Source organism: Pteronotus mesoamericanus, unplaced genomic scaffold (genome assembly GCF_021234165.1).
Source record: "Pteronotus mesoamericanus isolate MK-2021 breed Mesoamerican mustached bat unplaced genomic scaffold, CSHL_Meso_final contig_493, whole genome shotgun sequence".
NCBI lineage: Eukaryota > Metazoa > Chordata > Mammalia > Chiroptera > Mormoopidae > Pteronotus > Pteronotus mesoamericanus.
In genome coordinates this window covers 574,430-696,325 of record NW_026555183.1, presented here as the reverse complement: position 1 = coordinate 696,325, position 121,896 = coordinate 574,430, and the positions used below count along the sequence as shown (strand labels likewise).

General features: G+C 52.9%; 6 protein-coding genes across 11 annotated transcripts; 4 read left to right on the top strand and 2 right to left on the bottom strand.

Moving 5' to 3' along the window:
* Nucleotides 1–17,283: 17,283 nt before the first annotated feature.
* TMEM187 (transmembrane protein 187) lies at nucleotides 17,284–22,602 on the bottom strand. Its single transcript, XM_054578118.1, has 2 exons — nucleotides 22,408–22,602; nucleotides 17,284–18,578 (listed from the first exon to the last, which is right to left on the bottom strand). Exon 2 carries the CDS (start codon nucleotides 18,319–18,321, stop codon nucleotides 17,521–17,523), a length of 801 nt encoding a protein of 266 aa, XP_054434093.1. The 5' UTR covers nucleotides 18,322–18,578; nucleotides 22,408–22,602; the 3' UTR covers nucleotides 17,284–17,520.
* Nucleotides 22,603–23,356: 754 nt separating this feature from the next.
* On the top strand, nucleotides 23,357–49,515 carry HCFC1 (host cell factor C1). Of its 4 annotated transcripts, none has more exons than XM_054578160.1 (26): nucleotides 23,357–24,642; nucleotides 30,849–30,997; nucleotides 31,235–31,395; nucleotides 32,213–32,421; nucleotides 33,575–33,659; nucleotides 34,173–34,279; nucleotides 35,346–35,525; nucleotides 35,649–36,008; nucleotides 36,296–36,456; nucleotides 37,466–37,663; nucleotides 38,008–38,232; nucleotides 38,375–38,479; nucleotides 38,733–38,952; nucleotides 39,265–39,407; nucleotides 39,556–39,694; nucleotides 39,902–40,122; nucleotides 40,965–42,492; nucleotides 42,764–42,927; nucleotides 43,551–43,995; nucleotides 44,425–44,745; nucleotides 44,944–45,062; nucleotides 45,149–45,286; nucleotides 45,665–45,850; nucleotides 46,547–46,847; nucleotides 47,435–47,498; nucleotides 47,733–49,515. In XM_054578160.1, exons 1-26 carry the CDS (start codon nucleotides 24,450–24,452, stop codon nucleotides 47,770–47,772), a joined length of 6,162 nt encoding a protein of 2,053 aa, XP_054434135.1. In that variant the 5' UTR covers nucleotides 23,357–24,449; the 3' UTR covers nucleotides 47,773–49,515. The 4 variants fall into 4 exon arrangements, with proteins under 4 accessions (XP_054434135.1, XP_054434134.1, XP_054434133.1 ...); XM_054578159.1 differs by having other exon boundaries at nucleotides 44,422–44,745; XM_054578158.1 differs by having other exon boundaries at nucleotides 43,419–43,995.
* Nucleotides 49,516–53,358: 3,843 nt separating this feature from the next.
* On the top strand, nucleotides 53,359–60,851 carry RENBP (renin binding protein). The gene is made up of 11 exons (XM_054578117.1): nucleotides 53,359–53,407; nucleotides 53,753–53,862; nucleotides 54,012–54,087; nucleotides 54,302–54,377; nucleotides 54,559–54,731; nucleotides 55,349–55,573; nucleotides 56,104–56,185; nucleotides 56,525–56,700; nucleotides 57,366–57,497; nucleotides 60,538–60,625; nucleotides 60,715–60,851. Exons 2-11 carry the CDS (start codon nucleotides 53,756–53,758, stop codon nucleotides 60,834–60,836), a joined length of 1,257 nt encoding a protein of 418 aa, XP_054434092.1. The 5' UTR covers nucleotides 53,359–53,407; nucleotides 53,753–53,755; the 3' UTR covers nucleotides 60,837–60,851.
* A 321-nt stretch (nucleotides 60,852–61,172) lies between these two features.
* NAA10 (N-alpha-acetyltransferase 10, NatA catalytic subunit) lies at nucleotides 61,173–65,931 on the top strand. The gene is made up of 8 exons (XM_054578155.1): nucleotides 61,173–61,298; nucleotides 61,761–61,859; nucleotides 62,193–62,251; nucleotides 63,073–63,118; nucleotides 63,205–63,320; nucleotides 63,520–63,564; nucleotides 64,840–64,924; nucleotides 65,613–65,931. Exons 1-8 carry the CDS (start codon nucleotides 61,278–61,280, stop codon nucleotides 65,847–65,849), a joined length of 708 nt encoding a protein of 235 aa, XP_054434130.1. The 5' UTR covers nucleotides 61,173–61,277; the 3' UTR covers nucleotides 65,850–65,931.
* Nucleotides 65,932–70,316: 4,385 nt separating this feature from the next.
* ARHGAP4 (Rho GTPase activating protein 4) lies at nucleotides 70,317–91,346 on the top strand. 3 transcript variants are annotated; one of them, XM_054578151.1, is made up of 22 exons: nucleotides 70,317–70,383; nucleotides 74,688–74,892; nucleotides 74,968–75,130; nucleotides 75,357–75,419; nucleotides 75,706–75,891; nucleotides 76,630–76,758; nucleotides 76,842–77,063; nucleotides 85,425–85,526; nucleotides 85,680–85,871; nucleotides 85,963–86,047; nucleotides 86,326–86,353; nucleotides 86,608–86,710; nucleotides 87,270–87,330; nucleotides 87,416–87,493; nucleotides 87,578–87,712; nucleotides 87,819–87,924; nucleotides 88,031–88,264; nucleotides 88,358–88,431; nucleotides 88,520–88,703; nucleotides 88,895–88,987; nucleotides 89,325–89,418; nucleotides 90,609–91,346. In XM_054578151.1, the coding sequence occupies exons 1-22, from the start codon at nucleotides 70,317–70,319 to the stop codon at nucleotides 90,840–90,842; spliced, it is 2,838 nt and encodes a 945-aa protein (XP_054434126.1). In that variant the 3' UTR covers nucleotides 90,843–91,346. The 3 variants fall into 3 exon arrangements, with proteins under 3 accessions (XP_054434126.1, XP_054434128.1, XP_054434127.1); XM_054578153.1 differs by lacking the exon at nucleotides 88,031–88,264; XM_054578152.1 differs by lacking the exon at nucleotides 88,895–88,987.
* A 931-nt stretch (nucleotides 91,347–92,277) lies between these two features.
* Nucleotides 92,278–93,540, bottom strand: AVPR2 (arginine vasopressin receptor 2). Its single transcript, XM_054578154.1, has 2 exons — nucleotides 93,516–93,540; nucleotides 92,278–93,182 (listed from the first exon to the last, which is right to left on the bottom strand). Exons 1-2 carry the CDS (start codon nucleotides 93,538–93,540, stop codon nucleotides 92,278–92,280), a joined length of 930 nt encoding a protein of 309 aa, XP_054434129.1.
* Nucleotides 93,541–121,896: the final 28,356 nt, after the last annotated feature.

Genomic DNA, 121,896 nt, shown 5'->3' with positions numbered 1-121,896 from the left:
TATGAATATACTGTCAAGTTATTTAACCGGTCCTCTGCGAAGAGTCAGGCTGTTTGCAGTTTTTATGCAAACAGTTAGGTCGATGGCAGCTTTTGCTATCATGAACAATCCTACATCCCTGCATGTACATTTTTGCACACTTAGGTGAGGTTGTCTTTGGGTGAGACCCTCCAGGAGCTAGATGAACGAAACCAAAGTAGCCTCCAAAACACTGGGTATTGGCAAAAGTTTCACTTTTGCAAATACATTGGTGAAAAAGCATATCTTGCTTTTCTCTGGCATTTCTTTCAGAATGAGTGAGGCTTGACATTGCTTTGTTTTCACGGGCCTTTTGAATTACTCTTCAGTGAGCTATCGAGTCATATCCATGGTCAGATTTCCGTTGGGTGTGGGTCTTTTTCTTATTGGTAGGAAGAGTTCTTTCCTTATTCAGCACGTAACCCTTGGTCTCTCTGTATGTGTCACAAATGTTGTCTCCTGGTTTTTGATGTGCTTTGGACTTTGTTCATGGTATTTTCCATGCAAAAATTATTTACTAATCTTTTCCTTTACAGCTTCTGGCTTGCAATATCAGGCTTAAAAACAGTCTCCCCACTTCAGGATCATTTTTAAAAGACACTTGTGTTTTCTTCTGGTATGAATTTATTTTTTAATGCTTAATTATTTTATACAAAAGACCGATATTGATCTGATAGGTATACACAGAGAAAAGTGCCCTACAAACAGAGGATACTCACTCTTTCCAAACGTACATGAAACTTTCGGGAAAATATTGTGCTGTGGGCCACAGAGATGTCAAGCAATTCCAATAAGTCGACATCAGCTAGACCACTAACTGCCACGCAAAGAAATTAAGATGAACCAAGAAAAGATATCACCTCCTCCCTGCAAAATGTCCAACTGGAAATTTAAAATCGCCCTTCGAAATTAAGTGTACATTAAGGAGGAAATTAAAGTGAAAAATACTAAATCCTACATATAACCTGATGACAATACATTTGAAATTCTGGAGTAAATGAACAACTTTCTTTGAAAAAATAGAAATCTCCAAGTTTGTCTCAAAAAGAAGTAGAAAACTGAATTGAACAAGTATCACATATGAAATGGAATTGCCAGCCACAGCACTAAGCCTCTAAATAGCCCCGGGCCCTGCAATGTGACAGGTATAACCCATGGTTGTGCAGATAGTTCTAGCTCTTCATAAGGCATTCATGCAAGGTGGGGAACTCAGAGATCCTCGTGTATAAGAAGAATTGAGCTCTTCCCAGACTTGGGGGTCTTGCCTGGCTGAGGCATGTTGCAGGGAGGGGGGCTGCACCTGCTCCTGCCCCGTGTGGCCATCTGGCTTTTGACAGTATTCTGCATCTTTGGCTAATTAACTTGGGAACTGAACACAACCTATGTTGAGGATGTGTGTGGTTTCTCTCTACCTGTGTGCAGCCACCAGAGCCACTGGAGGTGATAAAGGGGGACTTCCCCCATTTTTCCAATTGCAGCTGTTGGCTGTAGACTCCCCAGAATGACCACTTGAAAAACTTGTTGGTTAGGCAAAGCTGAGTTTACTGGGCTCACTGCAATGAAGAACACTGCCTCAGCAAAGCAAGGTAGAAAAAAAATGCCTGGGTCTTTAGAGCTGGTGGCAAGTTCAGGGTGGTGTTACGGTAGAAAGAGCAGCCAGAGGGGAAATAAAGGCGGGGAGGAGGAGAGGTACACGTCCTACCCACTGACTCGGCGGTCCTTGAAATTCTTTGTATCTTTTCCATTGTCTGGGAAAGAAAGCCTTTGAAACTGTGCTTTCATCCCAAGGCCTGAAAAGGCCTGAAAAGGCTCACTGTGCCTAAAGGAAGAAGCTTTTGGGTATTCATGCCCCCCCATCCTGGAAAGCTAGCACCACCTTTACCTATCAATCAATATGTAACTTCTTCCTCCTCCCCCATCCCGCCAACAATAAAGTCCTCAGAACAAAGGGGTTTGGTGCTCTCGACCCTCAGGCCACCTGGCCTCTGGCCATGCAAGCGCTTGTCACCCATCCTTGGGCCACCCTTCCCTTTGCAGCCCTGACCGAGCTTTGCCCTGAACCTCTGCCTTTCAGCCTCCCACCCCCACCTTAATTAGACCCATTCTCTTCCAGGACAATGGATCACCAATAAACCCTGCTTGCATGCTAATAGACTCACTGCTCTAATTCTTTACCGATTTGGTGACAAGAACCAAGTTTTTGGGAGTTTCTCCTGTAACAGTGGGACCCCAAGGTCAGGCGGAGGTGATGCTTTGCTTTGAATTGGTGGACACAGCCTAGGCCAAGCTCGGACAGAGCCACGCGACGAGGACCCACAGCGTTGGGGCACAGTCTCATCTTCCAGGAGCAAGTTATGTCCTGACACCAGAAGTTAGTCTGCTTTGCTCTCTTCCCAGTTTGACCATGTAATGGGAAAGGATTCCCAGTCCCAGAATTGTTTGTCATGGTGACAGGAAGGCATGCTGGCTTGCAGTGTGGTTTAACAGAGGGCTAGGAAAGCATGTTGATTTAGACTTCACAAAGAAGACTCCTAGGCCATTGTTGGCTCCCACTCCCCTATAAGGCCACCAAGATGGCTTATAGTTCAAACAAAACCAACATCGTTGCTGAAAAGGCCACTGCAACCTTGACAGAGCCTTAGAAGCTTCTTGGAAAGGTGAGGTCAAGGGTGGGGTATTTCTAATTAGGTTTTTCCGAGTCCGGCTTCAGGCAAGTCTTTCAATGAGGAGATCTGACTGGAATGGAGCAAACATTGTTCAGGATGGGTGGGCACTGCGAGGGAGGGCTTTGAAGGCGACCTTAAAGAACCCAGAGCCCTCTGAAAAGCCCAGCTGAGCAAGCTATTGTTCTCAGCAGGGGGCTGTCATCCTGAGGAGGGCTAGTCGAATAATCTAGTTTGGATAAATGGATTTTCAGAAGTTCCTGAAATCAACATTAAGTTATTTGCAACTTCCTCTTCCTAGAACAGAATTTCCTGGCACTGTAAAGCCCTGTTACTACAGGGAGACCAGAGGCTGGGTGATCAGCTATGGTTTCAGTTCTGACTTGAGTAGCTCACATTCTGACGTCTAAAGCTGCTGTCTGGAGGAAGCCACCCCCTTGGGGCTTGCTGAGAGGACAGAGATGGCCCTTCCAACACCACCCAATACTACCCAGGCGATGAGGTGTAACGTTTGAGGGAAGTTCATGGGGGAGGGGGGCTTGACCTCTGCAAAGCCAAGGGAAGGGTGTCCCAAGGGAATATCTCTTGCATAGTAGGGGTGATTGAATTGTCCCAGTCTCAGCCGGAAGTGGCAGAGCTTCCCCCAGCACTGGGGGCTGGAGCAAGTGGCAGGCAGCCGGTCTGGCCCCCTTTCAGCAGAGCAAGATGATTGGTTTCAAGCGGGCTGCCTCTCTGACTTCTGCCCACAAGGATCTCCCACTGAGGGCCCCTCGCAGCACGACCTGTGGGGTAAGCTGCCTGCAGCAGAGCTGAGAGGCCAGGTAGAGGTAGGAGACCAAGACAGATGGACTTCCTTGCGGGGGAGTGCTTTGAATTGGGTACAAGGGTAATGTTTCAAAATGAACACCATTGGTTTCAAGGACCATAATGAGACTGGTTACAGGAGACCTGAAAAACGATGGACTCAGCCTTTGAGGTCTTAAGGGGCATTCGGAATAACCCAGTGGCAGGGCAGTTGCTGATAAACATAAAACCGTTTTGTGCCTATGCTTCCAAACTGTTGAGACTACCACAAAGATTTGTTAAAGGAGTGAAACCTGATGAGAAAAGAGAAAATGATGCCCAGCCTCAGCTCAGGCCCAGTGAAAGCCAGAGTCAGGAGTTGGCAAGGCCACTCGAGCCCTGTCTTACAAGCCATTCCAGCAGCCCCAAACCAAAAGGGCGCCTCTGACACCTTGGCTGTCTCCCGCCACCCCAGTCAGAGCCTTGGGCAGCAGATGAGCCCTCTCCACTGTGGGGACCAGCTGTCAAGAGGAACACTGAGCTTCGTGTCACCAAATGAGACTTGATAGTGTAAAGATGACAGCTCTCTTGCATATTGGTTGGTTTTTCTCATTGGTGGTATTGCTACAGGAAATGGGGACATAACAGGATCCCCCACTACATTTTCTAACTTGTTTTTATGCAGAAACCCACCCTTGTTTGGTATGGTGTTAATTTGTGAACAGCCAGTTGACTGCATTTGTTTATTTTTTAGAATTCTTTTTCAGTTGATTCTCTCGGTCTTTTCAGTTGTACAGTCATTTATTTACAAATAATGAGACTTCTGCTTTGTCCTTTCCAACATATATTCCTTGTATTGCTCTTTTTCAGTATTAAATAATAATGGTGATCATGGGAATATTGTCTTGTTCTTGGCTAATGAAAATGCTTCTGTGGCTTCACCCTTAAGTATAGCATTGCCTTTTGGTTGGGCGCGCGCTCTCTCTCTCTCTGTACACACACACACACACACACACACACACACACACAAATATATATGTGTATATATTTATATACATACAAATATATACATATATTATATATTGGAGAAAAATATATATACAGTATCAGCTGATGAAGCTATCATTTGTTGCAGATTTCACTTTCTAAAAATGGCTGGAATAGTATTTCCCATCCCACTTGCATTTCTAAGACATTTCCACTCCCTCCTCAAGAGGTGGAGTCCCCTTGACCCTGGGTGGGCCTCTGTGACTGCCTTGACTAGAGGGAGTCTGGCAGAAGGGACACTGGTCTGGACTTCCAAGGTTAGGTCCCTCTCTCAGGATGCTCACCCTTGGAACCAGGTAGCATGCTGTAAGGAAGGTGACATGGAGAGGCCCATGTGCAGAGGAACCAATGCCCTCTGCCCTTTGCCCTCTGTCCTTTGCCCTCTGCCCTCCACTGAGCTCCAGGCTGACAACCAGCACCAAGTTCCCCATTTGCCATGTTGGCAATGGAGGCTTTAGCATTCGGTGGATACGCCCCAGCTGACGCCACATAGAGCAGAGATTCAGATCTGTGAGCAAAACAAATGCTTGGAATTGTTTTAAGCCATGGTTTGGGGGTAGTTTGTTCGCCAGCAATAGTTACCTGGAACAGCATCAGTTCCAATTCCTGTGTATTAAGAAAACTAAATTTTGTCAAATACCTTTTTCCTTTATTTTTTTATTGTGATAAAACCTACACATCAAATTTACCATTTTGACCATTTTTAATGTACAGTTCAATGGCAGTTGAGTTCAGATCATTCACATTGCTGTGTAACCATCCCCACCATTCATTCCAAGAAATTTTTCATCTTCCCAAACTGAAATCTGTCCCCATTTGACACTAACTCCCAATCACCCTCCCCCGGCCCCTGGCACCAGTCACCCTACTTTCTGTCTCTATGAGTTTGACTCCTCCAGGGATCTCATGTGAGTGGACCCGTACAGTATCTGTCCTTTTGTGACTGGCTTATTTCATTCAGCATAATGTCCTCAAGTTTCATCCATGTGGAAACATGTATGAGAATTTCCTACCTTTTTAAGGCTGAATGACATTCCATAGCATGGATAGACCACTTTTTGTTTATCTGTTCACTCATCAGTGGACACTTGGGTTGCTTCCATCTTTTGTCTACAATGAGTAGTGCTGCTGTGAACACTGGTGTACAAGTATGTGTTCTAATCCCTGCTTCTAATTCTTTTGGGTAGATACCCAGAAGTGAAATTGCTTCAAATATCTTTTTGACATCTATGGATGTCATGTTTTCCTGCTTCAACACATTCATATTACTAATTATAATGAGATACTTCCTAACTGAATCATCTCTGTACTCTTGGAATGAACTCTACTCAGTTATGATTTATTCGTTTCCTAATCTGCTTTTGGAATATACTAGCTAATTTCTAAAACTTTTTATTGATTTTCAGAAAGAGGAACATTGATCCACTGTTCCACTTATTGATGCACTCATTGGTTGCTTCCTTTATTTGCCCTGACCAGGGATCAAATCTGCAACCTTGGTGTACGAGGACAATGCTCTAGCCAACTGAGCTACCAGGCCAGGGCTGTACTAGCTAATTTTTAATGTTCAAAACATGCATGGATATTTATCAGTGATAATGACCTGCATTTTTCTTTGCAGTGTGTGTGTGGTTGTGTGCTCTTTGTCAAGTCTGGAAACCAGGTTCATTCAGTCAGCCAGCCCAGGAGCATCTACTGAGCAGCAGACGTGGCTCTGGACTCTTGGAATGGAGCAGTGACTAAGACACAGAGTCTGTTTCTGTGGTTACTAAAGTTACCCTAGAAGAAAAACGTTCTTCTGGTTTCATGAAACATATTTGGGAGCTTTTCTTTACTTCCTAAACACACTGGAACTACCCATTTCCGAAAGGCCAGGAAGAGTTCATTTGAGGCCTGAGGCAGCAGCAGCGGTATCTGTCTGACAACCCATTTTCTTTTCTGTTCAGCTGTTGTCTTTCTTCTGGGATCAATTTTCACAATGCCAGCTCCCACCGTGGTATCCAATGTGGGCCTTCAAGCCCTTCGGACCATGGCAGTGCCAGGGTCACTCCCAGCCTGCCTCTCAAGGCGACCTCACACCCAGACACACATACCTCGCCTTGGGTTACAGTGGTTCAAGGGTGAGGAGGCCGGCCGTGGGGGGCCCCGGCGCTTCTCCCTGCAGGACCCTCCCCCACCCGTCTCCTCCTGGCACCCCCTGCTTCCCTCTCACCCTCCCTTCCTCCTCTCCTTCTCACATGCCCTCACCTCCTCCCACTGTTCTGCCCTCACCTCTTGCTCTCCCCGCTAGGACAGATGCAGATGAAGAGATGTGCAACCTTATTAGTCATGGGGAAGTGCAAGATAAAACCACAATGAGATAGTGAGACACACACACCAGAATGACTCACACTAAAACGACTGGTCATATCAAGTGTTGACAAGGACGTGGAGCCCGGGGGAATGTAAACTAAAACAGACACTTCGGATAGCTGTTGGGCAGTTTCTTATGAACTTGAACTTCACCTATCCTAAGCAGGCAATTCCACTTATAGGTGTATACCAAAGAGAAATGAAAGCATAGCCCATAAAAAGACTTGTACTTAACTGTCTATAGTACCTTTACTTCTATGAGCCAAAAACTGGGGACAGATCCATCAACAGACAAACAGAGAAACAAAGCTGTCATATATCCATACCATAAAATACTACTCAGTAATGAAATGGAATGAATGTGTTGATATGTGTATGAATGTCACATACACATGTGCTGTATGCTTCCATTTCTATAAAGTTCTAGACCATACGAGACCAATCTGTAATGATAGAGGTCACAATAGTCTTTACCTTTGGGGTTGGTTTGATGGAAACTGCACTGCATATCCAGGGAAAGTTCAAGGCGTACACTTCGTATGTTTTGGCTCAGTAAAAATAACTTAAGCCCTGGCTGGTGTGGCTCAGTGAATTGAGCATCAGCCTGTGAACCAAAAGGTCACTGGTTCGATTCCCAGTCAGGGCACAGGGCTGGGTTGCGAGCCAGGTCCCCAGTTGGGGGCGTGCAAGAGGCAACCAGTTGATGTTTCTCTCACACATCAGTGTTTCTCTCCCTCTCTTTCTCCTTCCTGCCCCGCTCTCAAAAAATAAATAAAACCTAAAAAAAATTTAAATGTGTTAGCTTCTCATATATTTAAATTATATGTAAAAGGTATAGATTACATGTGAAAGGTATCAATTTCACATTAAGTACCACTTTCATGATCACCCACCAGTTTTATTATGTAGTTATTTTTATTAATGTAGCTCCAAGTATTTTAAAACTCTCATTATTGTTTTTAAAACTTTGCAATCTATGGCAACTATGTGTGTGCGCGTGTGCACATGGGCGCGCGCATATGCTGTTGACTTCAAACCTAATTGCACTGCGCTCCAACGATGTGGTCCAACACCAAGTCTTACAACTTCCTTGCTTCTTGCTCTATGGCTAGGATGCTGTCTTTGTCTTTAGATGCCACTTGTGGACATGGGGTAACCTGGGAGGACACGAGCCTGTCAGAGAGCCCTAAATCAGAGGCTTGTTCACATTTTCTGTATCTTTACAGAACTGTTGTCTGCTTGACCTAAATACCTTCACGGGAAGCCCATACAAACCTCCCTGTATTGTGCTAGATTTGTCTATTTCTTCCAGGAGTTCTGTCAGTTTTTTGCTTTATGTATTTTGAAACTATTTTAACATTATTCCTAAAATGTTCTTATTTTACCCCAAAGTCTACTTTGTCTGATATTAGTATAGCTACGCCAGATCTCTCTTGCTTAGTAGATGCCTAGTCTCTTTTTTTCTTATTCTCTCCCATGTAACCTTTCTGCAGACATATGTTTTAGGTATGTCTCTACTAGACAGCATATGCCTGGAGGTTGTGGTTTTGATACAATATAACGATCTCTGTCATCTCTGGCAGCCCCTTGATCTGAAGTCCTCTCTCAGAGGTGACATCCGTTATTTGTTGGGCCTGCCCCACAGAAGCCTCCAGCGGGGCTGGCTCAGCTCATTGTCAGTGTTAGAGGCTCAGCTCCTCCACCTGTTTGGGTTGTGCAATATAAAGAACAACCCCGGCGGGGGGGGGAACCCATCTGAATGGCTAAGATGAAGGTTTCGGATGGTGAACATTTCTGAATGGCTCACCTGGCAAGGACAGGGTGCTCTCTGGTGAAGCTGAGAAGCTAGGGGTGGGGCAGGGCGGCCTCAGGGCCTACAGTTGCTCCGTGACCCATTCAAGTGCAAGTGCTATTGCATTCCTCCTGATTACAGATTTTTGAAAATGAAGAATGTACTTTCAAACCATAATGATACTACCTTCACACTCACTAGGATGGCCATAATAAAAAATCGATAACAACGGGCGGTGGAGATGTGGAGGAACTGGAACCCTGGGCTTTGCCTGTGGGGACGCGAAATGGTGCAGCTGCTGAGGGGAGCAGTGTGGTGACTCCTCAGAGGGTCAAACATGGAATTAGCATATGACCCAGCACTTCCACTCCAGCTATACACCTAAGAGAAAGGAAGATATTTGTTCCCATTGAAACTTGCACAGAAATGTGAGCAGCAGCCTTACTCACAGTAGCCAAAAGGTGGAAGCAACCCAAGTGTCCACCAGCTGATGACTAGATAAACAATGTGTGGTCTATCCATGCAGTGGAATACTATTCAGCCATAAAAAGAAATGAAGTCCTGACACATACTCAACACGGATCAACCTTGAAAACGGGATGCTGAGTAAAAGAAGGCAGGCACAAAAGATACATATCGTATGATTCCGTTTATAGGAAATGGCAAGAAGAGGCAAATCTACACACATAGAAAGTGGGTCAGTGGGTGCCAGGGGCTGGAGGGAGGCGGAGGGGGAATGAATGCTTATGGGTCCAGGGTTTCTCTTTGGGTTGATGAAGATGTCTCAGATTAGATAGTAAGGATGGTGGCACGACCCTATGAATATACAAGCCACTGAAATGTACGCTTGAAAATGGTAAAACTATGGTATGTAATTTATATCTCAGTTTCTTAAATGTATTATCAAAATAAAATTTGGATCCCAAGTCACGGTGGCAAGGGCTCCAGTTACACACAACAGAGTAGCAGCCAAGGGCAAGGGAGGGAAGTGGCCAGGACAAACCGCACCTTGGCCACTCCCTACCTCCAGTGAAGGTCATTCAGCTTCTCTAAACTCACTTTCCTTGACAGTAAGCCCTCAGTTACTGTGAGCTAGTCACCAGAATGATGTCTCTCTCCTCCGCAACGCAGCCAGAAGGATGCAGCACAAGGGTGTGAGGAGTTGACAGTACCTGACATCTTATTATACGAGGAGCTTGAGCTGCCCTTGTGGGTCACCCCGTCTAATCCTCACAACCATCCCACAGCACAGGAGAGGGTGCTGTTAGGATCTCCTTTTAGAGAGAGGAAACTGAGGCACAGAGAGATTATGAAACAAAGCTTCCCACCTTGCGATAGCAGAGACCAGCGTTGACTTTTTAATAAAGTGGTTAAGTGCAGGTAACATAAAATGTACTATTTTAACAATTTTTCAATGTAGAGCTCTGTGGCATTAAGAGCATTCATGTGTTGTGCAACCATCACCAACATTTATCTCCAGAACTTTCTCATCGGCCTCAACGGAAACTCTGTCCCCATTAGACACTAACTCCTCATTCTCTCCTTTTCCCAGGCTCTGGCATTAACCCTTCTGCTTTCTGTCCCTATGAGTTTGACAACCCTAGGGACCTCAGAGAAGTGGAATCACACAGCATTTGTCTATTGTGACTTGCTGATTTCACTTAGTATCATACCCTTGAGGTTTATCCATGTTATAGCATGTGTCAAAATTTCCTTCCTTTTAAATAACATTCTACTGTTTTGTCCATCCATTCCTTTGTCAATGGACCTTTTGGTTAACGTGAAGAATGATACTCTGTGCATGGGTGTTCAAATCTCTTTGAAGCCTTGCTTCCAATTTTTGGGGGTGTAAACCGTGAAGTGTCATTGCTGGATCACATGGTAACTCTGTTTACTTTTTCAGACCTCACTTTTAAACCAGGAAAGGCAAACAAGAAGGAAATTAAATTCTACTTCACCCCTATCAGATCAACGGACAGTAAATCCTCTAACAGTACCAAGTAATGATGAGACTGTGGAACAGTGGGAACTCTGGCAGGCAGTAACTTCAGTAACCACTTTGGCAAGGGATTTGGCAATTTCCAGTCAAGTCGAAGTGTAGCTGTGACATACACAAGCACATGCCCTTGCAAAGAGCTCACACATGCGAAGAGACACAGGCAGCAGCGCCAAAAGAGGAACTACCCCGATGAGCACCCAAGGAGACCTGGGGGAAAACTCTTACCAATCCGGTCCTGCAGCCAGTGGGAGAAGGATCTGGACCGCATGGCGCAGTTATAGACAGTTACAACACACGCGAGACAGTAGTAAATGTTGCTAGGGCATATGCCCGCTCGTCAGAAAGGCATGAAAGCACACTGGGGAGTAGGGTATACCCAACTGCGGATGGCGGTTACCTCTGGGGCAGGAGGGCAGGGATGGGACTCCCACTCTGTTAGGTTTCTCGTCTTTCAAAGGAAGAGACCCGTGCTGGCTGAGACAGTGGTGGCACAGACATCCTGGCAGAGGCCCCAGTGGAAGTTAGGGGGGCGGAGAAAGAAGAGGCAGAAGTAAAACCAGAAGTCAGCAGTTCTAAAGAGAAGCAGAAGGCAAAGATCAAAGAGAAAGGCGGGAAACAGAGAAAAAGACGAGAAAAGCATGAAAATGGTTAGAAGGACGCGCTGTGCTACCATCGCCCAGGCTGCAAATAGCAATGCAGCTCTCCAGACCCACAGGGGCTGGGCCCTGGCAGCCAGCCAGCCCCCTGCCCGGCCATGTGGCCCAACAGCCACCAGGCCGCCTACCAGAGAGGCAGCAGGGACTCACGGGGCACCTAGGACGGAGACTGCTTATCTTAGCAACCAGCATGGGTATTGCAGAACTCTACTAGAGCTGAGAAAAATGGGACCCAAACTTCCACTTAGCAGGGGAAGAGGTGCTCCCTAATCACGTGACTATTTGGGGGCTCGCTTGAGGACACGAATCACTTAGTTGATATTTATCCAAAGATTTCTACTCATGGGGATCTTTAGAGGTGAGAGGAAAATGCTTTGTCTGTTGGATGTGCCCAGTTTTAACTGCCGAGAAACAAAATCTCCTTTGTTCTCCCAGTGTGCAATGAAACATCTTACACAGGGTTTGGGCATTTCCTCTCCTCAGTTACACGTGATCACTAAGTGTGCCAGTGAACTATGCTTTGGTAAACCAGCGTGCTGACAATGATGATAGCTTCTCTGTTTGGTTTCTAAATGCAAACTTAACTATTTTTCTAATAATTATTGCCTTTAATATTTTTATAATGAAAAATATCCGAAGCAGCCATAGGAGAACGTTAAGATTTGTCAAAGCTAAGCCCTGACTGCTGTGGCTCAGTGGGTTGGGTGTTGTCCCGGCGAGCAAAAGGTTGCTGGCTCGATTCTTGGCTGCCATTGATGTTTCTCTCGCACATCGATGGTTTTCTCCCTCTCTTTGTCCATTCCTTCCCCTCTCTCTAAAAATAAATAAATAAAACCTTTTAAAAACTTTGACAGAGCTAGCTGATGTGTAAACAAGTATAATCCAGACAACTAGAAAACTGTTTTTAAAAACCATTTATTATTTATTTATTTATGTATTCTTGAGAGAGCGAGAGAGTAAGGGAGGGAGAAAGAAAGGGAAGCATTCACGGGTTTCCTCTCTCACCCCAACTGGAACCAAACCCACAGCCTAGGCATGTGCCCTGACTGGGAACTGAACACCCAACCAACTGAGCCACACTGGTCAGGGCCAGAAAACTCTTTAAAGCAACACTAGAAACCCAAAAGCTATGAAGGAAAAGACAGCCATATAGACATATATAACAACATCAATCTTCAAGCATGTTGCCTTGGGATACCCGCAAAGTCAGAAGACAAACCATAGATTAAGAAAATGTATTTAGCGCCTGTATGACAGATAAATAGTTAATATTTACAGTATAAAAAGAGCTTCCGGATATTGAGAAGAATGAGGAAAGGATAGAAATGAGTGACTTCCAGAAGAACAAACGCAAACTTCCAACAGACAAATGCACATGCACCAGTTGTGCACGTGTGTGATGTGTGTGGAGGAGGCATGAGTTAGAATCACAGTGAGATCTCATTTCGCCCCCACCAGATTGGCACGAGATGAAAAAGCATGCTAACACCTGCTGGGTAGGGGGGTGGGGAGGCCCAGAGAACCCTCTCTTGTCACTGGTAGAAATGTGACTAATGAGCATCAGTGGGAGAAAGCAACCCAGGGATTTAAAATCCACATGCCCGTCAATCACACTCCTGAGACTGACCCGCAGGAAGGTGAGCGCCGGGCTGCAGAGGCGCACATGCGCACTGTCTAGCAGGGACTAGTGTGCTGGACGAGGACAGGGTGAAGCAGGCAGGTACAAGCTCCAGCTATGCGTGGGGTGCCACTAAAGCCCAATGGGGCCTGGGGCAGTGTCTGCGCCCCTCACTATGAAGCGGTGACAGCAAGTGCATGGGAGTACATGACCCACAGTGGAGCCACCAGAGTCCTGACAGTCCTCTGAGGGGGCTCATTGTCCCCCCTGCACCATGAGCCTGTGTTACTTATACAATCAGAACAAAACCAACACAATTATCTTCACTGGGGACAAATCTCCAAGCCATGGTATGGCAAGGATGGGAAGAGGCCCTGCAGCAACACTGTTGCCACGTCTTCCAGGGAGAGGAAGGACAAGGGAGGTGGACAGGGTTTTGGCCCCGGAAGGGGGCGGGGGGCCTGGGTTTCTAATGCTTAGTGTTGCAACTTGCAGCCAAATTAAACTTCGAGAGTTTCAGTTTCTGTGAAATGTGGGGGTTGACGCAGATGGTTTGTAACATTCCTCTGCGCTTTGGAACCTCTAAGCCGGTAGGCCAAACGTGGGGAGAGCCCATTTGGTAACCATTCTCAGCTGTGCTCTGCGTGGGGCGTCGGGGTATAAGATGGACACAGTGATAGTAACAACAATGGATAAACGAACAGGGAGGGGCAACAATAAGGACTTCTGAGAGCAGAGCCGGCCAGGGGGCAGAGCCACCAGCCTCCTTCCTCCAGTGTATGGAACACTGCGGGCGCCCTTGAACCCCAGGGCAGGGCTGACGCAGCCTGTGGTCCTGGCCCTAGAAGCCAAGGCTTGGCTCTCCAGAGCTCGGGGGGACCAGGAAGCTGCGTGGCTAACGCTGGCTACACTTCTTGAGAAACACTGATCAAAAATGGGGCAGAAAGAGAAAGTTCCAGGCCTCTGGCTCTAATTGGGTTGGTTCAATATAGAGTTATCCGATTTAGCAAATTAAAAGACATGCCCAGTTCAGTCTGAATTTCAGATAACAATGAACAATTTTTCTTTTTAAAAAAAATATTGTATAGAAGAATTTTATTTTTTAGTTTTTGATTTTGGCAGGGGGGAGGGGAGGGAAAGAAACATCGATTTGTTGTTGCACTTATTTATGCATTCATTGGTTGAGTCTTGTAGGTGCACTGACCAGGGATGGAACCCGCAACCTTGGTGTATTGGGATGACACTAACCAACCGACCTACCCTGCCAGGGCCCCAGTTTTTCAATTAAAGCACGTTTGATGGGATATTTTGGACATACTGACACTGAAACGTTATTCGTTGTCCTGCATTTCATCTGATTACCTTGGATGGGAGCCCCTGCTGGAGAGAGTGGCGTTGGGCTTCTGGAGGTCTCTGCCCTGCTCCAGGGGTCCCTCCCACAGGAGTCCTGTGGGTGGAGTTCACCCTTCCCAGGGTCTCCCCAGGCCCTGGAGTGGTAAACTCCCCCTGTGGTTCCCCTCACCCGGCACAGCGGTGCTCTAGTTCTCTGTGAAACCGTCCTGAATCGCCCTAATCTGAGCGGACCACCTGTTTCCTGTGGGGACCCAGCCAGACACAGGAGCCGAATGAAAACCAGAAGGTTCTCGGGGTTATTTATTAAGTAGGTATTGGTAGAAATAAAATAAGTTATTGGTGCTTGTGGCTCAAAGGTGTGGAATGAACAAGACTATGCAAAGCCCCAACAGTGGATCCACTCTGTCAATCAAGCAAACAGCTACTAAGAGAGAAATAGCAAAAAGGGCGAAAATCACCCAGATACTAGGTTAAGAGCCTGCCCTTTTCATTCCTCCACCCTCCCACCCCCATCTCTAACTGAGCCACCCAAGGAAGCACGTCTTCCTCTCTCTCTCCCCCTCTGGCCTCTTCGAGATAAGGGCACCCAGTCTTTTTCCTCTTGTGGGGCACATAGAGCCTTCCAGACAACTGTAATGGAAGAAAGCTGCTTTCCCAAGCAAATGCTGCCCCTGCTCTTCACACGCTGGCATGCCCTGCCTTGGGGTCCTTGCCCTGGGCCGGACCCCACCGTCTGCCCAGGCTTTGCGGGAGACGTAGAGGCTGGTTGGCTGGCGCCCAAGCAGAGGCCATGCTCACGGGCTCGCACCTGCTGGGTTCTTCAGGTGACAGCTTGGTCTAGACCCATCACCCGTTTTAAAGTTGTTGGGTTTTTCTTATCCTTATCTGAGGACATGCTTATTGATTTTACAGAAAGGGGAAGGGGGAGAGAAAGAGAGGGAGAGAAACACTGATGAGAGAAAGAAACATCGATTGGTTGTCATTTGTAGGCGTCCTGACTGAGGACTGAACCCACAACCTAGGCATGTGGCCTGACCGGGAATTGAGCCTGTGACCTTCTGGTTTGCGAGACGATGCCCAAGGAACTGAGCCACACCAGCCAAGGCCACCACTCATTTTATTTTTTAACTTTTTAAAGACTTTATTTTCTCTATTTTTAGAGAGAGGGGGAGGGAGGGAGAAAGAGAGGGAGAGAAACATCGATGTGTAAGAGAAACATTGACCAGTTTGCCTCTCGCACACCCCGAACCGGGAACCTGGCCTGGCCTCAACACAGGCATGTGCCCTGAATGAAAATCGAACCAGCTTTGCAGGCCAATGCCCCATCCACTGAGCCACACCAGCCAGGGCCCACTACCCATTTTATATGTGCCCAGCCAGGACAGAACATCTGGTCCAGGTAACCAGTTTCAAAAGCATCTCAGTAGTCATAGCAATGGTCCACATGCCAACCTGAGAGGCTCTAGGGAGAGGGGCCTCAGGGGGCACTGAGCTAATGCACATGTGTGTCCAGTCCTGACATGCCATCTGGCAGGGACTGGGCATCCTTGCTCTGCCCTCACCTTTGTCTTTAAAGACCACAGGTCTTTCAGGTAACAGAAGATGAAACAGGCATCTAAAGAACACATTAACAAGCAAGGAGAAAGAATGCAGAGGGCGGGATATTCTCCAGGGTTCTGCAGAGGGCAACCCAAAGACAGAATCCTGACCATCTCTTCAGCTCCAGCATCACCCCCGGGCCTCACCCCCAGGCTCACTGGTTCAAACACTATCATTTGCACAAGAGGCATGTTGAGGGCTTTAAAGATGCCAACTCCAGGGACCCACCCTGAGATGCCATCAGGAGATCATGGTTCCTAAGGACCTGGGGTGACAGGGATGTGAGGATTACTCAGACCACACTCTGGGTCTGTCCAGTGGCAACAGACATGTGACACTTCAGTAGCCCTGGCCTCTAAGGCAGAAATTTTCAACCAGTGCACCACAGGAATTCTTAAAAAAAAAAAAAAAAAAAAAACTTGAGAGAGAAGGGGAGGGAGGGAGAGAGGGAAACATCGATGTGAGAGAAACATTGATCAGTTGCGTCTCCCATGTACCCCGATTGGAACTGTACCTGCAACCCAGGCATGTGCCCCGACTGGTGATCGAACCTGCGACCCTTTGGTTTATAGGATGACTCTCCAACTGAGCCACACTGGCCTGGGCGCCACAAGAATTTTTAAAACATGCAATACCTGTTTATTCAGGGGTACTGACCTCTTTTCCCTTAGATTGTCGAATAAAAAAAGGTAACAGCCAACACAATAATAGCCGTCTAGTGTGAATAAATAAAAACTATACCTGTCTCTTTTGTCAGATTGGCAAAAATATGTGTTTTTTGGTGTGCTGCAGAATTTCAGTAGTTTGTGTGAGCCATGAATGGAAAAGGTTGAAAACCACTGCTTGAAGGACATCTAAGGCACACCCTGGCTCTGAGGGTAGACCCACCAAGTCATGTTCTATTGAGATATGTGTTTCTTCATCTAGACACACCCTGCCTTCTTCCACAAAGGCTATGAAGTGATGTGGCTTCCATGTGACCTGCTGTTAGCTTGGCAGTTAAGATGTCATGGTGCGTTAGTACTCTGGCCTTCTGATTGCCCCATCAGTCTGCTGGGTACGTATTCCATGTGACTCACTCTCCCTGAACCCTCACCTCTGGGAACACTCACTGGTAACCCCATTGCCTGGCCTGGCCTGGCGGCCAGAAGCTACCCCACCCCACCGTCACAAGTCCACATTTGTAACATCCTGGTTATTGCAAACCACCATTCTCCAACTGCAAGCATCATGGATTTCTTGGGGACATTTCCCCCCAACATTTTATTTTGAAATATTTCAAACTACAGAAAAGTTATAAGAGTAATACAATCCTCTAACATTTCTTCTCTAAATACTGAAGTCCATCACTTCGAAGGAAGGGACAGCCTATGTAATAATCGTATTGTATCGCATCCAGGAAATTTTTTTAATAACATTGATTTATTGTTTCACTTACTTACACATTCAATGCATTCACTGATTTTTGTACGTGCCCTGACTGGGGATTGAACACACAACCTTAGCATATTGGGACGATGCTCTAACCGACTGAGCTCCTGGACCAGGGCACACCCAGGAAATTTAACACTGAGGACAAAAGGTCATCTGATCATCCATTTTGACATTGGGGGTCAATGGCTATAACTTCTTTCCATACTTTAATGCGTCTTCCCCTCAGGAGGGAGTCTCTGGCAAGTGTTTAAATTTGTCAGAAATAAGAATGCAAAGTGGAACTGAAGTACATCACAGACCTTGGACCAGAAGTGGCCTGTGAGCTGCTGGAAGAGGCGCCACTGTGCCAGCTGATGGTCATACAGCTTGAGGACCACAAAGCCCAGGCAGGAGAGCACTCCCAGAACCAAGTACACTCCTGAGCAGTTGCTGCCATAGCGCCTGTGGACACACAGGGCCTGACCTACGGCAGCAGCGATGTGCATGGCCAGCGCAACCTCAAACCCACAGGGGTGCAGCAAGGCAAGGCCATAACTGAGCAGCGAGAGACACTCGATGGCAAGGAGCAAGCAAGGCTCCCAGCCCCTGTCTAGGTAGAGGCACCAGGCCACCGGCCATGCAAAGATGGGCAAGGTGAGCCACTGGTCCAGCACAGCAGTGGGGTGCGTCTGCATCCCAATCCGCAGCCACTGCACGGGGCCGTAGACCAGGGCCATGCCCGCGAAGACATCCTTCAGGTAACAAGCCCGCCGCGCCTCATCGGGGCGCCCTAGGGCACGGACATCTCTCCGTAGCCAGTATACTCCCAGGAGCACGTAGGCCAAGTTAATGATTGAGTTGAAGGGCATGGCTAGGAAGGCAGGGAGGCTGGGTACCGGGGCTTCTGCATAGTGCTCATGGCCCACTTGCACAAAGATACTTTCAAAAACGCCCATGTAGACAGTGCCCACACAGAGGCAACTGGCCATGGCCACATGGCAGAGAGCCTGTCCTGACTCGGGCTTCATCTGGAACCCTAGTTGTGACTTGGGACAGAGAGCTTAAAAGAGCGGCAGCCTTTGCAGTTATTTCAGAATTGAAATAAACAGCTTTTGCAAAACGCTCCTCGGCCTCCCGGCTGAGCCAGCAGGAAGAAGTCCTGTGATTTCCGGTGATTTCCGACGCAGATGCTGCGACCTTGCCCTGGAGTGGCAGTGGCGGGCCAGAGGAAGGCGGGGGTCCTGCTGATTGGCTGGCACGAGTGGAGGACCGTTCTGCCTTTTTCCTTTGTGGTTAGAAAAAGAGTGTGGTTAGAAATAAAACCATCCAAAAAAGAACCTCCATCTTGCTGACTCTCAGCCTCAGGCTCCACCAGCAGCTTTCATCAGAAAAAAAACAAGTGAAGCAATACCTACAGTATGTTCACCTTCTTACACATGGCCTCTAGAATCCTCTCCTGCCTAGGCATTTCATGCCTCTCCTGATACCTGTGCTGTTCTTCCCTCATCTGTGGACTAAAAGCCTTGCTCCTGCCTTAGTTGGTGTGGCTCAGTGGATTGAGCACCGGCCTGTGAACTGAAAGGTCGCTGGTTGGATTTCCAGTCAGGGCACTTGCCTGTGTTGGGGGCCAAGTACGCAGTAGGGGTTGTGCGAGAGGCAAGTGTTGGATGTTTCTCTCCCTCTCTTTCTCCCTCCCTTCCCCTCTCTCTAAAAATGAATAAATAAAATCTTTTTTAAAAATCCTGCTCCTTGCCCTAGCTCCCTTAGGGCCACTGTATTTACAGACTCCAACCTTTCCTAGGTCGGTTCTTAGAACTCAGAATGGGCTTTCCCACTCCAATGGTGTTATATATGTGGAAGTTTCCAGGCTAGCCCCAAAACACTGGTAACCAAATACCCAGTTGTACAAGAGACCATTAGCTATAGTCTGAATCCTGGAACCTGAGGCAAGAGATGGTGTGGTGCTGGAGGAGGAGACGGAGGAGGGTAAACATGCCCCCTCTGTTTCTTGGGTGTGACGCCAGGCAGCACAAGGAGCTCACCGAGGCTGCTACCCTGACTCACCCTCTAGCCCTTCCCAGAAGTCCCATACCATCCCCAAATCACCCACACAATTTAAAACAATGTAGACTTATCACTGACTGTCAACTGCTTTGAAGCCAGCTGTGGAGTGAGTTGGCCTAGTAGCCTAGAAACTTATTAACGAAGAAAGAGGTTCAATGCTCTGAAAATGACTCAAAGGGCAAAGCCAAGACAGCAATCATGTAGGCACGCGGAAGAGGACTGTGTTCAAACCTCGGCTCTCCCCACCCACCTACTATGTGACCTTGGGCCTTAACCATTCTGGGCCTCAGTTTGCATACCTACAGAATGGGGATGCTACCAGTACCCCCCTCCAGAGTCCTTGTGTAAACTAAGAGTTCTTATATGTGTAGACCACTTAGCGCCATTTTTAAAACACTTATTTTTAGAGAGAGAGGAAAGGAGAGAAAAGGAAGGAGAGAAACATCAATCGGTTGCCTCTGGTCCACGCCCCAACTGGGAATTGAACCCGCAACCTTTCACTTTGCAGGACGACACTTAACCGAGCCACACCAGAGAGAAGCAGCACTGTTTATTTTTGAGGCATAGTCTCTACCTCCCCCTCTGCAGTCTAGGACCTGAAAAGGCAGAACAGGGGCTGATTCTTTGCTCTCCCTTTGGTGCTCAGTGAAGACTCGGTCAATTTCTTTCTTTTTTCTTTTCATTTATGAACTTTTTATATATTTAACATACGAATTAAATATATTAAAAAATATTTAATTTTTCTAGTTTTTTTTACATTATTTTATTGTATTTTTTCCATTACCACATATCCCTCCTATAGCCTCTCCCACTTTGCCCCGCCAAGACCTGCTAGATTTCTATTCGATTGCATTCAAGCACCAAGCCAGCACCTTTGCTCTTTCTCCTTACTCTTTCACCGGTCCGTTGGCCACCTCATTTCTTAGCAGGCCCACACGGGCCCACCTGCACTCTCTGGGGAGGGAGCTCCTGGGCAACAAGCTGAGCTTTCTTTCTCCTGCCTGTCTTGCCTTAGGGGTCTGCTCTTAAGGAGGACCAGGCAGCATAGCATTTCCCCAAGTGACTGGAAGCCCTCACCCTGACTCCGTATCTGCTGGTAGACCACAAGCTTTCATCTCAGCACGCAGCACTGTTGCCACCTCCCACCGTTCCTCTCTGGCTACGGAGCTTCCAGGCTACCCCTGCCCTGGGGTTACCACTTCCAGGCTCGTGGCCGCTAACGTGGTTTTGACGTGGTTTGCACACAGCAGTCCCCAGGGTCTTCCTCAAATATCCCTGAATTGGATCACGTCAGTCCCTGCTCAACACCCTTCAGTGGCTGGCTCTTCACTCCACATACAACCCCATCCCAAACTCTTGGCCAGACCTCAAAGTGCTGTCCCTGTGTAGCACTGGGAGCTTCCCAGGCGCAGTCCGTCCTCCAGCTCGAACACGACTAGTCCTCATTCCCTCCTGCACCTGGCCTGCTCACACGCCCCACTTGGCTGTCATTTCCTCTCAGGTGCTTCCCCACTGAGCTCCTGATTCTGTCTGGGCAGGGCAGCGGAGGCCCGCCTGGGGTCTCTGGGTCCCTCCCTGCACCCATCTGGGGCCTGGCTTCCTGGTGTGAAGTGACAGGCCTTCAGGACCCCGTGTAGCCCAAGCTGGCCTGACTCTCCTATCTGCTGGCAAGCGTGGAGGAGAGCCAGGGACAGGAGTCAAACACTGTCAACTCGATAGAGAAGGAGGTCCAGGAAGGACATGGAAGGTGACTCCTCTCTCTGGCCAGCCCGAGAGAGTCCACTTGAGCCCTTGTGCAAGCTGACAGTGACATGTAATCAAACCAATTTTCCAAGTTCACCAGGAAGACCACTGCTGGGTGCTGTATGACCTAGCTCCTCTATACCCCTGAAGTGCCATGACCCTTGTTACAGGACATTCAAAGTTCTTTATAGATTCCCCCAGCACCTGGCACGCAAAGGCAGAAGGATCCACAGCATTGGCTCCCTGTTCTGGGGTCTTTTGGGGAAGTCCTGCAAAGCATGACAGTCTCCTGGCTAAGGGGCTAACACACATTCCTTAGATTCTCTTGCTTCCGGGGGTCATATGCATTTAAGCAGGAGCCACTATCACCTGTCACAGTGATGGCTCCTTTGGCCTGTAGCATTTGACAGCTGCCTGCTGTGCCCAACTACCCTAATCACCCTTGCATCACCCTTGCTGCCTTTCTGCAGATAAGGGGATGCCAGCCCAAGGGCTGCAACATGGGACACCCCCAAAAGATGAGGTCATTCTTAGCCACCTGAATGTCCAAGGAAGCTGAAGCAACCACACGGATCCCTGAACTCTGGGGAGAGAATCGATGGGTGTGGGCAAGGCCACTGGAAATCAGCAGCTCAGCTTCCTTATTTTACAGGGGAGGGACTCAAGAGTCAGAGGGGGAGGTGGGTGAATTGCCAAGGTCACTTAGGGCAGTTGGTAGCGCCACCACACAGGTGAGAGTCCTCCTTGGCCTTTCTCAAACAATTGCTTCCAAATGCGTAAAGTAAAACAGAGAATCACAACATAAATTTAGTATGTCAAAAGACAGTTACTAAAATATTTTTGAAAATGTGAGCTATGGTAATATATGTGCTTCTTTACTAATAGGTTAAATTCCAGGATCTACAGGTAAGTTAAATAACTACAGTAATTTCAAAGTGGTTATTCTGCCTACCGGCAGGTCCTGTCATTCAGTTAATTTCAGGATGTCTACAACAAAAGCTATACGATCTAAAATGATCTGTCATTTTTATAGGTGACAAAGTCACCAGGCTAATGCTCTGTGTTCTGCGGCCTACATTCACCATTACGGGAAAGGCCAAATTTTGGCTAGAGGCTGGTGAAGATAAAGACAAAATAAGGATGAAAGTGAAAAAAATCATCCGTTGTCACTCCAAGCTCTCAGACACCGGTGCATGGCTCCTGCACTACAGCCTGGGTCTGGCATTGAGCATGACGGTGCAGCGCCCAGCCAGCCTCTTGCAAGATTTGTAACCGACTTGGAACCCGGGGGCGACGTCAGTACCCACCTCTCAAGGTTGTAATGAGAACTCACAATATTGGCGCGAAAAGGCCAGCGATCACCATCCGGGTATTTTGTCTCTCTCACTTTGCTGGGGGAAATTCAAATCTCGAGAAAGGGCGGACCCGAAAAGCGGTTTTGCGCCTGCGCGCGGGGCGGGGCACGGGGCCCTGGGAAGCAGGCGGGAGGCGGGGCGGGGTGACGCGAGGTGACGCGAGGCGACACAGAGCTCTCCCGCGCCCGCCCGTTCTGCTCGAAAGCCGCTAGCCCGGCTGCCAGCCCTGCGGCCTGCGGGGCCAGGGACGGCCGAGCGCGCTGCGGCGCCCTGGCGCGCGGCCCCGCTCATTTAGTTGGAGCGCGGGAGGAGGCGTTGGCAGCGGCTGCTCCCGGGGGCGGAGACGGCTGGCCTGGGAGCCTGGGAGCCGGATGCGTCACCGCCCACTCTCGCCCCGCCTCCGGCTGCCCCGCCGGGAGCTCGGGCCGCCTCTCTCGCGGACGCTGGGTGTACGGAGCGGGAAAATGTCCACTCCCCGGCTCGAGGCGCAACTCTAGTGTCTCCCGTCAGCCACCCTCAGCAATCTATGCCCTGTCCCCACTGCTAGTTAAAAGCAACTCCTCGGGCTCATGTCCCTTCCGCGACCCGGGCGGGGGCGGGGGGGGGGATAACCGGTTCCCAAGGGGGGCGGGGCCAAGTTCGTTTGAGGCGTTCTCATCCGGGCATTCCCCAGATGCCGCAGCCGCCATCTTTGTTTTGTGCTGAAAGTCGCTATTGACGCCCGCAGACAGCCGGGCGAGGGGAAGTGGCAAGATGGCGGCTCCCAGGGCGGAGGCGTGGAGGAGCGTTGAGGGGGCCCGCGGGGCTGGGCGCGCCTGCGCCTGACCGGGGCGTAGCCTGAGCCCAAGCCGAGCGCGCAGCGACCCCAGGCCCTCGCCGCGGGGCAGTGCGGAGGCTCCTTTAAGAGGCGGGCCAGAGACGTACCCGAGCGAGGGCTGGAGGGGGAGCAGTGACGTCACCCTACCCCGCCCCCTCGCCCGACCGTCGCCGCCGCCATGTTTAGTTGTTACTTCTTCACACAAGATGGCGGCTCCCAGGGAGGAGGCATGAGCGCCCTGCCGTTACCGCTCCTCATGCCGTACAGTTGCCACTTCGGGGCCTAACTCTAGCTCTTTGAAGCGGCTCCTGTGGGAAGGAGTCGTAAGGTGGGAAGCGAGGATCGGACGTTTCCTTGCTTTTGGTTTGCAGTGGAAGAACTGACCCAGGAGGAAGAGAATAGGAGAGAAGGGGGAGCTAATCTCAAGATGGCGGCTCCCAGGGCGGCAGGCGCAGCCTGAGCAGCAGAGGCGGACTGAGGGGAGAGGTTCGAGACCTCACAAGCCGTACGGCGCAAGCCTCCGAACAGTCCCCGAGAACTCGAGCTCGTTCCACCGGCTTCCGGCGCGCCTCTATTCTTCACGAGTGTCGAGGCTGTTTCGGGAGCGGCGGCTGCATTAAGTGCTGGGAGGGGAAGCGGGACGGTCTCAAGATGGCGGCTCCCACAATTGTGGTCTGAGCACCGGCGGGGCTGGGACAACCGCGGCGCTTGTGGCTCCTTTCCACCCGCCCCGGAAGCCGGCCAGTGCCGGGGACTTGGGGGGTGTGGGAACCGGGCCGGGGCTCCGCCATTTCCGGCGGGTGAGGGCTACGACTGAGGAAGGGAGGAGAGAGAGGCGGCTCAAGATGGCGGCTCCCAGGGCCTCCCGCCCGAGCTTGTAAGCAGGAGTGCCCGGGCAAGTAGTCAGAGCGGCGGGACTCGGCGGCCTCCAGCTTCTCAGGCCTAGCCGCTCGACAGTTTCGGGACGCTCTTGAGGAGTCAGGGTGAGCGAGAAGAAGGGGAAGAGCCAAAGGGAAGGAGGATAGTTAAGATGGCGGCCTCCATGGAGCCGTCCACCGCTGTGTGAGGAACTGCTTCTCCGTGAGAGCTGCCTTAGACGAAAGGGGGTGTGTGGGAGGTGTTGGGGGGCTCCCTTCCCGCTTGGTGACTTTTTCCCACCGTGCCCGTTCCTGGAACTATGGCTTCGGCCGTGTCGCCCGCCAACTCGCAAGCGGTGCTTCTGCAGCCCCGCTGGAAGCGAGTGGTGGGCTGGTCAGGTCCAGTGCCCCGACCCCGTCACGGCCACCGCGCCGTGGCCATCAAGGAGCTCATCGTGGTGTTCGGCGGCGGCAACGAGGGGATAGTGGATGAACTGCACGTGTACAACACGGGTGAGTGCAAAGCCCGCTGGGTCCTCGGATCTTTCCCTCCTTCCATCTCCTCCTCTCTCTTCCCTCCCTCCATCTCCTCCCTCTCCCTTCTCTCCCTTCCCTCCCTCTATCACTTTCCTCACCTCTCTGTCTCCTCCCTCCTTCCTCACCTCCCTTCTCTCCCTCCTTCTCTTCCCCTTTCCTCTCCCCCTCCTACCATTCCTCCGTCTCCCTCCTCACTGATCTCCTTTCTCCTCCCCTCCCCGACCCTGTGCTCTGCCCTGGCTCTCTGCTCTTTTCCCTGATCTTAAAACCCCTGACTCTTCTGTATTTGAGCGATTTTTTCATTATTGAAGAAGAACCATCTAGTCCGGCTGGTGCGGGGGCGTCGCCAGCGGTGGTGACTTCAGACATACACCGTTACCCGGGCTGGCGGGCTGGCGGATGCGTCCCTTTGGCGCAGGCAGATTCCCACCCCCTCCTTCCCTCCCTCCCTTCTTCCTCCTGCGCCTGCTCATCTATTCATCGCTAGTGCTCATTCGGGAGATATGACAACTTCTAGATTGCAGATGAGTTCTGTCTCGAGAAAAGGGGCAGAGTCGAGCAGCCTAATCCCGATTTCTGGGGGTTGTGTGCGTGCAGCAGCTTTGGGGAACCACAGGTCAGGCAGCTTTGCCGCCTCCCCCTCTCGGCATTCACTTCTGCAATACTTCTCTTCAAATTACCGGTTTTCTTGATCCTCGGGTGTAGGAGATAAATTCCAGTGATCCCGCAGCCGGCTAGGTGGTCCCTTTCCTGACTCTTCTCTTCCTGAGAGGTTGAGGGGGTTAGCTGCCTCCCCCAAACCCAAGGCCTCATTCTTTCCTTGGGAGGAGCGGGATTGGATGGCAGACAACGCTGTGCTGCACCTCTGTCCTCGGGTATCACTGGCCTGTGGCTGTCTTTCAGCCTTTTGCCAGGTGTCCTTGCTAGGTCTCTAGGACTTAGCAGCTTCCCCTCTGCAGCCCCCTCCCCATGGTGGCCACTTGGCCTGGTTTGCACACCTATTGCCTTGTTCCAAGTGGGCTGTTGAAAGGTTGCTGGCCCGTAGTACCTTGCCTTGCTCCTAAGGAGGGGCTAGGCCTGTGTCTGTTCTGTTCTGGGCGAGAGTCTGAGGGACTCAGGCGTGGGCAGGGAAAAGGCACTCCTCTCCCCCCCCCCCCCCCGCCCGCCCCATCAGACAGTAGTCTTTTAGGAAGCTCTCCTCTGCAGCATCAGGGAGGTGTGTATCTTTTGGACATGGCCAGGGGCCATCTGCCAGCTCTTTCCCCCTTGCCACCACATCTAACAAAGTCCTTTTGCTCCGTATCTCCTTTTCCAGGGCTCTGGTGGTACCGGTACTGGCTCCTTGAGTTTGAGCACCTCCTCTAGTTTTGAGGTTGCTCTAGGGTGAGGTTGCTCTGGCAGCCGGAGGGAGAAGTTGGTTGGAGTGACAACGGTTGGAGCTGGCTTCGTGGTTGGGTGCTCCCCCCCGCCCCGCCCCCTCCCCAGGCACAGTGCAGTTTTTTTCTAAACCTTGCAGGTTGTTGCCCCCAACCGACCCAAGCTGACTTTCAAAGGCTGGTGGGTTGCAGTGACCCTTTGCATTCCGGGTCTCAGCACCTGTTGCCTCTAGCGAGGCCAGGCTGTTCGGTGGCACTCTGTGCCAGCACAGACAGCTGCGGTGGCAGCAATTAGCCCAGTAAGGTAAGGCTGAGGGGCAGGGCTGTTTTTAGAGACGCCGTTGCCCTGAGCAGAACCTCAGCTCCTTGGACCGACTTTATTCTTGCAAGGCCTGGAGCAGGCTTCTTGGCAGGGAAATACCATTTTAGAAAGTAGGGCAGGGGCCTAATTAGCATCAGCTCCAAAGTCCACTTCTTCCTGGGGCCTCTGTATATTCGTTAGTTTGTTACAATGAACTGGTTGCTTTGGCCTTGATTTATTCCCAGACTGTAAGGATATGTTGTGTAGTCGCAGAGAGCCAGCCCTCCAAAGGGCTGCAGCCCCAGTTCCGCCAGGGGAGCACTTTGGACACTGCCCTAATCGGCTCCTTAGGTGACTTCCGAGGAGAGCGGCTAGCGACCCCACACCCTGTTCATGAGTGTTTATGCTCCATCAAATACGGTCAGATAGCGGGGCGGGGATGTCTCTGGCCTTTCCTGTAGCTGCAGGGTTCTTGTGCTCTCTGAAGAGATGGGGCCTGATGTTGCCCCTCTCCCACCAGTGGTGGCGCAGATGTCTGTCATCCTTAGCTGCTGCCTCCACAGCTGCTTTCCTGCTTACCTTTGTTTTGTTTTAAATGAGGTCAGAGCGTATTGCCCTTAGGTCTCTTCTCTTGCAGTTTTCCTTCTGCAGGATGAGCGCTCAGAGACCCGCTGATCTGGAAGCATTTCTAAGATCAAAGACTCCAGGGGGCACATTCAGGGGGTGCGCGCGCGCACTTGCACTTTGCTGGTTTGGTTAGCTCAGCAATCTAGAGGGTGACTGGGGGCTGAGGGGCGTGAGTGTGTGGGAAAGTGCTTGTCCTTCCTCTTCTGCTGCAGCCACCATAGCACCTGTGAGACACTTGACCGGCCTTTGGGAGGTCTTAGGGTAGCTACTGTCCTTGACCTCGAGGAATTTTATTTCAGCCTAGCAGAGCGGATTACTCGGAGGACCTGGTGCTGTCAGGGTGGGGTGTGACCTGGTGAGGGGAGGGATGGCTGGTTGCCAAACCAGTCACCCAGAGCTGGTTGGCCTCCGTGGTTCTTTAAGGTCTGCCAACTATTTCAGCTGGAAGGAGCCTTGGAAAACATGTAGTAGAACTTCCTTGTTTTTGCACATGAGGAAATTGGGGTCCAAGAGGGGAAGTGACAGGTCCAGGGTCACCCCACCAGCTGGTTGTGGAGTCTGGCGGGAGCACAGACCTTTATGGAGACTATTAACGTTGTCTCTTCTTTCAGTTAACAGGCAGAGGCCACCACCTTGGAAACACCTCCCTGTTTTTCTGTCCCTGTAGCTAATTGGTCACTGAATTGAGCTTGTCTCAAATCTGTTCCCCCTCCTTCCGGGCTCTCTCTTCTCACATGGTTCTTGCAGTTACTTCCTGATTGGCCCTGTTAGTTTCACTTGTCGGGAAATCCTGTTCACCCTTCGAGACCTGGCTCCAGTGGTCACCTCTTCTGAGACCCCCCCCGAAAGCCCACTCCCCCCGCGCCGTAATCACCCCTGCTCAGTGCAGAGCTCTTTCCGGGCTGCTCTTCCCATCTCAGGAGGAGGGCACAGCAGCTTCCCTACTAGACTGGGAGTCTAAGTATGCAAGCTGTCTCCTCTCTGCCTCCCAGCACCCGGCACCTCGTCTGCCACACAGGAAGTGCCTCAGCGTGACTGAGGGAACAAAAAGGCAGCTGGTGCAGCTTGACCATCTACCTACCCACTGTGCTGGGATGGGTCTCTAGGTGGTGATGTGTGGAGGTTGACAGAATTGGCACAGCATGGAAAGGGGTCGGGGACCCTGATAAAACACAGAAGCTGGGGTTTCGGTCTTGTTGAGGAGAGAGAAGGCGGAGTCCTACTTCTGGTCATCCCGTGACGGGTCCCAGGCGCAGGCAGCCTCCTTTCCTCAAACCCCTCTCCCAGCTGAGAGTGGTGACGAAACGAGAGCACACTGAGAATGAGGGACCCAGACAGAGATTACACGATGCCCTCTGCTAGGTGAGCGCTAGAGACGATGTTATTAAGGGGTGACTGCAAGCAGCTGTCATGTTTAAGAGATGGTTGTTTGTGCCACCTCAGGGCCGGAACTGGGACTGTGGATGAAAAGAAGAGAGGCAGTTGGCAGTTTCATACCAGAAACTATATTGCCTGCCAGAATGCTCTTGTTGCGGGTGCAGAGGGCCCCTGCCCTGTCTGGAATGTTCTAGAATGAGATCAGGACGTCTTGGGTGCCATAGAATGAGCTGGTAATAGTGAGCTCTTAGGACATCCCAGGTTACTTCTAGCCCGGCAGCCGGGTCAGGGATCAGCGTGGCGGGAAAGCTGTGGGCTGATTCTATTTGCCATGTTGCTTTGTCCCAGCTCTGAGTGATGGCCCCATGGCTATGTGCGGCAGCCACGAGAATGCTCAGGTGAGCGAGGGTGGCCAGTGGCCCAGAGGTGGGCACCTAATGGTCATTTTAAGTGGTGACAAGGTTCTTGTCTGTTTCTTTTGCTCTGTGACCTCAGGTAAGTCACTTTTCCCTCCTGGGTTCTGTTCCTTTATCAGTTGAGGGACGTGTTGGCCTAGGGGTGATCTCAGAGATTTCTGACAGCTTCTATCCTACTAACTTGGATGAGATCCTTTTCAGGGACCGTTACTTGCAGGCGATTTGCCTCAGCATGCGAGGCTGCTTGCTGGCTTTTCTTGGTGTGTGTTTGCGCCAGGAATGAGAGCAAGGCAGTGACCCGGGGCCTGGGGCCTGGGTGCGTGCGCACGGCAGGCAGTACAGCATTGCGTCTCTACTAGGAAAATGGCAGAGGAGGGTTGGTGCTAGGCGTCTTGAAGCCCCTGTGACTCAGCTGAACTACAGAGGGGACGGGCGGCTTCTTCCAAAGCAACCTGTGCAGTTGGGTAGCGGGCAGTGACGGAAAAGGCTGCAGCTGTCTCTGGAGGTGCACTTGTGGCTATAGGTGAGGGCAGGCCTATCGGGTGAGGTGCATGTTGGGCCTTGGGGGTGACGACATAGGATTTGGGTTACCCAGCACGCAGGGAAGGGGTCTGGGTCGATGACCAATTGCATGCCTGGGTGGAAGTTCAGGCCAAGAAGCAGTGAACAGCTGGGGCCTCCCAAGGCCCTCCCCACAGGACCAGCCTAACCCCCAGTGAGATCCCAGGAAGTGCTGTGCTACACTGACACCCAAATCCCAATCCCTCATCTTGCTTGTGTTGACCAAAACAGATTAAGGGGCATGGAAGCAAACAGTTGAGTCTGGCCCCCCATTCGATTTTTGGAAAGAGTGTGGCATATCCTTTATAGGACAGTCTTTTCAATAACATGCGATGAAAGAGACTCCTCAAAAGAGAGGGGGACGTTTGCCCCATCACTTTTTCAGGAAGCCCTGGCACCTCTGGTATAAAGGGTGTTGAATGCGAGAACTCAGAAGGGAGGGCAAGTCGTAAGTGTCACAGAAGGCTGGGCCGCCAGGCTTGCTGCCTGGCTTCTCACCCTCTTCCTTAGTGCCCTCCCCAGCCCACCCCTCAGCTAGAGCTGATGGGCTTTGGGGAAGCTTCTGTGGCAGAGACTGAGGCTGCCACAGAAGCTCAAGTTACTGCTGCCACCTCTGGCTTTTGAGAACGTTCTGGAGGGATGTGATCGTGGCATGGGGAGAAGGTCGATGCGGACCATAACCTAGGAGATACCAGCAGAGATTGTTCTTGTGTGTCCTCTCTACACACACACACACACACACCCGCCCCCACCAGCAGGCCAGGCTGTCTTGATTGGCTTCCTTCAGGTGCCTCGAACCTGCAAGGAGGAAGGACACCAGCCAGTACCAGTCACTTTTTCAGTCACTTAGAGTTGCAGCCATGGGCCCACAGGAGGAGGAGCATGGAGTCACTGAGAGAGTATGTGGGTGTTAGAAGTTTCTTTCTGAGGACCCACTGAGCAGTAGGGGAAGGAAGTCAATGGCCGTATTCCCAGAAGCTGATGAATTGCCTTGGTCAGTAGTGAGTGGCTCCTGGCTCTTTAAGGCAAACCTGATGAGAAACAGGGTGCTTGCAGACTATTTTGAGGCGGCCTCTCAGGTCAAGGGGTTTTGAAGATGGCTGAGGTAGAGGGCTGGCACTTGAATGCTGAAGGGAGAAAGTCCCATATCCTTGGAAGTAGAGGCACTGTGTTGGCCCCTCCTTTCTTGGGCCTTAGTTTGAACTTTTTTTTTTTTTTTTTTAAAGAGAGGAGATGGGAGGGAGAAAGGGAGAAAAACATCCGTATGTGAGAGATACATCTATGGGTTGCCTCTCGCGCGCCCCCAAATGGTGACCTGGCCCGCAACCCAGGCATGTGCCCAGAATGGGAATTGAACCAGCGACGTTTGGCTTCACAGGCCGGCACTCAGTCCACTGAGCCACACCAGCCAGGGCTTTGGCTGTATTTTGTAGGCTGGTGGATTTGGGGAGTAAGAGGAGTGTGGGGACTCCGGTTCTAGGAGTTCCCGAGTTGTCCTGACTTCTGCTTCCTTTTGTTCACCAGCAACCAACCAGTGGTTCATCCCAGCCGTGAGAGGGGACATACCCCCTGGGTGTGCAGCCTATGGCTTTGTGTGTGACGGGACTCGCCTGCTGGTGTTTGGTGGAATGGTAGAGTATGGGAAATACAGCAATGACCTCTACGAGCTCCAGGTAACAGCCCCTAGTGTACTCCTTACAGTGTTGGCCGGGGGGTGGGGGTGGGGGTGGTGAGGCAGGAATGAGGCGGTGAAGGGGCTGCTCAAGATGCTGTCTAGGCCGCACGCTGCCCAGGACCTTCTCCAGTCAAGCACCTACCTCAGCCTGGCCAGCTCCTCCCTACATGACAAATAGCCTGGGCCCAGAAGACGGGCTCATCCCTGATTCAACCACCCAGTCTTGATTTTGCAGGCAAGTCGATGGGAATGGAAGAGACTCAAAGCAAAGACGCCCAAAAACGGGCCCCCTCCATGTCCTCGGCTTGGGCACAGCTTCTCTCTTGTGGGCAACAAATGCTACCTGTTTGGGGGTTTGGCCAACGATAGCGAGGACCCCAAGAACAACATTCCGAGGTGAGGCTGTGTCCTCTTCATGTGGAACCAACCCCACACACCAGCCAAGCCCACCATCCCAAGTCCTTTTCCTTTGTGAAAAAAGAGGTGGCACTAGATGCCCTGTAAGGAGCTTTTCGGCTCTGAGAACTCTAACCCTGATGGGGCGTTGGGAAAGATGGGCCAAGGTGGGAGGTATAAACTTTCTTTGCCTTGGGCTGGTTCCTATTCCTTGGACCCAGTGTAAAGCCAGTGCTTTCTGGGGTTTCTGCTGCCTGAAGGGTTAGTGATGGTTTTTAAAAATATATATATTTATTTTTAGAGAGAGGGAAAGGAAGGGAGAAAGAGAGGGATAGAAACATCTATATGTGAGGGAAACATCACTTGGTTGCCTTTCACACGTACCCAACTGGGGACCTGGCCAGCAATCCAGGCACGTACCCTGACCGGGAATTGAACCGGCGACCTTTCGGTTTGTGGGATGATGCCCAGTTCACTGAGACACACCAGTCAGGGCAGTGATGGTTATTTTTATTTTCCAAGGCTGGCGACCAAGGGCTTTTCTAAAGTTTGGGAGTAATACCAAGCTGGAGGCCCTGGTATAATACCCAGCTTTGTGCAAGGCAGCCCAGCATGCCCTGTCCTGCTGCTCCTTTTGGACTCATGGTCATCCTCAGTAGCTTTTGGCAGCCCCTCCTTGGGAGCGAGGGTAGAAGAACTTGCTCATGTGATCATAGCCCCCTCTGTGCCCCAGGGAATCCACGGTTCACCCATAGAAGCTGGTGAGCCCTCCGGCACATGGAGTTGGGGCTAGCCATAACTGACTTTGCTTTTCCAGGTACCTGAATGACTTATACATCCTCGAATTACGGCCAGGCTCCGGAGTGGTAGCCTGGGACATCCCTATCACTTACGGCGTCTTGCCACCACCGCGGGAGTCACATACTGCCGTAGTCTATACTGAGAAAGACAACAAGAAGTCCAAGCTGGTGATCTACGGAGGGATGAGTGGCTGCCGGCTGGGGGACCTCTGGACCCTGGATATTGGTAAGATGTGGGTGCAGCTTCTCCCATAGCCTCAGAGCAAAGCTAGTCTGCTGGGTGGCCAGCATGGGATGGTTGGGGTGGGGCTCACAGGGAGAAGGAGTGTCCCGCTTGGCTCTTGGTCATAGGAGGGTGAGGGCGATGCCCTGTTTGGGGCTATCATCTTTGCCCTGAGCTTATGGCATTGTTTTTAAGAAAGAACAGGGCCGGATGGCTCTGCCAGCTTATAGGACAACAAAGGAAGAGATCAAGATCACAGCCTTTCTGAAATTGAATTGTCTAACCCTGGCTGGTGTGGCTCAGTGGACTGAGCGCTGGCTTGCAAACCAGAATGTCGCCAGTTCAGTTCCTGGTCAGGGCACACGCCTGGATTGCGGGCCAGGTCCCCAGTGGGGGGCATGCGAGAGGCATCCGGTCAATGTTTCTCTCCCTCTCTTTTCCCTCCGTTCTCATCTCTCTGTAAATAAATAAAATCTAAAAAAATAAATTGAGTTGTCTAGATTAGGTAGCACTAGTCCCTGGCGATTCATGAGCGGTCAGGCTGTTCCAGGAGTTGTGCATACTGGTCTGTTGTAGTCAAATGGGATCTAGAGCCTGTGAAACCTCTGGGGGCTACTTGGGCTGGTAACCGGTGCAAGTGGGATGTCAGGAGTGGTAGAAAAAGGTGTGGATTTTTGACCGGAAGAAGGCTGAGGAGGGAAGGTGGCCGACAACATATTTTTAGAGACTGGATTAGATCGTTGTGGGTACCCAAAAGGAATGGGCTTTTGTGAGCGAAATTCCTAGCAACGTGGTGCTTCCCCACACTCAGTCTATAGAGAGCGGACGTGGTGTGGGTGTGAATGCATTTTGTGGCGAGCAGGACCCACAGTGGCCTGTCTTGCGCTCCCTGCTCCTACTCCAACCCCGAGGGCAGTGCTAGCCCAAAGCAAGCCTTTGAAGAGACACTGATCGCAAAGATTGTGAACATAGCTTGAGAAGTGCCAGAACCTGATCCACAGGCTTCCTGCGGGCAGTAGGGAGGCCAGACATGGAATTCTTGGGCTGAGTCGGCACCCGCCTTCCAGAGCCTACCCCAAGGCCAGGGAGCTTCATCTGGGTCACAGTGCATGTTTCTGATCCCTTGTGGGTAACTCCTTTCTCCGTTGCTCTGCAGAGACTCTGACGTGGAATAAGCCCAGTCTCAGTGGAGTAGCACCTCTTCCTCGAAGTCTCCACTCGGCCACAACCATAGGAAACAAGTGAGTAGCTAGCTCTCTTCCTAGCCCTCTCCCTGCCCACTGTCGCCCCTGGCCCCAAAGGGCTCTCAGTTTTGTTCCAGTAATTCTGAGGCAGCCTCTTTCTGGCTGGGCTGGCATTCAGCAGCCCTCTGTTTTCATTACGACCCTAGGGGACTGAGAGAAGGCAGACTCAGGGTAGAGGGGCACAGACCATTCTAGGTTTTCTACATAAAATAAGCAGCTGGGTGTCTTTGTCAATACCAAGGTCCCAAAGCGAATGTAAGAATAATGGGGACTGAGATGAGCTTTAGATAGGCTACATAGTGGTTCCATGTAGTGGAGGTGACACAGTTCTTGTGAGGGCTGAGCCACCCAGCAGAAGAGGGCGACATTGAGAGCTTCATGCGCCCTAGGGAACTCTCCTGGGGAGAGCTAGAGGACCAGGTGTGTTCAGAACTTTCTGGATGGAAGAGGTGGCCTCTAGCTTGGCACCTCCTCTACAATCGTCTCCTACTCTTCCCTCCCTCGTCCCAGAATGTACGTGTTTGGTGGCTGGGTGCCTCTCGTCATGGATGACGTCAAAGTGGCCACACACGAGAAGGAGTGGAAGTGTACCAACACACTGGCTTGTCTCAACCTGGGTATGGCCTCCTCGGGCTTGGAGTGGCCTCTGGAGGGCTGTGAAGCTTGGCCCTTCTTGGCCCCGAGAGTTGTGTGGGGTGTGCAGGGGGCAAAGCTTCTAAGGCCTGTGCCTCTGGAATCCGTGAGAAGTAGCCACTGTCAGAGTGTTTGGAGGGACCCTCTTCTTCGTTTGTTGAATAGGCTCTTCCTACACAAGGTCCAACGTACAAGAAGTACATAAGCCTAAGCGTGCAGGGACTTTTCTGCAAATACAAGCATTGCTGAAAGGCTCCCTTAGAAACCAAGTGAGAGCCTACTCTATGCGGAGCCGCCCCTGGCCTTTTTCGTTTCCTCTGTTTTGGAGACCATCCCATCCCCACCTGCCAAGCGGCCTCATTCTTTTGAATTCCTATCCTGGTGTCAAAACTTGCGCAGACACTACTGCACGAGTATCCTTGCACCGTTCTCACCCACATGCAAGTGTATCCGAAGGGTGAAAATCTCAAGAGAGAATGGTTGCCAAGCTGCCCTGCGCGGTGGCTCTACCCGCAGAGACACCCCCAGCAGTGCCAGCACAGTGGCTGTCAAACCTTTTGCTCTTCATCAAACCCAATAAGTGATTACATCTTCCCATGGGCCAGTCCCATGCCCCTTGCTCACCTTGAGCCCCAGCTGCAGCAGGCACTGAAATCACACTACCAGCACCTTATGGGTTAAGTTTGCACCTCTTATTTTGAGTGCAGTACTTCGTTTTTTTTAGATCTGTTGCCTTTTTCATAACTTGCACCTCTCCTTGCCCGTCTCTTTCTATGAGGTCTCATGTAGTTGATGGGCAAGAGGTGAAACCTCTGGCTGTGCATTTCAAATAGTTTTCCCAGATGGTAGTTCATGGTTTATCATTTTCTTTGTTAGGCTCTTTTGGCCATACAGAGCTGTCATTTTGGGCATTCGTTTTTTTCTAATTTAGTGATCTTTGATGACTTTCTGGTTTTAATTCTCCATCCCTGACAGCAAAAGGCCAAAAGGCTAGTAGGAGTTGTGGGTTCCTCTGCCCCCTTGCTGACCTCCGCCTCCTGCTCTCCCCAGATACCATGGCTTGGGAGACCATCCTGATGGACACACTGGAGGACAATATTCCCCGGGCCCGAGCTGGCCACTGCGCTGTAGCAATCAACACCCGCCTCTACATTTGGAGTGGGCGTGATGGCTACCGAAAGGCCTGGAACAACCAGGTCTGCTGCAAGGACCTCTGGTACCTGGAAACCGGTAAGGCCAACTGGAGGAGGCAGCCTTAGGGCCTTCCACAGTACGACTGAGCCTGAGGGCATAGCCACCTCCCACGCCCACCCCTGAAGCCTCTGCCTCCTCACTGACTGTGCTCTCTTACAGAAAAGCCACCGCCTCCAGCCCGGGTACAGCTGGTACGAGCCAACACCAACTCCCTGGAGGTGAGCTGGGGGGCAGTGGCAACCGCCGACAGTTACCTTCTGCAGCTCCAGAAATATGACATTCCTGCCACGGCTGCTACTGCCACTTCCCCCACACCCAATCCGGTCCCGTCTGTGCCTACCAACCCTCCCAAGAGCCCTGCCCCTGCAGCAGCCGCACCTGCTGTGCAGCCGCTGACCCAAGTAGGCATCACACTCCTGCCCCAGGCTGCCGCCACGCCCCCGACTACCACCACCATCCAGGTGTTGCCGCCAGTGCCTGGAAGCTCGATTTCTGTGCCCACTGCAGCCAGGACTCAAGGTGAGCCAGGGCCCAGGCACCTGAGAGTAGGGGCTGGCCCACCGGGAGAGTACACTTCTGAGTACGGGCTGCTGAACGGCACGCCCAGCAGTGATCAGTGCAGGCTTGGTATTGAGTGCTGGTGGTGGGGGTGGGGAGCAAACTCCGTCTCTCCTGTGGAGACTGTCGCTTGAAGGTATCTGGAAGGGCCAGGCATGAAACGCCAGCAGTCCATGTCTAAATGCTGAAGGATCCAACAGAGGGACTGGGTGGGGGGGGCCTCCGGTGATGGCCCCTTTTCTCTTCAGGTGTTCCTGCTGTTCTCAAAGTGACTGGTCCTCAGGCTACAACAGGAACCCCGTTGGTCACCATGCGACCTGCTAGCCAGGCTGGGAAAGCCCCTGTCACGGTGACCTCCCTTCCTGCAGGCGTGCGAATGGTTGTGCCTTCGCAGAGCGCTCAGGGGACGGTGAGGAGCCACTGTGAGACTGGGTTGGGTGGGGCAGGACTTGCCAGTGATTGATGGTGTCCTGACTGGGTTAGAATCCCACCCAGCTCCAGCACCATTTATCCTGGCCCTTTCTGGCCAGTAAAGCACTGATGAGGTGACCTTTCATTGCCAAGTTAATGAGAATGAACAAGTTAATGCCTCAGAAGGATCCCCCTGCCATCTGATCCCAAGGACCGTTGTTTTGGTTTTGGTTTTGGTTTTGGTTTTTTTGGGTTTTTTTTTTTCCCCTTAAGATTTTATGTATGTATTTTTTTAGGGAGAGGAGAAGGGAGTGAGAAAGAGGGAGAAAAACATCCATCTGCTGCCCCCCACATGCCCCCAGCTGGGGAACTGGGTACCTGGCCTGCAACCCAGGCATGTGCCATGACCTGGAATCGAATCAGCAACCTTTCGATTATCGGGCCGGCGCTCTATCCCCTGAGCCGCACTGGCCAGAGGCCAAGGGCCTTGTAAATTTTTTTAAATGCTTGTAAGATTTTTACAAAATTTCTGTTTATTGATTTGAGAGAGAGAGAGCAGTTTGTTCCACTTACTGATGCGTTCGTTGGTTGATTCTGGTGTGTGCCCTCACTGAGGATCAAACCCGCAGCCTTGGTGTATTGGGACAATGCACTAACCAACTGAGCTACCTGGCTAGGCCTCTAAGGGCCTTTTAAATGTGAGCTTTCTTGTTCTGAAGCCTGAGGGGAGATTCTAGAGGTGGGGAGGATGGCTGACCCAGGCCCATGAAGAGGGAGCCATCTCTCGACTGTTCTTTAGAAAAGATCCAGAGCTGCTGACAAACTCTTGCCTTGGGTTCATTGTGCCTGCTCAGTGGTAGGAGTCCAGGTTTGAGGCCAGAAAAACTTGAGGTGCTTCTGTGAGGAGCCCTGGGTGGGAAGGAGGCTCCCTGATGAAGTGTGTGGAGCCGGGAGTGAGGCGGCCTAGGTCCCAGTGCTCTGATTCACGCTCCCTGTGAACACCACAGGTGATCGGCAGCAACCCACAGATGAGTGGGATGGCTGCGTTGGCCGCTGCAGCCGCTGCCACCCAGAAGATCCCTCCTTCCTCAGCGCCCACAGTGCTGAGTGTCCCAGCAGGCACCACCATTGTCAAAACTGTGGCTGTGACACCTGGGACTACCACCCTCCCAGCCACTGTGAAGGTAGCCTCTTCGCCTGTCATGGTGAGCATTCCTCAGGCCTGGTTCTGAGCCAACAGCCTTGGGGCTAGGGGCTTCTGGGCAGTAAGTGTAATCTGACAGTGGTCGCTTCTCCAGGGCTTCAGACCAACCCACAGAGGCTGTTGGTCTGTCATTGGTGCTTGCGTGGATTCTAGAATAAGCTTTTACCCTTAGGGATGTCACAGCCTTAGGCTAGACCTGGGGTTGGGTTGTTCAGTCAACCAAACCAAGCTTTTCAGTCTGGCAGGGGGAAAGGGAAAGAGTTGGGGGAGGTCAGCCAGACCCGTAGGCCTGCCACGACAACTCTCTTGGTTCCACCTGTCACGTGTCTTTCTCCCCCCGCCCAGGTGAGCAACCCGGCCACTCGTATGCTGAAGACTGCAGCTGCGCAGGTGGGGACGTCGGTCTCCTCCGCTGCCAACACATCCACTCGCCCCATCATCACCGTGCACAAGTCCGGGACTGTGACTGTGGCCCAGCAAGCCCAGGTGGTGACTACGGTTGTGGGAGGGGTCACCAAGACCATCACCCTGGTGAAAAGCCCCATCTCTGTCCCAGGAGGCAGTGCTCTGGTGAGTGGTGGGTGCCACCCTGCTGCACATGGCAGCTGCCAGGCTCTGGTACTGCCCTGGGCCTGAGCCAGGAGAACCCCAGCCCAGGCTATGCCCTTGATTGGTTTTCGGATAACTCCCTGCACCATCCTTTGCTTTTTAGATTTCCAATCTGGGCAAAGTGATGTCAGTGGTCCAGACCAAACCAGTTCAGACTTCGGCGGTCACAGGCCAGGCATCTACAGGCCCAGTGACTCAGATCATCCAGGTAAGCTTGTGGGTCCCAGCCTCTGCAAATCACGCAAGTAGAACTTGCATCCCTGCCTAGAGAAGATGCCTTGAGCACGTGTTGCACAGAAAGTCCTGCTGCTCGGTCCTGTCACCCACGGTCTTCAGAATAGTCCCAGTGCTGTTGGGGCTGCGGTGGAGAGTAGCCAAACCATCCTTTCCATCAGACTTTGTTTCCGTCCTGGCAGTGATGCCGGTCTACTTCGCCCTCCTCCACCTATTTTCCCTTGCAGACCAAAGGGCCCCTGCCAGCCGGGACCATCCTGAAGCTGGTGACCTCAGCAGATGGCAAGCCCACCACCATCATCACCACCACGCAGGCCAGTGGGGCTGGGAGTAAGCCCACCATCCTGGGCATCAGCAGCGTGTCCCCCAGCACCACCAAGCCTGGCACAACCACCATCATCAAGACCATCCCCATGTCAGCCATAATCACGCAGGCAGGCGCCACAGGTAGCGGTTTCCCCTAGCGGGTGGGCAACAAACTGTCAGCAGGCTAACGCCAGACAGGCATAAAGGCCACGCTCTGCCGTGCTCTTGTTTCCGTTGGGTTTTTCCCCTCTTCTCCACCCTTGCCTTACCTTTTATTTAAGGTTTGCAGGGAGGTGGCGGAGCCCGGCTTTAATTGGCACTTCATCCTTTGAAGCGAGGGGCATCAGGAGTAACTACTGGAAACGGGACGTGGGCGCTGGTGCTGGCGCTGGTGCTGGCGGAGCTTCGGAAGCCCAGCCTGAAGCCCAGCTACCCCTTCTCTCTCTTGTCTAGGTGTGACCAGCAGTCCTGGCATCAAGTCCCCTATCACCATTATCACCACCAAGGTTATGACTTCAGGGACTGGAGCACCCGCAAAAATCATCACTGCTGTCCCCAAAATTGCCACAGGCCACGGGCAGCAAGGAGTCACCCAGGTGAGGCGTGCCCGACCCTCTTTTCACCCCACCATCCGGCCCAGGACGCGAGTGGGCCATGTGTTTCCTGAGGGTCCTGGGAAGGGGGCATCATGGGATCGGACCAACCTGTGAGTGGTATTGGGCATGGTTTCCTCTGGTGTTCCAGGTGGTACTAAAGGGGGCCCCTGGACAGCCGGGCACCATCCTACGCACTGTGCCCATGGGGGGCGTCCGCCTGGTCACCCCCGTCACTGTTTCTGCCGTCAAGCCAGCAGTCACCACATTGGTTGTCAAGGGCACCACAGGTATGGAGCTGCTTCGAATATTCTTTTCGGGTCTACCTCCCATAGGAGGGTCGAGGGAGGGTGCAGGTGCTCTCTCCAGAGCCTTCTGTTCCTGCCGGGAGCACTCTAGAACTCCCAGTGCCTCTGGCCCTGTCCGGGGAGAAAAACTGCTGGAAAAGATGCGCCAGCAGCAGGCCTCATCTTGATCGTGCCTCTCCCTGCCTTTAGGCGTTACAACCCTGGGCACGATGACAGGCACTGTTTCTACCAGCCTCGCTGGAGGTGGGGGCCACAGTACTAGTGCCTCCCTGGCCACACCCATCACCACCTTGGGCACCATTGCCACCCTCTCAAGCCAGGTGATCAACCCCACGGCCATCACTGTGTCAGCCGCTCAGACCACACTGACAGCGGCTGGTGGTCTTACCACCCCCACCATCACCATGCAGGTAAGGCGGGTGGGAGTGCGTGAGGGATGTGAGGGATGTGAGGGATGTGAGGGATGTGGGTACGTGTCAGTGAGGGCTGTCGGAAAGCATGTGAGCCCCCAGCCTGAGGTGTTTGGTCTCATCTTTCTGCTACCGTGTGTGCCAGGTGTAGCACCCATGGGATGTGTTCCCTGTTGCAAAATCATAATTTTTTTTTTAAGATTTTATTTATTTACTTTTAGAGAGAGGGGGGAAGGGAGGGAGAAAGAGAGGGAGAGAAACATCCATCAGTTGCCTCTCACACACGCTTGAACCAGAGATCTGGCCTGCAAGCCGGGCATGTGTTCTCACGGGAAATTGAACCAGTGACGTTGTGTTTGCGGGATGCTCAACCAACTGAGCCATGCCGGTCAGGGCCGGAATCATAATTCTTAATCACTCATAGTCTGTCGTTGAGACATATTTCGGTCATTTATAGCTGTGAACACTAGGTTCTTCCTCCGTGATATAGCTAATGCAACCATTTATCTTAATGTACAAATAGCAATTTTCTTTTTTTCCACATATCTTAAGCTGAATTCCTGGAATTGGTGAAGCAGCCATTGCTGGCCTTTGTGTGGTGGGTGCGGGGTCAGCGGGGTTCCTTCCCTGACCAGGCCTGGCCCCACCCAGGCCCTGTGGCCTTTGAGGCAAAGCAGTGCCTCTTCGTTGGTCCCTGAGCAAGTCGGTGTCTTGGGATCAGAGGGTGAGCAGGAGCCCAGTCTGTATTCTCAGCTGGTATTATGGGTGACGCTGTTGGACATCGCGAGGGACGAACAGATGGGAAGTTGTGGCACTAATTCTTGTGTCTGGCGTCTTTCCAGCCTGTGTCCCAGCCCACCCAGGTGACTCTGATCACGGCACCGAGCGGGGTTGAGGCCCAGCCTGTGCACGACCTCCCTGTGTCCATTCTGGCCTCACCTACTACAGAACAGCCCACAGCCACCGTCACCATTGCTGATTCTGGCCAGGGGGATGTGCAGCCTGGCACCGTGACGCTGGTGTGCTCCAACCCCCCCTGTGAGACCCACGAGACGGGCACCACCAACACGGCCACTACCACCGTCGTGGCTAACCTCGGAGGGCACTCCCAGCCGACCCAAATGCAGTTTGTCTGTGACAGGCAGGAGGCAGCCGCTTCTCTTGTGACCTCGACAGTGGGGCAGCAGAATGGCAGCGTGGTTCGCGTCTGCTCCAACCCGCCGTGCGAGACCCACGAGACAGGCACCACCAACACGGCCACCACTGCCACCTCCAACATGGCTGGGCAGCATGGCTGCTCCAACCCGCCCTGCGAGACCCACGAGACAGGCACCACCAGCACCGCCACCACTGCCATGTCGAGCATTGGCGCTGGCCAGCAGCGAGACACCCGGCACACCTGTGTGGCCACCACCACCCCTGCTGTGGTTCGGGTTAGTGTGGCTGCTGGGGCCCTGGAGGGAGCCCATGGTTCTATCAAGTCTTCATGCCAAACTCGCCAGACCAGTGCGACCAGCACCACCATGACTGTGATGGCCACCGGGGCCCTGTGCTCCGACAGCGCACTTCTCGGGCCCAGCCTAGCACTGGAGGCAGGAGGCCACAGCACTGCTTTCGTGCAGTTGGCCTCTGCGAGCGGCCAAGTTCGGCCCAGTGGCCTCGGCGGCAAGGACAGCCCCGTAGCTGACCTGGGTCAGTTGGTGTCCCTGGGGCGCCAGCTGGAGGCACATCACACCCACACGACCAACACCCCCACCATGGCACGCTCCACCATGTGCGTCGGGGAGCCTGGCGAGATGCAGGGGATCCCCGCGCTTGCGTACGAGAGCTCACCTAGCACTGCTGTGACTGTGACAGCCCTGGAGGCGCTGCTGGGCTCCTCGGCCACCGTGACCCAAGTCTGCTCCAACCCGCCGTGCGAGACCCACGAGACAGGCACCACCAACACGGCCACTACCTCGAATGCAGGCAATGCCCAGCAAGTCTGCTCCAACCCACCCTGCGAGACCCATGAGACGGGCACCACCCATACACCCACCACCGCCACCTCCGGAGGAGGTGCAGGCCATCCCGAGGGGGGACAGCAGGCTCCCGCTAGCCGCCCCTGTGAGACGCACCAGACCACTTCCACCGGCACCACCATGTCGGTCAGCGTGGGCGCCCTGCTCCCTGACAGCACCCCCTCCCTCAGGACCCTGGAGTCCGGGTTGGAGGGGGCAGCACCGCCTACCATCGCTCCCCAGGCCAGCGCCTCATTGCTGGCTCCTTTCCCAACACAGAGGGTGTGCTCCAATCCCCCCTGTGAGACGCATGAGACAGGTACCACGCACACGGCCACCACCGTCACCTCCAACATGAGCTCAAACCAAGGTGAGTGGAGGTGGCCAGCCTGGCATTCGTGGTCTCCTGGAACCCAAAGCTCAAAGGCTGAGGGGAGCGGTAGCCAAAGGGTCTTATCTAGCCAGCGCCCAGCAGGTTCTGTGGGGCTGAGTTTACCTGCAGGGTAGGGAGGGTCCTCCTGGGAACTTCGTCCTCTAGTGGCAAAGCTGGGTACAGGCCCTGGGGCTCCTGTCATCCAGCCTCACCCCGAGGCCCCTGCTGGCTGAGTGCCTGTCACCCTGCTTTGCCTGTCCCCCCACAGATCCCCCACCAGCTGCCAGTGACCAGGGAGAAGTGGAGAGCACCCAGGGCGAGAGTGTGAACATCACCAGCTCCAGTGCCATTATGACAACTGTGTCCTCCACGCTGACGCGGGCTGTGACTACCGTGACACAATCCACACCGGTCCCCGGACCCTCTGTGCCGGTAAGAGCCCCAGAGCTCCAGAAGGATCCTTTTTTTGCCTCCCTGCCTCCCATTGCACCTTTGACACGTGCTGTTCTCAAGTCAGACACTGGGTGTCACTCTTGTACCAGGCACACTGTTGCTCCTGGTCCGCTCTCCAGATTATGAAAGAGGAGCCTCCTGACAGGACAGGGGAAGAGGCAGGAATCCCCGAGTCCCCTGGCGTGCTCTTTCGTTGTAGCCCGCAAGAGTGCCAAGGCGGTTATCTGAGTGCCCCTTTTTGACGAGACTAAGGCTTCTCTGAGGACGGGTTAAAATGAACCAGCAGGTCTCAAAGGTCTCTCCCCCTCTCGCCGCACCCCTGCTGCTCAGTGACCCGACACCCCTCCCCATTTAATAGGGTTGTGCTGGTCCATTGAGAACGGGTATCCAGGTCCACAAGGAAAGATGAAGGCTACCTGGTTCTGGCCTTCCTCTCCCCCCCTCTGACAGGGGCTTCTCTCCCTTTCTAGAAGATCTCATCAGTGACTGAGACTACCCCAGGGGCTCTGACCACCGAAGTCCCCATCCCGGCCACGATAACAGTGACCATAGCCAACACAGAAACTTCTGACATGCCCTTCTCTGCTGTTGACATCCTGCAGCCCCCAGAGGAGCTCCAGGCCTCCCCAGGGCCTCGCCCGCAGCTGCCGCCGCAGCAACTCCTGCAGCCTGCCTCCGCGCCCCTGATGGGGGAGTCCGCCGAGGTCCTGTCAGCCTCGCAGACCTCTGAGCTCCAGGCCGCTGTGGATCTGAGCAGTACAGGGGACCCATCCTCAGGCCAGGAGCCTGCCAACTCAGCCATGGTGGCTACTGTGGTGGTCCAGCCACCTCCACCCACACAGTCGGAAGTAGACCAGTTGTCACTTCCCCAAGAGCTGATGGCCGAGGCCCAGGCAGGCACTACCACCCTCATGGTAACAGGGCTCACCCCCGAGGAGCTGGCGGTGACTGCCGCCGCCGAAGCGGCTGCCCAGGCTGCAGCCACAGAGGAAGCCCAGGCCCTGGCCATCCAGGCTGTGCTCCAGGCCGCACAGCAGGCCGTCATGGGTAGGTGCAGGGGATGAGTAGCTCGCCATGTCGTCTGAGGTCAAGGCCAGACGAGTGCCCTGAAGGGAAGATGACGGGCCCCTTGGGAAGAGTGAGGACACAGTGTTCCGGAGCCCCCCTGCTGACGGGGAGCCACGAGAAGAGGCCTGTGTCCTGCCAGGGTGGCACGGGCCAGACGTGACAGGGAAGACGGGCGCTGCGGCTGGGCTGGGCTCCCAGGAAGGGGGCAGGACCCCTTGGTTGGGGAAGGGCAGGGTAGAGGTAGGCCGAGAAATAAGGCTGGCGGGACAGGCTTTCAGGGTCTGTGTCCCTTGGCGCTGACCGTAGTGCCGAGTGGGCTCCCGGAAGGTGACGTTGGGAAACCAGGAATGGGCTCTGCTTGGCTGGCATCCCTTTTGAGTAGTATTTTTTTTTTCCATCCTGGAGCAGGCACTGGGGAGCCCATGGACACTTCCGAGGCGGCAGGAGCCGTGACACAGGCGGAACTGGGCCACCTGTCAGCTGAGGGCCAGGAGGGTCAGGCCACCACCATCCCCATCGTGCTGACGCAGCAAGAGCTGGCCGCCCTGGTGCAGCAGCAGCAACAGCTGCAGGAGGCACAGGCCCAGCAGCAGCACCACCACCTCCCCACGGAGGCTCTGGCCCCTGCCGACAGCCTCAATGACCCGACCATTGAGAGCAACTGCCTCAGCGACCTGGCTGGGGCCGTCCCCAGCACTGTGGCCCTGCTGCCCTCCACAGCCACTGAGAGTAAGCGAAGCCCTGCCAGGCCAGGTGCACATTCCCTGTAGCATTGTCCCCAGGGAACTCAGCTGACTGAGGAGAGGTTCTGGGGGGTATCTGGGCATCTCCACGCACGGGTGGAGAATATGGCCTGGTCCGAGGGAGGGGCTCCCACTCAGAAGCCGCGTCTCAGACCTTTTCCACTGACTCCTCCGCTCCTCCCAGGCCTGGCTCCTTCCAACACGTTTGTGGCCCCCCAGCCAGTCGTGGGATCCAGTCCCGCTAAGCTGCAGGCTGCCGCTACCCTGACTGAGGTGGCCAATGGCATCGAGTCCTTGGGCGTGGTAAGTCTGGTGTGATGGGGCTTCTGGGGTCACTACCTGTGGGTCCCAAGGGCTGGAGGCCCGAGCTCTTCTCTTTTGTCTTCCAGAAGCCAGACCTACCGCCCCCGCCCAGTAAAGCCCCCGTGAAGAAAGAGAACCAGTGGTTTGATGTGGGGGTTATTAAGGGCACTAACGTAATGGTGACACACTATTTCCTGCCACCAGACGATTCTGTCCCATCTGATGTAAGTGTCCCCAGGATTTGCTGCCCTCAGGTGGGTGGGGCCTGGCCATGAGGCCGGTACAAGGGCTCAAGGAAACTTCTGAAGCGCCCCAGGGATGCCCTCGCCCTTGGGTTCAGCCCCAGCACAGCCGGGTGCAGAGCTTTCCCCCAGGCTCTCCCTCCTCCTGCCCCCCCTCGTAGCAGTGAAGACGCTCGGTCCCAGTCCTTTCGCCATGTCCCCCTCTTGTGAATTGGGGTGCCGTTACTGCCCTCTTGCCCCTCCCCTCCCCCGTGTGGACCTGCGTGGCCCCCAGGTTGGAAAAAAGGTTCTGCCTGCCCCAGTAGAGTTTACGTCGCTTTCTTCTCTCCCTCTTCCTTTTCTTCTGGCCTCTTCACCCAGGACGACTCGGGCACTGTTCCGGACTATAACCAGCTGAAGAAGCATGAGCTGCAGCCTGGCACAGCCTATAAGTTTCGTGTTGCTGGGATCAATGCCTGTGGCCGGGGGCCCTTCAGCGAGATCTCGGCCTTTAAGACGTGTCTGCCTGGCTTCCCGGGGGCCCCCTGTGCCATTAAAATCAGCAAAGTGAGTCTTACTGCAGAGTGGCCCTTGGTCCCCAGCCGGTCCCCTGCCCACCTGGAGCAGAGCAGGCCTTGGCCGAGTTCAAACACAGACAGTGCTGGGCCAGGTGGGGTGACTCGGGAGGGGCCCCAAGATGTGGGCAGAGTCGGCCAGGTCGGGGATGAAACTTCTACTCCTCGCACTATCATCAGTTGCCAGGCTGATGAGGGCAAGTTCCTTCCTGTCCCCTGGCCTCATTCGTCCCTTCTAACGCGACAGCTAATGTTCAGTCAGTGTCCACTACATGTCATGTTCAACATGTTCGTTTGTTGTTTGTTTTTTTTTTTTTTAATCTAATTGTTCGGCTGTCCCGAGGAGGCCTGGGACCTGTTAGCTCCATTTTCCCAAAGAGGAAACTGAGACACCAAGAGGCTGACAAATCATTAGGTGTCAGGTTGGGTATAGGAAGGCTGTATTTTGTGCCCCTGTTCATTTTATTTTGCCATTACATACACGAAGCTGCCTTTCAGATGCAGGCCGATGAGGCCATCTCTGGAGCTCCTTGAACTCTGCTGTGAACTGAGTCTGTTGGGTTAGGCAGAGTGGTGAAGTATGAGTGGTCAGTTCTGAAAGTTGTGAAGTGGCTTAGCACAGGCAGGGTGGGAGGAAGTCACAAAGGCTGAAGACGGCACGGCCTGACCTCTGCCACCTTGGTTCTAGAGTCCAGATGGTGCTCACCTCACTTGGGAACCGCCCTCTGTGACCTCCGGCAAGATCGTTGAGTACTCGGTGTACCTGGCTATCCAGAGCTCGCAGGCCAGCGGCGAGCCCAAGAGCTCAGCCCCGGCCCAGCTGGCCTTCATGCGGGTGTACTGCGGGCCCAGCCCCTCCTGCCTCGTGCAGTCCTCCAGTCTCTCCAACGCCCATATTGACTATACCACCAAACCCGCCATCATCTTCCGTATTGCTGCCCGCAACGAGAAGGGCTATGGCCCAGCCACCCAAGTGAGGTGGTTGCAAGGTATGTGTCATTCATAGGGCTCATTGGGCAGCCCCTGGGGAGGGGGCAGGTCGAAGAGTGGAAGCCCCTGGCAAGCGTCAGGTGGGAAGGGCGATCCAGCTCCAAGCTGGACCTTTACCGTCTCGGGGGCGAGGGTGATGGCCTAGCGTACTACGGAGGTGTTTCGTTGCGGGGGCACCCTGCTTCATCTGAGGATGCAGGGAAAGCTTCCCAGGGGTGTTTGAGGTGAGATGGTGTGGAAAGGACTAGAAGAGCCCAAAGTAGGGGACACAGGGTGAGGCTGGAGCCCAGTGGACAACGGGTGAGAGCGGGGTAGAGGACCCGGGCTGCCCTATCGGGTTATGAGCCAGCTCGCACAAGGCTGACCGGGGAGGGCAGTGAGGGCCTCTGAGCGGAGTCCAGGCCCACCTTGAGGGGTGGCGCACCCACAGGAGGGACCGTCACGTTCAGCTGGTCATGCTGCGCGGCCGAGAGGCTGTGGGTGAAGGGGTGTGTACAGACGTATTCCTGGCCTGGGGGCTGCTGTGTGACTGAAGTTATCTGACCCACCTTGCCGTGTCACTCAGTGCTCCCATTCTTCCTTTTAGAAACCAGTAAAGACAGTCCTGGCACCAAGCCGGCCAACAAGCGGCCCATGTCCTCTCCGGAAATGTAAGCAGGAATCTCCTTCTGGGAACCTCTGGGACTGAGGGTGGATGGCTCCTGGGAGGAAGGAACAGGGGGAATAAGTAGGGGACTCCACTTCCTAAATGATGGGAGGGGCTTAACAGGGTGTGAACCTCCATTGGGCACCAGCCAGTAACCTACAGAGAGAGTCCCACAGTGTTGGTGTTGTCAGGAGCCAGGCTAACACTTTCTCCTTCCCTTTTCCTTCCATTTTCCCAGGAAAACCGCTCCAAAGAAATCTAAGGCAGATGGTCAGTGAGAGGCAGCTGGCTTGCACCTGGATTCCTCTCCCGACTCCCCCCCTGCTTCAGGAACATCACCCGCCAGGGCCCTACCTGCCCATCCCACCCACCTGGCGCTCACACCCTCCCAAGCTACCGGCCACCATTCATTCTCTCTCCTTTCCTGTCTGTTTTTAAAATAATCTCAAGAAAGCACATTTTACCATTGCTGTTGGGTGGAAGCAGAGGCAGGTCTGGAAGAGCAGTGAGCAAGTGAGAGCAGTGCGCCTGCCCTCTGAGTCCAGAGGCCCTGAAGGAGAGAAACAGAAACTTAGAGCAAAGATGCGAAAGCAGTGGAGGCATGCACCTCCCTGTCCTGCTAGCTTCTTGCTATTTATCACCCTTGGCTCCAGGGGGCAGCCAGGGGCGTGGTTGAGGGGACTTGGAAGCCAGGGAAAGGCCACCCCTCGATCCCCCTCCCCCCGCCTCTGCTCCTAGAAGCAAGAGAGGCTTTGTGGGGCACCCTGTGCAGGGTGTGTCTGATTTTACTTTATTTTGTTCCCTTTGCTTTTCCTGCCACCTAACAGCCCACCCTCAACTTCCTCATCCCATCTCCGCCCATGATCCCACAGGAAGCTTATACTTTCTCAGAGGCCTTCTTATCTACCCCACCTCTTCTCCCTTTCCCCCTTCGTTCCCATTTAAAACAAGAGAAGAAAGAAAAAGAAAGGGGGAGAAGGGGTCCCATGGTGGCCTGAACAGTGTTCTGTGAAAACCTCCTGACTCCCAGTGGGGCGTACAGAAGCCCCCTCCCCCAGCCTGGCTTCGGTCCCCCTGGGTCGGGGCTAGGGGCCACATCACCAACTGCTGCATTTGTTGTATTTTTTTAAGTTGAAATTGAAGTTAACATTTTTATTGTAATTTTAGCCTTAGTGTGTGGGGTTTTGTCCCTTTTTTGTTAGCTGTGTACAGAATGTGTATCTTTTTTTTTTTTTTTTTTTTTTTAAACTTTTCTCTCCTTGGCTAAGCCTTGGCAGGGATCTTTTGGAGGAAAAGCTGGGGGCAGCCAGGGCAGGAGAGGCATGGAATCCCCCTTGTGGACCTGGTGTTTGCTGCCGAGCTCAGTTTCCTCTTGTTGGCCTCTGCCCTCTGCCTGTCCCTAGGCCTCTGGGACAAAGGAGGGGTGAGCTGTCAAACATCACTCCCCATGGGCGAGCGCTCCACATCACACCACAGGATTGAGCTTGAAAGTCTGAGAGCCTGAAGTCAGATTTCTGAGGAGGAAAGCCCAGAGGCAATGGATCCTCCTGGTCCTGGGTTCACAGCACTCACCGCCCCCGCCCCCAGGTTTCCTCCTTGGCATAGATGACTTAGAGTATCTGGCACGCTTCTTCAATTGCTGTTTCCTGCAGCCACCCCCCTGCGGGCAGAGTTGTTAAGGAAAAGGACAGGGCGGGGGCATGAAGGGGAACTCCGTCCTCAGAGGCAGTCTGAGAGGCGGAGAGTGTGGCTTCACCCAGGAGGGAGCCTGGCGATGGCTAACGGCACCAGCCACCAGGGCTACGAATGCACTGTCCCCAGGCTGTGCAGTCCTGGGGTCAGACTGGGGCTCTGCTTCAAGTGGCTAATGAGCCACCTTTCTGCCCCACACCTAAGCTTTAGGCAAGGAGCAAGGCTTTCAAGCAGGTCACACAAGACTTAAAACGAGCAGCCCATCTTTTCAGATACCCTTCTCCCAGTCTGCCCTGGAGACCAGCTGTGGCTGCCCAGCCGCTGTCGCCGCCGCCACCGCCACCACCACCACCGCCGCCGCCGCCGCCGCCACCACCACCACCTGGCTCTTTCTGGGGCCTCTGGTTTGTTGTATTATAGTATATTTCGCTGTGGAAAATGTCATGTTTAGTCACCTTGGAGCCCACTCGCCTGGTCCCATTGTTTTCCCTGTTCCTTGTCCCAAGCTCCCTTTAATTTCTCTTGTTTCTGAGAACAGTACGCCCGTACATCTATTGTAGAGTAACCCCTGTGACTCAATATTACCATAGTGCAATGTCGTTTTGTGCTATTTTGAACAATTAAGACTTTTTTTGAAATAACCATCTGCTGTGTCTCACTGTCTGGAACTGCCATGGGAGGGGGCTGGATGTGGGGAGCCGGGACCCCCAAGCTCACCAAATTCCCAGGGACCCTCCTGCAGGGCCTGTCTTTGAATGGAATTCTATTTCCCAACTGCTTCCCAAGTTTGAAGGTTCCATGGCCTTAGGACCAGATTGTTGGAGCAGAAGGTCCCACGGCAGCTACTGTGCAGCCAGGGGCTCCCTAGGTAGTTGCTAGCAATTCCCCTCCCTGACCAGAGAACAGGATACTAGGGCAAAGGCTTCCCACATCACCAGTTAACCCAGTTGAGGAGGCCTTAACCAGAGCTGCTTCCAACCCTCACCCCCAGACTTCCTTGAGGACTCGGGACCCCAAGGAGACCCCCCCCCCGAGAATACCAACTCCCTGGACACTGTTGCCCATGGGGTGGTTCCACATAGCACTCAGCAGGCACTGTGGGACTGAATTCTCTTGGCCTGCTTTCCTGTGCACTGGAGCCAGGGCCCCAGAGGGTAAGAAGCAGAACTCCAACTCTTTGGTAGCCCCGCTGTTGGGGTGGGCTGGTTTTGCTAGGGTATAGCCAGGGTTAGGTAGAGCGAGCTAGCACTTAGTGCCGACCAGCCAGGCAGCCCAGAGGGCCTGGGTGTAGCCAGGTGGTTCCCTTAGTACTAACGCTAGAGACAGAAAGCAAGGAGAGACTTCAGCATGGCTGCCTCCTTATGCACCCCGGCCCCCACCCCTCCCCGCGCGCCCTTTCACTCTGGTATCAAAAACTGCCATCTCCATCTCTGCCTGGTAAGTTCACACACCCATACAGTGCCCCTCATGGTTGCAGGGGAGGCCCAGTCCAATTCATCTCTACTAGGAAGCCTTGGGGCCAGCTCTTTTCTCTGGTGGTCAGTCCATTGGGCTCTTGTGGGCTCCTGTTGATCTTGGCACTGAGAGCCATAGCTCTGTCTTCACTGCACCAACTCTGACCTGGCAGCCCAGGGGCCTCCAGGGGAAGAGGCAAGCACATGTCCTTCACATTGGAGCAGCAGGAGCAAATGCTCTCAGTGGTGGGAGGATGCAAGCCAGCTGTAGCCAAGAGTCTCTGGGGCTGGCCCCAGGTGGGGAGGGGCCTGTGCAGATCTGTCAATGCGTGACAGATGACTCTCTGGATACTTAGCCTTTGGAGGGCTGTGGGAGTTCCTTCCACCCACCCTCTGCTGTTCCTGTGCTCACCTGCCTTAAGGCAGCCTGCATGGCACTAGGGAAGGCAAGGGCCACACCAGTTGGTGTGCTGGTCTCAAAATAATGGGCTCACCATTCATTAGCCTCCTGGGGAGAGTCCCTCGAGGGAAGAGGATTTGTATCAGCTCTCCCCCTTGGGATTGGCCAAGACCTTATCTACTGGATCAAGGGCCAGGGGGCCCACCAACAGGAACCTTAGAACCCTCCACATACCGAGGCTTGTCCTTGACTGGGCATGAGGGGGACAGAGTGCAAGGAAGGCAGGGGTGAGGCTGAACATAAAGAAGTACACCATAAATGCTGACAGGCATCTGTGATCAGGGCAGGTCCACACAAGCCCAGCTGAGCCCAAAGCGAGGAGTGAGCCCCCCTAAGCATGAGCTAAGGTGGAGGGTGGAGGCAAAACAGAGAAACTACACTGTGCAGTCATACCTTGTTTTTTTTTGTTGTTGTTGTTTTTTAAGGTTTTTATTTTTAGAGAGAGGGAAGGGAGGGAGAAAGAGGGAGAGAAACATCAATTGGTCGCCTCTCGCACGCCCCCAACAGGGGGTCCATTATTTTGAGACCAGCACCAACTGATCTGGCCAGCAACCCTGAGACGTGCCCTGACCTGCAATTGCACCAGCGACCTTTTGGTTTGAAGGATGATGTCCAACTCCCTGAGCCACACCAGTCAGGGCAGTCACACCTTGTTTTATTCAATTCACTTTATTGCATTTCATAGATGTTCTGTCTTTTACAAGTTGAAGACAAGACCCTCTGCCAGCAAAAAGATTACAACTCACCCTGGCTGGTGAGGCTCAGTGGATTGAGGGTTGGTCACGGGTTCGATTCCCAGTCAGGGCACATGCCTGGGTTGCGGGGCAGGTCCCCAGCAGGGGGCGCACGAGAGGCAACCACACAGTCCTGTTTCTCTCCCCTCCCCTCTAAAAATAAATAAACAAAGTAAAATAAATAAGATTACAGCTCCTGTCCTGGGTTGTGGGGGGAGGTCCTTGGTTAAGGGCATGCAAGAGGCACATTGATGTTTCTCTCTCCCTTCCCTTCTCTCTAAAAACAAATAAATAAAATATTGAAGGAAAAAAAAGATTACAACTCACTTTATTGCAGTGTCCTGGAGCAGAACTTGCAGTATCTCCAAGGTGTACCTGTAACCCTACCCACCGGGAAGTTAGTCTTATTCTCACGTGTCACAAAGGGAAATTGTTTGGGGCTGGGAATGTCAGCCTACAGCAGGAACGGCCTGCCAAGCAGCCAGAGCCTGGAAAGAGTCAGCCACTGTGACATCAAAGACCAGCACACAGCAGCAGGAGCGGCGGTATAGGGCCATGCCCAGGCACTGGAATCGCTGTTCTGGCCACATTCTGGAGCTGCATCGATGAGGCAGAGAGGCCCACTCACACTCCTGGGCTGTAATCCATCCTTCCAGACAAAGGAGCCACCGACCCAGAGGTCCAAGTTCCCACAAGCCATACTGGGAGCCCAAGGCCCTCAGGCAATCTGGCCCCTGCACCTCAGCCTCCACATAATTACACCCTTAGCAGGGAAACTGAGGGACAGTTGGTCAGCCAGCCTTGCTCAGGGCACCAGATCAGGTCAGACAGTCACGAAGTCACACAAGCCACATCTGGGCACTAGGAGACAGGCCTGGAGAACTCGGGGGTCAGAAGGAAGAGAGGTCCCGGGACGCCCACTCTTACCTGTACAATTGATGTCCGGCTTTTGAGCTGCATCACTTGAGCTAAGAAGTCAATGTCAACGGTTGCCCTGTACTGACCCTGACAGCTGAAGCTGTTGATGAGGGGCTGATTCATCCAGAGGAGTTGCTCACTCTGTGGGGTCACAGGTCAGAGGGGCCTCATTTCAGGCACTTCCGTCTGTCCCCTCTCCTGCTGTACCTGAGCCCCACACCTTTGCTGAGGCCACCACCCTTGGTCTCCCCACCGGGCCCGTACTAGGGCCCCTCTTAGGATTCAGTTCACAGGTGGGGAGAGGGAAAGCTGACCCGCGCACCCCAACACACCCCACCTCCCAGCCCCCGCACCCCGCCTGGTCTCAGACCTTCCTGCCGGCTCACCCAGTATTTCCCACCAGGAAGATCTTGAGCTGACGGCCCCAGCAGCAGCAATCGTGGGGTTCAGCCACTAGAGGGTCGCAGCAAGCCCGAGGTGGGGGCGGAGCCGGAGCGCGGGGCGGGGCCAAGCGCCTGCCAAGCCCCGCCCCCGACCCGGCCCCGCCCCCGGGCCCTGCGGAACCCCTAAGGAGGGGGTGGGTGGGGCGAAGCTGGGTCAGCTGAGTGACAGTCACGGGATCGTGACCATCTCCGTCTGGCTTCCTGGAGGAGAGGTAGGGATGAGAGGGGGGTGGGGGGCGGGGGGGGGGGTCTCTGAGTGTGGCGGGCCAGTGGTGGGGCCCGTTAGGGGTAGGGTGTTGTTCTGGAGTATCCCCCGTTTGGTGGGGTCAGTCCTGGGGCTGGTCCCGGGCCGGAGGGCAGCCCTGCACACCAGTTGGGGGAAACTCAAGGGCTGGATCCCCAGGCCGGAGAGCGTGAGGGAGACAGGTCGGGCAGCCCTGGTGCCCACTCAAGCCTGGGGTGACCTGGAGCACAGAGGAGCCCGTTCAGGAGGCTGGGATCCAGGAAGATGGGGAGGCCTGTGGGGGAGCCGCACCTCCAAGTCCCAAGTTCCCCAGGATATGGAGAAGGAGCGGGAGACTCTGCAGGCCTGGAAGGAGCGTGTGGGGCAGGAGCTGGACCGAGTGGTGGCTTTCTGGATGGAGCACTCTCACGACCAGGAGCATGGGTGCGCCTCGCTCTTCCTTTCGGTGCCCCCAGCAGGATCTTTGCCCCAGCTGAGCCCCCACCTCACTCTCAGCAGTCTCAGATCTGCTGGGCCCAGCAGGCTGTTGGGAGTGCAGGGCCCCTTCCCTTTGCTAACTCTGTGTTCCACAGGGGCTTCTTCACGTGCCTCGGCCGCGATGGGCATGTGTATGACGACCTCAAGTATGTCTGGCTGCAGGGGAGGCAGGTAGGAATGTGCCTAGGCTTGCAGCTTTCGCAGGGGTGTAAGACAAAGTCAACTTGGTCTGTCCTGCTTCGGTCCGCACATGCTCGCACAGGACAGGGCCTGTCATCTTAACACTGTTCCTCCCCCGACAAGGGCACCTAGGACTCCCCCTCATCCCAGCCCTGAGGACCCCGCTGCCCCTTGCTTAAGCCATGCTCCCTCTGCTCCTCCACAGGTGTGGATGTATTGTTACCTGTACCGCAAGTTTGAGCGCTTCCGCTGCCCTGAACTTCTGGACTCAGCTAAAGCAGGTGCCCGCTCCCTGCTCCTATCTCCCCAAAGGCCACTCCAAGTTTATTCAGTAGCTCCTGTGTGCCTCCTTTCTAGAGGAGTCTAGAAACAGCGAAGAGCTTGGGGGACGCTCAAAGGTGGAAAGAAGAGGTGAGAGTGTCCCCCACCTGAGTTCTAGCATGCCAATTTCCCAACCACCAGGTGGCGAATTTTTGCTGCGTTATGCCCGAGTGGCACCTCCTGGGAAGAAATGTGCCTTTGTCCTGACACGGGATGGCCGCCCGGTCAAGGTGCAACGAACCATCTTTAGCGAGTGTTTCTACACCATGGCCATGAACGAGCTGTGGAGGGTGACGGGGGAAGCACATTACCAGGTGCATGGGAGGGAGGCTGCCCTGAGAATCTCTGTGCTCTCACCTGTGCTGCGCAGCGGCACCCGATGCATTCGCATTCTGTGTGCCGAGCCCTTCCCCTCCCCCGGCCCTGTCTGCAGGCTGGACCTGTTGTCAGTGTCAGTCCTTCCTCTGGGCCCCATGACTCCAGGGCTGCTGGCAATACCCTCCTTATTGCACTGTATTGTCACTGCGTGTCTAAGGGGATCCCCCCAGAAGTCTCGTTCTCCTTCCCTTCTGAACTCCTTCTCCCTCCCTGCGCCTTCACAGGGGCCCTGGGTATGGAGGGGCCAACCCATGCCCAGCCCCCACCTGGGAGGGGGCATCTCCCTTCTCCCTGAGGTCCCTACCCAACCTCATTGCCTAGGGGTGGCAGGCACCCCGAGACGGGGAGCCCCTGAGGCAGGATGGGGCAGATGCACCCTGGCCTCCAGCACCCAACCCGGGCCGGGCCCAGAGCAGGCCCTTGGTGAAGAAAGGTGTCCTGTGAGTGCGTGGGAGGACTCGGCTCTCCCACCCCAGGGCTGGGTCCTGGGGGCCTGACTGAACGGGGTGCAGCCTCAGCCTGGGCCTCCCCTCACCTCACCCACCACGCCCAGAGGGAAGCGGTGGAGATGATGGATCAGATCGTACAGTGGGTGCGGAAAGACCCATCGGGGCTGGGCCGGCCTTGGCTCCCAGGGACCCCGGCCTCAGAGTCCATGGCGGTGCCCATGATGTTGCTCAACCTGGTAGAAGAGCTTGGAGAAGCGGACGAGGAGCTGGCGGGCAACTACGCAGAGCTGGGGGACTGGTGCGCCCAGAGGATTCTGCAGCATGTCCAGGTGGGGGCAGGAGGCTGATGCCAGCTGCCACACGGGGCCTGGGTGCTGGGGAGCAGGGCAACCCCCCGCCCTCGGGGCAGCTCCTCCACTTGCACCCACACCAACCCTGGACCCTGATGGTCCTTTTCAAGATAGGGAGGCTCAGCCCAGGACCCTTGAGAAGATGGAGAGCCCAGGGAGCTGGATGGGGCCAAGGGCAAGAGGGAGGGTGCCAGCGCCTCGGGCACATCAGAGAGCAGGAAACCCAGCCGGACCCAGGTCCTTCCAGGCTTCTGTGGGCAGCTCAGCCCACCCGATCTCGGTCCCTTCAGTGTTTCACCATTCTCACCTTGGGGGGCTCAGGCCTAAAGCAAGAGTTAGAACCCGTCCAGGCTCTTGAGAATGAATCAGCGCCTCCTCAAACGCCCCTCTGAGCCAGGCTTGCCCAAGCTTGCAGATTATGGAGGGAGGCAGGCGGGGAAGGAGGGTCTTTGTGGTTGGGTGGTGGGGGCTGAAGGCAGAATTACTTTCCCCTGCTCCTCCCCTGGCAGAGGGATGGGCAAGCTGTGCTGGAGAATGTGTCAGAGGATGGCAAGGAACTTTCCGGTTGCCTGGGGAGACACCAGAACCCAGGTGAGGGGCAGGGTGGCCTGGGTGCCACCCCGGAGGAGGCAAGTGCTCAGCCTCAGTTTCTGGGCTTCAGGTGTGGGGAGTGCCTGGGGACTGCCTTCCTCCCTTCACCCTCTGCCAGCCAAGGACTGGACAAAGAAGGGGTGACAGGCCTCCCAGGCTGGGGCATCAGCAGCGGGGGCAAGCTTTCTGCATGGGAGGGTGTGTCATGTGGGCCAGGGAGCTCAGAGCAGCTCCCAATGTTCGGGAGGCAGGAAGGGAGGCACAGTAGTCAGCGCAGGGGCTTGAGCCTCCCAGCCCAGGGGAGGACCTGCAGCCTGCCTTACCCTGAGCCTTCGCTAGGCCATGCACTGGAAGCTGGATGGTTCCTGCTCCGCCATGCCATCAGGAAGGGGGACCCTGCACTTCGAGCCCATGTCATTGACAAGTTCCTATTGTTGCCTTTCCGCTCCGGATGGGACCCTGACCATGGAGGCCTCTTCTACTTCCAGGATGTCGATGGCTTCTGCCCTACCCAGGTGGGAGTGGGCTCGGGGCCACGTGATACTAACCTGTTCAAAGCTTTGTCTTGAGAGGTTCAGAGCTTGCTCTCATCACCCATTTCACAGAGAGGGACCTAGGGCCCAGAGTGGTGAACTTGCCCAGCACGACCCCAGTGATAAGCCCTTGACTTCTGTGCCAGCGGTCCCCAACCTCATGTGTGTAGAGCGGCCATTAGGGAGCACAGACAACACCAATGCACCTGTTCCCTTCATCTTGAAAAGGCTCTCTGGGTGATTTTAAGGTATCAGCAGGGGTAGCAGATTTGCTCCCTTAGGTCGATTTCCTCTGATTATGCCTTGATCCTGCTGAGATCCGCAGAGAGTGGCTAACTCTGCCACTGGCAGGAACTGAGTATCCAAGGGGCTTTAGAGAGACTAACAAGACTGACAGGTTTCAATTTCAGGGCTAAAGGAAAGCCCGCCCCATCCTTGCCCTTCGGGGTGCCCTGGGTCAACAGGCTAGTCCTATTCAACGGGCTGTTCGGACTCCCAGAGGTAGCCACCCTGTGATTGAGCTCCAAGTGCCTGGACCAGATGGAGTCTTGAGCCGGGGCCTTAAAGATGATGGTGACTTTCCTGTTGAGAGGAGTGGCGGAGGGTGAGACCCTGGGCTCTCAGATGCCTTTCTCTGCTCTGCTCAGCTGGAGTGGGCCATGAAGCTCTGGTGGCCGCACAGTGAAGCCATGATTGCCTTACTCATGGGCTACAGTGACAGTGGGGACCCTGCCTTACTGCCTCTCTTCTACCAGGTGGCTGAGTACACCTTCCGCCAGGTAAGTGCTGCTTCCTGGTCCACAGCCCTCTGTGGGCCCAGCAGGGCTGTGGAGGAGACGGCAGGCAGTCATTGCTCCCCAGGCGGGCCGGGGCCGGGCTCTCCTGGGCTGCGGGAGAAGGCTGGCTCGGGGTGGGGGTGGGGGGGTCACCCCACACCCGCTGCTTCCTGTTTCGCTGGGTGTGGCCCCTAAGCTGGTCTGAGAGATCCTGGAGGTCCCTTGGTGTCCTCTGTTCAGTCAGCAGAACAGTCCTTGCTCCCTGGAAGCTTATGTTTCAGTAGGGGTGGGGGGACAGACTGTAAACAAGTGAACAGGCAAATATAGGTGGCATTGAAAGCTATGGAAAATAAAGCAAGATCAGCGGGCTGTGGGAGGAAATAATAGTGGCAGGGGGTGCTCTGTCCAGAGCTGTTCCCTTGTCTGATTTAGGCCTTACTGGGTCCTGTGGCTTCAGGAGGGGAGGCTACAAGGCAGAGGGCAAAGGCAGGGAGGCAGGAGACTAGAGCTGTCATCCTGGCCAGTGAGGATGGGGGCCTGGCTTGGGGTGGGAGTTGCAGCGTACAGATGCCTCAGAGAGTCTGGTTAAGTGGGAGAGGTCTGGGCCATGATTGTTTGGGCATCAAAAGAATATAGATGATACTGGAAGCCAGGAGACAAAGTAAGCTTTTGAAAGTACAGAAGGAGAAGACGGAATAGGAGGCCCAGCAAAGGAGACAAGAATCAGCTTCAAGGTAGGAAGGAAGCCGGGGCCTCCCAGAGGCCAAAGAGTGATGAGCTATACCAGCTGCTGCTGAGGGGTACCTTGGGTGCTGAGCCTGGTGGTGAATGAATGAAGATTACTGGTTAATTTCTAAGGCCACAATTTACTCCATTGGCAAACTCCAGAATGGGAAGGACTATAGCAGGGGGTCTTTTTCTGGGGTCCATGGGCTTCGAAACCTGAGAGGAAATTACATCTTTATTTGTACTAAACTCTACCTGAAATCCAGCATTTATTCCCATTATGAATGGAGGCAGTGACCATAGTAGTATTAACAGCACCTGAGTTTGTCACCAGTAGAAGTCGCAAATATGGCTCTGGCTGGTGTGGCTCAGTGGATTGAGCGCCAGCCTGCCAAACAAAAGGTTGCCGGTTCAATTCCCGGTTGAGTTGTGGGCCAGGCCCCCCGCTGGGGTCTTGCAGGAGGCCACCGATCGATGTTTCTCTCCCCCTCTTTCTCCCTCCCTTTCCCTCTCTCTAAAAACAAATATTTTAAAACAAGGAATCCCAAATATGTTCATGTTACACTGTACTTAGGGAGGCATCTCCAAGTATTGCACAAGCTCATCACTACTTCCAAACCCAGGAGTCATGAGACCCAATGCTATATCTTAATATTGAATGCATCAATAAAGAACATGTATTAGAGGCCACCAGTTTTAACTGCCTAAAGTTAAATTTAAGGAATACATTTTAAAGAGATAGAGATGGCATTTGAACAATTGTAAAAGTTATCACTAACAGGCCAGTCATTATACACTAACCAACTTAGACTACAGAAAGCAAAAATTTAGACACCCACAGAAAACCTGGATGAGAAAACAGTTAAATTCTTTGTTATCTTTCTGTGTCAGATCCAGTAGCTGAAAAATGAGTAAGGTCACAAACAACGTCCCTAGAAAGAAAGAAGGAATAGATACAGAACTAGTTTTACGTCCTACAAAGAATACAGCAACTCATGAACCCCAAGTTAAAAAGACACTTTTTTGTTGATTGATTTTTTGAGAGAAACATCAATTTGTTGTTCCGCTTAGGTATTCATTGGTTGATTCTTGTATGTGTCCTTACTGGGGATTGAACCCAAAACCTTGGTTGTAACAAGACAATGCTGTAACCAACTGAGTTACCAGGGCCTGAAAAGATACTTTGAGCCCTGGCCTATGTGGCTCAGTTGGTTGGAGCACTGTCCTATAACCAAAAGGTTGACAGTTCAATTCCCAGTCAGGGTACACACCTAGGTTGCATGTCTGGGGCACGTACAGAAGGCAACCAATCGATGCTTCTCTCTGGCATTGATGTTTCTCTCCATCTTCCTCCCTCTATAGAAAAAAGAAAGAAAAGAAAGAAAAAGATATTTAACTTAATATTATTAAAAATAATTAAGATACTTTGATAGTGGACTTCAATGTCATTGATCTCCTCTATGACCCTCTGAGAAGGGGCTCACTTCCACTGAAGTCTCTACGCAGGAAGGAAAAAGAAGGACTGAGGCTCGGGCTCTGAGGTCCATCCTGAGGTGTCTGGAAGGAAATGACAAGCCTCCAGGGGACAGGTGCCCAATGGGATTTGAGCAGGAGAGAAGGAATGCGGAAGGGTCAATAGAGTTTCTGGGCAGGGGCAGGCTGCAGGCGGCTCTGAGGGAGGGGGAGGTGTATTTGGGACCTCTGGCGAGCAAGGCAGGAATCAGATCTCCATGCTGGACAGTCATAGTCTCAGCTATTGGAGGACAGGCCTGGGTAGCAGGGAACAGGGACTCCAAGGGAGTCACTTGTTACAAAGTGAGCTGACAAATCAGCACTTCCATCAGGGCTGTCTTTGTTTGTTTCTTTAAATCAATTTTATTGAAGTACAAGTTATAGCCACTTGTTATGTGTCCATTTTGAGTGTCCAGTTCACTAAGACTTGCCAATGTACATAACATCTGTATAGCCATAAGCGGCAATCAAGATAAAGCTTCTGCCATCCCTAAGCAGGGTTCCTTTTAGTCCATCTTGCAATGTTTAATCTAACAGCCTGTGTGCCCCTTTCCCTCAGTGGGTTATCTAGCTATAGACTCTCCAACCCAAGGAGAAAGGGGAAAGCCCCTTGCTTTTTATCCTTGACCAGGATGCGGTATGGTGTGTCGAAGAGCACGGATTCTGGAGCCACGTTACCTGGGGTCATCCCCAGCTGTGACTCAGGTTGCAGAGCAGTGGAGACAGTGAGAGGCCCCTCCCTAGGCCTGTCGCCTAAGGAGGGCTCCTGCAGGTGCTAGCTGTCACTGTCTCATTGTTATTCCAGTTTCGCGATCCCGAGTACGGGGAATGGTTTGGCTACCTAAACCGAGAGGGGACAGTTGCCCTCACCATCAAGGGGGGTCCTTTCAAAGGTGAGTGGGGGACAGGGTGGGGCTCCACGGGCTCTGGGAATTTGGCTGGCCCCAGTCCTCCCAACTCGCCATCTGTCCTCTCCCCGCAGGCTGCTTCCACGTGCCGCGGTGCCTGGCCATGTGCGAGGTGATGCTGAGCGCTCTGCTGAGCCGCCTCGCCCCTGTCCCCGACCACGGCGCCGGGTCCCCGTCCGCCCACCCCGCCTCCTGAAGCGCGGAATAAAGCTGAGCCTGCTCCACTGCCCGCGTGTGCATGTCTGTGGGGTCGCTGGGGTTGGGGGCAGCCGCTGAGCTTGCCGCGGGGCACCTGCTCGCCCAGAAGGTAGCCCGCCAGCCGACAGTTCGACTGCTCCGGGCAGTAGCCCCCCCGCCGCCGTGCACCGCCTCACCGGCTGACAGTCCCGCCCCCGCCCCCACCCGCCTCGCGCATTGGCTTTGCGGCCGCGAGGGCGGGTGCGACAGCGAGCACTTCCGGCCGGCGGCCTGTCTCGGAGCGCACCGCCCCTTCCGTCCCCGCCCCCGCAAGCCCGAGCCCGGCCCCGGCCCTGGCCCCGGCCCCAGCCCCAGCCCCAGCCCCGGCGTCACTTTGGAGCGCGGCGGCAGCTGACTGCGCGTTCACGACCCGCTGTGACCCGCGATCCCCGCCGCCGTTATGAACATCCGCAATGCGAGGGTGAGGGGCCAGGGCGGAAGGCTGTCCGCGCGCCGCGTGGGTGCGGGCCGGGTGGCCGCGTGCGCATGCTCCCGAGGGGCCTGCCGCGTCTCGGGCTGGCCGTCCTGCGCGGGGAGGTGAAGGCCAACGTGCCCGTGGGGTGGACCTACCCGAAGAGGGGGCCGGACTTACCCGAAGAAGGGGCCGGGGCTGCGAGCCCCCTCTTTGCGGGATGTCGGGGCTCAGATGGATGGTGTCCGGGAGCCCCCCGTGGCACCCACGTTCATTCCAAGAACAGACGATTTTTGCACAGCGGCTGTGGGCCAGGCCTGTGTAAAGACAGTCACTGGCCCGCCAAGCCCTGCGGGGGGTGGGGGTGGTCGGTGACTGGACAGACAGCTAGACGGCTTCTGACAGGACAGAGGCCTGCTTAGTCACCACAGCCTCAGGCCTGACCGCATTCCACTGCCCTCCACCCCACAGCCAGAGGACTTGATGAACATGCAGCACTGCAACCTCCTGTGCCTGCCAGAGAACTACCAGATGAAGTACTACTTTTACCATGGCCTCTCGTGGCCCCAGGTGGGCGGCTGAGGGATTTGGGGACTGCGGACATCAGGTGTCAGTTTGGGAGGAGTGGGTGTTTTCACCTGGGGTGGGTAGCTTCGAACTGGACCAAGGGAGGGACAGGATTCACACCTGTGTCTGTTCCCTCACTGGAAAGGGCAGGGCACAGGGTGCTGTGGGGAAAGCAGGCCACTTGGCCTGCAGGTCAGTAGCTGTCATTGAACTCGTCACTTGAGGGACTGCTGTCTGTCACGTACACAGCGGTCTGTGGGCTGAGGAATCTGCTAAGGGCCCCTCACCTGGGACAAGATGTTGTTTTCTGACTTCTTTCTCCTCCCTGTCTCCCAGCTCTCTTACATCGCTGAGGATGAGAATGGGAAGATTGTGGGGTATGTCCTGGCCAAAATGTGAGTTACCAAGAAGGGAGAGAAGCCTGGTGTGGGAGCTGGGTGGGGTGGGGGGAATCAACACTACACATGTCTGGTGGATGCTGCCTGGGTTGATTTTTTAAAAAATTAACTCACAGACTTTTTCTTTAGTTCAGTTTCAAGTTTAGAGCAAAATTGAGTGGAAAGTATAGTTCTTGTATATCCCCTCTCCTCTCCCCCCAGTTTCCTTTATTATTAAGGCCTTGTGGTGTATTTGTTACAATGGATGAACTGATATCGCCTCATCATTAAAGTCTGTAGTCTCTGTTAAGTTTCATACTTGGTGGTGTATTTTCCGTGGATTTACACAAATGTCTAATGTATCCACTACTAGAGTGTCATACAGAGTAGTTGCACTGTCCTAAAATCAAAATCCTCTGTGTGTCCTTGCCTATTTATCCCACCCTCCTCCTCCTAGCAACCATTGATCCTTTTACTGTCTTCGAAGTTTTGCCTTTTCCAAAATGTCATTTAGTTCCAATGAGAAACTACGTAGGCTTTTCAGATTGGCTTATTTCACTTAGTGATGTGAATTTAAGGTTACTCCATGTCTTTTCATGGCTTGCTAGCTCATTTCTTTTTATCACTGGACAATATTCCATTACTCCGTTGACACTACACGTCCCTTGGCTGCTGTAAGGGGCTTTGAGAGTCCCAGCTTCCCCCCACCCAGGTCTGGGGGAACTTTGGGGCCAGCCAGAGGAGTTTGTGCTCCTGCCGTGTACATATGCGGGGTGGGGAGGGGTAGCTGCTTTTGCACCAGGCTCCTCGCTAGCCTCTTTCCTTTCTTCTTGCTCTAGGGAAGAAGACCCAGATGATGTGCCGCATGGACATATCACCTCCCTGGTGCGTAGGGCCCACGCTGGCTCCAGTGGGGGTGGAAGTAGGGGTTAGTTGGGGCAGCCCTCGAGGACCCACCCCTCTTTCACCAGGCTGTGAAGCGTTCCCACCGGCGCCTTGGCCTGGCTCAGAAGCTGATGGACCAGGCCTCCCGAGCCATGATCGAGAACTTCAATGCCAAATACGTTTCCCTGCATGTCAGGAAGAGGTGGAAGCCAGGGCTGAGGGAAGGGAGGAGTAGGGAGGAGATACTGCCTTGATGCGGGTCCTCGGGTGCCCTGGCTTTTGGAGAATATCTGGAAGTGGGATTAGTGGGGAGGGGGCGCTAGGGAGAGGGGCAGTACCTGGACGTGCTATCCCTGCCTGACCAAGTCTCTGCAGCTCAGCAGTGCCTTATTCCCCTGCAGTAACCGGGCCGCCCTGCACCTCTATTCCAACACCCTCAACTTTCAGTAAGTAGATCGAGATTTTTCTGACGGAGTGGGGGTGGTCCCAGGCAGGTCTGGCTCATCGGCGTGGCTGAGATGGGCTGAGCTGACTTCCAGGCAGGGGGTTGGGGGAGTGTGACCGGGGAGCAGGTCACGGACTCCACACACATTGTCAGGGTGCCTCCTCCACTCTCGGTGGTGACGGCACCTGCCTGCTGTCACCTGCTCAAGGCATGTTGTGATGCAGAAGGATGTGTGATGTGTTTTGCTGGGTGGAGGAGCGATTGCTCGATGCTGGCTGAGAGGAGGCGAAGGGCAGCACGGCGAAGAGCACGCAGGCTTTTCAGTGAAGGTTCAGGAGTAGAGATGAGGGCTCCGGACATGAGCAGAAGCCTAGGAACAGGACTCAGAGTGGCCAAGCACCTTGAAGCACCTAAGTGGGACCAGCACAAGGAATGGACGGAACTAGAGCCCTGGGCATCTGGTGGATGAGGGTGGGTCCACTCAAGGACGTGGGAGTCTCTACGCGCCTGGTACAGGACAGGAAGAGCCTGGCAGGGAATTGACGCACCCAGTACGTGATGGCAAAAGCCACTTGAAAATGAGGCTGGGATGGGTTGTCCCTGGAGGGCCCGCCGAGACAGCACTCAGTCGGAGTTTGGTGGGGGATGAGAAGGGACTCTTGTGAAGGATATTTGAGGAGGAATCTTTGACCCAGATGCTGATACCTCTGGTGGTCGACAGTTCCAGGGGCTTAGGTATGGCAGGGCCTTTCTAGGCCATCAAGTCCAGTTCCTGTTCCAGTGGCAGGTGCCCAAGTCTGCATGCATGCCTCCAATGAAGGCTCAGCCGCTGAGCTGCTCGGGCCGGCGACCTCACTGCCTGGCAATGCCTGTCAGGCACAGAGGGTGCAGCACCCCTCCTCCCCGGTCCCGGTCGCTAGGCATAGGAACTGACCATGCAGTCTCAGTGCGTGACAGGGAGCAGGGCAGGAGGGAAGAGGGTGGCTAAATTCCAGGCTTCAAGTCAAGAAACCACAGAAAGATCTTGGTAGCCAGATTAGAGATGCCAGACTATGGCAGGGCCTAGAGGAGAGGGAGAGGAGAGAGGGATAAAGGCACTGGGCACCACTTACTGCGGGAGAGAGCAGAGGGAAGGCTGTGTTGGAAATGGGACGTGTCTACAAAAGGGTCTCTCAGGGGGAAATGACACCCCGCCCCACTAGTATATGATGCCAGAAGGCTGAGAAGACTTTGACCACTGATTTGGGTCGTCCTTCTATTCACCCCCTGCCCACAGGATCAGTGAAGTGGAGCCCAAATACTATGCAGATGGGGAAGATGCGTATGCAATGAAGCGGGATCTCACCCAGATGGCCGATGAGGTAAGAGTCTAGTGGGGCCTGGGCCACGGTCCCCACAGATAAAGAAAAGCAAGGCAAGTAGAGGAGGCCCTGCTAGGGGGAAGGTGAAGCTCCCAGGGGCCCCGAGACAGTGGGAGGGCTGCGACGGCTTGAGGTGAGATGGACAAGGTGCCAGTTGTGGCTACATTGCTGGGAGTCCTGGCCCTTGTCACCTCAGTTTCCCCAGCTTGCTGGGCTTTGTCAGGGCTTTGAAGGAGGCCACATGGGCCCAAGATTCCATTTTCAGGAAGAAGCCTGTGCCACCCTGAGCTGTGATATAAGAGGCAAGGGAGGAGGCCCCTGGATGCGCTGAGAGCGAGGGCCCCAGGATAGCAGGGGCGTCTGGGGACAGCCATGGCCTGCCTCAAGGCTCAGGGGAAAGACCAAACAGGGCTGAGGAGAAAGTCAGGGTCCTAGAGCGGCCGACGTGAGGGAAGCGTGAGCAAACTCCCCTTGCAGGAGAGAAAACAGGCCCGGAGAGGGCAGAGCCAGGATTCAACCCAGTGCAGTCCTGTGTTTCCTGCGCTGGCCCTGCTGCCTCTCATTGTGCCCCCTGCCCCCAGAAAGTGACAGGCACAGACTCCCTTGGGCTGCTTGAGACGGCCTATGTGGTCTGGAGACTTAGGCCCTATCTCCTTTCTCCCTCTTCTCCCTGGGCTCCTGACGGCAGCTGAGGCGGCACCTGGAGCTGAAGGAGAAGAGCAGGCACACAGTGCTGGGTTCCATCGAGAACAAGGTGGAGAGCAAGGGCAACTCGCTCCCAAGCTCAGGAGAGCCCTGTCGTGAGGAGAAGGGCCTGTCTGCGGAGGACAGCGGTGGTGACAGCAAGGACCTCAGCGAGGTCAGTGAGACCACAGAGAGCACCGACGTCAAGGACAGCTCAGAGGCCTCCGACTCAGCCTCCTAGAACCTGCAAGTGCTCACCTCCCTACTCTGGCCTGCCCATCCCGTCCTCACCCGAGGTTTCACAATAAACTTCACCCAGTGGCCTTGGGGGGTTTGTGTGTGCGAGTGGGCACATTTTGGGGGGGGGGTGCCTCTCTCAGGCCCCTCTGTGTCCCTGTGGAGGTGGACCTCACAGCTTTTTGGCGCAGCGCGTCCTGGAAAGCCCAGGTAGAAGGGAAGAACTTTGTCAGGGCTTTGGAGGTGGAGCTCCCAAGTCTCTTGGCTTTCAGCATCTTTGGGCCCTAGGGAGGGAGACCCTGGAGTTCTGGAAGCCACCCCCACCCGGGGGGCAGATCCTCTGCCTTCTGAGCCCTGCTCTGTCACTGCCTTGCTGGGCTCTAGATGCTTAAGTCCAACTACTCACTGGGCTCATCTCTTGGTGTCCTGTCTGGGTTTATGGCCCAACCAGCTACCCAGTTGCTGAAGTCCTGGCAACTGTCCTTGATTCATCCGTCCCCTGCCATTGAAAAGGTCAGTGAGTCCTGTATGTTTGACCACCGTAATACTCCTTGAATCTACTCCCTAAGCTTGGAAAATAATTAATAGACTTCTAGTAGTTTCAGGACAGAACTGAGCTGATAGTGCAGAGTTCCCACATACCCCCACCACCCCCTCAGTTTCCCCTATTAACTTTTTTTTTTAAGATTTGATTTATTTATTTTAGAGACAAAGGGGAAGGGAGAGAGGGAGGGAGAGAGGGAGGGAGAGAAACATCAATGTGTGGTTGCCTTTTGTGTGCCCGCTACTGGGGACCTTGGCCCGCAACCCAGGCATGTGCCCTGACTGGGAATCAAACTGGCGACCCTTTGGTTCACAGGCTGGCACTCAATCCACTGAGCCACACCAGCCAGGGCTCCCCTGTTAACATTTATCATTGTGTTGCATGTTATAATTGAGCCAATATTGAACCATTATTAACTACCATTTCCCTCTTTGTGTTGTACATTCTACAGATTTTTTTTTAAAAAAGATTTTATTTATTTTTAGAGAGGGAAGGGAGGGAGAAAGAGGAAGAGAAACATCAGTGTGTGAGAGAGACATCATTGGTTTCTCCTCCCCTGCCCCTAGCTGGGGACCTGACTTGCAGTCCAGGCATATGACACCCTGACTGGGAATTGAACCAGCAACCCTTTTGTTTGCAGGCCGGTACTCAGTCCGCTGAGGCACAACAGCCAGGGCTATGTAGTCTATGGACTTTGACAAGCGGATAATGTCATTACATACGGAATATAAGCCCTCTGTTTTCCATGACTTCACTATAACCCCCAATTTGTTCCTGTGCCCCTTCCTCTGGCTGCACACCATCACTTGCTGCTCCTAGATCCGGAGGAGACTGCCTGGGCTGCCCACTTCCCAGTGAAGCTCAGCACTCCTGAGCTGTCACTACCCTAAGTCCCTGCTACTGCAGATGACACATTACTTTCCCTGCCACGCCAGAGTATTTCACCACTGGGCCTGGAGCTCGGTTCTCTTTGGCCGGCGCTTGGCACGTGACCGACAGGCAGCCGGGGAAGCTGAAACTAGGGGGAGGGTGGTGGGGACTGAAAGTTGAGTCTGCGCATGCCTGCCTGCTCTGGCTCGGCAACGCTGCGTTCTGATTGGCTGAAGTCACGGGCTGCGCGGTAGGGGTAGCAGACGGATACTTGCTCCACCCTCAGCGCCTGTCGTCAGTGTCGGTCTCTTCCAGGTCGCAGTACGCAAGCGCAGGCGGCAGGCTTCGTTCCCAGGCTCTGATTGGTTGGCCGGCAGCAGGCCAGGCGGGAGGGAGCCGCTGGGCTGGGGTGTTGCCGGCGGGAAGGGAGCCTGCTCGTGGTGGGAGGGAGCAGGGAGGGAGCCGGGAGGGAGCCGGGTGGTGGCGGGAGGGAGCCGGCTGGTGGCGGGAGGGAGCCGGCTGGTGGCGGGAGGGAGCCGGCGGGGCCCTACGGATCCCGCCTTCCCCGCTTCGCCCAGCCCACAAGAACCCGGCCCGCCCTTTGCCCTTGGTGCCCTGCGTCAGTGGCGGGCCTCTGATTCTCGGCCGCCCCTAGGCAGTTGGGTTTCCTGGGCGGAGGTGGGAACTGCTAGGGGAAGGAGGGGAAGCCGCAGGCCCTACTGGCCCTTGGGGCCCAGCACTTCCTCTGTTGTGGGAGGGACCGCTTTCCTGCGCTGAACCGAGCTGTAGCTGGAAAGCTGATGGAAGGAAGGGCAGGCTTCCCTAACCCCTTCGCTCGTGTGGCTGGGGTAGGCTTCGGAGATCTCCCCCTCCTCCCATGAACCTATATACTGAGGTGCATTACATTATATCTTATTGTTAAACTTCTGGAAAGCTGGTTTGTAGGAACATACGAGGGGCCTCACTGCCCAATTCATGCTTTCATCTATTGTTGCTCCGATGTGGACTGCTTGTAAGAGCCTTTTTCATTGATCTCATCTCCCCTCTGGTCCGTCACCCACGCAGCAGACCTGACCATGTCGGCACTGTGGTCACCCCTGAGAACCAAGTGTACACTCCATTCTCCACTCGCCAACAGGTTTAGCAAGGTTCGTAGGATCTGGTCCTTGCCTAATGCGTGATAATGGAATTTTGGATTCTTTGAGAACAATGGAGCTGAGGTTAGAGCAAGCGTTAAGGCCTTAAGTGCCAAACAAGTGTCCTAAAAGCCGGGGCTAATTACTTGAGGTTTTAAAGCAGTGGCTGAATGGGGCATTGTGCCAGCATTTCTGGAGTCAGAAAAGGACTGAGGAGAGCATTTGAAAGTAGGGGCTGGGATGAGTTCATCAGCAGTTTCCTGTGGTCTTCAGCCCTGTGCCAAGATCTGTTGAATGGGTGAGGGACTTTTAGGGACCGTTCAGAGCTTGGATGGAAAAAAACGGGGCAAGCTGTGTAGGGATTAGCTGATGAGGGGCATGGATTCCTGACCAGGAGCCGTTTCTGGGGTCGGTGCATCCTTTTGTGCTGCAGGAGGAGGCAGGAGCCTTACTCGCCTGCCTTACTGAAGGATTTGAACAGTTGGTACAGCTGAAACCAGCTACTGGAAGTCTAAGTCCTGGGCCTGCTGGGGTCTGGCCAGCTCCCAGGTTTTCCATCCCCAGACCCCGTGGACACACAGCATCTTAGAGAAGGCCCTTGGTTCTGGGGAGTGGGGAGGGCAGCAACAAGCTGAGGAGGTATGTTTTCACCTTCTAGGTAAGAGAATTGCTTGCAGTTGAAAGGCAGGAAGTACCTGCACAGCCTGCCCTCCCTGCCAAAGAGCTGCAGGTCTAGGTCACGTGTGCTCACGTGTACACAGAGCCTGACTTCGACATCCATGCACACAAAGGCATGGACCCTTTGCACTAGTACATGCAGACTTGCATCCCCGAGCACAAGCCTAAGTGCCTCACTCTCCCACAATCTAGACCCCAGGGATTTTCCTCCCACCCAACTGAAGACATTTGTATAGTCTGGCTTGTCACCTGCCACCTGCATCCTGACTTCCCAATTTACGGGAGAAAGGCTGTTGCCCTGTGGCTTTGAGTTGGTAGAGAGGGAAACTACAGTACCCTGGGTAGGGGAGGCCCCCATACTTTTCCCCAGGTTTGCTAAGACCTTACTCTGAGGGGGCAGTTGGATAGCTGTGCCCCCACCCCCAGGCCTAGGATGAGACAGGTGCAAGCTGCAGGGGAAAGGAGACAGAAGAGTCTCTTCCGGCAGCAGGAAGTGGTAACCACCTATGGGGAAACAGGGCTTGTTCCTCCCTATGGGGAGGAGCAGAAGGGGGAACCTTAGCTGAACACTGTTCTCCTCCTCACAAAGGGGTCTGAAGGGAACAGCTGCTGCGGTTCTGTTCTCTGGTGCTGACCTTCTTTCCCACCCCACACTGGGAACTTCCCACCCAGTTCTCCAGGCTCCTTGCACTTATTTCTCAGGGCTGTGACTTGGGAAGGAGGGGCCCCATCCGATGTCCTGGGGGTCTGGGGGAAGCTGGTGACTAAAGGGAGTCCAGGGCCTGGAGCAGCTATGGTGTCCCTGCCCACTGGCATTGAAGGCTAGTGGCCATGCTGTGAAGGGTGCTGTCTGGCAGTGGTGGCCAGACAGCCTTCTAGAGGTGGGGGCCAGGGGATGGGGGACGGCAGCCAGAGGGTGCCAGCTTGCTGAACACCTTAGGGTTCTCACACCGGCCCAGGCTGCTTGGCAGGAGAGCTTTGAGCACAAAGCAGTCCAGGTATGGCCCAGCGCCCAGCAGGAGGGAAGGCAAGGACCCAGCTTTGTGGGACTCCCACAGAACCACAGAAGGCCCTTGAGGGCAGTAGAAGGCCTGGGTCGCCCCGCCCCCTGGCCGCAGTGGAGGCGGTGAGGGGCGGGGCCGGTGCAGGGTGCTGGCTTTGGAGCCCCAGGTCCCAGCGCCCGGCCCACTAACGGCTGCTGCGTGGGAGCAGCGGGGCTCCACGGCGCCGCTGCCCGGCTGCCATGGCCACGCACGGAAAGCTGCGCCGGGAGCGGGGGCCGCAGGCCGAGTATGAGACGCAAGTAAAAGGTGAGAGGCTGCGGGGCTCTTCTGGTCCGGTTCCCTGCTGAGGCCCTAAGGCCACGGGAGACCGGAAAAAGTCCCGCTGCCACTGTTCCAGGTCCCCCTATCCTCCAGCGACAGAGGGGAATGTGATAGAGGAGGGAACCTGAGCCCCCCGGCCGCTTCTCTGCACCCTTTTGGCCTCAACTCCCTGCTGTTCTCCCTTGCTTTCCCCGTGCCTTATCTCCTTCCCTCCTTTATCCCTCCATCACTCCCTTCCTTTGGTCTCACTACCCTAATTGGTTCTCCCTGCACCTCACCCAAGGAGCCCGAGGAGAGAAGGGGGCCCCTGGGTGCACCCAGGTGACCCCCAGAAAATGGTATTCTAGCGAGAATGAAATTGAACACTTTGACTTTGCTGAGAGGGGCCAGGTAAAGGAGTCTGGGTACCTAGGCGGATGGCTTTGTCCTCAAACCACTTCAGTCTACAGAGCCCAGTCCCTCTGCCCTCCCTTGGGCACCGGAGTGGCTCAGAGCTGAGGGCCCCTGTCCCTGGGTCAAGCTGGCACAGCGAATCTTGGCCTGAGAGATTCTGGGAGGTTAGCCTCACAGCCTTCTGAAGTGCAGACCTCTTTGGGTGCTGATAAACACTCTGCAAATGGCATGCAAATCAGCTTTGCAAATTCTTCGTTGACAACTTCTGTGGTTTTATTTGGGGGTTTTATTTAGGGCGTGGTAACTCTTACAAAGGAAAGAAGGTAGCATCCAAGCACCAGCAGTTGGGGGCCCTAAAGTTTCCCAGTGTCTTTAGATGTGTGAGCCCCATAGGTCATACTCAATTGCTCTGTTTACGGATGGAAGAAACTGAAGCTGCGAGGAGCAGTGACTTGCTCAGGGTCGTACGGGTCGTACGGCACTGCAGCCCGTAGAAGGCAGAATGAGGTGACCCTTGAAGTTCCTCCCAACCCAGAGATGCAGGTTCCAATATGATCATCAATGCAAGCAATTTCCACCAAAGCGTGCCTGAGTCCGCCCCACCTGAGAGAAGCGGCCTGCCACCCAGGGCCAGCCTGAGGCAACGCCGCAGGGTGAGCCGGCTCTACAGGCCTCACCTTCAGCATTTCTCAGAGGGAGATAACGATTCCCATCCTGCTTTCCCAAAATGTCGTGAGGCTGAATGACTTTGGAAACTCTTCAGTGAGCAAATATCGTTCAGTTGATTGACACTGAAGGACTGAGAATTTGAGTCAGGCCGTCTTTAAGATGTTGCTTACCTGCTGTGGCCCTCCAAAGATTTCAGCTTCTGCTCCCTGCCCCCCACCCGGCCCCCCACCGCCAAAAGAAACTTCCTACCATGCTAGAAAACAGGATCATTGTCTTGACACCCTGAATTATGAAAGGTCAGCATAGTCGTGGTTGGGAGGCCATCTTCTCTTCTGCTTTGCTTGTCAGCAGAAGTGAGACCTAGGCCGTGCTCACAGGAAGTGCTGGTGGGGCCCGAGCAGAGTGGATCCCATCCTTCCCTATGACAGATGTTTTGTATGCATCTCTTTTGCCCCAGGCCCTGGTAATACAGTGCTGAGCAAACGAGAACCAGTCCTTGCCCTCCTCGAGCTCAGAGGCATCTGGTAAATAAGGAAATCACACAATTTCAATTATGACGCTAACCACTATAAAGGGAATGCCGGTTGTCCAGAAAGGGGGTGGGAAGAGGGCCAGTCCTAGTTTGGGGAGAGGTCAGGGAAGGGTTCTCTGATGAGTGCATCTGAACTGGGATCTGAGAGGTGGACAGAGACACAGCCTAAAGGCTGGGGCTTGGCACCAGCTCTTTGTGCTCAGACAGCACCAATTCACAAGTCTTCTACTTGACGCCAGCCAGTGTGCATGTCCGGATTCTGACCGAGGCATGGCTGCCCTGAAGAATTAAGTGAAACGATTTGGCGGGCTGGTCCATTCAGCGCTGTTCAGTTGCCCCCAGGGAGCTGTTGCTCTGGGAAGGTGGAGCAGGTGGAGAAGGTTGGAGCCAGAGGAAGGTGTGGTGAGCTAGAAGGACTCAGACATTTCGTGGAATGAAATGAAATGCACTTTTATTTTAAAAAGTTACCCTGATTCAATGAAGACTTTCCTGATTGCAAGTGGCATGGAACCCACTCCACCTGGCCCGCGGAGCTGGGAGTCAGCCACTGGAGCCCGGCCTCAGACACTGCTTGGCTCTGCCCTGGTCTGCATTGGTTTCACTGTCAGGAACGCCCCCCGCCCCCCCGCTCCTGTTCCCCAGGTTTCCATTTATGTAGCTTGACCCCTCAGTGGAAAAAGAGCACCTGTGCAATAATTCTAGTGAAAGCGTGAGGACTGTGGTCCCTGACCCCATCCCTGAGCCTATGGTGGATAGGGATGGAGGGACCAAGGGACTGGTGATGCCTGCAGCAACATCTGGGGCAGCCGCCGTCAGGGAGAGGGACCCAGGGGCTGAGGATAGGAAGGCGGTGTTCTCCAAAGGGAGACCAGATTCAGATGTGGGGATGCCCAGTGGGCAGAACCCGCTGACGCTGCTGCGCGCTCCACAGCCCCTGGGGAGTCACTGGCAGCACAGAAATCCAAACGGTACTGGCACCGAACTGTTTGCAGTGGAGTCCTCTCAAACAGCCCTCCCAGGTCCTGCCATTTCACGCATCCTCCCAGGCTGGCTCCCTGGTCTGAGCCCTTACTGTCTTCAGCCTGGACTGGTGCAGCAGCTGCCAATGGGGCTGGGCGCTTCCCTCTATCGCCTGACCTCCTCCTGGGCTCCCCATGGCAGCCCCAGGGAGCTGTGGCCCTCTCGCTTCCAGGGCCCCTGTGCATGCTGCCCCCACTGGCCTCTCAGTCTCCCTACTTCCCGTGGCACAGCTAAATCCAGCCACTCTGGCTTCAACCGCCTTCACTGTTCTCTCTGCCTGAACACTCTTGCCCCAGATGTCCCCACGGGCCCCCCATCACTTCCTTCAGTTCTTCTCCAGTGTTACTTGTTCCTGACCACCCTCCTCTAAAATAACCCTCCCCCATCCCTCTGCTCCGATCTGTTCACTGGCTGGCTGTCCCCCCATTCCCATCGCAGCTCCATGAGGGCAGGCACTCGGTCAACCCTCTTTGCCTCTGTAGCTCTGTGTCTAGAATGTAATCGGCATTCTGCCGAATAAAGAAATCAATTAATGTCCCGTCCTAGACACATGGACAGAGATTAATAAGTGGGTGGCCTGCTTGTCAGAGCCAAGAAGGTGACTTACTTACTCACTTATTTAATTTTTTTTTTTTTAGGGGGAGAGAGAAAAACATAGATTTGTTATTCCATTTATTCATGCATGCACTGGTTGATTCCCGTATGTACCCCGACTACTGGGAATCAAACTCGCAACCTTGGTGTATTGGGATCAATGCTCTAACCAACTGAGCTACCTGGCCAGGGCCCAACAGTGACTGACTTACCCAGGAACCCCAGTACCAACCTGAGCACACAGTGGGTGATAAAAGTGTTTGCGGAGGTTGCTTAAGCTTGTCATTCAGGCGGTTCTTTGCTTTAGGTCTGTGTGGGGAAAGCAGCGTTGCCCAATCGAGCCAATGATAGATAAAGTGTCAAAAGCCAGTAGTGTGGGGGCACTGGGTGTGGCTCTGTCTTCTGGGAGGTGGGGCTCAGAGTGCCCTGGGGGTGTGTGATCAGGAGTGGGAACTGGGGACAGAAAACAGACCAACAGACCTATTTCCTCACTCCCTTCACTTCTCAGACCTGATCAGCTCTCCCCAGCCGCTGGCCTTCACTATGGGGCCGCTCTTTGTCACAGTCCACTGCAGGTTTGGCAGAGCACCATAGCTGCCTTGCCCCTGTGCAGCCCTGTGTGTCTGTGTTTGCAGGGAGGGTGCTCTGCCTGGGGTCCTGGACACCCCGGGGACAGGAAGTGGCAGGGGAAGCAATTTGGGGGCTTTCCTGGAACCAGAGAGTTACGGGAAGCCTCCGTGAAAGACGCCTGGCTGGGGCAGCTCTATGTTCTCACCATCACAACTGGTTCCAACTCTGGACCTGTCATGCTCCTTCTCACCCCTAGGCCTTTGCATGGCTCCCCTCTCTCCCTGAAACAGCCTTCCCATTCCTCTTCAACCACTTGGGCCTGGCCGGTTCCCTTTAGCCTCAACCCAGAGAGAGGTCCCTTTCCTCAGAGCTCTCCTGAGCTCAGCTGGACAGCTGAACCCATAACTCCTCCCTGGAGGCCAGTCTCCTTCTTCCTCCTCAGCCCCAGCCCTCACCCTCAGGGTGGACAGGGTGCCCTGCTGCCCAGGCTTGAGCCATGGTTTCCCCACAGAGATGCGCTGGCAGCTGAGCGAGCAATTGCGCTGCCTGGAGCTGCAGGGTGAGCTGCGGCGAGAGCTGCTGCAGGAGCTGGCTGAGTTCATGCGGCGCCGTGCCGAGGTGGAGCTGGAGTACTCCCGTGGCCTGGACAAGCTGGCCGAGCGCTTCTCCAGCCGAGGAGGCCGCCTGGGGAGCAGCCGGGAGCACCAAAGCTTCCGGTAGGTCCTTGTTGGCAGGATGGTCGCAGCAGGGCCCAAGTCCTGCTCCCAGCCTGAGTGCCCCTCTGCCCCCAGAAAGGAGCCGTCCCTCCTGTCATCCTTGCACTGCTGGGCCGTGTTGCTGCAGCAGACGCGGCAGCAGAGCCGGGAGAGCGCGGCCCTCAGCGAGGTGCTGGCCGGTTCGCTGGCCCAGCGCCTGAGTCACATCGCGGAGGATGTGGGCCGCATAGTCAAGAAGGTAAGGCCCTCACCCTGGGTATAGGAGGTGTGGATGGCCTCAGGATCTGTCGAGGGCAGTCTGTGGGTACTCAGTCCAGAGGCATCGGGGCTGGGAGGGTGACGGGAGCTGGATGGGTGCCAGGCAGCAGGGAGGTAGGTAGAGCCTTGAGTGCCAAGCTGAGGTGACCACCCCAGTGTGTGCTGCACTGAAGCAGTGATTTGGTCACACATCCCCTCCTCCCCAGAGTAAGGACCTGGAGCAGCAGCTGCAGGAGGAGCTCCTGGAAGTGGTGTCAGAGCTTCAGACGGTGAGGATGGGGCAGGCCCACCCCGATCAGAGTGAGGCTATTACATTACATCTCACTAAGCCAGGCTCAAGGGAGGCTTGGGTATCCAGGAGAGACCTGGCTTTCAAGGACTGCAAGCACGGCCCTTTCTCCCTGCTCTGGGCACAGGGTTGGTGGGCTAGGTGCTCGTGTGGGACTGCCTGACTCTCAGGTCTGACTACCACATGGGCCAGGAGGAGGAGGAGGGGGAAGCTTGGCTGTGGCCTTGGCCTACAGCACGCCTGCCTGGCCTTGGGCCTCCCTGCAGGCCAAGAAGACGTACCAGGTGTACCACACAGAGAGCATGAATGCCGAGGCCAAGCTCCGGGAGGCTGAGCGGCAGGAGGAGAAGCGGGCTGGCCGGAGTGCTGCTGCTCCCACGGCCACCGCCAGCACCGAGGCAGGGCCCCTCCGCAAGACCTCCCTCAAGAAGGGATCACGGCTGGTGGAGAAGGTGGGCTTGCAGGACATGGGTCTGTCTGTGAAGGCTATAGCTCCTGGCCTTTGTCCCGTCCAGTCCCTGTCCCTCACTGGGGCCTGTGGGAAAGCGGTGCATGGAGGGGGAAGGCTGGGCTGCGGAGGGGAGAGCCACAGACCTCTGGCAAGACCATAAGGGGACGGCCTGGGCCTGGTCCTGGGTAGCCCCACTGGCTCTGGAAGGCGCCCCACGTTGGGGTGGTGCACAGAGAGGTCAGGAGGATGGCGACTGTCTCCCTTGTGCTCCTAGCTGCCTCCCCACCCCCACCCCCCCTGCAGCTGAGCTGATGTGCAAAGAGCGCTGATGCTTCCAAGGCTAGGGGCCTTTCTACCCACCCTCCTTGCCTCATATAATGCTGCGAGGTTTCAGAGGCAAGCAGACATGTAGAATGGGTGATCGGGTGCTAAACAGGGATAAAGAGCATTTGAAGTGGGCCCTGAAGAGAGGGTGAAGAGGGTCGAGGGTGTCAGAAATACCAGGATGTGGAGGAGCCAAGGCGGGAGGAGCTGAGGCAGAACTGGGGTTGCCAGCCTGAGACAGGAGGGTTTGTGCACAGCAGGGTGGGCTGGGTGAGCACATCGGGACTTCTGGCCATGCTGTTTGAGGGGCCTGTGGGACTTCGGGTGTAGCTGTCCACATGGAGAGGACAGGGGAGAAGGAGTGTGGGGTCTGGCCAAGTAGATGACCCTGGTGTACTTGTGTGGTCTTGAGCAGCGTCAGGCCAAGTTCTTGGAGCACAAGCTCAAGTGCACGAAGGCTCGCAATGAGTATCTGCTCAGCCTGGCCAGTGTCAACGCTGCTGTCAGCAACTACTACCTGCATGATGTCTTGGACCTCATGGACGTGAGTGCTGGGTGGGCAGGCCGCGGGGGCCAGTGCCCAGTACACTGGCGCCTGCCCAAGCTGTGTCCTTGCTTTCTCCTCAGTGCTGTGACACAGGGTTCCACTTGGCCCTGGGGCAGGTGCTCCGGAGTTACACAGCTGCCGAGAGCCGCACCCAGGCCTCCCAAATGCAGGGCCTGGGCAGCCTGGAAGAGGCGGTGGAGGCCCTAGATCCTCCAGGGGACAAGGCCAAGGTGCTGGAGGTGCATGCAGTCGCCTTCTGTCCCCCGCTGCGTTTTGACTACCAGCCCCACGAAGGGGATGAGGTGAGGGTCACTGCCCCTGCCCCTTAATGCCCCCAGAATTGACGCCAAGGGCTTTGTGTTGTCTGCCCATCAGGTAAGTCAGTGACTTTCACTTTGCTAAGGAGTTGCCGAAACTCCTGAATGCAGCTTATTTCTCAGACCCTCAGTCAATGGCCTTGAGGCAAATGAGGTCTCCCACTTGCATTTGAAGGAAACAAACTTCTGCAGCTCATTGCAGTTCGTCCAGGGAATGAACACCCCACCCCACCCCCCCCGCCCCGGCAAATATCACAGTGTCGACACCAGGTGGCAGGTGGGCATATAGCTGTCCGTATACTCTTCTTCCAGTTGTTCGGTATGTTTTAGACATTCCATAACACAAACTTGGAGGCAAAGAAACCATACAAGCAGTAAAATGTAACTAGGCATCTTTTTACTTGCCTCTGAGCTGTGTTTTCCTTTACCAGTTTATCCTAATGGGCACTGCGCATGGGCTGGGATTGCCTGGAGCTTTTAGTTATTTTATCTGTACTTCGACCAAAACAATAGTCTACAAACTTAGAGTTAAAACAGTAGTTTACAATGGCACACAGCTATTCTCTGACTCACCCTTTCTGTTCCCAAATTCCACTCCCCAGAAACACCCACTTCCCAGTCTTCTAGTTGCTGCCTCTGGAGCCTCCCTCTGTGGGTTCAAATCATGCGGCAGGCTGCTAGGTGCTTGTCAACTTTCCATAGGCTCTACCGGCTTCCTTCCACGGAGGATCAGGGTTCAGCCGCGCTACCGTCTCCCTGCAGTAGTCCTCGTGGTCCTGGTCCATCACACCAGGCAAGCAGTGCGCTCCCTCTCTTTTTCAGAGCCCTGCTCTGGAGCATATCTAAAAATGTCTGTATTCTTCCCTTGACATTCATTGGTAGTTTAGCTGGATATAGAGTTCAAGGTAGAAAATCAGTTTTCTTTCAGTATTATACGTGAGGGGTCCAATGCCGCTTTATTTCCGCATCTTTGTACATGACCTGTAATTTTTCTGCGTGAAGCTTTCAGGATACTTTCTTTCCCCTTTGTTGTAAAATTTTAGGAAGCTAAAATGCCTTGGGGACTCTTTTTCCTTCGTGATGCTGGGCAAACAGTGAGCCCTGTCAATCTGGAAAGTTGTATCCTTACGTTTTGCCGTTATTATCTCTTTGGTAAATTTCTCCCCTTAATTGTCTCTTCTCTTTCAAGAATTCTTGTAATTGTGGATGGAACTAGGGGGTATTACGCCAAGTGAAATAAGTCAGACCAAGAAAGACAAGTATGATTTCACTTATATGTGGGATCTAAAGAACAAAATAAATGAACAAACAAAGCAGAAACAGACTCATAGATACAGAGAACAGACCGATGGTCGCCAGATGGGAGGGGGGTTGGGGGGCTGGGCGAGAAAGGTGATGGGATTAAGAGGTCCACGCTGGCAGTTACAAAACAGTCACGGAGATGAAAGCACAGCACAGGGAATATAGTCAATAACATTGTAATAACTACGTGTGGTGCCAGGTGGGTACTAGACTTATCAGGGGATCACTTCATAAATTATGTAATTGTCTAACTACTATGTTATACACCTGAAATTAACAAAGTAATGTTAAATGTCAGCTGTAATTGGACGTAAAATAAAGAAGATTTCTTGTAATTAAATGTTGGACCTCATGGGTTAATTCTCTAATTTCCTTATCTTTTCTCTTTCCTATTTCCCATCTTTATGCCTTGTAATTCTGCTTTCTTAGAGATTTCTTCAACGACCTCTTCCAACCCCTTACCGGATTTTTAAAAAATTTACTTTTATACTTCTTGTTTCCAAGTGTTCTTTTTTGTTTTCTAAATTCTTGTAACTCTTTGTTATTGTTTGATGAATACAATATTTTCTCAAATCTTTCCGAAATGTTTATTTTTGTTTTCTTGATGTTTTCTCCATTCCTTGCATTTTCTGTTTTTCTTGCAGTATTTTAAAAAAATTGATTTGAGAGAGGAAGGGAGGGAGAAACAGACAGACAGACACATTGGCTTGCTGTTGCACTTATTTATGCATTTCTTGGTTGATTTTTTAAAAGATTTTATTTATTTGTTTTTAGCGAGAGAAGAAGGAAGGGAGAAAGAGGGGAAGAGAAACATCAACGTGTGGTTGCCTCCCACAAGCCCCCTACTGGGGACCTGGCCCCAGGTGACTGACTGGGAATCGAACTGGCGACCCTTTGGTTCACAGGCTGGCACTCAATCCACTGAGCCACACCAGCCAGGCTTCCTTGGTTGATTCTTGTATGTGCCCTGACGAGGGACTGAATGAACCCACAAAGCTGGCGTATCAGGATGACACTATAACCAATTGAACTACCTGGCCAGGGTCTCTGGCAGTATTTTTTAAAAAAACTTGCTTTGATCTGCATCTTCCATTTTAGAGCTTCCCTTAAATGACTGACTTGGCCATCAGTTCAATTTAAGAGGAGGCATAGAGAGGGGAACCAGATATATGATGTGTATGCGCAGAGCTGATCAACAGTGCCCTTACTCCCAGGGTGGCTGGGCAGGAATTCAGATCATTGCTGCAAGCGAGACACACACCTTGGGGAACCAGGGAAGTGGGTCTCAGGAAAAACTCTAGGACTTGGGCTAGAATCGGGGTGGGGATTGGAGAAAGGCTTGACTCTGGCTTAGATGCTGTCAGGAAGAAAGGGTAACTTTCACTGTGTGTCTTAATAAATCTTATCTGAAAGGCAGGGTGACAGATGAAGGGAGACTAAAGCTGTCAATGATGACGAAACAACAGTCACTCATGAGCTGGAAGAGGGGCAGGTTTGCTTATTTTTGTGGCTTGGACAACGTTTTTGTTTCTGTCTGTGCTCAGACATGATTACAAGGTGGTCTTGTTTCAGTCTTCAGCCATCATGGTCACAAAGGGGCCTTGTCTGACGTTGATTGTCTCTGACATTCCTTATGTTCAATGGGACAGCAGCAAGGCCCAGCTGGGAGTGCTCCAGATGGCGGCGGCTGCTTCACTCTTTCTCATCTATGGGGAGTTTCGTCTCCTTCTTCAGCTGTACCCAGTGTCCCTGAGTCCAGAATTCCTCTGATTTATCTTTTCCAAAGAGTAAATCTCTAGTTTCCTGCTAATTGTGTGAATTTGAGGGCGTGGGTCTTCTAATTTCAGTGCTCCCCATGGTCTAGATAGACTTTTTAAAATCAAGATTTTAAAAATCTGGTTGGTGTGGCTCAGTGGATTGAGTGCCAGCCTGTGAACCAAAGGGTCACTGGTTCAATTCCCAATCAGGGCACATGCCTGGGTTGTGGGCCAGGTCCCCAGCGGGGGTGCGCAAGAGGCAACCACACATTGATGTTTCTCTACCTTTCTTTCTTCCTCCCTTCCCCTCTCTCTAAAAATAAATAAAATTTTTATTTTATTTTATTTTTTAAATCATGTTTATTCTATTACAGTGGTCTCAATTTTTACTCCTTTGCCCTCCTCCACCCATCCCATGCCCACCCCCCACTCCCACAGTCAATTCTCACTCTGTTGTCCATGTCCATAGGTCATTCATACATGTTCTTTGTCTAGTCCCTTCTCCTTCTTTCCACCGTTGTCCTCCTTCCCCATCCCCTCTGGTCACTTTCAGTCTGCTCCATGTTTCCGTGCCTGTGGTTTATTTTGTTCGTTCGTTTATTGTGTTGAGTAGATTCCACTTATAGATGAGATGATATGGTATTTATTTGTCTTTCACCGACTGGCTTATTTCACTTGGCATAATATTCTCCAGTTCCATCCATGTTGTCACAAAAGGTAGGAGTTCCTTCCTTCTTTCTTTCTTTCAAATGCAGATTTTATTTATTTATCCATTTATTTATTTATTTATTTAAATGTCAAAATATATTATAAAATATTAAAAAATTTAAATCCATTCTAAAGTCTCAGCAATTAAAACAATATGACACCAGCACAGAAATAATCAAGTAGATCAATGAAATAAAATGAGTATTCTAGAAACAAACGTATATACCTGTCTAACAATGTAATATATGACTAAATTGATATTTCAAATCAATGGGGAAAATAAGCCTTATTCAACAAATAAGGTGCATGGACCACTAGTACTTGAAGTAAAACAAATATAGAGCGCTATTTCACACATTATACAAAAATTATATAGGTGAGTTAAAAATCGATATGTAAAATCTAAGGAGTTTTAGGAGAAAGTAAAAATAATAGTTTTTCTTACCCTGAAGTAAAATATTCAAATCCAGAAGCTATAAAGTAAAATATTGACAATATGACTATATTAAACATTTAAGACTATACAGTAATATACATATAAGAAATGTTAAAGGACAACTAATAGAATAGGAAGGTATTTGCAACACATCTAAAAAAGGGTTAATAGTTTTGGGGTTTTTTTAGGGAAAAAACTGAACAAACATTTAATCAAAAAATGAATAAAGAATACCAAAAAGTCATTTAAAGCTTTTTAAAAAGAATAGAAATAGGCAAGAAATATAGAAAAACAGGTTTAGTTTCAACAAGTAATAAAGCAACAAAATAACACATCATTGTCAGGATCAGCTTAATAAGTATTAAAAATATTGGTAATATCAAGTATTGGTGACTGTGAAAGGAACTGGGTATCATAGACTCTTTTTCTCCATCTTCTTAAAGCAGTCCCTTTAGCATGTTTTGCAATGCAGGTTTGGTGGAGGTGTATTCTTTTAGCCTTCTTTTGTCTGGGAAACTCCTTATTTCACCTGCCATTGTAATTGAGAGCCTCTCTGGGTAGAGCAGTCTTGGTTGCAGGCCTTTGCTTTTCATGACTTGGAATATTTCTTGCCATTCCCTTCTGGCTTGTAGTGTTTCTGTTGAGGAGTCAGCTGCTAGCCGTACCGGGGCTCCCTTCTATGGTACTACCTGTTTCTCCCTTGCTTCCCTTAGGATTCTCTGTTTGTCTTTGATATTTGCCACTTTCGTGATGATGTGTCTTGGAGTGGGCCTCTTTGGGTTCCTCTTGAATGGGGCCCTCTGTGCTTCCTGGACTTGCGTGACTTTTTCTCTCCTCCAATGAGGGAAGTTTTCCATCATCACTTTTTCAAACAGGTTCTCTATCCCTTGCTCCTCTTCTTCTCCCTCTGGTATCCCTATTATACGGGTATTATTACGTTCCAGGTTGTCCTGCATTTCCCTAAATGCCTCTTTGTGCTTTTTGAGTCTTTTTTCGTTTTCTTGCTCTTTCTGGGAGCTTTTTTCTACCTTATCCTTCAGCTGGCTGATTCAATCCTCTGCTTCATCTAGCCTGCTTTTGATTCCTTCTACTGTGTTCTTCCATTTAGAAACTGTATTCTTCATTTCCTCTTGCCTCTTATTGAGAGTTTCTATGTCCTTTTTCATGCTGATATAGTTTGCAGTAAGTTCCTCGTAGTTTCCCTGTAGTTTTTGGTAATTCTCTCTGAGCTCGCTGAGCTCATCGAACTTCCTTAGAGCCGTTGTTTTGAACTCAATATCTGACAGTTTCCTTGCCTCTATTTCATTTAGTTCTCTTTCTGGGGATTCCTCCTTTCCCTTCAACTGGGGGGGGGGGTGTTTCTTTGTTTTCCCATTATTTGTGAGACTCTTCTTTTTTGCTTCTGCTTCTTAAATTGATCTGTCTTGATTTCCTGACTTTGTGGGGTTAACTTCTATGGTAGGACACTACTGGATTTTTTTTTTCCTGGATCTGCCTCTGATGATGTCAGATGTTGACCCTGAGTGACCTTAGGTAGTCCGTTCAAGACTTCCAGGAATCTACTGTCTGAGGCTGTCTCCTTCAGCTGTTAATCTAGTCCCTCTGCACTCAGGAGGCCGGCTTAGAAACACCACAGGGCAGGGCAGAGTCCCTCCTAGGGGCAGGGTTATTGGGTCCTCTGACAATGCTGCCACTCAGGGGAGTGGTCTGCCTGATCAAGATGGCTGCTGCCGTATGGGGAATGAGTCAGCTCTGGGATCCTGCCGGCTACTGTCTCTGTTCTCTCCCCAAAGCCTCCTTCCCCAGTTTCTCCTCCGGCGTCTCTAGCCCACTCTGCCCCCGTCTTTGTCGGAGGCCAAGGTAAGTGACTGCAAATAAAAATTTGTGCTTTGGCCCTTTAAATGGCTCTTTGCTTCTCCAGCTGCCTGTCTCTGGCAGAGAGCAACCCTGCCACTTTTTGCAGCTGGCTGTTATCTGAATACTTTATGGGCTCTGGTGCTATAGGCTGGAGATGCCCACTTATGGTTTAGACCCCACTTATCTCAGGGGGATCCAACTGGCCATTTCAGTATCCTTCTGGTGCTGCTGTCCATGGGCACCCTGCCTGCCTTCTCGAGTCTCTACCGCACTCCTTACCAGTTAGATTGTGCTAAAGCTGACTTTTCTGTCTGTCTGAGGTTATAAGGCTCCTCTCTCACTATTGTTCAGTTGTTTGTTCCAGGTGATTTCTCCCCAATTTAGTTGTAATTCTAGATTGGTCCTGGGAGGAGGTCAGTGTGACTTCCACTCACTCCTCTGCCATCTCAATTCTCTAAAAATCTTTTTTTTAAAAAAAAGATTTACCATTTTTAAGCAGTTTAGTGACATTAAGCACACTATGACCAACGTCCATCTCCAGAACTTTTCATCTTCCCAAACTGAAACTCTGTTCCCATTAGACACTTAACCCCTCATTCTCCCTCCCCTAGCCCTTGGCACCAAGCACCAAGGATCCTATTTTCCGTCTCTATGAATTTGACTAGTCCATGGACCTCATACCTGTGGAATCATACGTTATTTGTCTTGCTGTGACTGGTTTATTTCACTTAGCATAATGTCCTCAGGGTTCATCCATATTCAGACATGTATCAGAATTTTCTTCCTTTCTAAGGTTGAATAATATTCCATTGTATGGAGAGACCATGTTTTGCTTATCTATTCCTCCATCGGTGGACTCTTGGGTTGCTTTCACTTTTTAAATTTTTTTATTGATTGATTTGAGAGAGACAGGAAAGGTGGGGGAGACAGAGATTTGTTGTTTCACTTATTTATGCATTCATTGGTTGATTTTTGTATGTGCCCTGACCAAGGATCGAACCTGCAACCTTGGTGTATTGGGAAGACGCTCTAACCAATTGAGCTACTTGGCCAGGGCTGCTTCCATCTTTTGATTACTATGAATACTGCTGCTATGAATACAAGTACACAAACATCTCTTCTAGACCCTGCTTCCAATTCTCTTGGGTAGATACTCTGAAGTGGAATTGCCAGATCATGTGACAAGTCTGTGTGTAATTTTTTTAGGAACTGTGGTATAATTTCCTAGATAGACTTTTAGCCAGTCCCCTGCACCTGGAAGGCACCCACTGCCTCCATATTCTAAGCTTTTCTGGGGTCAGCAGCCTGCTTTGACTGGCTACTGTCTGGGCTTTGTTGAGTCAGATACTCTGGTCTCCATCCTCCACAAGTCTGTTGACATCTCTTGTGTGTTGTCATCTCCTCCCCTCTTCCCGGTGTCCCTGTGACTTATGCCTTCATGCATCCCTTTATGGCAGGGCTTGGGGGAGCAGAGAACAGGGTGTGTTTAGCCTGTCATGGATAAGTGAAGTCCTCACCCTCCATTTGAACTTTATGTCAGAGTTTTCTGGATGTTTACATATTCAAGAGAGGAATTCTTCACTTCCTAAAGCTTTCTTCTCCCACCCCCGACTATGCTCATGGGAATCTATTTCTGCCTGATTAGAGCAAGCAGTTGTTCTGCCCTTTTCTCTCCCCAGGAGAGGAGTGGCTGAGACTTCCATCTTCTGACTCAGACCCCAGCCTTCCTGACCGTTAAAAAACAATAATTAAGTAGTCACTGCCATCCCCCTCCCCAGCTCCTGGTACGCCTGTCTCTATAGATTTGCTTCTTCTGGACATTTTATATAAACAGGCTCTTACAATGTATGGCCTTTCATGTCTGGCTTCTTTCACTCAAGTGAATGTCTTCAAGGATCACCCACATCGTAGCATGGAGTAGGCAGAACTTCATTCATTTTTGTGGCTGTATAATATTCTTTTGTGTGGACACACCACATTTGCTTATCTATTCATCAGCTGCTGGACACTTGGGTCGCTGTCACCTTTGGGCTATTATGAGGGTGCTGCCATGAGTGTCTGTGCACAAAGTTGGGTGTGTATGGTTGTGCTCCCCTCTCTTGGGGCAGTGCCCTTACCATTGTTCAGAACCAGATGTTTGAAGCATCAAGGCCTGGTGGTCCTGTACATCAGGCAGTGGAAATGTGCTCAGTTCCCTCATGCCCTGGAGACCTTGGTGTCCGCTGCCCAGCCCCACTCCCACTCCCACGTTTGAGCCCTCAGTTCCTTGGACGCTGCCCTTTGCAGGTGGCTGAGATCCGGGTTGAGGTGGAGCTGCGGGACGAGATTTTACCCAGAGCCCAGAATATCCAGAGCCGCCTAGACCGACAGACAATAGAGACAGAGGAGGTATGAGTGGTCTGGCCTGGGGTGGGAGCAGGGACTTGGAGACACTGAGCCAGGTAGCCATGGCCTCCCCTTCCCCTTTCTTCAGAGTTGGACTTCTTGTCCCTTGCCTGTCCCCCACTTTTTCCTGCCCTGCACTTCCTGTCTTCTCCCCAGGTGAACAAGACACTGAAGGCTACACTGCAGGCCCTGCTGGAGGTGGTGGCATTGGAAGATGGGGAAGTGCTCGATTCCTTCCAGGCCTGTCCCTCCACCGAGTCCCTCAAGTCTACCAACTCGGACCCAGGTGCTCGGCAGGCTGGCCGGAGGCGGGGCCAGCAGCAGGAGACTGAGACCTTCTACATCACGGTGGGGAGGGCTGGGCTAGGGGGCAGGGGTGGGGTGTGGGGAGGGCCCAAAGCTGGGACTAAAGCTTCGGGCTTTTGCTGGGGCTTCCCAGAAGCTACAGGAGTATCTGAGTGGACGGAGCATCCTTGCCAAGCTACAGGCCAAGCATGAGAAACTGCAGGAGGCCATTCAGCGAGGTGGGCCCCAGTCTTGCTCCCCTTGGTCCCCTGCACTCCATCCCAAGGACCAGGAGCAGCACCTGCCCTTGGGTCTCCTGCCTCGGAACCCCGCCCAGCCCATGCTCCTCTCTGCCCAGAGAGGAGGTTGGTCGGTGGGACAAAAATAATCCAGCAAAGGTCCTGGCCTCTGTTGTGCCCTTGTCCCTGTCCCTTGGCCTTTAGGCCGCGCCTTTCTCTCCGGGGTACGTTGCGAATCTCCGGGCCTGAGAGGCACACCAATGTTTTCCGTCCCCCAGGTGACAAGGAGGAACGGGAGGTGTCATGGTGAGTCCTTCATGAGGGGCTGGTTTGTTTTGAGGAGCTGGGATTCTGCGTGGGTCAAACTGTGACGTTCGCACCTCCCTTCTCCTTGGGGCCCAGCTCTGCTCTCATCCCTCTGTGGCCTCGATTTCCCGCGTTTCCCAGTGGGTTCTGAAATAACTTGCAAGCTCCAGGGCCCTGTTCGGTTGGGCTGGGGGTTGGGGCATCCCCTATTCTCCATGCCCGCAACCCTCAGAGCCAGCTTCCACTCACTACAGGGCCCAGTATACACAGAGAAAGTTCCAGAAGAGCCGCCACTCCCGCCCCAACTCCCAGTATAACCAGAAACTCTTTGGGGGAGACATGGAGAAGTTTATCCAGGTACTTGCTTTGCTTCACGCTCCAACTAAATGCAGGCCCTCCTCCTGCATTCTGGTCTCTCTCCAGCCCAGAGCCACCTCTGTGGCCTGGCTGCCGTGACCCCAGAGTCCTTCATTGCCAACCACCTTTCCTGGGTGGGCCTTTGCCAGGCCTCCGCTGCTCGAAGGGGATGTCCTTAAGTAGTAAGAGGCATCTCCAGGAAGCCTCGGGCAGCATCTGTTATTTGCCATGATGTGATTATGCATGGAAACATTCAAAAGAGTCAACAGACTATTTAAAAGAACAAATTTGAGTTTTGCAATGTTACTTGATTCGCGGTCAACATACAGAATTGGATGACATTTTCACATGCCAGCAGTAAACAGTTAACAAGTAGAATGTGAGGCTCTGCCTGAAACGGCACCAAGGACGTGAGACACCTGGGAGTGAGTCTGGCGAGCGCATGCTGGGCCTCGGTGCCCACAGCCGTAATGCATTGTTAAGAGAAAATAAAAGCGAGCAGAGGACGAGGTGGGATTTGCTGTGTCCAGAGAGAAGTGAACACTCTCTCTGTCCCCAGAGCTCAGGCCAGCCCGTGCCCCTGGTGGTGGAGAGCTGTATCCGCTTCATTAACCTCAACGGTAAGCCTGGCACCCAGGACCTGGCACCCATCTAGAGGGGGTGGGGAGAGGACTCAGTGCCCACTGCCTCTTTGTCCTCCTACAGGCCTACAGCATGAGGGCATCTTCCGAGTGTCGGGTGCCCAGCCCCGGGTCTCAGAGATCCGCGACGCTTTCGAGAGAGGTGGAGACAGGCAGGGTAGGGTGGTGGTGGGGGGCTGGCTAGAATGTGTGTGACCGACCTTCTTGCACCCTGTGCTGTCCTCAGGGGAGGACCCACTGGTGGAAGGCTGCACGGCCCACGATCTGGACTCCGTGGCAGGAGTGCTGAAACTCTACTTTCGGAGCCTGGATCCCCCACTCTTCCCCTCGGACCTGTTCAGAGAGCTTCTGGCCTCTGCTGGTGAGGCCGGGGCCTGAGGTCGGCTGCGTGGGAGGGGCCAATCCCCAGTGGCTGTGTCCCCGCTCATGGGCTTCTTTCCTCTTTGGGGTGGTGGCCTTGGCCACAGAGCTGGAGGCCATGGAAGAGCGGGTGGAGCTTGTGAGCTGCCTCCTGGCCCAGCTGCCGGGACCGGTGTTGGTGGTCCTGCGTTACCTCTTCACCTTCCTCAACCAGTGAGTGCTTCTGAGGAGGCAACAGCGGCTGACTGGGGGGGAGGGGGGAGGGTGCTGGGGACACTGGGCATGGAGTTCCCTGCTTGTGACTTGCATGTGCCCCCAGCCTGGCCCAGTATAGCGACGAGAACATGATGGACCCATACAACCTGGCCGTGTGCTTCGGGCCGACACTGCTGCCCGTTCCCGCTGGGCAGGACCCTGTGGCCTTGCAGGGCAGGGTGAACCAGCTGGTGCAGACGCTCATCGTGCAGCCCACTCGGGTTTTCCCATCCCTGGCCCTACTGCCAGGCCCTGTCTACGAGAAGTGCATGGCGCCGCCTTCTGCCAGCTGCCTGGGGTATGCTCTTTGTGCTGCCTGGAGGGGGGCAGCATCCAGCCAAGGGGAGCCCCCTCAAACCACCCATCTTCCTCCCTCTGCTCTGGACTTCAGGGACACCCAGGTGGAGGGCCTGGCAGGGGAGAACGAGCTGGAGCTAGAAGCTGGGACCCCGGCCCAGGAAGAAGGTGAGGGTGTCAGGAAGGAGGACCGTACCCTGTCCCTACCCTAGATGCCCACTTCACCCCTCCCACTGAGATCCCCTCTTCTTCCCAGTGCCGGAGGGGATTGTGGAGGCTGTTGCCTGCTTTGCCTACACGGGCCGCACAGCCAAGGAGCTGAGCTTCCAGCGTGGGGATGTGCTGCGGCTGCATGAGCGGGCCTCAGGCGACTGGTGGTGGGGCGAGTACGCCGGCACTCGGGGACTCATTCCCCACAAGTACATCACATTGCCTGGGGGGTAAGTGAGTGCCATGCTCCCAGGAGGCTCTCCACAGCTTCCCTTCAACCCAGGTCTTGGCCCTGCCCTACCCCAAGTCCCAGATTCTGTAGGCTTTCTGTGTGCCTTTCTGGCTACTTCTGGCTGGCACTGAGGCACAAAGCCTGCTGCCCTCCCCCAGCGCCCTAAACAGGCCACCTTTCTGACCACAGAGCAGAGAAGCACTCGGTGGGCCAGGGGCTGCAGGCTGCAGGGGAGCAGCTGAGCAGTCCAGAAGGCCTCCCGGCCATGGAGTTTGTCCATCGGTGAGCAAAGGGAATTCGGCCCCTCGGGAAGACCTGTTCTGGTGGCCTCACTTGCCCACCCGCACCTGAACCCTGCTGGGGGGCGGCAAGCCTGTCCCAGAGAGCGGGCCATGAGCAGGCTGGAGGGGGCGCGGGTCAGGTTTTGGTCACACGGAGAGGGGCCCGGTTGGGGGAGCGTTGCCTGGGTGAGGGACGTCAACGGAAGGTAGAATGGACCCTCCGGGTCAACTTCACTGTCTTTTTCCCTTGGGCACACCCCGAGATGGGAGGAGCCACTGCCAGTTTAGTACAGGGACTTCCCAGGGCCCCTGCCAGGCTCACTGTCTGTGCCCTGCAGGCCAGAGCCATGTACCTCACCTGGGGGCCCTTCTGGGCACAGACGGCACTGCTTGGTCCCAACCTCCCCAGAGCGACACGTGGAGGTGGATAAGGTGAGAGCGGGGACTTGGCTGAGTGGCAGGTGGGGAGCACGTCTCCTGGGGTGTCTCCGCCTCCCCTTATGAACCAGATTCTTCCCTCTGGAGGTTTGAGTCTGCCCTTCCTGGCCTCAGACTGGCTGCCTGAGGCCAACAGAAAAAGGGACAGGCCAGCAAGGGTATAAGTTTAAGGGGAAGGACGGGCCCAGCGGCAGAGGATGGGGGAACATGGAGGCTCATGCGTTTGGGCTTTATGGTTGGTTGAGTGGGAAGTGGCGAGTGGTATGGACCACGGGCTATTGGGCAGGCTGCAAGGCTGGAATCTGGAGCAAGGCTAGGTGACAGATGGTGACATGGCAGGAGCTTGGTGGGCCAAGGAGGATGAAAGGGACAGATGGAGGAGAGGCTGGAGGGGGTAGCTGGCTGGGGAGCTGAGCAGAGCAGTGGCGCTCTCAGGACGAGGGAGTGGACGCCGTGTGCGGCCGGCAAGGTGTGCAGCCCGGGGAGCCCCCGCTCCCCGCTGTCTGATGAGCCCATCTTGACCCCTGATGGGTGCTTCCTGCTCCCAGCTGAGAGAGAGGCCCGAGGGACAGTCTGAGCTCAAGGAAAGAGCTGGAGAACACACTGTATCCTAGGGGTAGCCCAGTGGCCAGGCCTGGGAGCCCAGGGAGAGGAGGACGAGTTGGACCACCAGGCGGGAGGGCTGGGGCAGGGCAGCTGAGACACTGGGGGGAGGCAGGCGGCAGATAGGGCGAGGCGAGGTGCAGGCGGATGCTGACCTTGCGAGGTCCTGCACGCTGGTGGCCCCCCGAGGTCATGTGGGAGGTCTCAGCCAGGGAAAGAGCGGGCATAAGAAGAGAGGCAGCCAGGGCCCAGCCAGAGGTTCCCCCACAGCGAGACTGGGCTGAAGATTGGTGCCCCTAACGGAGGTTGTGAGAATCACGCCATAAGTAGCAGAAGGTGAACTGGGCAAGGGAGAAGGAACAGCAGCTGTGGGCCCCTACAGAGGAAGGGCCTGGTGACAGGTCGGTGGCCGATGACTTTGTTTTTGGGGTGGGGAGTTCTGGTGGAAGCTTGGGCAGCAGAGGGTAGGAGGGCTTCATTCCTGGGTTAGTTGTCATCACACTGACCTGGGGGTAGGGAGGGTGGCTGGGCCGTGGGGGACAGTCTCACCATACGCCCCGCTTCTCTCACCTCTCCGCCAGGCTGTGGCACAGACCATGGACTCGGTGTTTAAGGAGCTCTTGGGAAAAACTGCTGTCCGCCAGGGTCTTGGGCCAACCTCCACCAACTCTCCCAGCCCCGGACCCCGCAGCCTGAAGCCTGTAGGCTGCAGTCGCGGCGGCAAGAACAAAGCCTTCTCCCGCAGCGCCGGGGCCCCGGTCTCACCCTCAGCGTCCCATCCGCAGGGCATGGACTCACCCCTCAAGCCACACTGAGGTGCTGCTGGCTCCTCAGCAGGCCCCCTGCCACCCTAGGGGATCGCCGGCAAGACTCTTCGCCCTTCCCAGGCCCTTTGCTTCTCCCCGGCCCTGTCCGGCAAGCACTGAGCACCTGCTCCTGACCCTTTGCAGAGAGAAGGACGTGGCTGCCCAATCATGCCCCTGCCTGCCCCAGCCCTGGCTTAGGCCCTTTTGGGAGGCAGCCAAAGAGGGAGGCTGGGGGCAGGCCCCTCCCCAGCTTTTCTGTGAGGGCTGTTGGGTGGTGTGTGCCCTTGCTCAGATGAGCACGCCCATCGGTGCCCAGGCCCTTCTCTGCTTCAGCTGAGGACGTGAGACTGGCAGGGGTTGGCAGCCATCCATAAAGACTGTGCATTGCCTCCCCAACACGAACCAGTTCTCTTGTGTTGGTGGACTGGGCAGGTGGGTACAGGGCCAACCCCCCCGGTACCCTCACTGCTTGAGGCCAGATGCCAGGGCGCTCAACAAAGGCAGAAGGTTGGGCAGCTGGAACAGCCTCTGCAGGGGTGGGGGAGACTTGGCATAGGGCTCTGTGAGTTGGGAACTTGTATATTTGAAGGCTCAGTCACCTGCCTCTTGGGTTCCAGAGTCATACATGTGTCCATGGGTGTGTGTATGTGGGGGGTTCAGAGAATCTCTTTCCATGCCACCTTCACACCCACTGTTAGCCTGATCCAAGGAGACTCACTGGGTGGAAAATGAGCTGATGCTTTTATTATTACAGAGAGAGTGAGAAAGGACGGCAGAGGGCAACTAGAGAGGTGAAGGAAGGAAGGTCTCCTGGCCTCACCCTCTACCCCTCCTCCTGGGCTCCCTGGGACCTCTATTTCATGGGCAGGCACTGCCTGGGGTGGAAGTCACGGGCCACACACCACGCTGCGGCAGCCCCTCCTCATACCCGGCTCCAAGGAGCTCACCTCCTGGGCCCCTCACGATCCAGAGCTGATTCCCAGTTGGCCCTCCTCTCCCTGTGAATGCCAGGGACAGCCCCTTGCAGGCAGCTGAGCTTTGTGGAGCCTCTGGAAGGAAGGCGCCCCCTGGCTTCTCAGGAGGAAGTGTCCTTGGCCAGGAAGGAGCTGGCAGTGGCACAGGACTCCTCTTGGGGCCCCAGGCTGGGCGGGGTGCGCCTCCAGGCGCAGCAGAACAGGCTGCGCAGTTCTGAAGAGACACTGCTGCTGAAGGAGGCATAGATCCAGGGGTTGGTACAGCTGTTGAGGCTGCCCAGCAGCATGAGCAGCACAAAGGGGGGACCTGTGTAGGTGGAGAAGGGTTGTGGCTGAGGGTGCCCAGGCAGGCGTGCGACCCCATGGGCCCACTAGGGGCTAGTGATCCCACATCTGGACGTATGTGTGTTTGTGTGTGGGGGGCGGGGTAGGGGTGTATATGCATCCAAGCCCCAGCCCTCCCCATAGCCCTAGCCACAGCCACACCCACCTTCCAGAGGCGCGTCCGGGTCCCATGCTGCCCACAGCTGTACAAGGAAGAAGGGCGCCCAGCACAACACGTAGACGATCACAATCACCAGTGTCATCCTCACAGTCTTGGCCACAGCTGCTGACACAGGGGCTCCCTCGCCGGGACTGCTTGTTCGGCACCCTCCTCGGCGCCCCCCACCCCTCTCTGCTGGCCGTGGCACCAGGCTGGCATGAATCTCCCGGAAGATGAGCACCTGACAGGCAGCGATGCCCAGGGCAGGTGCTACAAACACCATGAGGGCAATCCAGGTGACATAGGCACGGACGCCCCAGGGCTCAGCAAAGTGGGCCCAGCAGTCGAAGACCCCGCTGCCATCTCCCACCTCACGCTGGGCAAAGATGAACAGCTGGGGCAGGCTGAAAAGGAGCGAGAAGGCCCAGGCCACCAGCACTGGCCGGTTCCAGTGAGTTCCACCTCCGTGGCGGTATGCCAGCATGGGACGGCAAATGGCACGGTGGCGGTCCAACGTCATGGCCAGGATCATGTAGGAGGAAGCATACATGCCCACCATCTGCAGGTACTTGATGGCCCGGCACAGGGCATCAGGCCCTTGGAAGCGGTCGGTGGCATCCCAGGCCAGCTGGGGCAGCACTTGGAACAGAGCCACGGCCAGGTCAGCCAGGCACAAGTGGCCAATGAAGACGTGCATAGGGGCCCAGCGGCCACGACGGCCCCGCCGCGCCAGGGCCCCCAGCACCAAGCCATTGCTCAGGGCCACAGCCACAAAGACTACGGAGAGCAGGGCCAGCTCCGCCTGGGCTAGCAGCTGGTCCCGGGTGTCCACAGGCTCTTCCTTGCTGCTGTTTCCAAGTGGGAGAGGTGGAGAGAGCGGTCGAAGCACAGCTGGGCAAGGATAGGGGAAGAGGGCCAAGTTAGGAAGTGTGCTGTGCAGGGGGATCAGAAAACCCAAGGAGGTTCCAACTAGACGGGCAGAGCCAGGGACCGGGATCTTCTGCTTCCCTTCCACCAGCCGAGCACGCATCATCTCCCCGCCTCGCGTGATACGGAGGGAAGGGCAGCCCCAGCCCCCAAGGGCAGCCCCGAGAGAAGGGCAAAGGAGGCCTCTGAAAAAGGAGCTTCTTGGCTTCCTCCAACCCCACTCCGGCCAAATCCACTCAGCCCACCTGGCTCATCCCAGTGCAGGGAGGAGTAGGGACCCAGTAGCTAGAACCTTACCAGAGGTGGTGGAAGCCACGAGCATGGTGGGGCCGGGGCGGGTGTCCTGAACACCTGGAGGAGACAGGGCGGGGAGCTCAACCTTCCATCCAAAGGGCCGGCACCGCTGCCCAGAGTCTGGACAGAGGCCCTTAGAAAGGCGCCAGGGTGGCAGAGTGTGTGTGCGGTGGGGTGGGGGTGGGGGTTCCAGCCTGTGCATGCAGCTCTTTTCCAGAGATCAGGAGCTGGGCGTGCACCCTTAGCTCGATCAAGGGTGGTGAGGTCTGGCCCCACTGAGCCAAGCGTGGACCTCGGGACCCTGCTACGCTCCTCCCCGGACTCGGCAGAGGAAGATAGAGAGAGGGACAATTAAACAGATGGACAAACTGAGCCTAGGACCCATGTGGGCAGTCCACGAGACCCAAGGCAAACGTCTAGAACCTCCTACGCTAACAGAGGCCAAGAGAGGGGCCATAGGAGGGCTGAGGGCTGAGCGGGAAGGGCCAGTGTGGCCCCGGGACCCCTTGCAGCCCCTTACCTGAGCGGGCTCCTGCGTTCCTGGGAAGCTGCGCGGCAGCGGGCTCAAAGGTGTCCCAGGAGCTAAGATCTGCTCTCCATCGCCTGCCCCGCCCCAACCCAGCCTCTGGGAGTGACCTGCCCAGGAGGGGACTTCCTCCCCCCCCTCCCCAAGCACCTCCCCTGGCCTCCTGCCTGTGGCACCGGGAAGGACTGCTTCCCTTCCTGCCCCCAACCCCTCCCGGGCCTTTTCCCAGGACTCCTTTCCCCTACTCCATTCCTGAGGGCGTTAAGGCTGGTCCCCATCTTGACCCATCTGTGATCTCGAGGCCAGCTACCCTCGCCCTTCTCTGTTCTGGGCTGCCCCCACCCCTGCAGGGCCCAGCCTGCTAGAATGTCGGGTCTGGCGGGGCTTTGGGAGAGCACTTGTTCAGGGTCTCCATTCTAATTGGGGAAACTGAGACCGGAGATGGGTGAGACTGGCTCAGGATCTTAGAGCTTTTCTGTGGCACAGCTTGATTCCTCTTTCCCAAGCCAGGCTCCTTCCGTTCCTCTTTGGGAAGGGGTAAGGAAAGGGTGGGAGCTCAAGGAATCCCCACTAACACAGAGGGACGGCCCTCCCGGGCCCATGAAGGCCCCTCCCCCTCCTCAATTAGGGCCAGCCGGAGACGAGGGACAGGAAGGGAGGAGGTGGGGTGAGATCAAGCCAGGTCTTAATATGCCCTGTGAGATCCGGTTTCCTCCTCAAGGCCCAGTGGGAGCCAGGGACCCCCTGCCCTCTTCCTCCTCCCCCACCTGAAACTACCTGTCCGAGGAGGAGGGGGCTTCTGAGCTCCTGCGTTTATGCATATTCCAGCTCTCCCTCTCCCTCGCCCTTCCCTCAATCCCCTCTCCTCCCTGTCTCTCTCCCTCTTCCCCTCTCTCTCCCTCTTACCCCTCCACACACACACACACACACACACACACACACACGCACGCACGCACGCACGCATGCACGCACACACCCTCACATATGGCCACAAACAGCCATATGCCCACAAAAGCATACACACAGCGTCGTAGACAGGCATACATGGACATTTGCGCACCCTGTGTGGAGGGCCTGAGAGAGGAGCTCCCTTGCCAAGGTCTGTAGGGAATGACCTTCCCTGCTTCCCCTCCCCTTCTCAGGCTCCAGGACTCCCTCCGACCTCCAGCCCATCAGTTTCCCCATCCTGGGCACCCTCTTTCCACCCTCCCCTGCCCTAGCCACAGGCCTTGACCTCCTCAGCTTAGGCTGGTGCAGCCCAGCCCAAGGCAGTGGCCGGCACACTGCTAAAGGCCAGGCTCTGGGCTGAGTTCAGCTCTTTTTTCCTGTTTGTCCATCTTCTCTGTTGACCTGCAAGCCTAGAGACCAAAACAGCCCCTCAATGACCAGGCCCAAATACAACCAAGGCCAAGGCCCCCTCTTCCTAGCTAGAGAGACTGGCTGTGCCCCAGCCCCTAGCCTTTGACCGGGCACCAGGGGATGTGAGGGCAGGTGTCTCATACACTCAGCACCCCCCCCCCACCCTACACACTGCACGCACAGCATACGGCAACACACGGCACACACTGTTCCTACACATGCCACACAGAGAGCACCGGGTACACACACATGTACAGCACACACATACACCCTACCCCCAACATTACACATGCGCCAGCCTGGAGTGGCCTCTGTGGCCTCGGTCCCCAAGATTCTCCCAGACCTGCAGGAGCTGTGGGATCTCCCTGGTCCACACCAGGGACTGAGGTGCCTGCAGAGGAGCATATGTCCCTGCTTTGCCATTCCCCAGCTGTGTGACCTTGCACAGGCTATGCCCAGCTCTCTGCACCTCAGCTTACTCCTCTGTATACTGGGAATCTAATAACTGAAGGTCAGCCCGTGGTGATAGGATGGGCAAAGACCTGGAGCCGGCAGGTGATGAGCCTCCAGGAGCAACTGCTTTCACTACATGCAGGGCAGTGCTAGAGGCTGGGGAAGGAAGCTCCTGGGACTCGTCAGGAAGTGGTACCAGTCTTCCCAGACAATCATTTCCTTATGAGTTTATCTGCTTGGATTTGATAGAGGCCATGCAGGGCTAGATCCCAGTGGAGAGCTGCTGCGGGGCGGGGCCCCTGAGCCATGAGGCCAGGCCCGTGACCATCTCTGTTCTGTGCACTCCTGGTTTCCTGTTGTTGAGCCCAGGGAAAAGTCTTGGGGAAGGCCACACCCCCCACCCCCACCCCCCACTGCCGCCGCCCTCCCCCTGGTTTTCTCTGGGCTCCGAGAAGCAAGGGGAGGGGATTGTGTTAAGGCCGGAACATAAAGGGAAGCTGCTCACAGAACTGCTCCCCCCTCCCGTCAGCCAGGACCTCTGAGGAACTGAGACCTACCAAGGCAGAGGGTGTGCCAAGGAGTCTGGTTCTTCAGCGGAGAGCCCTGAAGGCTCAGGAACCCATGGTGCATGTGCTGGCGCTGTGCCAGGTGAGAGGCTGGGCCCAGCTGAGTCCCATTGCCTATAGGAAGGAGCCGGTCAGAGGTGAGAGGCTCCAGGCAGGCCCCTCTGGGGACAAGAAAGATGGGGCTTGGCAGCAATTTATAGGGAGAAAGGCTGACTGGATTATTCACGGTCAGGGCCACGTGAGTCAGCAGAGAGAGCACTGGGCTGCCCAGAAGCCCCTGTGCCCTGGCCAGCGTGAACTGAGAGCAGGGCACCTATGTAGAGACAGGCAGATGAGTGGGGTCCTGGAGAGGAGAGAGAAGGCAGGATCCATAAGTGTTTGAGGGGGCGGCCTAACTGGCCCAAACTCACCCCGGGGAGCACTGGGAAACTCGTTTGTTCTGGAAGGCTGGAGAAGGGCCTGGCCATGAGGCTGACCTGTTACCCTCAGTGGATCACAGGCCTGGACAGGGCTGAGCAGACACCCTTCTCATACACTCAGCCCCCCAGAGCAGGCCTCTCTGCCCTGCTTTCCACCATCTGCCTCTAAGGTTGCATCTGCAGAAAGAGTTCTGTGGGTGGTCAAGGTGTGTCCTTTGTTTCCACTATCCCGATGTCTGAGCAGAAGAGGACGGGAGGCCCCCAGGAACCAGGGGCCACTGACCGTCCCAGGCATCGGCTGCCGGGGCAAGAGATCCAAGCGGGCAGGACCCCAGGTCTGCCCGTCCTGCTCTGTGACTGACTCTCTGTATTCAGAACCTTTTGCTCAACAAACAGCGAGTTCTTCTGGCCCCGCACCATGGATGCGGCGGTGAAAGGCAGACGCGCTGCCGCGCTGCCGGAAGGAGCACAGGGTTTTGTGTGGAGGCAGTGGGGGCAGAGTCCAGAGAAAGTGCCCAGGAGAGAAATGGTGGGACATGGTCAATGCTACCGGGTAGTGGGGATGGAGAGGAAAAGCATTTCGTGGGCCCTGGACAGATTGTTGAAAAACATTTGGGGAAAAAAGAGTAAGAGGAGCCGGCCGAGGACATGGAAAAGAAGTGATGGAAAACCAGGAAACCAGGAGAGCTTGCGTTCATAAGCCTGGGAGGAGAGACGGGTGCCCCAAGGGAAGAAGGACAAAAGCAAAGCTGCTGAGAGGCCGTGCCCAGGAAAGGAGACAGGAGCCCCAACTGGGCATCCCTCCTGACTGGGTGCGCATCACAGAGGGTGCATCCTGTGTGGCAGTGAGAAGAGTGAATGCACTCATACCGACTGAAATGATACATAAGGAGCACAATGAGAGCCCCGTGTCATTCAAATGCCTACGAGAGGCTTGGAGGGAGTGAAAGAGCATTAGGTCAAAAGATGGAATCAAAGCGGGGGGAAGTGTGCATGTGTGCGTGCAAGCCTTCACTGGGACATGCGCGGGCCAAGTACAACAGGAAGACAGGGTGTCCACTGATCTGAGGGCTAAAGCGAATAGTAATTTTCAAAGTTAGACAAAACCTGTTTGCAAGCCGCAGGAGGGAGGAGAGTGGTACCGGATGGATTAGGAGCCCTGCAGGCTGGGAGGGGCAGAGTCCCCAGGAGCCTATGGGGTCACCACTCTCCTGGGCTGAGGAGTGGTATTTTATTAGGATTTTATTTTGCATTTTCCTTATGACTGATGATGGTGAGCATCTTTTCATACACTTATTTGACATTTGTATATATTCGCTGGTGAAGTATCCAGTCAAAACCTTTGTCATTTTTTAAATGTATTGTTTTGAGAGAGAGAGAGAGAGAGAGATCAATTTGTTGTTCTATTTATCGATACATTCATTGGTTGGTTCTTGCGCCTTGACCAGAGATCAAACCTGCGACCTTGGCATATTAGGATGACGCTCTAACTAACAGCTACCCAGCCGGCGCCTGTCCATTTTTTAAAAGTTTTCTCAATTATTGAGTTTTAATGATTTCTTTTTCATTTTTAAACATATTTTGGTTACAGATCTTTTAGCTGATATGTTTTGCAAATATTTTCTCTCAGTCTGTGGCTTGCCTTTTCATTTTACTAAAAGTATTTTTGAAAAAGCAAACTTTTTAAATTTTGATGAAGTCTAATTTTAACTGGTTTTTTCATGGTTTATGTTTTTTGTGTCCTATCTAGAAAGTCTAATCCATTGTCACGGATATTCTCCTATGATTTCTTCTAGAAGGTTTTATATTTCTAGCTCTTATATGTAGGTCTGAGATTCATTTTGAGTTAAATTTTGTGCATGGTATAAGGTAAAGGACTAGGTTCATTCTTTTGCATGTGAATAACCAGCTGTTCTGGTACCATTTGTTCGAAAGACTGTCCTTTCCTCATTGAATTATCTTGGCACCTGTGCCACAAATTTATCCTGTGCGCGCGTCTATTTCTGGGCTCTCAGTTCTGTTCCACTGATCTATATCCTATTCTTGCACTAATGCTACACTGTCTCAATTGCTGTAGATTTATAGTAAGTCTTGAACTCAGATAGTGAAGATCCTTCAACTTTGTTCCTTCTCAAAGTCATTTTGGCTAATCCAGGTAATCTGCATTTACATGTAGATTTTAAAATCATCTTGTCAGTTCCTACAAAAAAAAAAAAAAAAAGGCCTGGATTTTAATTGCCAGTACGTTGACTCTGTAGATAAATATGGGGATAACGGACATCTTAACCATAATGGGTCTTTCAACCCATGAATAAGCTATTTCTCTCCATTTATTTAAGTTTCTTTCATTTCTCTCAGCAATATTTTACTGTTTGTGGTATATAGGTTTGCACATGTTATTATTTTATCCTAAGTATTTCATATTTTTGATGCTATTGTAAATGGTACTTTTATTTTTTTATTGATTGTGCTATTACGGTTGTCCCAATTTTTCCCTTTTTGCCCCTTTCCACCCAGCACCCCCCACTCCCTCCGGCAATCCCCCCTCCTTTGTTCAAGTCCCTGGGTCATATGTGTAAGTTCCTTGGCAACTTCATTTCCTATATTTGCTCTTAACATCCCCCTGCCCATTCTGTAACTACCAATTTGTACTTCGTTTTTAAAAAGATTGTTTATTTATTTCTTTTTTAGAGAGAGGGGAAAGGAGGGAGAAGGAGAGGGAGAGAAACATTAATGTGTGGTTGCTTCTCACATGCCCCCCACCAGGGACTGGCCCCAACCCAGGCATGTGCCCTGACTGGGAGTTGAACTGCCGACTCTTTGGTTTGCAGGCCGGCGCTCAAACCACTGAGCCACACCAGCCAGGGCCCAATTTGTATTTCTTAATCCCCTTACCTCTTCACCCATTCCCCCAGACCCCCTCCCCACTGGCCACTCTCCCAATGATCTCCATATCTATGATTCTATTTCTGTTCTGCTTTGTGTTTTAGATTCAGTTGTTGATAGGTATGTATTTATTGCCATTTTATTGTTCATAGTTTTGATCTTCTTTTTCTTAGATAAGTCCCTTCAACATGTCATAAAATGAGGCCTTGGTGATGATGAACTCCTTTAGCTTTACCTTGGCTGGGAAGCACTTTATCGGCCCTTCCATTCTAAGTGATGGCCTTGCTGGGCAGAGTCATCTAGGTTGCAGGTCCCCGCTTTTCATCACTTTTAATACTTCCTGCCAGTCCCTTCTAACCCGCAAAAGTTTCTTTTGAGGAATCTTATGGGAAATCCTTTGTAGGTAATTATGTGCTTTTTTTCTTGCTGCTTTTTAAGATTCTCTCTTTAACCTTTGGCATTTTAATGATGATGTGTCTTGGAGTAGCTCTCTTTGCATCCATCGTGTTTGGGACTCTCTGTATTTGCACACCTATTTCCTTCTCCAAATTAGGGACATTTTCTTTCACTATTTTTTCAAATAGATTTCCAGTTTCTCGCTCTTTCTCTTCTCCTTCTGGCACCACTATGATGAGATTGTTGGAACGCTCGAAGTTGTCCCAGAGACTGCTTACGCTTTCCTCACTCTTTTGGATTCTTTTTTCTTCTTGTTCTGACTGCTTCTTTTTTGCTTCCTTATGTTCCAAACCATTTACTTGATTCTTGGCACTATCCACTCTACTGTTGTTTCCCTGTAAATTATTCTTTATTTTAATTAATGAATCCTTTGTTTCTCACTGGATCTTTTTTATGATGTTGGGGTCCTCACTAAGTTCCTTGAGCATCCTTATAACCCGTGTTTTGAACTCCGCATCTGATAGATTGCTTATCTCCATTTTGTTTAGTTCTTTTTCAGGAGTTTTGATCTGTTCTTTCATCTAGACCATGTTTCCTTGTCCCTTCATTTTGGCAGCCTCCCTGTGCTTGTTTCTATGTACTAGGTAGAGCTGCTTTGACTCCGTGTCTTGGTGGTGTGGCCTAATGTAGTAGGTGTCCTCTAGGGTCCAGGGGTACAGCTTCCCTATCACCCAAGCTGGGTGCTCAAAGTGAGCCCTCCATGTGGGCTGAGTACACCCTCTTCTTGTAGTTGAGCGTTGGTTGCTGTTGGCAGGTCAATGGGAGGGATTTACCCAGGCCAGTCAGCTGCAAGGACTGGCTGTGACCACTGCCCACCAACCTCTGCCCTCTGGACAATCAGCTGTACAGGGGCAGGGTAGGGGTGCTCCGACATGGTCTGTAGCTGTCCACTGGGTGCACAAGCTCTAGGGTTTCCTGGGTGGTGCAGGCCAAGGTCAGCCCTGACATGTGCTTTGCCCGGGGCCACCCTGCCTGGGCTATAAAGCAATCTGAGATGGCTGCTACTTGTGCTGGGCTTGGAGATTCCCAGGGAAAGCCAAGCTGTGGATCTAGGCTGGTTGCTGCTAGCGCCAGGCCTGTGGTCACTTAGCAAGAAGTATGGGGGTTGTGGGCTCACTGAGGTCGGCTGTTGCTTGTCTGAGAGGATTTAGGAAGTTGTGAAGCATGAGCCAAGACCAGCTGTTCATATGGAAAAGTTTCTGCCAACAGCTCGGTGGGCCCGTAATGGGGTGCAACAGAGCCTCAGGGGATCCCCAGGGTGGGGTAGACAGTGTTAGCCAGGTTGATGGAGACTCAGATATGACACTCACCTGCCTGCTCTGTGGCTCTGTTAGGGGAGGGTTCAGGAAAGGGACAATGGCCTGTGCCTGCCTTTCTGTCTGGGAGAAAGCTGTCCCCCAGCTCTCGCCTTGATGTCAGACACATCAGTTCCTCCCTGAATGCCACTGGTGCCTTTCAAGCTGCTACTCCAGTGCTGGAGCTCAGAGGGAGTGAGTCTGAGTAAGTCTGTGTGTGGGTTCCTTAAGAGGAACTGCTTGGGGCTCCAGAAGTTTCTTCCACCAACTCAGTCTCTGCTGGTTTTTTGTAGCCAGAAGTTTTGGGGACTTATCATCCTGGCACTGGAACCCTGGGCTGGGGGGCCTGGTGTGAGACTGGGACTCCTCGCTCCTGAGATATCTCTTCATTTATAGCCACTACACGTGCATATGGGACCAGTCTGTTGTGTGTCTCCGCCCTTCCTACCAGTCTGGATGGATGTAGTTCCTTTAATTCTGTAGTTGTCAGACTTACCTTCAGCTGGATTTCTATGGTTCTGAGTGATAGTTGTTCTATATTTTAATTGTAATTTTGAGGTGGTTGTGCGAGGAAGCAAGCCATGTTTACCCACGCTGCCATCTTGACCTAAATGATACTTTTAAATGTCAATTTCTGACTGTCTGTTGCTAGTTTATAGGAATACTATTTATTTTTCATATTGACTGTGTCCTACAACTTTACTAAATTCACTTATTGTACTGGTTTTTGTAGATTTCTTAGGGTTTCTTTTACATAAGACAATCATGTCGTCTCTGAATACAGACACTTTTACTTTTTCCTTTTTAAATTACATCCCTTTTATTCCTTTTTCCGGTTTTATTGAACTAGCTAGGACCTCCAGTGCAAAGATGAGTGAAACTGATGAGCACATAAGTATTTGCCTTGTTCCTGATCATAAAGGAAAACCAGCTGGTCTGTCATAATTAAATGTGATGTTAACTGGGTTTTTCATAGACTCCCTTTATCAGACTGAGGAAGTTTCCCTCTGTTCCTAGTTTACTGAGAGCTTTTATCACAAGTGGGTATTGAATCTTCTTCAATCTTTTTCCTGCATCTAGCGAAATGATCATGTGGTTTTCTTTGTTGTTGTTGTTCGGTTCATACGGTTAATCATACTGACTGATGTTCAAATGTCAAAGCAAACTGCCATTCCTGGGAGGAACGCTACTTGGCCATGATCTTTTTATATATTTCTGGACTTGACTTCCTAACGTTTTGCATAGTATTTTTACATCATGTGTGTGCATGAGGGATAGTGGTCTGTAGTTTCTTATTCGTGTGATGTCTTTGGTTTTGGTATGAGGATAATGCTTGCCTTGTGAAATGAATTGGGGAGTGTTCCATCCTCTTCTATTTTCTGAAAGAGTTTGTATAGAATTGGTGTCATTTCTTCCATAACGTTTGGTAGAATTCACCAGTGAAGCCATATAAACTTGGAGTTTTCTTTGTGGGAATGTTTTTAGCTACAAACTCAACTTCTTCAACAAATTATTCAGGTTATCTATTTCTTCCTGAATTAACTTGATAATTTGTATTTTTCACAGAATTTGTTCATTTCATCTAAGTCCTTGAATGTATTGGCATAGGTTTTTTACAGTATTCCCTTATCCTTTTAATGTTTGTAGATCAGTAGTATATTCTCTCTTTCATTTTTTTTTTTTTGTATTGGTAATTTCTATCTTCTGTCTATTTTTTCTGATCAGAATGGTTAGAGGTTTATCAATTTCATTGATCTTTTCAAAGCTCAGCTTTTGGTTTTATATATTTACTGTACTGTTTTTCTTTTCCCTTGATTTCTGCTCTTTATTTTCTACCTTTTATTTATTTTGGGGTTAATTTACTCTTCTTTTTCTAGTTCCTTAAAGTGGGAGCTTAAAGAATTAACTTAGGGCCTTTCTTCCTTTCTAATATAAGCAATTTATGTTATACATTGCCCCCTAATTGCTTGTTTAGTTGAATTCTGAAATTTTAATATTTTATATCTTTAGTTTTATTCAATTAAATATATTTTCTTGCTTTTAGAGAAAGAGAGAAGTAAATCTCTTATGCAGAAACTTGTGGCCATGATTTTGTATAATATCGCAGTCAGTAGTGTGTCTGCAACATGAGTTTCTTGCAGTTACAAATGGGCACTTAGCATAATATATGTCTATAACATGTAAGTGGCTTCCTTCCTTCCTTCCTTTCTTCCTCACCTGAGGACATGCTTATTGATTTTAGAGAGACGGGAAGGAAGGGAAAGAGAGAGGGAGAGAAATATCGATGTGAGAGAGAAACATCGATCTGTTGCCTCTTGTACGTGCCCTGACCAGGGACCAAACCTGCAACCTAGGTATGTGCCTTGACCAGGAATCAAACCCACGACCTTTTGGTTTACCGGAAGATGCTCCAACCAACTGAGCCACATCAGCCAGAGCATAAGTAGCTTTCTAATCATAGGATATCAGGGTGAGAAAACATATACAATTCAGTAACTTAAAAATTAGTGCAAAACTACAGCTCCATCTCCATTCATCAAAACAACTCATTTGCACATTAGTCCTGGCTGGTGTGGCTCAGTTGGTTGGAGCATCACCCCCTAAACTGAAAGGTCACGGGTTTGATTCCTGGTCAGGGCACATGCTTAGATTGCAGGTTCAGTCCCTGATTGGGGTACATACAAGAGGCTACTGAAAGATGTTTCTCTCACATCAATGTTTCTCTCTCTCTCTGTCTCTCCCCCTCCTTTCCTCTCTCCCTAGAATCAGTGAGCAGGTCCTCTGGTGAGAATTAAAAAAAAAAATTCATATGCACTTCAAATTGTTCTGGTAGCACTGAGCGTTGTCCACGCAAGAGTGGTGGCTGAGTGATTTCTTTGCTAGATAATTGAGTGCTTGACATAAGCATACTACCTGTATGAAGTCAGTGTCTAAAGCTTACTTAGATTGAAGTTTATGAATTACAGCAAATTGTAATGCTGTAAACAGAAAACAAACATTTGATTCAAGTGTTTGTAATGGTAAATTTTAATTCAGGAATGTCATTTACCGGAAAATTGTGAAAATTTACATCGTGGTAATTTTTTTTTTTTTTTACCATTACAGAACATTTTGCATGCCGTACATTTTAAGTGAAATAACATTCCAGTTTTACTTTTTAAGATATAAAATTAAAAAAATAAAAACAAATATATTTTCTAATTTACCTTGTGGTATCTTCTTTGTCTATGGGTCATTTAGAAGTATATTTTTCCATTTCCACATATTTGGAAATTTCCTAGATATCATTCTTTAATTGATTTTTCATTCAACATCGCCGTTGTCAGAAATCCTACTTTGCATGATTTCTATCCTTTGGAATTTATTGAGGTAATTTATTCTACTGCCCAGAATATTATCTGTGTTGGTGAGTGTTATATCTGCACTTGAAAAAAATGTGTAACCTTTTGTTGTTGGGTGTAGTAGTCTAAAAATATCAATTAGGTCGCTTTGGTTGATAGTGCTAGTCTTGTATATCTTATTGATTTAGTTGATAGTCTATATCTTGCTGATTTTTCCTTATTTGTTTTATCAGTTACTGAGAAAGGGATGTTCAAATACCCAAACATGTTCGAAGATTTGTCTCTTTCTAAAACTCTATGGTGCAGTCAATTTTTGTTTTCATATATTTGGGAGCTTCATTGTTAGGTGCTTACATATTTCAAATGATTATATCTTCTTGACTATTTGTCCTTTTTTCCATTGTGAAATGTCCCTCTTTATCTGTGGTAACATTCTTTGTCTTCAGCTCTACTCTATCTAATATTAATATAGCCATACAAGCTTTCTTATGCCTTGTGTTTGCACAGTGTATCTTTTACCATCATTTTACTTTCAATTTGTCCATGTCTTTATCCTTAAAGGGTGCTTCCTATAAATAACATATAACTATTTTATCTAGCCTGGCAGTCTCTGCCTTTTAACTGGTGTGTGTGTGGCAGATTGTGTTTTTCAAAGGTAGCCCCAACAATATCTCCCATCCCACATGCTCTTCTGGAACTCTGCCATTTTCCCATCAAGAGGTGGAATTTAACCCTCCCCCCTCTAATCTGGGAAGCCTTGTGATTTGCTTTGAATCAACATAATATGGTAAAAGGGATGCCATTTGATTCCTGAAGCTAGGTCAGAAAAGGCGATTCAGCTTCTGCCTTTCTAGCAGGGATACTCACTCTACCAGCCTCTAGCTACCACCTAACCAGCCCAAATTCCCTGAGGCTGCCATGCTATGAAGAAACCCAAACTAGCCTTTACGGAGAGAACACATGGAAGCAGGCGCTCTAAGATGACTCAAAGAGGCAGAGATGCCCAGCCCCTGTTCCAGCTTTGGCCTCTGACAGTAACCACATGAAAGGCCCTCAGCCGGAACTGCCCTGTTGAGCCCTTCTTAGAGTCTTTTTTTTTTTAAATATATGCGAGTATATATATATATATGTATACTTATATGCATATACAACTTCAAGGTGAAAAAACATATACAATTCAGTAATTTAAAAATTAGTGCAAAACTACAGCTCTGTCTCCATTCATCAAAACAACTCATATGCACCTTAGTCTTGGCTGGTGTGGCTCAGCTGGGTTGGAGCATCATCCCGTAAACTGAAAGGTCGCAGGTTAGATTCCTGGTCAAGGCACATGCTTAGGTTGCAGGTTTCATCCCCAGCTGGAGTGCGTGTGAAAGGCAACCAGTCAATGTTTCTCTCTCACGTCACTATTTCTATCCTTTTCTCTCTCCCTCCCTTCTCCTCGCTCTAAAATCAATAAGCATGTCCTCAGGTGAGGATTAAAATAAGAATAAAACTTCTATTAAAAAACAGAATGTTACAACGGGATTCCAAGTGCAACTTTCCCGACCTTTGTGTTCTGGTTGTCATATAATTTTTTTACATATGCTATACAAATTATTTTCTATACAATATGCAAAAGTAACTTCACATTACATTGTTATTGTATTTACTTTAAACAGTAAATAGTCATATATTTACTCTTAGTGGTGTTTTGTATTCCTTTCTTCAGTCTGGTATAATTTCTTGTATATCTAAATAACTAACATTTCTTCTATTGGGGATGAATTCTTCATTTTTTTTCCCATCTGGGGATGCAATTTTATTTTGTCTTAATTTTTGTAAGATATTTTTACTGGATCTAGAATTCCAGTTTGAAATTTTTATTTTCTTTCATCATTCGAAGATGTTCCATTACCTTTTGGCCTCTACAGTTTTTCGATTAGGAGTTTGTTGTCATTTTTATTGTTCCCCTGAATGTCTTTTTTTTTTCCTCTCTGTTTTCAGGGTTTGTTTTTCTTTTTAATTCCTTTTCAGCCCTGGCCGGGCAGCTCAGTTGGTTGGAGCGTCATCCTGTGCACCATAAAGTTGCAGGCTTGACCCCCCATCAGGGCACATATCTAGGTTGTGTGTTTGGGTCCCTGGTTGGGGCACATATGGAAGGCGACCGGTTAATGTTTCTCTCACATTGATGTTTCTCTCTCTCTCCCTTTCTCAAAACAATCAATGAACATATTTTCCTACTCTGCTTTAGACTTCAGCAGACCCTGTGCTGATCTCTCTCAGCTCTTTGGCCCTTCTCCAGCCACCAGCTGTCACTGGAAAGTCTGGAGTGTGGTTTCTCTCTTCGGCCCTCATTCAGCCTTCAGCACACCTGGTATACCTACATGTCAAAGTCACTCAGTCCACCTGCCTTGCCTCCAAGCTTTCTTGGTGAAGGCCTATGGAAAAGAGTTATGGGTGAATGCAAACTCTTTTTGTGTGTGAGGTCCCTAGGGATTCAACCTTCTCACACTTGACCTTTAAAATTTTGTTAAAAGATCCTCTGTTTTCTTCTTATACAGGTCTATGGCAGCCTCCTCTTGTTGCTGCTGTTGCCAAGGATAAAGGCAACAACTTGTCTTTTTCCTAGGAAGACCTGGGTGTTTTTCAGATTTTGGCTAATTTTTTCCCTCCCTCTCTCCCTCCCTCCCTCCCTCCCTTCTTTCCTTCCTTCTGCAACTCAGCTCTCTAATAAGCTTAAAAGGAAAAAACCCTAGTATTGTGTAGGTTATCTAGCTTCTTGTAGCTAGGATGGAACGGATGCTGTCTGGCACCTTCTTGTATCCCAGGCAGAAGGAAAATACCCATCTACTGCCTTTTAATTTATGCTACCACAGAAAGTTCTTGTTTGTTCTCTGAGTGTTCCTCCCTTTTTATAGTGCCCTATCCTTTTTTCATGGTCATTCACATTCTGTTACCTCCCTAAGGAAGTTAAGGAGTTTTAAAGAAAACATTTCTGGTCCTGGCCAGGTAGCTCAGTTGGTTAGAGCATCATCCTGATACACCAAGGTTGCAGATTTGATCCCCAGTCAGAGCACATACAAGAATCAACCAATGAATGCATAAATAAGTGGAATGACAAATCAATGTTTCTCTCTCTCTCCTTCCCTCTCTCTCTCACTAAAAATCAATAAATAAAAAGGAAAAGAAAACATTTCTTATCCTTTGGCATACTGTTTCCCACAGGTTGTTTTCCCTCTTCAGTTTGATCTCTATCTTTTGTGTTTTTGTGTTAGATGCTTCCTCAGATGTGTAGTGGTCTTTGGTTGTTGTCCCATATTTGGGAATGGGATACTACAAAGCTTATTGTGAGGAGAGGGCTTGTCAACTATGGGCTTCATTTTAGGGTGATATACCTGCACTGTTTTAATGGGGGAATTCCACGGTTACTCTCTTTAATTCCTTCCTCTTGGAATGGACAAATAGCCCTGAGAAAGAGCTTCAGTCTGCTTCCTGGGGCTGGCTGTCAGCATTAAAGGAACTAAGTAGGGCAAGAGGGCCCAGGGTGCTCCACATACTGTAAGTAAATATCCAGTTGCCCTGTTTTCAGTGTCGTACCCTCTAAAGCTGCTCCTGGTGTTCCCCAATCGAGACACTCTGTGTTTCATCATCTCCAAAGAATGGACTTCGTCTTCTGCGGGGATGGATGACAGTTTCTGGAGGTCTAACTGCCTCTTAAACAGATCTTCAACTGTAGCTCGACACTCACTCCCATTCCCACTGCTGATTTCTAAGCCGTGTGTGAGCTCTGCCATGTGAATTCAGCTGGTGTTCAGTTGTCCCCACTGCCCCCAGCTTCCATGGATTTGCTACACTGGTTACTGCTCAGCTAGCACAATCTTGCTGTTATCTCATCTCTCGTTATTTTTGTCCTTGGGAATTTTTGCTTTTAAAAAGTTATTTAATGTCATTTTAGTGGGGTTTCAGGAAGGAGAGAAAGTAAATTCATGGGTTTAATCTGTCCCCTTTGTTTCCAAGTCAACAGTATGTAGGGAAAGTCTGGGAGAACAACTGAGTGGAAAGAGAGGGAGGCTGGCTAGGGTTGTGGTCGTGTGGAAAGACTGCCGGCACTCACAGGTCAGCTTGTTTAGAGCCCATGAGTCCCTAGTGATACCTGTCCACATGCTGATGTGGTTTTCTCCAGCAACACTTTCTGCAGCCCTGTGAGGGAGAGCAGAGAAGTCAGATGGGCGGTTCTGTTCAAATCCTGAGGGTTTGTAGGAAAAACAAGAGAATAGGTGACATAAGTGTGGTATGACTTGAACAGGCCAAGCAAGATGCCTACCCAGGTACAGCTCCCTGCTGTGAGAGTGCCTAGAGCCAGCGATGTACACATAGATGGTGTCTTTGTCAGCTTGGGCTGCTATAACAAAATACCATAAAATGGAAGCTTAAACAATAGACATTTCCTTCCCATGGTTCTGGAAGCTAGAGGTCCCAGATCAAGCAGGGCTGATTTCTGGTGACGGCATTCTTCTTGGCTTATAGTTATTTGTCTTCCTGCAGCATCCTCACATAGGAGAGAGAGACAGAGAGACAGAGAAAGAGAGAGAAGGAGGAAGGGTGAGGAAGCTCACTTCTTGGTATTTTCTTTCTTTTTAAAAAGATTTTATTTATTTATTTTTAGAGAGAGGGGAAAGGAGGGAGAAAGAGAGGGAGGCAAACATCGATGTGTGGTTGCCTCTCGTGCGCCCTCTATTGGGGACTTGGCCCACAACCCAGGCATATGCCCTGACTGGGAATCGAACTGGTGACCCTTTGGTTCACAGGCTGGCACTCAACCTACTGAGCCACCCCAGCCAGGGCTCTGGTGTTTTCTCACAATGACATGAATCCTATTGAATCAGGGCCTCACCCTGTGACTTTATTTAACCTTAATTACTTTGTTAGAGGCCCCATCTTCAAATATAGTCATATGGGGGACTAGGGCTTTAACATACGATATTTGGGGGGGGATGCAAAATTCAGTCCATAACAGGTAGCCATCACATTTTGTATATCACATGGCCTGCCCCCAACCTTGGCCTCAACTGCTTCGACCAGGAGAAAGTACCTGGCCAAGAACAGCTAGTCTACAGATGGGTCAGTTCCCTATCCATCTTACCTGACATGAAGGCTCTTCCCAAATACATATAGTGAGTATTTGGGCCAATAAGCTTCTTTCTCATGGGTACTTAAACTGCAGAGAGATTAGAAGCCAAAAGATATGTGGAGAAAGGGTAACGTCTAATTGTCATGAAGCATTAGAAGCCAAGAAGAAGAAACTAGGATTAGGCAGAAGCAAAGAGATGAAGAAAAAAGAAAGACACAGAGGCGAAGGTTATGTAGTTGGTTGGTGGTGACAGGAACAGGAACTGAGTCACCATAGTAACAGTTTAGGGGTGGGAGGTTGTTGGTGTGAATAAGAAAGCCTGGTCCCCAGAGGACCAGGTTGCTTAAACACCTGGTTCAAATTCCCCAAAGCTCAGGTGTGGGTTCCTGTCCATATGTCTGAGGTTCCTATTGTGATGGTTATTTTTATGTCAAATTGACTGGGCCATGGGGTACCCAGACATTTGGTTATACATCATTCCGGGTATGTCTGTGAGGGTGTTGGGGATGAAATTAATGTTTGAATCAGCAAACTGAGTAAAGCAGTTTGCCTTCCCTAACATGGGTGGGGCTCATCTAATCCATCGAAGACTTGAATAGAATAAAGAGGCAGAGAAAAAGGGAGCTCTTCTGCCTGACTACTTGAGCTGGAACTTTGGCTTTTTCCTGCCCTTGGGCTGGAATTTAAACCATCAGTTCTCCGAGGTCTCCAGCTTGCTGACTGTAGATCTTGAGACTTCTCAGGCTCGCTAGTCACATGAGCCAATTCGTTACACACACACACACACACACACACACACACACACACACACACACATCCTATTGGCTCTGTTTCTCTGGAGAACCCTGACTAACGCAACTGTCTTCCTTATTCTTACATGAATCCTCCATTAATGGAGAACTTGAGCATGTTGAAGAGATATACTATAGGACCTAGGTGGGATGTGGAAGGCAGAAAGGCCAAATGAGATCTAATGGCTTTGATGTAGCGGTCTAGAGACTGGAAAGTTCTGTGAGGTCAAAATGTAGAGGTGGTAGGAGGAAGGAAGTTGGAAAATGAGAAGAACAGATTGAAGATCATGCCCAAGGAGCTGGCATTTGGATCTTAACATGTCAGAGCAATTCTGTGGATGATGAAGAGGTCTACAAGGCACAACTGTGAGAAGCGGAAGCTGGGGCAAGGTCAAGGTCTTTGAAGGTAAGGTCAAGACACTGAGAGGTTGGGATGTCGTGTGGGTGAGTGGGAGGTTGGGAGAAATTGGTGAATATGGCAGAGTGATAGCATAAGAAGGTGCAGAAGTTGGTGAGGCCCAACGACCAGAACGTCAAAGGAGCCTCTTGGTAGGGCTGCTGAGTGCCCTCACGACATGGCAGCTGACTTCTTTCAGACAGAGCAATTCAGGAAAGAGGGCAAGGAAGAAGCAGAGGTGCCTTTTATGACCCGCTCTTCAAAGTTGTCAGCCGACACTGCTGCTTTGCTCTATTCATTAAAAATGAGTCACCAAGTCCAGCCCTCACTCAAGAGGAGAGGAAGTATGTGCCATCTTTTGAAGGGAGGAGCATCGCAAAAATTGTGGCCAATAGCTTAAAAATACCTGAGCAGAGATATTGATTAACTTCAGACTTTGTTAAGAATGCATGTTAAAATAGCTAGAGTAACTACTAAAAATTTCATATAGTGCTTCTAAACAAATAGAGGGGGAAATGAAAGAAGAAAACAAATTAAATTCATCTAAAAGATGACCAAGAATGGAGGGAATGAATGGGATGGTCGTCTGGGCTCAGCATTTACTCCCACCTCCTTTTAATGTACTTACTGCTGAGGTAGAGTGTTTCTCAGACTGTGTGCAGCCAGGCTCTGGGATGCAAATTAGGTTTTGCCAATTAGGTACACTTACACAAGATTTAGAAGGCTGAAAGGAAAGGAGGCCATCTTTTTACTGTGGGGAGCTGTTTTTCTGCTGGATATCAAGGTCAAGGAGGAATGGGGCTTCATCAGCAACACTCCTGTGTCCAGTCTTCACTTTGTGTGGCAGTGGTGGCTTCCAGGTCCCAGCCTGCTGATTTCTGGCTCATGACTTTGCTGGTGTCCTCTTTAACTCAATACTCACACTGCTGACCACCTGTGCCCCCATCTTGCTGATAGTGGCAGAAGTAGCAGCTCCATTGCAGAGCCAGTTCTGTGGTGGTGTTCTGTGGATCCCACCCAGAACACACCCCTCTGGCCCCTCTAATGGTTATGTGTGATTCCAATTCTTTGTACAAAATCCCTTTCTGGCCCTGGTCACGTACCTTAGTTAGTTAGTCATCCCCATACACCAAGGTTGCGGGTTTGATCCCCGATCGGGGCATATATAAGAATCCGCCAATGAATGCATGAATGGGTGGAACAACAGAGCAATATTCCTCTCTCCCTTTCTCTTTCTCTCTCTCTAAAATCAATGAATCTTTAAAAAATTAAAATAAATAAAAAGGCAACTCACTCCCTCACCCCCTTCCACACACACACACAAATTCCTTTCTGTATAAGATGACTGGAGCAATTTCTGCTTCCTGTCCTGAAACTTCACTGATAGAAAGTGGGGGCAGACGGAAAGAAATCTGAAAAGGAAGACAAAGAGAAAGCACTTAATAAGCGAGCAAGAGTAAATCCAAACATACAGCAACCACCGCCAATGTGATCAACTAAACCCTGCAGGTAAAAGACAGACAGGTAGACAAAGCCTCTATGTAACCCAGCAGTCCCGTTCCTTGGTGTTTACCTTATAGAAATGAAAGCTGCTCACACAAAACCCTCCACAGAGAATGTTTCCAGCAGCTCTATTTATTATTGCCCAAAGCTGAAAACAACCCGGGCTTTCTTCAATGGGTTTGTTTATGGCTAAACAAACAATGGCATACTACTCAGTGATAAAAAGGAAAAACTGCTCACACACACATACACCACAGATGAATCTCTAAACTATATTGGGCAAAAGAAGCCAGATGAAAGACAACAGATTGTATGATTCTCTTTGTAATAAATTCTAGCCAAAACAGAAGGTAGCCCAGTGGGAGCCAGGGGCCAGGGGCTGGGGCTGGAGGGAATTTTGGGAGGTGATAGAGATGTTCTGTATCTTTCTTACCTGAGGACATTTTTTGATTGCTTTCAGAGAGAAGAAGGGAGAGGGAGAAACATCAATGTGAGAGAGAAACAGTGATCAGTCGCCTCCCATATATGCCCAGCCCATGGATTGTACGCACCAGACTGGGGATTGAGCCTGCAACCTAAGCACGAGCCCTGACCAGGAATTGAACCTGCAACCTTGCTGTACTGGGAGAAGACTCTAACCAACCTAGCTACCCGGCCAGGGCTGTTCTGTATCTTGATTTCGGTGGTGATTACACAACATTCATCAAAATTCATTGAATTCTACACTTCAAGAGAGCAAACTTTACTGTATGTAAATTATACTTCAATACAGCTGATTTTTAGAAAGACGAAGACTTTTAGACTTTATCAAGCTAAACTAAAGCCAAACTATACTAAGAGATACACCTAAAACCGGAAGACATAGAAAGAATGAAAGGGGATGAAGAGAAAAGGATAGCCCAACTTGCTAGCTTGCTGGCACCTCCTTCCTGCTCCATTGGCTTCTGTGACTTACATCCCCTCATCACATGGCTGTCTGGGGGTATCTAGCCAGAGTCTGGAGAGCTGCCCTCAATCGGTTGACTGTGCCCAAGAGGGGTGGGTCACAGGTTGCCGTGAGGAGCACTTGCCATTGAAGGGGGTGTGAATGGTCAAGATCCAGCCCTCTGTCTGCCTAGTACTCCCCCAATGTCCACAGAGAGCATGTGGCAGTGGAGCGATGGCTCGTTTCTTGTTCAGAACCAATCCCCCCTGCTGCTCTTAGGACTTGCTCTGCCTGAAGTCCTCTCTTGTTCCTCCTGGTCTTGCTCCTATTGACCACTTCATCTTGGTAAATGGCAGTGGGAGAATGGGCCTCGCAGTCACATAGAAGCAAGTTCAACCCCAGCTTTGCCATTTACCTTCGGGGTGATCTTGGACAAGTCACGTGGCTCATGTGAACCTCAGTTTCCTCATCTGTGAAATGGGGGCAATACTGGTGCTTACTTAATAGTGATGGGCTGAGGAGTCAGTGAGCAAATGCACAGGGAATGTTCAGCACAGTACCTTCTGGCTGCATGACTATGCGACCTGGGCCTCCTCATTTGGAGGGTGAGTATAATAACAGAATCTTCATCATAGATACAGATACATCATGTGCAGATGCAATGAGCTAGTGAAGACAAAGGCTTCCTGGCTATGCTCCTTGGACACATTCCTTGACCTCTCTGGGCTTCAGTTTCCTCAGCTGTCATATGGACTAAGATTGACCTCCCCAGGTTGGTGTGCAAAATAAATGTGTTAATACATGAAATGTGCTTAGAACAATGGCAGGCTCAATAAATGTGACTGAGCGTAATAACTGCCATGGGTACTAGTACAACAAATGGAGACTGAACCTATCATTATGCACTTAGGCAGAGCATACTAAATGGGTTCTCTCCTCCTCTTACTGTACTCTTATCACTGTTTGCAGTGTCCAACATCAAACCTTATATTCCATAAAAGATTCGTCACAGTTGGGGCTGGAGGAAGAGGCTGGAAACTACAGGGAGTGAGTGGAGGCAGAGGTGGCTGGAAAGGTGAGAGGCTAGGCCTATCGGAGGTCAGATCAGAGCAGGAAGGAAGCAGCCCGCAGCTCAGTGCCTCATGGAAAATACCCCCATCTTGGGTGCCCAGGCCTGCTCGCCCTTCACAGCCAGCTCCAGACCCACTGGCCTTGTGCCCCAGCTCAGCCTACTTGTTACTCCTGAAGAGCCTGGACCAGTGGCATAACAGCCCTGCCAGCAACCCCCACTCTTGGTCTCCTGCAACCAAAAGACCAGCCACTGGCAGCCTGGGGGTTAGGCCACAGCTGGGTGTGAAAGACCCTCTTGCCTGCACTATGGTGTCTAGTTCTAGTGTATGCTCCTTCTAAAGACCGCCAGAAACAGGGCATCCAGACCCTCCCTGAGGGAAGGTGGGGCCACTCCAAGCTTCCCCTTCCAGGATAAACAGAGGCTGGCAAGTAGCTGGTTGGATGGGGTGGGGACAACAAGCCAGGATGCCAGGGCTCCTCCCACGTAGGCCCCCTGAACGCCTTGGAGGGTCTCGGGAGGCTGAGCTGAGGGCCCCGGGAATGCTTCACTGGGCAACAGGCATGCCCATAAAAATACCGTGGCCACCAGGGCTGCAATCTGCCATCTGGGCCGTAGGCCTTCCTTGCCCTGCGGCCGGCTCGGCTCGCTCCGGAATTCTTGCGCCCTCCGCATGACCGCCGCGAGCCTAGGGGGGTGCTGGGGAGGAGCTCTTACCCCAGGCTTCCGGGGCAGGGCTGCGGGAGAGTGGGGCCACGGGGAAAGGTCGGGATGGGGCCAATCCCCACGACAAAGAAATAAGACACCGAGCATGGGAAAGCTGGCAGGGAGTCAGAGGAATATCTGGGAACTGAGAGTGGGCAGTTAGAGGGGCGCCCTCTCCGCTACCTCCTCAGCCCCAGGCTCCGGACTGCTCAGGAGCCCGTGCCCTTCTGCGCGTCCCTGGGGTCGAGGCCTGCGCACCCCTCTCGGACTGGGTGCCTGGAATTAGGGGGCGACTCGTACGGAGAGCCCGGGGACTCGGGAATTTTGCCCTGGGTGGGAGGCGTCCAAACACCTCAAGACGGGGTGGATGGCACGGCTGGAACCGAGTTGCGTGTGAGTGCCCATAGCTCGCCAGCACCCAGGAGGGCAGAGGAGGCTAGCGGGGTGGGGGGGGGCTTGTATATCAGGTATCTGTTTCCCTAACCAACTCCTCTCTCCAAGGCCCAGCCCCGTATTCTGGGAGCACCCCCGCCGCGCGATTCTTGCCCGGAGCCTCCATTGCGGTGCGGGCGCCCAAGGCACTCCGGGATTGTGGGAGCGGGTCCCACCGAGCTCCCCAAGGGGGCCACCATTCTTAGCTCGCTCGGGGCTCCGCAGCCTGGCCCCGCGGGGACTAGGGATTAGGGCGCGGCGGGGCGGAGCGGGAGATGGGGGAGGTGATCTCACTCCCCCCCTCCCTAGCCTCCGTTGCGCTCCCCTCCCCCTCCCCTGCGCGCACGCCCGTCCCGCCCCGCCCCCGCCCCGGCGCGTCGGCCGCAACAGCAGCTTCAGCATCGCAGACGCACTCGGGCTGCGGGTCCGAGGCTGGCGTGCTCGGAGGCTGGGCGGGTAGCTCCATTGGCGGCCGTAGCGCAGGTAAGGCGGGCAGGCCTTTTCTCTCCACCCGGCCGCGGCTGCGACACCCCTGGCTACCCGTCCCAGTCCTACCCAGGGGGGCGAGAGCAGGGAGCGCCGCTCCCCCCGGCTCACGGTCGCGGGCGGGGCAGCCGGAACCCCACCCAGGTGGCACCCGGCTCGGCCCTGCGGACTAGAGCGGGGCAGGGGAAGGAGGGCAGGGCCGGAGTCCGACAGGTGAGGGGTACCTGGGCGGCGCCCAAAAATGCCGATCTGGTGAGGGACACTCTGCGGGCGGGGGTGGGGCAGTCAGGCAAGGTCTGTGCTGGCAGGTGGGAGCTGAAGTTGGCACATCCCTACGGTTGTGTGAGAAAGGGATCACGATGGGGCCTGATGACTCCCTGTCGGCTGCCGTGGGGTGTGGCCTTGGGCGTGGCTGCCCCTCTTCCCCAGTCGAGGTCCCGGTTCTTGAAAATTTGGTCCGCCAGCATGGTAGGGGGGGAGGTCGGGCTAGGCTGCCCCTGGCAATGGGGGGAGGGGAGAGAAGGGAACCGGGCTGGGCGCTGCCTGGCCCTCCGCCCCAAGGTGGGGGTGGGGGGCTTTGTTCTTCTCATTCTTCTTTCCAAACCCCAGCCTGGACTCCCCAGGGCTCCCCTCCAAGACTGTACCAGGACCAGGGTCTCCTCCCTAGAGGCGCACGGCGCGCCTGGAGCCTCAGTTTCTGCAGGCTCGGTTTCTGCAGAGTGCATCGAGTGAGAACGGCCTGGGCGCTCACCGGTGTGCGCCTGTGCACATGGTTGTAGAATGTGGGTCCATCAGGTAGAAGGGTGGGAGGGAAGGCATCGTTGGCTCAGGGCCAGGGGTTCTGGAAAACAAGATGCTCGGCTCAGGCCCTACCCCTGCCCGCTGAAGGTCTTTTGCCCTTTGCCAAGTCTTCCTGCCTGTTTGGTTAAGTAAGGGCCATTCCCCCATTCTTAGGACAGATTTTGGGAGTCTCTTGGTTGGCAGAGGTTGCAAAGAGTACCTACAACAACCTGCTGCCCCCTACAGGATATCTGGAGCCCCACCCATCACTGCCTGTCTTGGGGAAGCAGCCTTAGGGCCATCTGCCCCCCCAAGGAGTGGGGTTTTGGCACCTCCCCTCCTAGCAGGTGCCCTGCTTCCAGTTAATTCCACCCAGAAGGCAGGAGCTTCTGGGCAGCCCAGTGCCATCTCTGCTGACTCACGTGGCCCTGACCGTGAATAATCGAGTCAGCCTTTCTTCGCGTGAACTGCTTCTGAGCCCCATCCTTGTCACCTGTGGGGTGGCTGGAGCAGGGGCCTGCCTGGGACCTCTCACCACTGGCTGGCTCTTTACTGTAGACAATGGGACTCAGCCCGGCCTGGCCCCTCACCTGGCACAGTGCCCATACAGCATCAGCATGTGCACCCGTGGGTTCCTGAGCCTTGGGGGCTCTTGGGTTTTTGTGACCACATGGGGAAGTCAGGTCAGGGCTGGACCTTCCTACTCCCAGCTCCTGGCCATTTTTCTATGCTGCATCTTAGTCTCTTTCTATACTTGTTTGTATATGTGTGTGTGTGTGTGTGTGTGTGTGTGTGTGTACACACCCAAAGGTAGTACATGTTATTGTGGTACACTTGAAATATACAGAAAAGAACAAAAGAAATTAAGAATTGCTGGTGATCTGATCAGCCAGAAAGAAACTCACCTAGCACACCCCAATGTCGGTCTCCTTGGTTTGCTACAAGCTGCTCATGAGAGGCCCCTTCCCTAGTGCCCAGACCCCTGCATAGGACCGAGTGGACAAAGAGTGGGCACACAGCAGCCTGAGGTGGTGGGGACCCCCTCCTGTGCAGTGGTGAGCTCTGCCCCGCCCCAGAACTCTGCGGCCCATGGCGTGGGCAGTTATTCCCTGGGCAGCCGCCTCCTGCCCAGTGCCTGCTTGGGTTAGCTCACAGCTGCCCATGGAAAAGCCAGGAATAAACCAGACTGATACTGTCTTCATCCTCAGGGGGCACAAATTGGTTTTCATTTTTCCTTTGTGACTTCCCTGAAGGGAAGACAGAGGCAGGGAGTGAGGAAGGACGGGCCTTGTTTGAGGCCTACTCCTGCGGACCGGAGCACGCAGGCTGCACCCCTACCAGCCTCTTTCTGCCACTGAAGTGGGTGCCTTCCGTGGCGTGCGCTTCGGCGAGACTGGCTGGGGAGGTTGGGAGAGGCAGCCTCTGTGCTCTACCTGCCACTCCCCAGCCCAGTGACTCTAGATCTCAGTCCCTTCCCCGGCTTTAAGTCTCAGCCTTCTCGGCTATCACAGGAGGGCGCTGGCTCGGGCTCCTTCATGTCCAAGGTCCCTTTCAAGGTAAACAGTCCCCGGGGCCACTTTTAAATGGCTGCAGCTGGAAAGGTCTCTGGGGCGCTCTTCTGGGCAGTGAGGGCCGTGTGGTCTTGCAGAATGGGCCAGCCTCCAGGAGACTCAAGGTGAAGGAGTGCTGGAAGCTTCTCCCGATCTTTTTCTTGGGCTAAAGATTGCAACAGCGCTGGGGTGAGAAGGGGGTGTGGGTGCCCTGGGCCTGGGGGGGGGCATGCTCTGGGGGAGAATGGAGTAGAAGTGGGAGTCCTGTGTGGAGATCAGCATCTTAGGCGACTGGCCTGCTCCACCAGGCCCCCTCTGAGTCCCAGGGACCCTGCCCCACCCTGTGATTCAGACAGTGCGGGAGGCAGGGGGTCTGAATGCCCCCTCTGGGCTTCCCGAGCGGCCGCTGCATTTGCCCTGCCTCCTTCTCCCCTGACTGGGAAGGTTGGGTTTAGGTCCCTGGGTGGGGTCCTGTGCCAATTCTGGACAACCCCCCTCTGCTTCTCCACCCTCCTGCTCTTCTTGTCGGTCACCCACTTGTCCGTGCTCCTCCCAGGCCGTCACCTTTCCCCTCCCTGCACCGACGCTGTTGGGGGCGCACCGCTCTTCTCCTCTTCTTCCGCCTGCCTCCGCCTGCCTCACTCCTCCCTCTCCGTGCCCCAGGCTCCATCTCTCAGCTCCCCCTTTCGTCTAGCTTCTCTGCTCCTGTTCCCTTCTGCCTTACTACTTCTCCCATGTCCTGCTCTGTTAAACTTGGCCTCTGCTCTGATCTCTGAGCCCAGCGCACGTCCACTGGGCTCCGTGACTTTGGGTTGGGCTCAGACCTCCGGTGGGGGCCTTGTCTGACCTGGAGGGTGGACAGGGGGCCACTCGGTGGTCTCCAGCAAGAGGATTGGGGGTGTGTGGAAGGTTAGCAGAGCCAGACTGCCTTCTCCCCAAATTATCAACAGGATCTTTGTGACTTCCTAAAGGTTGAAGAGAGGGAGGAGCCTGGAGGGTGGGGAATTCCTCTGCAAGGGGAGAGTCTGGACTGCCGGCCTTTCCAGAAGCTTTTCTTCACCCAGCACCCCGACCCGAGACCTCAGGAACTTGCCTGGGCCCTCCATGTTCTCCCCAGGTCGTGAAATTGCGAAGGGAGCACCCAGCCACTGCCCTGACACTCCTGCCAATCCTGGGCACTAAACCCAGTAAGGCCGGCTGTGCTGGCCTTGGATTGGGTGGGACAGGAGGGCGACAGTGTCCTAGGCTTTGCGCGCTTGGCCGTGGGGGCCTTCTGAGCTGTCCCTCTTGATGTCAACCCCATGGTGGAGCTTGAAGGGAGGGTACGAGTCCCAAGAAGCCCCCTCGCCTCGGCTCTCTGGCTCTCTAAAACATTCAGAGCCAGACAAATTGGGGGGGGGGGGCACCGGGGCTGGAGGTTAGTATGGGAGGAGGCTTTGGGTGTGTGTTCCGATTTGCGTGTGTGGGGATCATATATCTGGTTGCGCATGGGGAACGGCATACGCACACAGGTCCTCCTATGCCCACGTGAGTCCCCTTGGATGCCCCTGCTGGGTCTGTGCTAGGAAGGGGTGGGTCGGATGGCGGTGGCCGCAGAGACTGGCATGCCCAGCTGCATAATGTGGGGCTTCCCGTAGTTGGGGGTTGCCCTCTGGCCCCTCCCCTGGCCTGTGTGTTCATGCCTTAGGAATGCCTGGGATGACAGAGGCTCCATTGTCCACCCCCAGTCTTCCTGTGCCTCTCTGCCCTTTAACCCTTTGGGAGTGGGGAGCCCTGAGGGGACTTGAGGGGCCTGGCAGTGTCTGAGCCGTTTCTAGGCACCCTCCCCCTCCCCTTTGGGGCCAGGCATCTCAGGACTGGTGGGTCTGAACAGCAAGCTCAGGCATAGGGCTGGTGCCTCTTGCTCCATAGGGCTGGACCCCCTCTTGCCTCTTCACTTTGCTCAGCACCTACCCTGCATTGCCTGCCTGCTCTGTAGCCTCTCCTCGAGTACTGGAGGCAGGCCCTGCGAGCCCAGAGGAACAAGGTGTACGTCGCCCCTCTGGCCTGGTATCTGAAATCCCCTCTAGTGCCAAGTTCATTTCTCAGGTCACGGGTTTCTGGTCTGGTTCGGAGTCCACTTTCTAGAGCCAGAAGAAGGGCTTAGACGGGGTGGGAGGTGCAGCTTTTAGACTATGGGCGTCAGTTTTCCCAACTGCATACGGGAAACTTGGCTATACTGCTGGCATTCTAGAAGCCTGGGAAACCAGAGTCGTGACCCCTACTCCTCTGGGCCTCAGTCTCCCCTTTTGCACAGGTAGACACTGCTGTCCCTAAGCCCTGACTGGAGAGAGGGGCCTTCCAGATAGTCGAATCGTCTTTGTGAGGGGACCTTGGGGCCTTTGGTTTCAAGAAAGGGGTGAGAGTGACCCAACATTTTGGATAATGGGAGGGGCCCAAGAAATCCGGGCTGTCCCTGAGCTGAACGAGGAAAGGAGCTTGCCTTCTCTGGACAGAGTCCTCGGATGGCCAGTCATTTAAAACCCAAGGCTGAGGGATGGGATGGCTTCTGCTCCGGGCTGAGGGTCACATCTTACCGCCCCTGGCCTCCTTCCCGAGATTTCCCTCCCCGCTCCCCACATTTGCTTACCATCTGGCTAGCAAATAGCCCCTTCCCCAGGGTGCAGAACTGCTTGTAGGCCATTCTCGTCCAAGCTCCTGGCCCCTGGGAGCACGTGTTCGGAGACCAAGTCCCAGACAGGTGAGCTGACGCCCAGAGGGAGCCTCTGCCGCATCTAGAACCCCACCCCGGTGAGCGTCAGTGCCAGCTCTGTGACCTTGGACACTGTACTCTGTTCTCTAAGCCTCAGCTTCCTCATCTGTAAAATGGGGATAATGATAGTACATCCTTCCCCAGGACAATTTTAAGCATTAAGTGGATGATGTGTGTAAAAGTGTCCCTGTGTATAAGACTCCCTGGCATGTGGTAAGTGCTCCCCACGAGTTTATTGAATAAAATGGGGCAGCTGGTGACACGGGGGTGGGGATGGGGTGTAAAGAAAAACTGTCCCTGCCACTGATGGTGAGGTTCCCCCTTCCTTCCCTAGTGTAAGCTGTTCTCTTTGCTCTCCTACAAAGGGTTAACCTCTGTCCCACCCCTTCTTCATCCTTTAAGGAGAATGGTCCTTTACAGGTAAGCCCTGGTTGCCTTGGAGACCTCAGCCTTATAGGGGCTTGAGGGGGTACTCTGGGTTGAGGGGCCCTTTGGAGGGGAGAGGCAGGGAGCACAGATAACACAATGGTCCTTTAAGACTTCTGGGCCCCCAGGTACCTCTGGGGGCTCCCACCCATCA

Excerpts from the sequence above, each read along its gene's own strand:
- TMEM187 (XM_054578118.1), bottom strand. The coding sequence starts at position 18,321 with ATGAAGCCCGAGTCAGGACAGGCTCTCTGCCATGTGGCCATGGCCAGT.
- HCFC1 (XM_054578157.1), top strand. The coding sequence starts at position 24,450 with ATGGCTTCGGCCGTGTCGCCCGCCAACTCGCAAGCGGTGCTTCTGCAG. Across the intron at positions 33,660-34,172 it reads GCCACAACCATAGGAAACAA|AATGTACGTGTTTGGTGGCT; the intron begins GTGAGTAGCTAG and ends CCCTCGTCCCAG. Across the intron at positions 47,499-47,732 it reads CCCATGTCCTCTCCGGAAAT|GAAAACCGCTCCAAAGAAAT; the intron begins GTAAGCAGGAAT and ends CCATTTTCCCAG.
- RENBP (XM_054578117.1), top strand. The coding sequence starts at position 53,756 with ATGGAGAAGGAGCGGGAGACTCTGCAGGCCTGGAAGGAGCGTGTGGGG. Across the intron at positions 55,574-56,103 it reads GGATTCTGCAGCATGTCCAG|AGGGATGGGCAAGCTGTGCT; the intron begins GTGGGGGCAGGA and ends CTCCCCTGGCAG. Across the intron at positions 56,701-57,365 it reads ATGGCTTCTGCCCTACCCAG|CTGGAGTGGGCCATGAAGCT; the intron begins GTGGGAGTGGGC and ends TGCTCTGCTCAG.
- NAA10 (XM_054578155.1), top strand. The coding sequence starts at position 61,278 with ATGAACATCCGCAATGCGAGG. Across the intron at positions 63,565-64,839 it reads TCCAACACCCTCAACTTTCA|GATCAGTGAAGTGGAGCCCA; the intron begins GTAAGTAGATCG and ends CCCTGCCCACAG. Across the intron at positions 64,925-65,612 it reads TCACCCAGATGGCCGATGAG|CTGAGGCGGCACCTGGAGCT; the intron begins GTAAGAGTCTAG and ends TCCTGACGGCAG.
- ARHGAP4 (XM_054578151.1), top strand. The coding sequence starts at position 70,317 with ATGGCCACGCACGGAAAGCTGCGCCGGGAGCGGGGGCCGCAGGCCGAG. Across the intron at positions 75,131-75,356 it reads TGGGCCGCATAGTCAAGAAG|AGTAAGGACCTGGAGCAGCA; the intron begins GTAAGGCCCTCA and ends CCTCCTCCCCAG. Across the intron at positions 77,064-85,424 it reads AGCCCCACGAAGGGGATGAG|GTGGCTGAGATCCGGGTTGA; the intron begins GTGAGGGTCACT and ends TGCCCTTTGCAG.
- AVPR2 (XM_054578154.1), bottom strand. The coding sequence starts at position 93,540 with ATGCTCGTGGCTTCCACCACCTCTG. Across the intron at positions 93,183-93,515 it reads CGTGGCTTCCACCACCTCTG|CTGTGCTTCGACCGCTCTCT; the intron begins GTAAGGTTCTAG and ends ATCCTTGCCCAG.